This window comes from Lotus japonicus, chromosome 1, assembly GCF_012489685.1.
Source record: "Lotus japonicus ecotype B-129 chromosome 1, LjGifu_v1.2".
Classification (NCBI taxonomy): Eukaryota; Viridiplantae; Streptophyta; class Magnoliopsida; order Fabales; family Fabaceae; genus Lotus; species Lotus japonicus.
Window position 1 is genome coordinate 81,469,686 of NC_080041.1, and position 144,179 is coordinate 81,613,864.

Below are 144,179 nucleotides of genomic sequence, written 5' to 3' on the forward strand. Positions count from 1 at the left end.
CGACATAATGGTCCTTAATGAATCGACTAAAAGAAACGTTGTCAGTAGGGATCGAGATGGGTTTAACAGGAGCAGGTGCAGAGTGATAATCATCACCAATGGGCCACAACCCGGTGATAGCAGCAACATCCAAGAGGGTGGGGGTGATCATACCAAAGGGAACATGAAGGCAATTAGTGGACCTCTCCCAGAAATAAAGTGCACTCAGCAGCATAGCAGGGTTATACGAGATTGGAGATCTCGACAGCTGAATCAAGTCGAGAATCCCTACATCCTTCCAGTGTTGTCTCTTATCTCCCTCAACCCTATCTAACCATTTCAGGTAGGCCTTGTCGTTAGCAGAAGGGTTAGGAGGGGTTGAACGAAAGGCTCGTTTTGGGTCAGAAAGAAATGGCATACGGTAAGAGGGTTGAAATGCCAAAATGAGCTCCTCTCCCCTAACGCTAGGGTGAAATGATTCATGTTCTTCAGGGAGACTATTGGGCCTATCATGCTTCACTACTTTCAAAGGGCCCAAAATGGCGCGTAAAGTACCATTAACAGAGAAAGGAATGAGTACCTGGGATTTCCAGATAGCTCTCTTCTCTGCTTCGTTGGGAGGCTCTGGGATTGGCACGCGCTTGGACTCATCCAGCTTAAGCTCAGTGGCCAACAGAATGGTTTGCTCAGGATTGGAAGCCATTGAAAGACGCAGTAAGTATTTCAGAGAAGACGGAAGAAGATGAAGTGATGAAGTCTGGAAGAAGAAGTTGCAGGTTGGAGGAAAGAGTAAAGCTTGAACAAGGAATACCAAAAGGGTATTTATAAACGGAAGGGAAAACGGAACCCAAGCCGCATTGAGCAGCAATTTATAAAAATTTGGGGTCCAAGCGATTATTTTATTAGTTAATTCATGTCACCTCTCAGCTTTTTGGCATAGGTGAAATCATGGCCCTAAAAAGGCTATAACTGTCAGCTAGTGGAGAAGTCATCAGACGTTATGGCTGCCGATTGGACTTGAAGATCGAATGGTCGAGAGCACAAAGCATTTGAATCGTTGGAATCGAACGGCTGCGATATAAAAAAAAAAAAATGCTTGGTGTCTTTGAGCTAAAGCAGTCGACAACCAACATTTTTGGGGGGCAATTGTTAAGCCAAAATTACAAGTACTACAATTCTCGACACCATGGTGCAAAAGTGGTTTCTCGACAGAAAGGGTTGGGCGTGTAGGATCACGCGCTTACCACTACGCCAAAACCAATTGGTGTTAGTGAGGGCGCAACGTTATTTCTTATAGCGTAGCAGACAGCGCCCCGTTTCGAATGCTACCTGCAGGCAGGATGCTGGCCCACCTGGACCCAACAATCCCCCCCCCAGCACCTGCCAGCCAAACTAGCTGCACAGCATGCCTTCCGTGGGATTCGAACACGGGACCTGGCTCTGATACCACTTGTAGGATCACGCGCTTACCACTACGCCAAAACCAATTGGTGTTAGTGAGGGCGCAACGTTATTTCTTATAGCGTGATCCTACAGGGCGAAGCCGGCAACTCAGCACACGATGTCCCTCAAAGACAAGTTAGTAAAAGCCATAACTCGACACACTCAGAAGATGAAGAAATCTCGATCATCTTAATGGAAGAGGCAGTTACCGAATAACAAGCAACTACAAGCACGTGCGTACACCCACGATGCCACGAATAGCAACGGTTGCCCACGACTCAGAACCATCCAGGTGGCAATAGAGTCACGTGCGCGAAGACCATCGACTAAACGTGGGGTATGGCGCCAAAATTCAAAACCCACGAAGCCATCGTGCATCCAAGGAAAACCGCCAAGAACATGGGCAGAAAGAACAATATAAATAGAGGAAGCAGCAGCAGAAGAAGAGGTTCCCAACTAAAAACTCTGAAAATTCACCAAAAGCTCTAAACGTCCGCATCAATGAGACTTCGAGAGCAGAACGTGATGATGGAGGAGTATGTTGCAGAACCAACGCTTTAGTTTCCCTGCATTTCAGTTTGTTGATTTCCAGTTCTTGTGTGTAGCTTGTTTTGTCGAAATTTGCTTTCATGCTATTTTAGTTTGCTTGACTGTTTTGTAATCGACTCATATTCAATAAAGTCCAGTTTCGTTTGAGTTGTTTATTGTTGTCGAGAATACACCCGTTCACACACTACACTTTGGCAAAGCGTTTTCTCAAAAGGACCCCGAATCTAAACTTCCTTTAGTCGAACTAAGAGGATATTTGTTTACCAAAAATCCGTGTAAACACATATTTAGTTGGATTAGTAGTAATTAATGGTAGGTGGTAACTTTGGAATTGAAAACATATAATTAATGTGGAGGGTAAAAATGGAAGAGTACAAAACCTTTTGTTAGATTATTGTAACTAGGTCTTATATTTAGGAACTTCAAAATTTTGAAACTAGGTCTTATATTTAGGAACGGAGGGAGTAATAAAATTAATTAAATCACTTTACTAATTACCTATCATAATCATAGCCAGGAAAGGTGCAGCGGCTAGTTCTTCTGGGACTTTGATCATTGTGTCTCCGGACCCTGATATGGAGTACCTTCTGTTGAAGAGCTCATTGTCTGTTCCTTAACTTTGTTTTGTCATTAGTATTTTTCCGATATATCAAAAATAATCATAGCCATGTAAATGAAAAATAGAGAATAAAAACCCTTGTAGAGAAAAAAAATAAATGCTACGAGACTTTAATCAAGAGAGGGAAGGTGGGGGGGGGGGGGATTTGTGGAGAGGAAAAATAGTGCACATGAAGAGAAAAATACCAAGAGAGGGGAAAATAATGCACATAAAGAGAAATTTGTGGGCAGGGGTGAAAACAAATATATAAAGATTGTTGTTTAAGGTTGTAACATAAAGAGTAAGATAATAATTATTAGTAGTACAATGTTATTAAAATGCCCTTATTTAGCTTTACTAGTACTATGTGCAGCTATTAAATTCTTTTTTTAGAAAGCAAAATTATATTAATATAATAATGAGAAAATTGACAAGATTCACAACCCTCGTAAAATAGATCAAAAAGAGATAAAAAAAAAACTAAAGCCTAAGAGAAACAACCAAATGCAGCTATTAAATTCTACCTTAAATAGAAAAAATATAGATAATAGAGAAGAATTGCGATTTACAATAAATAAGTGAGAAAGGTTAATTAAATGATGATAAAGGTGGAAAAATTTATAAAAAAATGTTTTGGTTTTAAAAAATTAAAAACATTTTGAAAAATATAAAAAGAGGCTAAAACCACAAACTTTATATAACGAAGAGAGTACAAAGAGAGAAGGCATGCGAGGCACACCTCCAAAGGAAGTTACAGAGAGAGAGAGACAATAAGTATTTTAAAAGTTGATGAGGTGGCTTCATGAGAGAAAGTGTACAATTTAAAACCTTCAAAATGAGAACTCAAAGTTATATCATAGGACATGGTAAATACCTGCTTCTCTCATTACAGAAGATACACACTAAAATTGAAACAAATTAATACAAATTTAAAATTACTAATCCCAATTTATATTATTATAAAAGAATTTAATGGTAATGCATCGTCGTGTAAACATTTTTTACACAGACGTCCAATAATGAGTTGCGAAATCAGAAAATAAGCTTTTAATTTAATTAAAATAAAAATGAACATAAATATTTTTAAATATGTGACACTCAATTATTTGATGTTTGTAAGACCCTAGTTTTTAAGATAGGCTAAATAATTATTTTCTTATTCACGCTTAGTATTCCGAGCCTATGTGGAACTTGGACAAGTGTTTACCGATTTGGACGACTTTATGAAGAAGAAAGTTCAGGAATTGACTAAGGATGATACCATAGACAGTTTAAGTTATAGTTCGAGCCATTTCAACACCCGACTTATGTCGAGAGTGTCCGAAAAAATGCTATTTCTGCTCTTAAAGCACTGTTTACGCGAAATTCAAAATCTTTGGAAAAATACGAATCTCTCTCTATTTTTCTCACGACCAGTGTTTCGCTACGGAACTCCGGACTTTTCACACGATAGATTTGGCTTCCCGAAAGTCCGTCGAAGCTAGGCTTTAATCTCTTGGGGACTTTAATTAAGACCCTTAATGAAGCGTTTTTCTATTCGAAGCTTTTAACAAAGTTTCCATCCACGTTGTCACAATTCTTTCAGCAATTGCGACATTTCTTCATAAGGAAGTTTCTTCATCCGACGTCAACTGCAAAAAGTAGTTTTCCGACATATTTTGGCCAATACTGCGTTTATATCGTTTTCTTCAATTCTGAGAACCTCATTTGGAGTTCTGGCATTCTGTCGCCAGGTATTCACTTCTTATCATTAGACGGTGGTACCAGAACGATCGGTTTCGAAAAACCTCGAAGTTTACTTTTCGAGCATCCGCTATATAAATGAGATATTTCTCATTTCCCACCATTAGAGAGAGAGAGCCGGGAGTTCTAGAGAGAGATAGGGAGAGGATTTCTTCGCGAGTTCTTGTCCGATCGTCCCGATTTCAGTTTCTGTGGATCGACAGCGAGGTAATCTTGCTATTCCATAACTTTGTTTTCACTTTCTGTAGCTTTAAACCATGTCTTTTTGTGCTCAAATTTTGGAGCAATTTCCAAAACTATCTTTTTACTTAGATTTTTCTTTAGATCTACCTTCTACTACTACCCAACAACCTATATTCTTCGTCGATGCCCGCCGATTTCGATCGAGTCGTCGTAGATCTGAAAAACTGTGGAAATACTCATATTCACCAAAGTTTCTCTTTTTGAACCAAAAAATCACGACTTAACCTTGTGCCTTTAGGATTAGTTGTTAAAAATGCTACGATCTACAACCCTGTCAAATTTGTTTTCAAAAATTCTAACTTTGAGTTTTGAGCTTAAAGTTTGGACCCAAAAGCACTTAGTAGCTCGGCAGTTTCTAAAATTTTTCCGAGCATTGATTTACCCTAGTTATACCCCTAGATTACCATTAATCAAGTTAGATCGAAGAAAAAGCGTCGAAACGCAACTATGGGGGGGAGTAGCCGAGGGTCTATGTGGGTGTTAGGGGAGTTTTCATTTTTTTGTAAAACTTGTCTTTTGTCCTAGATTCTCATAGTCTGAAACTTCTAAAGTTTCGTCGAACGTTAGTTAGAATTGTTTAAGTTGTGGTGATTGATTCTAACCGAGTAAGTTGTCTTTTACTCAAAGGTTTGAGTTTGGATTTAGGAGCATTTGGAGCTGTCGAGGATTCGCTTGAGGAGCTTGAGGATCGTAACGCTGGAAGAGACACCGGTGAGGGCAACTTACTATACTAGATAATGATTTAGGCGTCGATAACTTCGACTTGTTTATTTGGCTATTTGATATTGATTGATTGATCTGAATTGGGAAATGTTTTCTGAGGCTTTAGCCGACATATATGTTTATAAGCTTTAATTGTTCTATAATTGATGTTGACTGCATCACATGCTTATGTGATAAGTGGCTATTTGTAGAACATGATGATATGTCTAAATATGTTTTATTGGATTGTACTGACTGTTTGTGCAATTATGTATTCACACATTGTGATATCGTCGGAGTGTAGATAAAGAGAGTTTATGCCATGCTAGTGACTGAAACCATTAAGAGAATGATCATTAGGTCGGATCAAGGTCTGAACCTTTACTATTTTAGGAGATCGAGACCTTCTCGAGGAATTACACAGGTTCAAGGGAAAACCTTAGAACATATAGAATAATAAACCATTTTACAAATTAAAATCATAATACGCTAAGCAACATTCAAACACTTTAAAGTATCGATAAAATAGTAAAGAAGACTTAGAGCTTGAGTAAGAATTTGGAAATATGAGAAGTGTCGATGATCCTAGTTTAGGGAGAAACCCTAAGTGCTTATGCACATTTTGCCAATCGGCAGTGAACATTTAGGCTACCTAATTGATAAGTCTAGGAAACCAATAAGTTTCTAAGTATAATGTACACCTTTTGCTCTAAGAGCAGTTCGACCATCCGAGTGATGAGTCAGATGATTCGAGTAATCATCAAGAGTGTTTGCACTCTATCGTTGTAGGAATTCGAGGTCGATAGTTCGACAATTACCGTAGGGAATTTTAGAGACAACATTCTTAGCTAGACTCTTACGTGTGAGGACGATTCGATGTTTGGCTAACCATATTGCATCATTCATTCATGTCTGAGGATACGCGATGGGATGTCGGTCCTCGGTGGAGCCAGTGGGATCGAAAGATCAAGTTTCCACGTAGATCACCGAGTGTGACTACATATTCAGGTTGTAAGAGACACACGTGTCCAGCCTTTCCGGGGCATTATTTTAGCATAACATTGCATTTCATACCATTCATCTAATGACTTGATGTTGATGAATATCGTTATGAGTTTGATGATCTGATGTTGATAAACATCGTTATGTTTTTGCTGAATCGATGATTTATACATGATGATTTAGTAGTTGAGGATGTATTGATATATATGCCATGATAACATTTATCGAACCTATATATATCTACCCCCATACTCTACTTGTTCTCTTTATTATCTACCATATTCTGTGAGTTGACCCCCGCGCCTTGCCTTGTGTGTATTGTTTGTGTTTGGGCGGTCGGCAAACTGCCAGATGTCGCTGGGAGAGTGGTTTACGCTGATTCGCCCGTCCGGGGGAATCAGGTACAAGCTTATTGATCGAGTTGACCCTGCCGCTTGGACGTTGGACCCCGCCAACCACCGAGCAACGTTGATGACCCTATTTTAGTAGTGTTTTTAGGGTCATTTCTTTGTTTGTTTTAAGTCTTTTTGTCGAGTCTCATGTAGTGTCTCATGCATTCTCATGCATTTTTATCTTTCTTTGAGTATTTACTTTGTTTTGGTAATTTTGTAGTTTTATAGGGACTTTTCTCGCATTTTAAGTAAGTTTAGGACTCGCATGATTTTCTTATGTTATTTGAGGGTCCTCTTTGCTAATAAGCTCTTTGAGCTTCTGGATATTTTCCTTGTCTTGTTGGTTAAGTTTTCATATCAGAAACTGAAGGAGAAAGAAGGCCAAAAAGCATGGAATTGATAGAGGACTTAAAGGTGCTTGAAGAGGAGTTATGAAGAAGCTAAAAAGCCTTTCCAGCGAGCTTCGAGTACCTAGGCGCCTTCCCAGCACCTAGGAGCTAGTTATATTTTATGAGCCTTCTAGAATTGGCGCCTAGGCGCTAGGAACCTTCCAGAGAACATGTTTTCGGCTGGAATTGGCGCTCAGGCGCTCTGAATTGGCGCCTGAGCGCCCAGACTCGACTGTTTTGCCAATAAATTGGTTTTTAGACATTTTTCTTGAGACCTTTTGTCATTTTATCATATTTTCATAAGTTAGAAGAGAGAGTTTGAGTTCTGGAGCTTGAGGAGCTTTCTCTAAGCCCTATGTTTCAGGTTTCATCTTTATCTTCTTGTATGGATTCCATAGCCATTCTTGGCTAAACCTCTTTTGCTTTGAGTTCTTTGTAAGACTTATGATGTTTTAATCTTAATTCCTATTTCTATTCATGAATCCTCTGAGTAAACCCTTGAATCTCATATCCATGCTTAATGTTTCAAGTTAGAACGCGTGCTAGCTTTATGCTTTTCTATAATAAAACGGAAGTTTGTTATAGATTAGGGACTTGTTGTGGGATTACCTCTTCTATGCTTGCTACTAGGAATAAAGGAAGGGTTGGAGTTTGTTGGCCTGAATTGCATGCTTAGTGCCTTTAGCAAATGTTTAGGTTGTCAAGGAATTGTGCCTATCTTTTGACTTGAGAGGATTGTCTATGCGAGGCATCGATAGATGATTGATTAGGTTAGAGCATCAAGGAGAGACTCAGAGTTTTGTGGATAGAATAGGTTGACTAAAACTGAATTAGTTAAGCAAGAACCCAAGGCATGCTCACCGTTGTTCTTCACACACTTATATTTCAATTGCTTGTTAATTAAACACCTAAACAATCAACCTTAAAACTGAATTTTACTCACTTTCCTACCGTGAACTCGAGGCTTAAATTGAATTCGCATACCAATTCCCTGTGGTTCGATAAATTAAAACCGGGTAGATTCTGTAAACTTGCAGATTGACCAACAAGTTTTTGGCGTCGTTGCCGGGGAATTGTTTGTGGTTTTTGGTTTAAGCTTTTAGTTTGTGGTTTTATTTTTTTTGTTTTTATCTTTGTCTAGAATTGGTGCTACTAATCTTTCTCTGTTGAGTGTCACACTTTCAGGTTGCTCGAGATAGAGACACCGTCATGGGTGGCCATATGACGGAGGAGGAGATGCAAGCTCATATCGAGGCAATAATCCAAGAGGGGATCACCCTCCGATTATGTGAACAAGAAGTTGAGAATGTCAACCGGTCTCTTCGGGAACTCACTTCGGTTACCATGAATTATGACTATCCTGGGAGCATTGTCTTTCCCGAGGGAGTGGGAAACTTTAAGTTGAGACCGGCATTCATCAACTTGGTGAGCCAAAACCAATATGGTGGAGGTACTTTGGAAGATCCACATGCTCACATGGAGAGGTTCATCCGGAATTGCAACACTTACCGGGTGAACAATGTTCTAACGGATGCAATTCGGTTGAGCTTGTTTCCATTTTCTTTGAAGGGCACCGCTGAGGAATGGCTGAATTCACAGCCTCAAGGGAGCTTCACTACTTGGGAAGACTTAGCGGAAAAGTTCACAACAAGGTTCTTCCCAAGAACCCTTTTGAGGAAATTGAAAAAATACATCATGAATTTTGTGCAACCCACTGAAGAAAATTTCTATGAAGCTTGGGAGCGCTTCAAGAAGCTCTTGAGGAAATGTCCTCAACACAATCTCACTCAAGCTGAATTGGTTGCAACATTTTATGATGGTCTACAATACTCTTGGAGGTTTGGCCTAGATGCGACTTCAAATGGCGAGCTCGATGCTCTTCCCCCACGAGCGGGGTATGACTTAATAGAAAAGATGGCAGCGTGAGTCATGAACTCTGAATATGATCGTCAAACCCGAAGGAGTAAGTTTGAAGTGGAAGCTTACGACAAGCTCTTAGCCTCCAACAAGCAACTCTCTGAACGAATTGCGGAGATTCAAAATCACATAAAGGCGACCAATTTGGTCGGTGCTACAGCAGCCAAAGTGGAGTGTGTGGCTATTGGAGGGCCCAATGTTAGTGAATTTTGCACCATTACCAGTCAGGGTTTCCGAGGTCAAAGCTCTGGACTTTCTCAACAAGTCCAAGAGCAAGTTGGTGAAAATGATGGTGGCAAGAAGAGTTTGGAGGAGTTGGTTGAGACTTTCATCAACCGCATGAAGAACAACTACAAGAGCCAAGAGGTGGCTATAAAGAACTTGGAAAGTCAAATTGGCCAGCTGGTCAAGCAAATGGCCGAGATACCTCAAGGTAAGTTTTCTCCCGATTCGTTAATTTTTTCTAAACAAGAAAATTCTGATGTTGTTACCACTAGGAGTGGGAGAGTGTTACATGAGTCAAAAAAACAAAGTGAGAAGATAGTTGAGGAGGATTGGAGTGTTCTTATTAAAACTAGAGTGATGAACGATCCTATTCCTGAACTTAGCAAAGTTCCATTTCCTAAAGCATTGGCTAAAAAGAAGTTGGATAAAAAGTTTTCAAAATTTATGGATGTTTTTAAGAAACTCCATATTGATATCCCTTTTTCCGATGCTTTGGAACAAATGCATATCTATGCTAAGTTCATGAAGGACATTTTAAATAAGAGAAGGAAGTTGAGTGAGGTTGATGAAACTATTATGATGACCGAGGAGTGTAGTGTCATTTTGCAAAGGAAAATGCCTAAGAAGAGAAGGGATCCTGGGAGTTTTACTATCCCAGTGGAGATTGAGGGGTTGGCTGTTGTTGAAGCCTTGTGTGATTTGGGAGCGAGCATCAACTTGATGCCGCTTAGCATGTTTAGAAGGCTGAACTTAGGAGAGGTCACCCCGACCATGCCCTCCTTACAAATGGCGGACCGATCCCTAAAAACACCCTATGGGATCATTGAAGATGTGATGGTTAAGGTTGATAAGTATGTGTTTCCAGTTGATTTTGTGGTGCTAGACATGGAGGAGGATGCTAAGATTCCTCTCATTCTTGGCCGACCCTTCTTAGCCACTGGCAGGGCGAAGATCAATGTTGATAAGGGTCAGTTCATTCTCAGAGTTGGTGAGGACAAGGTAAGATTTTCGGTTTTCAATTCTAATTTGCAAACTAACATTAATGATGTTTTTGTTTGTGATATGATCAAAAGCTTGTCCAGGGCTTCAAAGGAGACCTCCAAGGTAAATGAAAAAGATGTTGAGCTTAATAAAGCTCTCATCAAGCTTGTTAGTGAAAACAAGTATGGGGGGTCTAAAGATGAGAATTTCCAAGCCCACACGGCCCGATTCACTCAAGCTAGTCACCTTGTAAAGATGGAAGGTGTGACTAGTGATGAACTCATGATTAAGCTCTTCCCTCACTCCTTGAAGGGGGGAGCAAGGATTTGGTACGATGGTTTAGATGATACCCTCTCTTGGGAGGAATTGTTCCAAAGGTTTTGTGCAAGGTTCTTACATTGCACATGTGGAAGGAAGATTAATGGTAAGAAATTTCCTCCCTAACACCAAAGGAAGGAGAGTCCACCTAGGACTATAACTTAGGGCTGCTTGGGAGACAACTCAAGTCTTGTTTTATTTTGCTTGTTTGTTTGTTGTATTTTGCAGGGAAAGAGAGCATGAATCCTGGTGTAGGAGGTGTATCTAAGGCCTCCATGGTAACTTGTAAAGGAGGTCGACTCTTTCCCTTAGTTAAGCTCATGCATTGTTACATATTTTTCTTTCGTAGCTTTTCTTTTTCTTTTAATCATGCATAGTAAGTTAGAGTCATTTTTGGGGTCTTTACTTCCCTATACTTACATGTTTTTGCCCTTAGTTATGCTCTCTAACTTGTGCTGGTTTTAGAAAATGTTTTTGTGAGTTTTCTTTTGGGCATGAGTGATTGCATGCTTTGGGGAAAAGAGGAGGAGACTTTGGTCTTCCGAGTGTTTCTTAAGGATAGAGTTGGTGTGAGTCCATAAGGGTCCATCTTTGACCCTTCACCATAAAATTTCCCTGGAGGATCCTGACTCACTCGTACTTCTTGGTTCTGTATTGATTTCACTCTTTGCATGCTTTGTGATACTTGCACAATTCTTGAGACTTGTAGGTTTTTGAGCTTCAGAGTTGTTGGTTTGAACATTTGTCCCTAGTTGTCCCATTTGAGCCTATTGAAGATTTCTTTGTTAGCTAAATGATTGGGATGGATGATAAGTTGGATTTTGGGGAGTGATGGTCTTTAAATTGTTTTGGAGCAAAATAAAGTTTGAAATGTCTCTTGCCCCAAGTGAAAAATATTGAAAATGAAAAAAAAAGACTCCTAATCAAGTTGGAGTTGCAAAAAGAAAAAAATAGAAGAAAAGAAAGTTGAAAAAGGGGTCAAGAGACTTGTGCTTAAAAAGTTTGTTGTTGAAAGCTCCGGGGTTACTAATAGGACCACACTCAAGATGCTTGAAGCTTTAGACTTCCTTAGGGGCCAACCACCTTGTACTTCACCAAGCCAACATTTCAACCCTTTGAAAGTCTCTTTGAATTTGTGCATGTTTGATTTTTGTTACTCTTGAGTGAATGATATCAAGAACCTATGAACTGCTTGTGCGCTCAGTGATAAGTGCTAAATTTACGTGTTTTTCATTATCATTATAGGCACTTATTTGACCAGTATGCTTGCATTGTTGATCATTTTATCCCCAAAGTAGCTTCCTTAGAAAATATTTAGTTTGAGCATAAAAATAATGTAAATATTATGCTTTTAATATTTAATGTCTTAATTTTGATGTAGGTGTAAGATGATCACTTGAAGAAGGCTTGAATCTTGAGCAAGAAAATAAAGTGAGGAAAGTTGGCTCAAATTTAGCTTGAGCGGACTGGAAACAGAGCTGAAAAATAAGCAAAGGAAAGAGTTCGCTCAAAAGTTGGCTCAAGCCACCACTTTACAGTAGATTTTCAGCATAGTTCGCTTGAGCCAACTTGAGTTAGCTTGAGCGGACTGAAGGCGGTCTTAACTACTTCAGCATGAAGAAAGGTTCGCTCGAGCCAACTTAGCTTGGCTTGAGCCAACTAAGGTCGGCCAGAAACTCTATAAAAGGCCAGACCACGAAATTTTCAGGATCTCTTCCATTTTTCCTCCCTAAAACATTCATAGGAGGCTGGGCTTCATGGAGGAGAGGTCCTTGGGTTTAGGATTGATGGATTGAAGCTCCGGAGCATGGTGGAGACCGCCGAAGGACCGTGACAACCTCTCTGAGGCGATGGAAAGCTTGGGAAAGCTTCTATCGTCGTGGATCCTTCGCCGTTCTTCTGGGTTTCATCTTTTCTTCCTTATCCCTTGTACTTGTTGTTTCTATTTTTGTATTTAGATTGTTGAAGCTTGATTCTTTGATTTGTTCTAAACTCATTCATTGATGTCAATGTAATCTTTCATGTATGATGTTTCTTTCTATGCTTCATTCTTCTAACCAATCAATTGATAATCAAAAGAGCTTTACTAATTCATCAATAGATCGGGAGATTGTTGTGAGTTTGTATATGCTCAGTTCAATGAAAGTATGCACATATGTCTTAGGTTACAACACCGTTGTTCAAGTTTTGCTTTATGTGCTGCAAGTATCAGTGATTTGCGTTAGATTTCCGAGGACTAGCATGAGATCGGGAGATAATTGCGGGTCCGGTTCAAGAAAGAAACCACTCACTGAACCAATTGTCTTAAGGTGAGAATATCTTAGGTAAGAGCAATAGTGGATTTCCACGTGACAGGTGGGGTTCTGAGTTCTAACAGGAGTTTCCGGGTGAGAACGGAGATTCGCAAGCCTAGGATACCTTGTCTTAGGATAGATTGATCATTGGGAATGTCTTTGAGAGAGAACTTGAGTTATATTATTCCTTTTGGGTTTTCTAGATGGTAAGGGATTACGTTTAGGAATTCCAATTGATAGATTCACCTAGGCTAGGGATAGTTAGGTGGATAACTCTCGGCATCGTAAATGAAATGAACCATTGCAAAAGTGTTTGAGTTGAAATAGAGGATTAGGTGAAAATGCATTCTAAATACGTTTTCTTCTTTGTTATCCCTGTAAACTTTCTTTTACCGCTTTCCTTATATTGAAAATCACAAAAACAATTTTATCAAACATCTTTTCATCTGCTCAAATCAATATTTAGCTCGCGGAACTGATGTTCACACAATCCCTGAGGACGATAAACCCGTATATGCTTTGCTATGATTGAATCATAAGGGTTTAGGTCCAAAGCAGTACTAACAAGGAAAAAACCTTTATCACTCAGTGCACTAAATGTATATCTCCTCCTAGGAATTTTAGATCTATATGCTTCTCATGATGGACTCTACACTTTCCTTTGTCTAAAAGTTGCATGAAGTGGGTTATTGTGTCTTTCTTTTGGAACCAGTTGTGGTTGCTAAATCCCCCGGTTTTCTTATAAGTATTCCTTGTTGAGCACTTGTTTTGGGAGCATTTCTTGGGCTTGAGGGCAAGCGAGTGTTGTTCACGCTCGAGGGCGAGCTGTCGTTGAGTATAGTGGTGTGATGACCCTATTTTAGTAGTGTTTTTAGGGTCATTTCTTTGTTTGTTTTAAGTCTTTTTGTCGAGTCTCATGTAGTGTCTCATGCCTTCTCAAGCATTTTTATTTTTCTTTGAGTCTTTACTTTGTTTTGGTAATTTTGTAGTTTTATAGGGACTTTTCTCGCATTTTAAGTAAGTTTAGGACTCGCATGATTTTCTTATGTTATTTGAGGGTCTTCTTTGCTAATAAGCTCTTTGAGCTTCTGGATATTTTCCTTGTCTTGTTGGTTAAGTTTTCAGATCAGAAACTGAAGGAGAAAGAAGGCCAAGAAGCATAGAATTGATGGAGGACTTAAAGGGGCTTGAAGAGGAGTTATGAAGAAGCTAAAAAGTCTTTCCAGCGAGCTTCGAGCGCCTAGGCGCTGGGAATTGGCGCCTAGGCGCTAGTTATATTTTCTGAGCCTTGTGGAATTGGCGCCTATGCGCTGGGAATTGGCGCCTAGGCGCTGGGAACCTTCCAGAAAGCATGTTTTCAGCTGGAATTGGCGCCTGAGCACCCAGACTCGATTGTTTTGCCTATAAATTGGTTTTTAGACATTTCTCTTGGGACCTTTTGTCATTTTATCATATCTTCATAAGTTAGAAGAGAGGGTTTGAGTTTTGGAGCTTGAGGAGCTTTCTCTAAGCCCTATGTTTCAGGTTTCATCTTTATCTTCTTGTATGGATTCCATAGTCATGCTTGGCTAAACCCCTTTTGCTTTGAGTTCTTTGTAAGACTTATGATGTTTTAATCTTAATTCCTATTTCTATTCATGAATCCTCTGAGTAAACCCTTGAATCCCATATCCATGCTTAATGTTTCAAGTTAGAACGCGTGCTAGCTTTATGCTTTTCTATAATAAAACGGAAGTTTGTTATAGATTAGGGACTTGTTGTGGGATTACCTCTTTTATGCTTGCTACTAGGAATAAAGGAAGGGTTGGGGTTTGTTGGCCTGAATTGCATGCTTAGTGCCTTTAGCAAATGTTTAGGTTGTCAAGGAATTGTGCCTATCTTTTGACTTGAGAGGATTTTCTATGCGAGACATCGATAGATGATTGATTAGACTAGAGCGTCAAGGAGAGACTCAGAGTTTTGTGGATAGAATAGGTTGACTAAAACTGAATTAGTTAAGCAAGAACCTAAGGCATGCTCACCATTGTTCTTCACACACTTATATTTCATTTGCTTGTTAATTAAACACTTAAACAATCAACCTTAAAACTGAATTTTACTCGCTTTCCTACCGTGAACTCGAGGCTTAAACTGAATTCGCATACCAATTCCCTGTGGTTCGATAAATTAAAACCGGGTAGATTCTGTACATTTGCAGATTGACCAACAAACGTACTGAGGGAGAGTGATGGAGGATGTGATTGACACCCATGGAGACATGACTACTGGAGTTCTGCGGAAGTACATTGTTGCCTTTGACCTGCCGCCGATGGTTCACTTTGGACCAGGTACTGGACTGCGACCACCAAAGCCTTCGTCGTCATTATCGTCATCGTCTTCTGATGAGGAGGACCCTTCCGAGGTCGATGTTGTTGCTGTGACACCGTTTGGATCGACACCGCCTGCTGCTGTGGACCCTACTGACGTTGCGTCATCTTCGAGGCTCGTTGAGTCGAAGGAGGAGCCTGTCGCCACGACTCTGACTCGTCTTGGGGCGTCTGCTTCCTCTCGTGGTTACCGTGTCGAACCTTTGGTTCGCGTGGTTGAGGAGGATATCGCTACTGACGTAGTTGATCTGGAGACTAGTTTGACTAGGGTGGCACAGAAGACAATTAGGAGGGAGATTCTGGACGTGGATGTCGATGTGCTTACTGTGGACTCAGACACGGAGGACGACTACACGAGCGAGGAGGAGGAAGAGGGTTGGGAGACCCGCTTCTTTGCATGACTTGGGTTAAGGTGTATATTCAGTAGTAGCTCTGGTTAGTTGTTGTACATTTGGGACAGGGTAGGTTCCCGACCTTTTGCTTTTTGTGTGATTCTCTGTATGGGAATCACAGAGAGTAGTCGGACGATAGGAGGTCTGAGGAGGCTGTTTTGGGCTCACTCTCTCACATTTTCAGGACTGTAATTATTACACGTACTTTGATCACTGTTGCGTACACTTGCCTTCTAGCATACTTTTTGTCACCCTCAGGTTCTGGTGACGTTTGCGGTACAACATGGGCTGTATCTGTTTATATATATATATTAGTTTATCGAGGCATGTTTGGAGTTTCATTAAGTCCACGTTTGACAAGTCTTTCATATTTATTTCTCTAACCTCTAAAAAAAATTACCTTCATTTTCCGCTGTTTTATTTTAATTGGTTACAAAGTGACGCTCCGAAAGTCAGGACGTTACAATGTTTGTGTAAAAAAAGTATACTGACAGTGGACATTCATCAAACTCTTATGAAATTTAATAAATCTTTTTTCACAAAATATGGTCATTGCAATAATTAAGTTTATCAAATAGTCTGATATCAATGTCAATATTTTTTTCATAATTTTTGTAAGCAATTACATAATTTCTTGCTTTAAAAGCATTTCTTATGTGAGAAAGATAAGAATGATTTCTAGCCATTAGATTAAAATAAATGGTTAGAATTAAAACACACAATTAAAAGATCACGTGACCCTCAATTCTAATTCTACTGCGTGTTCCCAAACAGCTTTGTTCTCATCTGCATTGATTTTTTTCCCAAGAACAAGGACAAATTCCTTGACTACAAAATCCATCCATGATACATACTTTTTAGCACAGTAATCAGATGATATATTTTCATGTTCTTGTTCAATTTGTGCTGGCTCATCAAAATCACTTTCAGTATCTAGCAGAAAATCAGAACCATCATCAATTTTTTTGAAACTCTGTGACCTAGCTTTATTGAGCGGAGGACTTTTTGAAATAAAGCTCACTTGCTTGGAGCGGTCTTGAAATTGAACATAATCTCAACAATTTGACAATGACAAAAAACAGGGAAACCCAAATGGGTGTGGCCATGAAATTGAAAACCCAATTGGGTTGGTGTGACGAACGATGAGACCACCAGGGGCTTTGGTTCACCATAATGGTAAACCGCAAAGCAAGTTAGGAACTCTGCAACGAAGGAGGAGAAGAGGATGCGATATGGAAGGACTAAAGTTAATTGAGTGAGTCTCGTTGCCAATTATGGATCTCCAGTACCTCCATTGCATATTAGATCTACTCTATTCACCACAAAAGAAAAATAAAAACTTTGAGTGTATGTGAATATGATTAATACCATTTAGGAGGAAAGAAAACAATAACAATTTGGATCGCTAGCTACTCCAGTTGGGAATTGGGATAATGATTGTGGGATTGAAGAATGGGTAGCGGGCACTGTGTACTGACAGAGAGAAATTGGGGGAAGAAGGGTTAAAGTTGGCACGTGATCTTTTAATTGTGTGTTTTAATCCTAGCCATTTATTTTAATCTCATGGCTAGAAATCATTCTTATCTTTCTCACATAAGAAATGTTTTCTCACTTGACAACGAAAAAGACAAAGTTGAAATGATATAAATAATAAGATAAAATATAAAAGAGATATAAATAATAAAATTTGAAAGTTTCAAATCTAAAAAATAAGTTTGAGAGTTGAACCAATTATAATTTTTTTGGTTCAAATTTAAGGTAAAATAAACTAACTAACAAAATAAATTTGAACCAATTGCAATGGTTTGGTTTGAATCATCTGATTCATCGAGTCAATCTAACCCGATGAACATCATTGTCACGTACTGTAACATGTATAAAAACATATTCCCTGTTGAACTTAAATAATAGATTGTTGTGACTCTAAAGAGACGACAAGCGTAAATTGCTAATGATAAAGAGTGGATTTCAGTTTCATTAGATTAGGGTTGAAAATCTCTTAATAACGAGTTGATTTCCATTAGATTTCAGTTTTTCCCCTTTATTGCATTTACATCACAAAATGGGATGATGCCCTTTTGCACCGATTCAGAGATTCACAGCCTAAAAAGGTGATTATACGCAGTCACACCAATAACATGTCTAGTTGATGAAATGCTTTAGAATCAATTCCGAATAAAAACTAGAAGTCTTAACTTATGAGAGAGACGTGTGATAAATGAGTAATGTGATAGGAAAAATAGTTATAAAGAAAAAAAAAGGGAAATTAATATTGAAAATAAAGATGTGTATGAATATATCAAAGTTATTTGCAAACAAATGCATTATTAGGAGAGAAAATTGACATGGTCATGTAGTCTTATTCGTAATTAAAAATGTATTTTTATTTGACATTGGTCTTTTTAGAGAGACATCTTTTTAACAGACACTATAGAGTGAGAGTTCCAATTGTGATCATGATCAAACAAACTAACAAAGTAATAAACAAAACATCACTTAAGTTCTGCAGCGGAGAAGCTCCGAGCAAAGAATAACATGAAACTCGAAACTCAAACTAAAACCTTTCGGGGCCTTCCTCGCTTCCTCGGAGCATATGCAACATTGAGAATTGGTGTTGTCGTCGTTGCCTCTATTGGTTGTTGAATACGCCCACCATTCTCTAATTTTTTGAACTCAAGACCCGTTGGAAACGATCCCGAGGAAAAGTAATAGGCCTCTTTCCCTGGCACCATCTGCGGCATGGAACGAACACGAGCCCCATGGAAGGGCCTAGTGCACTTCTGGCACCTCAAGAAACAACCCTCATAAACCACAAGGTACTCATACATGTGGTAACAATATGGGCACGCGGTCCAAAAACTACCCATGCCACGATTCAAGCTAGTGTCGTAGATGTGCTTCTGGACCGGATCAGATAAGAGAGACCAGGCATGGGAAACAAGCTTGAAGGTGTGATGGGAGAAGGAAAAGAGGTTCCTATCGGGGTCGAGGAGGAGTGCAAGCCTGCGGTATTGCTTCTTAATAAGATTGAGGTCTTGGGAGTTCCAACGATCTACTTGGAGAATACCATAGTAGTCGAGGTTGTTATTGGTGTTGAGGGGCTTCTTCTCTGATGCTTCAAGGACATCAATGATGGCGAGGATCTGGTCAGAACCTTCGAGAAGAGGTTCAGTGTCTTGGGCTATGAGGGCCAGTTGTCGTGAACCCTTGAGATCATGCTTTTGTAATCGTTGCTCAGCGAACTCTAGCAACCGTTCTGCTTCATCTTTCTTGGTAGTATTCATTTTCTCTCTTATTTTTTTCTTATTTCTTTGGTTTTTTTCCCTGATGAGAGTGTTTGTGTCGGAACCTCTACTTATACTAGTGTAGTGACTTGTGCAACGCGGGATCTTTTAGTTTTTACTTTATATGAATATAATAAAAATTGTTTTATGACTTTACTAATTTGGAATTCTCCTTATTTGATACGCGCCTTTTCATACATTTTACTGTATGATTTATTTGTTTTATGAGTTTTAATGTTGATGAGCGGGTAGCGTTAAATTTTTTTAGACAATGTAAACATATTTTACATTATCAACTAATTTGATTTTAAGAATGTGTCACATTATCGATTAAAATATATAAAAAAATTGTGTTTTTTGAGTTTTGATTGTTTGACCGTGTAAAAAAATTTACATTCACTACTACAAAAAGTACTTTTCACATCGGGCGAAAAGTACTTTTCACATCGGGTATACAACCGATGTAAACAAAGGTGATGTGGTATGTCCCCACCTTTTCACATCGGGTACACAGCCGATGTGAAAACTACACATTTCACATCGGTTAATGCCGCAACCGATGTTAAAAGTATGTTTAGTAATTTCTTTTTCAAATCTGCACGTGTATTTCACATCGGTGGAATCAAATACCCGATGTGAAAACTACACATTTCACATCGGTTTATGCCGCAACCGATGTGAAAAGTCTGTTTAGTCATTTCTTTTTCAAATCTCCACATGTATTTCACATCGGTGGAATCAAATCCCCGATGTGAAAACTACACATTTCACATCGGTTTATGCCAAAACCGATGTGAAAAGTCTTTTTTTTTTTAAAAAAAAAAACAAAACCAGTTATGTTTGGAATCAATTAAAAAGTCATACCTAGCACATTTTCCATTCAGAAATAGCTCATATAATTAGCTCATAACTAATTTAACTTTCCAAAGTTCCAGTTACAGAAAGTGAAGTAGCACACACTGTTAACCTAACATAGAAGGAAATGAGAGAAAGTGGATGAATATTATTTTCATTAGTACATTGCACTAACTATCTCTCAACCAGTATAACTAGCTCATTCATTACATAATGAATCTGATGAACAAAAACTGCAAGTATAGATAAACACATACCCTTAATTTAGACTTTCTACTAAATACATGCTCCAATCTTTTTCCCCATAACGATCTTTTTCACCACCTACATATGGAAGAATATAAGAATAAAGATGAGGGAGAAATAGAGAACTAAATCAACAAACTTCAGCTTTCTCATTTATTTACAATTGATCCATTGCAAACTTAACTTTTCTACATAGATGCAGGTTAAACAATTGAAAATTAAAAACAGGAGTTAAATCAGGATGTCTAAAAGAGAATAAAAAATTGAAAAGCAAGAAGCAGCTAACACTGAAATTGTTAAATGACAGAAAAATGAAAAGCCAAATACAAAATGATGCAGGTAAACAGTTAAGGAGTGAGGGATGTGAATTTCTAAAATGACAATTGAGGCCTGCAACAATAAAAAAACTCAGATCATGCTTTTATGGACATGGATGAGGCTCTGTGAATTTTATGAGCAAACGATGATTATGAAACTTTGGTAATCAGAATTAGCAGCATGAAGGAGTGCTTATTTTTGCAAATAAAAAAAAAAGAGAAAAGATTTGGGTAAATGTGAGACCTCATAAAATAATCTGGCCAGAGACAGTCACCGATGTGGAAGAGGAATCAATATCAATATAGCTAAACTCTTTTCAAATAACCACCACTTTTATCTCTCTTCAAAAAATCATTCTCTAGCTAGGAAAAAAGTAAGGAATTCAAAATGAGCAGTTAAACAAACAAGCAAATTAGAAATTAAGATCACTGAAAATGAATATTACTATCTATCATATATTACAATCTTTACGGAAATCATCAATGAACTTAAAGGGTGATAAAAAAGTACCTTCTTTATTAATGCGGTCCCCTTCTCACTAACATAAATACCATCAAGAAACTTCCTGATATCCTTGTTCTTAACATGGAATTTATGTAACAAAAACAACAAAATAACCAAAATTAAAATCCAAGCAAGACAAAAATTAGACAACAACAAAGTCAGGCATTAGCATGTATCCATAGAATGAAAAAAAACTGTACCTGATTGATAAGGGCACATGACCTAGAAACAAGCTCAATGTCATTTCCATCGAAAACCAACTCATCCTTCACCTTCTCAGATCGCACAATGGAAACTCCATCAAGCATATCCACTTTCCTCACCTAATCACACAATGACAAAATCCATAGTTCAATTAATCAACAAGAAAAATCAGACTTGAATTACCCAACTAAACGAACAAACGAATGCAAAATTAAATTACTTGAAAAAAAGCACATTATTGACACAAATGCACAGTTCAAAGTTAATAAAAAATAAAAAATGGTCAGCACTTAACCAGTTAAACAAACAAGCAAATGAGAAACTAAGATGACTGAAAATGAACATTGTTATCTGACCCATATACCAATCTTAACGAAAATCATCAAAGGAGTTGAACATAGGGTTTAGGGTGAACGAAAAGTAGAAAGCTATGGATCTTGATGCCAAAATTCATTTTTCTAGTAGTGCACACTCCAGAATTCCCCATTGAAGTCGCCAATTAGTGCACCTTCATGCAAGTTGTTATCTTTAGCATGACTGCGTGCAGTGGAAGTGAGATATATTCCCTGAAAGCCCAAACTTAGATTAGTAAAGATACAAGAGGCTAATGACAATTTGAAGAAAATATAGAACTTAGACATGTTTCCATGTATGTACCTGTCCAACCAACATTATAGAAGCAAAAAACCCAAGAAACAAAGAGGACGGAACCAGTGTATAACTGCAGGATGAATAACACAATGAGGATAATTGAATTTTGATAACTAGAAACTATAGGTATAGGAAGTACAGCTCAAAAAATTGAAAACTGTGTTAATGGTCAATCTGTTCCCTAAAAGATTTTGCCGCTAGTAAGTATGTCTTTGGAAGAAGAAAATACTTGCAAAGTTGCAAGTCCCTGAACGTATAAAACATCAGTCAAGTTACAGAAGTTTAAGTTGATTGTAGTGACTAAATTGAGTGACCGTTTAAACATTCAGGAACTTTCAAATATATTACCTTGACCTTCTTAGTGGCAAAATCATTCGAGGCGTGATCTGTATAAAAAGAGAAGCTTCTGTATTTCTTAGTGAAAAGACCTGCTATTGAATCACATATGAGCAAGACAGCCAGTGAGCATGAACTTGACAATACAAATGCAGATTGCAGAAATTATTGATCACACTAGTATAGGGGAAATGCTTCACGTTACACAAGAATACAACCCTAGATACATAGTAGATACTCTCAAATGTGCACAAACATTTTCATGCCAAGCTATAAAGGAAGTTCTCAACTGGGAGTTTGCAATGCCAACAGCGAGGGTTTATAGTAAGTCATGGATTAGAACATGTTTAAAACATAACATAAACTCCCAAAATATCCTTATTTCAACAAAGAAAGAAAATATTGAAAACCCACAATCCAAAATTGTTTTTCCTCTAGGTATGCAAAGAGCAGAATTGAAAATACAAGCACCTTTTGAAGTAGGTAGGTCCTTGCCGTCCTTTCTGTAATACTCCCTAATGGAGACCAGTGTTTTCCCTCTGAAATCCTGAATCGTCACCTTCCTCTTCTCCGAAAGCTGAAACAACCCACCAAAACAAACAGGAAAACAATCAAATTTCTTCAACCTAAGCAACCATTGCTTCAAAAAATAACCAGAGTGTGAAGATGAAACAGACCTTGCAGATGATGAGATCGCCATCGTCATCGAACTCCTTGTCCTGGGTAACTCCTTGTTGTTCTTGTTGTTCTTCATCTAGCTGTTGCTGCTTCTCTTCGAGAAAAGCTTGCACGATCTGCTTGACGAAGGCTTTGAAGGGAGGGAGAGAGAGGTCGAGGCCTGGAGTGTCAAACAGAGCTCCAGAAATCGAAACCGAAGACGCCGCCCCAGAGATAGAGTTCGATCTGGTGAGGTTTCAAGCTTAGAGCGCGAGATATTTGTTTTCGTAATGAGAGGATGAAAGGGTTGTGTCGAATTCACAAGGTCCTTGAAGGAAGCTAACAACAAGGTCCTGAACGAAGCTAACAACTCGCCGCTGAACGAAGCTAACAACAAGGTCCTTGAAGGCAGTGAGAGCGAAGGCAGCGAGAGCGGCGGCAGCGAGGACCGGCGACAGCGAGAGCGGCGGCAGCGAGGACCGGTGACAGCGAGAGCGGTGAGTAGTGGCGGTGAGGCGACGATGCGAATGCAGCGAGAGCGGTGAGGCTACGATCGGGTTTTGGGTTTGTTTTGGGTTTCTGTGTGAGAATGCTAGGTTTGTGATGTGTTTGGGTTTAATTTTCATGAAGGACTTTTCACATCGGTTGTATTATATCTGATGTGAAAAGTACTTCATGAGGGACTTTTTGAAGGTATGAAAAACGGTAGAAAGGGGGGGTTTGAATAACGTTTTCAGTACAAAACTTCCACCTTAAAGATTTTGGCAAATATTTTGAGAACTTAAGTGCTAAAGATAAGAGATAGAAAAGCACACAAGGATTTTATCCTGGTTCACTTGATAAATCACTCAAGCTACTCCAGTCCACCCGTTAAGGTGATTTCTTCCTTCTTAGAATGAAGGCAATCCACTAATCAGGTAAGAGTTACAACTGCACTTGAAACCTACAAGTGACTAACAATTACACTGACTTAGCTCACACTAAGATTCACTCTCTTAGTCTTCTCTAGGATCCGATCAACCTTGATCTCCTAAAGGAACTAAACAAACTGTTTATCAAAGAATTGTTTACAAGAGATTTGCTTCTAAAAAGCTAATAGTAAACACAATGAATTTCAGATGAAAGAAAGCTTAGAATATTTTGAATATGTCTTGCGCGTATGTATTGCTTCTAGCCGCTTCTTTCAATCTTCAGCCTCTATATATACTCCAAGGATTAGGGTTGAGCGTTGCATGGGAAATGCTACCGTTGGAGGGCAGTTCTGGAAAATCCAGCTTCTGCTGTGGCTGAGAACGTTAGGTAGGTCGTCAGGAAGGTACACTTGCTTTTGTACTTGGATAGCGACTTGACCTTTTAACCTAGGAGACTTCTGATCAGGGGAATACTTCATATTGGAACTTGTGAAGCCGGTTGATCAGAGTCAGAGGGAAAGCACAGATCCTCTGACCATTGTATCTTCTGATTCTGAACTCAGAGGGAAGAACATGGCCTTCAGATTTTCTTGCTTCTGGACTTCAGAGTTTCCACTATTCAGCTTCTGGATCTTCAGAGTCTTCTACACCATCAGAACATCTGAACCTTCAGTGTTTCTTGGTTATCAGAACTTCTGGATCTTCAGAGCTTCTAGCGACTGAGTCCACATCAGAGTTTGTATAGCTTCAGAACTTCTGAAGCTTTTCCACTGTTCATACTGAACATGGTGAATGCGAAAGCGTTGCTTGGGTTACCCTTTATACACAGTGCTTCTGATTTGTGTGAGATTGAGTTGAGGTCAAAGCCTGTAAATAGCACACTCAGAAAAACACGTTAGAGTACCACAATTGTTCATATCAAAAGGTTAACTTGTAATCATCAAAACATAGAGTTGTACTACTAGATCAAAACTTGATCTTACAATCTCCCCCTTTTTGATGATGACAAAACTAAGATTTTTGATGAACAATTCTTAAACATTAAACTGAATTCACTCAGAGTTTAGAGATATAGAATAATACTTATCCTGATGTGAATAGTTTATCTTGCTCATTCTGAATTCAAGTCACTGCTTGATTCTGAGCTTAGCTCCCCCTGAATCTAATACTTGATGAAAACGTTAGTAAAGTCTAGATTCTGAGCTAAATGATGTAAGAGTTCAGAGTGAAAAACTTATGACATAGATGAAAAACGAATAATCAGAGCGCATAAGTGATCAGAGTCATGGACAAGGTATCAGAGTCTTGGGTATCAGAGTCAACTTATAATCACTTCAGAAGAAGTGAAATGTATTCCTTGTATTTGCCCAGTGACACATCTATGGTCATGAAGGTGGAACTCTTAAATTCTCCAAAAGAAAAATAAATCACACTAACACATCTTACACATCAAAAACTGGGTTTACTCCCCCTTTTTGTCATAAGCAAAAAGCTTGGGGTGTGAAAAACTTAGCTTGAAGTACAAGGTACTCCCCCTTAGAGAAGGTCTAAGTTTAAAGAAAATGAAAATGATGTAAGAATCAGAGTCAGGTGAGATAAAAAAAAGAGTTAATGCAAGGGATGAACGTTTACCACCGGTCAAGGGAGTAAATAGAAGGGTCAGTTACCAAGAACTTAACCTCGAGAAACCGTAAGAGCATTAACTTTCAGAGAGAAAGTGAAGCCTATATAAAGCGTTGGAGAGAAAGGTAAGCTTCACACCTCGAACAAGTTTCATTAAAAAAGAATGGCATCATACAACGTAGCACTAGAAGAGCTGAGGAAAAAGGCCTTTGAAGAGGACTTGTTCCTGAACATCAGGCATCCAGAGGGTGCAACTACCATCTCGGAGCTAACACGGACACTGCTGGAGGAGGACCTGCGTCCAGAGTTGGAGAGAGACCTGAAGGAATTTCTTGCCTTCGTGGAGGAGGTGCAAGAACTCAGCCGGCTTGAACTCAAGCTGCTGGAAGAAAAAGAAATTTTGGAAGAGAAGCTCAGGACTTCAGAAGACATTCTGGAGAGGGATGAGCTAAAGATCCGGCTCAGCAACATCCAGCATGTACTGGAGCGTCTGGAGAAGGATAGGTCAGAGCAGCGCCAGGAGTGCAGAAGAATGAGGAGGGATCCTCCATTCTAGATTATATGATGTAAAGAAATATGATGTAAACATAGAATTATGAATAAAAAAGACTTTTGCAAACATATTTGACATAAGTATATAGATATATATGCATATATAATCACAAACGAACAAAAGAGAATAAATAAATAAAAAGAAACAGAGTTTAACAAAAGGAAAACAAAGTTAACGAAAAAGAAGAAAAAGAAGAGATCCTAAAAACTAAGGTTTGTCAGTGCGTCTCAGAAGTTCCATCATCATTTGCTTCATCTCAATCAGCATGGATTCATGAGTGTCAAGACGTTGTTCCATGATGTCGAGTCTGGATGAGCTTGTCTGAGTAGAACTAGAAGGAACATTCTGAGCAGCTTGAGGATCTGGAATGGAAGCAGAAGCAGCAGGAGTAAACACAACCGGTGCAAGTCGCTCTGCCTCAGCCTCAGCTTCAAGACGCTCTGCCTCAAGTCTGGCTTGTTCAACCTGAGCTGCTGCTTGACGTGCAGCTTCTTCTGCTTGTTCTCTCTTTCTCTTGGCTTCTTCAATAGCTTCAAGAAGCTTATTTCTCTGTTCTAGTTCGTGAAGAGCCACCCTCCTAGCAAGCCTTTGCTTTGCAGCCTCAATGCTCTGACTGCCCTCTGCATGCAGGAGCTGCATCATAATTGGAACTTGAGCCACTAGCCAAGTGCTCAGATTGTTCCACTCATCAGCCACATTGTCAGCATTCTCACTGAGATCAGTCTGACCGTGCACATTGCGGAGCCTCAAAGAGGCTTCATGATAGAAGATATTAATGCACTCAGAGAGAGATGTGGGTTGAAGGTGAGCATAGGGAATTATGGAGAGGTTGGGTTCAGGAGAGGCTGGGTGATTGCTGCTATGAGCTTCAGAGGCACCTTGTGGAGAACCAATGTTAATCATGGGAGCATTGGGTTCAGAGGTTCCAAGGTGAGGGTCTGAAGTTTCAACCAGAGGGTGAGGTGATCTAACCGAGGATTGGTTAGACACTGATTGTTCGGGTTCAGGGTCTGGTTGAATGAGCTCTTGTTGGTCAGGGACAGGGTGAGCTTGTTGAACTAAGGGGTCTGCCTCTTGGATAGAATTGGCCAAGATAGGTTCATCTGGGTCAACTAGACGTTCAGGTCTAGGGCCAGGATATCTCCTAGGGCTTGGACAGGTAAGGTAATACTCTTCCAAGGCAGATACCTTTTCTTTTCTAACCTCCATGAATTTTCTAATTGATTCAGAGGTATTGGAGGGAGGAGAGTCAATAACATTGATTGGGAAGGATACAGGTGCGAAGGCTGTTGAAGAGTCTGTATCCGTGGTTCTGGCAGCAGGACGTGCTGATGCTCTAGGAGCAGAGTGATCAGACGTTCTGGGTTGTGGTTCTGTTTGGTTGGGCTCGGGTTGGTCTTGGACGATTGGTTCAGAAGATAATGGGTCATATGGAATGGTAAGGAGAGAGGTTGGATCTTCTGACCTAGAGGTTGGGTTCTGAAGCAAATTCCAGAGTGGTGCTTCAGTAGGAGAAGGTTGAAAGAAGGAGGATCTTGGGGAATGTGGTGGAGAGGTGGTTTGTGCGGCTGGCTGGGATTCAGGAATAGGAGTGAGGGGATTTGAGGAGTGTTGGAGCAAGGCAGAAATAGGGAGTGCATCAAATAAATTCAAATCATCATCAGAAGCAAGTGCAGGCTTACTTGTATGTGCTGATGATCGAGTCACTCTGGCAGGAGGTTCAGTCCTTCTGACCGCTGCAGCAGCTGGTTCCACCCGAGTAGGCTTCACCACGATTCTGACCTTCTTCTTCTTCTTCTTCTGGGGAGGACCATCCTCACCATCATCATCATCACCATCATCAGGCTTTCTCTTCGTCTTCTTGACCAGAGGGACATCAGATTCCTCTGAGGATTCTTCCAGAACCATCTTCCTCTTGGTTTTCTTCTTGGGAGGAGAAGGAAACTCTGGAGCTGGTGGAAGTCTGCTGACGAAATCATCAAGGTCAATCTCGAATCCTTGAGCCCTTAGATCTTCAACATAGCATCTGATGGCGTCAGGATTGTCTGCTTGAGTCCACAGAGGGTAGTCATTCAGAGGCATTATTCTTCCTCTGATCTCAGAAGATGTGTCTTCATGAGCAGGAGCAATCTTCTTCTGGATTAAGCCCATCTTCTTCAAGGAGTTTGCAGTGAAGACATCACTGACAATTGTGCTCAAATCCTCTATGCAACCAGCATCGATCAAATCTTGCACCAAGTGGCTTTCAATGAGAAAGTCTGAGAGCAGCCTCCCAAAAGGGATGTATTTGATTGCAGACTTGATGGAGGCGGTGGTGCGAGACTTCCGGATGCATTCCTTTAAGTAGGAGAACAGGAAGTAGGGAAGGCAGATCTTCTCCTTGTCTTGAATGAAGAACAGCATCGCCTTCTGGTTGAAGTTGATGTAATCTGGGGAACTGCCCTTCGGTCTCTGATTGATGCAGTTGAGCAGGATCTTGTGCCAGATTCTGAGTTTGGGGTGAAGATCCATCACTTTGTAACTCGTCTTGCCCGGTTTGAAGGTGGTGTACAGAGCCTGGTTGACTATGTCCTTGGTGCTGGGTTTCAGCTTCGATTCCGTCAGTTGGAAACGATACCCATAAGCAGTATCTGCACCTAGCAGATTCACGAATGACTTCTCAGTGATGATGATCTTCCTGCCAAGAATGTGAGAGACCACCTGAGTATCATCGCAGTCTGCGTGCTTCCAGAATTCCTTTACCAGTTTCTCATACACCGGTCCTCGAAGTCGATTGAAATAGTTTCCCCAACCTTGAGCTTGGACTTCAGGACGAAGATCATACCCATTTGCAGCCAAGTTATCGAGGTTGAATCTCCATTCTGCCAGGACTTGGAGTTCCTCAGGAGCAAATACGCAGTGAACGGCACAGCCCCGTTCTGCAATTGGAACAATCTGCTCTTGAACTTGAACTTGTTCTTGTGCCGGGTTCTCAGAGCCCCTTTGACCCGTTGCCAAACCAACTTCCATGTGAGGGAACTGAGGTGCATCTGCAGTAGATCTTCTGGTTTGTCTCACCATTTTGAAGAGGTTGAAGGTTTGAGGTAGAGGATGAAGTTTGAAGGATGAAGAGAGATCGAGAGAGAAATCAAGAAAGAGGCGGTTTTGAAAAGCAGAGAGTGCGAGAGTGAAAACCGGAAGTGAACGAGAACGTGTGTGTATAGTGGGTTTTATCAAATAACCATTGTTGATTCAAAAAGCACTTTAAGATCAACGGTTGAAAATTAAAGATAGATAGTAACAGTAAAATACACAATCACACACAGGAGATAAGCATATCTACACGCAATCATAACAGACTGTCACACGGGCACAAGGAATTATGCATCAGAAATTCTGACACACGTGTTGTTGTCTCAGCTTCAGAGTCAGTACCAGTGGGCACACACACTCTGATTGAGTTACCTTCTGGACTAGACATCTTCTGATCAAGAAGTATCATAGTCAGAGGTTCTGATCCATCTTCACTCTGGACAAAAGTCCATGTTTAGATTTTTCAGAATAAAATTAAATCTATCCTCTGCTAAGGGCTTTGTAAAGATATCTGCCCATTGATGGTCAGTATCAACAAACTTCAGAAGAAGTACGCCCTTCTGCACATAATCTCTAATGAAGTGATACTTTACCTCAATGTGCTTTGCCCTTGAATGCAAGATAGGATTCTTGCTCAACGAGATTGCAGCAGTGTTATCACAATAAATTGGGATATTGCTCTCAAGGATCTGATAATCCTCCAGCTGATGTTTCATCCAGAGCATCTGAGTGCTGCATATTGCTGCTGAGATATATTCTGCCTCTGCAGTTGATAGTGCAATGGTTGATTGCCTCTTGCTTGCCCATGAGACTAGATTGCTTCCCAGAAATTGACAATTTCCAGAAGTACTTTTTCTCTCTGTTCTATCTCCAGCATAATCAGCATCACAATAACCTGAAAGCTTATACTCTGATGTTTTCTTATACATCAAGCCAAGGTTAGTGGTGCCTTTCAGATACCTTAGGATCCTCTTAACAGCAGTTAAGTGGGTTTCCCTTGGATCTGATTGGAAGCGAGCACATAAGTGAACACTAAATAGTATGTCTGGCCTAGATGCAGTTAAGTATAGAAGTGAACCTATCATGCCACGATAGAGCTTCTGACATACTTTACCACTTTTATCTTCTTTCTCCAGAATGCATGTAGGATGCATTGGAGTCTTGGCCACTGTAGATTCCAGCATATTGAACTTCTTCAGAAGTTCTTTAGTGTACTTGCTCTGATGGATATATGTTCCTTCTGGTGTTTGATCAACTTGTATTCCCAGAAAGTACTTTAATTCTCCCATCATACTCATCTCAAATTCAGCCTGCATCATCTCAGAAAATTCTTTGCATAGAGATTGATTAGCAGAACCAAATATAATATCATCAACATAAATTTGCACAATTAAGATATCATCTTTATAAGTCTTGCAAAAAAGAGTTGTATCTACTTTACCCCTAACAAACTCATTCTCCAGAAGGAATGAGCTAAGTCTCTCATACCATGCTCTGGGAGCTTGCTTCAGACCGTAGAGTGATTTCTTCAATTTGAACACATGGTCTGGTTTCTTTTCATCTTCAAAACCTGGGGGTTGATGAACATAGACTTCCTCTGAGATATAACCATTTAGGAAGGCACTCTTTACGTCCATCTGATGTAGAACTATGTTGTGATTTACTGAGAAGGAGATCAACAGTCTAATTGCCTCCAGTTTTGCTACCGGAGCAAATGTTTCAGTGTAGTCTATTCCTTCCTGCTGGCTGTAGCCTTGAGCAACTAGCCTTGCCTTGTTTCTGACTACTTCTCCTTTCTCATTTAGCTTGTTTCTGAATACCCATTTCGTTCCAATAACATGAATATTCTCAGGCTTCTTCACTAAGCTCCAACCATCGTTCTTGGAAAATTGATTCAATTCTTCTTCCATGGCCAGAATCCAATCCTTGTCCTGAAGAGCTTCATCTATGGACTTGGGTTCAATTAAGGACACCAATCCTTTCAGACTCAGCAAGGTCTCTTCAGAGGGTCTGAAGGAAGATCTGGTTCTGACTGGTTCATCTTTGTTGCCCAGAATCAATTCCTTAGGGCGAGCTGCAGTGATTCTGCTCTTCTTCAGAGTTTGTGAGTTAGAGGGACCAGCTTCTTCCTCTGGTTCATCTTCCTCTGGAGCTTTGCCTTTGTCAGAAACATTAATGCTTAAATCTGCAAACTTTTCAACTAGCTTTGACTGGTCAGAGTCAAGCTTATCATCAAATCTAACATGAATAGATTCTTCAATAGTCTTAGCATCAGTATTATAAAATCTAAAACCTTTAGATCTATCAGAATAACCAAGTAATAGACACTTAGAAGACTTAGCATAAAATTTATGCAATCTATCCTTAGTATTGAGAACATAACAAACACAGCCAAAAGGATGAAAATAAGAAATGTTGGGTTTTATGTTCTTCCACAATTCATAAGGAGTCTTATTCAGAATTGGTCTCACAGAGATTCTGTTCTGAATGTAACATGCTGTATTTACTGCCTCTGCCCAAAAGTGCTTAGCCATGCCAGTTTCTTGGAGCATGGTTCTAGCCATCTCCTGAAGAGTTCTGTTCTTCCTCTCAACAACACCATTTTGTTGAGGAGTTCTGGGACAAGAGAAATCATGTGCAATTCCATAGGAATCAAACAGACTCTCAAACTTGTCATTCTCAAACTCTCCACCATGGTCACTTCTGACACGCACAATCCTACAAGCCTTCTCGTTTTGCACTTGAGCAATGAAGGTAGAGAACACATCATGAGACTCATCCTTGCGGGTTAGAAACTTTACCCATGTCCAGCGGCTATAGTCATCAACGATAACCATTCCATATCTCTTGCCACCTATAGACTCAGTTTTCACTGGTCCAAACAGGTCGATATGCAGAAGTTCTAACGGCCTTGAGGTTGAGACAACATTCTTTGCCTTGAAAGGGACTTTTGTGAATTTGCCTTTCTGACATGCTTCACAAAGAGCGTCTGAAGCGAACTTCAGATTGGGTAAGCCCCTGACAAGGTTTAGCTTGCTCAGCTGAGAAATCTTTCTCATACTGGCATGCCCTAACCGTCTATGCCATACCCACTGCTCTTCATTAACAGACAGAAGGCACTTCACATTCTGAGCCTCCAACTCAGATAATCTGATCTTATAAATGTTGTTCTTCCTCTTGCTGTTAAACAGAACAGAGCCATCGATCTGACTTACAGCCCGGCAGGACTTTTGATTGAATATAACATCATCACCCTTGTCAGCTAATTGACTTATAGACAATAAGTTATGTGTTAAGCCGTCTACCAATAAAACATTATCAATGCATGGACTACTATCTACACAAATAGTACCAGTACCAACAATTTTACCCTTTTCATTTCCTCCGAAGCCAACTTCGCCTCCAGGCTTAAGTTTCAGCTCTCGGAACATACGCTTTTCTCCCGTCATGTGACGCGAGCATCCACTGTCCAGATACCATGATTGGTGTTTCAGTGGAGCTATCAAGGATATCTGCAACATAGATAATCTTGTCCTTAGGTACCCACTTTCTGGGTCCTCTTTTGTTAGTTACCCCAGAGGTTCTGATCACCTTGGGTGTCTCAACATAATATTTTAAAGGAATATTTGCATGATATTTAGTCATAGAGAAAGATCCCTTTTTAAGAGGGCTTTTAGCAATTTTAGCAGGTACAGGATCAGGCAATATGGTACCAGAGGGAACAAAGCATTCATAAAAGGATTTAGCTTTAGACACAGAAGGCTCATTTCTAATTGGTTTAGAATAGCCAATGCCATGCATTCCATTTCTGCTTACGCCATAGATCATTGAAGCCATTAAGCTTCTATCCACGCTTTTAGCTAGGAATCTTTGAAAAGACTTTTCATACTTAGATTCATTTCTACAATCAGAGGCATCACAGGCAACAATTTCTTCTAACTTAGCAATCTGGTTCTTAAGCACAGAGTTAGAATTTACCAAAGCATGATTTTCATTTTTCAAATCAGAAATAATTTTCTCATGTTCAGAAGGAGTCTTGGAGACAGCAGATAAGTTCTTTTTCAACTTTTTATGCTTAGACAATAAAGAGTTATACTTATCCATGATATCAGACAAAGCATGTTTCAGTTCAGAGGTAGAGAAAGAAGCAAATACCTCATTTTCATCGTCTGAGTTAGGATCTCCTTCTGATTCTGAGTCAGAGTCAACAGCTTCCTTTGACTCTGCTTCCTTGTCTTTGACAATGGCCATGAGTCCTTGGACTTCACCATCAGAGTCAACATCCTCTGACTCTGATTCATCAAATGTCACCATCAGACTCTTCTTCGTCTTGAAGTGCTTCTTTGGCTTCTTGTCTTTCTTCAACTTTGGACAATCACTTTTGTAGTGCCCAGATTCTTTGCACTCAAAACATGTGACTTCCTTGATTGAAGACTTCTTCTGGCCTGAGGACTCATACTTTCCTTTTGCCTTTCCAGAGCCTTTGAACTTGCTCTGCCTGTGCTTCCAGATGCGGTTGAGTCTCTTGGAGATCAGAGTCAGCTCATCTTCATCAGAATCTTCTGATGCTTCTTCAGATTCTTCTTCTTCAGCTTGAAGAGCCTTTGACTTCTCAACCTTAGCCTTTTCAGATTTGGATTTCAAGGCTATGGACTTTTTCCTCAGATCTTGCATCTCTGAGCATTTCAGCTCATGGCATTTCAAAATGCTGATGAGTTCTTCTAAACTCATATTCTCAACGTCTCTCGTGAGCTCTATTGAAGTCACCAAAGGCATCCAACTTTCAGGAAGACACCTGATGACCCTTATGACATGATCTTTTGTTGTGTAGCTCTTGTTGAGAGGTCGTATGCCAGCTACAAGCAATTGAAATCTGGAGAACATTTCTTCAATGGACTCATTTGGCTCCATGATGAAGGATTCATACTTTTGGATCAAAGACAATGCCTTTGATTCTTTGACTTTCTTGTTTCCTTCATGAGACATCTTCAGAGAATCAAAAATGCCTTTAGCAAACTCACGATCTGTACTCTTCTGGTACTCCTCATAGGAAATAGCACTTAGAAGAATTGCTCTTGCTTTGTGATGTTGTGAGTACAGCTTCTTTTGATCTGCAGTCATCTCTGACCTTGGGATCTTCTTGCCATCTGCATCAACTGGACGCTCATAGCCATCCACAATAATATCCCAGAGATCTGCATCGAAACCCAGAAAGAAACTTTCCAGTCTATCTTTCCAATATTCGAACCTTTGACCATCGAACATAGGAGGCTTTGCGTTGTAACCATCTCTTTGAGTTTCACTGGTGGTGGCAGCCATTGTTTTTCACACCGGCCCGGATCACTGAACACTGTTAGGTGTGGTAATCAGAACTTGCGCTCTGATACCAATTGAAGGTATGAAAAACGGTAGAAAGGGGGGGTTTGAATAACGTTTTCAGTACAAAACTTCCACCTTAAAGATTTTGGCAAATCTTTTGAGAACTTAAGTGCTAAAGATAAGAGATAGAAAAGCACACAAGGATTTTATCCTGGTTCACTTGATAAATCACTCAAGCTACTCCAGTCCACCCGTTAAGGTGATTTCTTCCTTCTTAGAATGAAGGCAATCCACTAATCAGGTAAGAGTTACAACTGCACTTGAAACCTACAAGTGACTAACAATTACACTGACTTAGCTCACACTAAGATTCACTCTCTTAGTCTTCTCTAGGATCCGATCAACCTTGATCTCCTAAAGGAACTAAACAAACTGTTTATCAAAGAATTGTTTACAAGAGATTTGCTTCTAAAAAGCTAATAGTAAACACAATGAATTTCAGATGAAAGAAAGCTTAGAATATTTTGAATATGTCTTGCGCGTATGTATTGCTTCTAGCCGCTTCTTTCAATCTTCAGCCTCTATATATACTCCAAGGATTAGGGTTGAGCGTTGCATGGGAAATGCTACCGTTGGAGGGCAGTTCTGGAAAATCCAGCTTCTGCTGTGGCTGAGAACGTTAGGTAGGTCGTCAGGAAGGTACACTTGCTTTTGTACTTGGATAGCGACTTGACCTTTTAACCTAGGAGACTTCTGATCAGGGGAATACTTCATATTAGAACTTGTGAAGCCGGTTGATCAGAGTCAGAGGGAAAGCACAGATCCTCTGACCATTGTATCTTCTGATTCTGAACTCAGAGGGAAGAACATGGCCTTCAGAGTTTCTTGCTTCTGGACTTCAGAGTTTCCACTATTCAGCTTCTGGATCTTCAGAGTCTTCTACACCATCAGAACATCTGAACCTTCAGTGTTTCTTGGTTATCAGAACTTCTGGATCTTCAGAGCTTCTAGCGACTGAGTCCACATCAGAGTTTGTATAGCTTCAGAACTTCTGAAGCTTTTCCACTGTTCATACTGAACATGGTGAATGCGAAAGCGTTGCTTGGGTTACCCTTTATACACAGTGCTTCTGATTTGTGTGAGATTGAGTTGAGGTCAGAGCCTGTAAATAGCACACTCAGAAAAACACGTTAGAGTACCACAATTGTTCATATCAAAAGGTTAACTTGTAATCATCAAAACGTAGAGTTGTACTACTAGATCAAAACTTGATCTTACACTTTTCACATCGGTTGTATTATACCTGATGTGAAAAGTAATTCATTAAAATTTCAAAAATGCCACCGCTTTAACCTTTCACATCGGGTTTTATAGCAACCGATGTAAAACATATTTACTAATTATTTTTTACATCGGACATATTCTGAACTGATGTGAAAAGTCTTATGAAAGTTCACTGTAATTTCGAAATTGCCACCGCATTACCTTTCACATCAGGTATTTAATCAACTGATGTGAAAACCCTGATGTGAAAAATCCTTTTTCTAGTAGTGATTATAATCATGTGAAAATAACATCGCTCAATTTAAAATGTTTCAATATCTTAACCTATTTTTTCACGCCATATAGCATTGCTCATTTGAAAATTATGATCATATTTGTTCACTTTGATGCATATTTATTCGAATAATTACTTGAAACTCTATTTATTTAAATAGCAAGTATATGTCATATAATAAATATATAAACATATACAAATGTAAATATGTAGGTATGAATGATATGATATACTGGTATAAATAAAATTATATATATTTTCAAATACTCGGTCTGGATTGGACGGGTACAATTTTGAAAATCAAATCTTCTTTTGGTACATCGAAAAACTTTGAAAATCAAATCTTATCCAATCCGTAAAAATTCAAAATTTCCGGTATGTTTATTTTTCAGTTTGATTGAATTTTGTTTTTTATTGATTTTAAGTTTTTATTAGATTGAATTAGTTAAGAACACATACTTTCTCGTTTCCACCCTGCTTTTGCTAAAAAAAAGTGTCGGGTTTGGATGCGAATTTAAGGAATATAGTGATAAAAATATGATATACAACCTCATCTCCTTCTCGGTTAGGGAAATCATATGAAAAGGAAGTCTTCCTTATTTTTTATGTTTTATTTAATTTTAATCGTTTATATTTATTTTTACATAAAAGACTCAGTGCGCACATGTAATTCAAATAATTTATAAAAATAAACATTAAGAATCTTAACATGAGAAAATTAAGAATTACATCATGTTTATAGAAAAATAACATGAGTTAAACATTAGGACAAACTACACTATCCTCCCACGAGGCATTATTATTACTCCCTCCGTTCCCATATATAAGTCACATTTTGAGAAAAAAAAAAATTCCAAAATATAAGTCACTTTTTAGATATCTAGAAAGCATTAAATTCAGTTTTCCAAATTTACCCTTATATATACTCCTGCTTATCATTCCCCATGCCACTATCATTTACCACTAAATTTAATTACTCCATAAACTAATCCAAATTTTTACAACATTTTGACTTGGTGACCGAGACAATTAATTGGCACAAGAAAAGTTAGAAAAAATTGATGAATTGAGGTGTTGTTGCTCTCAATATAAGTCTAACAAATTCATATCTATTTCCATTTGGAGTAAACTGTTTGGAGCCCACATTAACATTAGAGTATCAATATATAAGCTGAAACTGTTTTGGTTCCCAAAAAACAAATTTGGTGGGAAAAATTTTAGTGTGAAAATTTTAGTGAAAAGGCTTGGAAGGAACTGTTTTGGTTCCAAAAAAACAAAATTGATGGGAAAATTTTTAGTATAAAAATTTCATTTCAAAGCTTGGATAAAAATTTTGGTGTTGGAGGGAGTTTTATTTCACATGATAAATTCATATCTGATTTTACGCCTAGCCTACTCAAACTTAAGTTGGAGGGAGTAATGTACAATTAAAACAATATTGAATGACTCATTGTTATATGGAGTAGTACAACTTTAGAGATAGTGGGATATTAATACAATTTTCAGATAAAGAGAAGAATTAATTGGATTGCTAAACTTTTAAATGGGGGCAGTTTAGGAAAATTAATTAGAAATTTTACAAATTTATTGCTTTCTAACTAGATTTTAACTACTTTCTTAATCTAAGATAATTAGTTAATTGTGACTTATATATGGGAACGGAGGGAGTACATTTTTTGAGAAAATATTTTTTTCAAAGCAAAAGATAATATTAATTGTAATAAAATAGGTAGGAACGAAACTCTCGCAAGTGAGTAACCATAGTCGAAAAAAAAATCCAGACAATAAGACCCAAGCAAGAACCAGTCACATAGTCAGATTCTACATAAATTGAGAAAATATTAATTATTTTATTAATTATTTTCATTTCAATCCATTAATTGTAAATAAATTTATTTATATTTTATCTCATTAACTTCCTAATTATATGAATGTAAAAAAATTACTTACTTATATGCAATTCAAATATGATTTTTAAAATTATTTTGTATACATATTAGTAAAATTCACTTGGCAACAATTTTATGATAATACTAATTCATATTTATTTTATTTAAAAATTTAATATGTTTGAATACCATTCACACCGTTGAAAAAAACATACTTATGTTTTCATGATAATAGTAATTATGAATGATACAATTATAATAATAATTTAATTAATTTTATAGCACGCAAATTTATTAAAAATTACTAATAAAATACAAAAGTTTGTATATTTTACTATCATAAGATCTGAAAATATTTAATGATAATTATAGTTGTTAATCAATTTTAGTTAGCCGATATTGTATTAGAACAACGCGACTATTGACTCAAATATTGTTACTTATTGTTTCGTTCCAAATCTTCAAATACAATTAACTAGAAATTAAATCCGTGCGTTGCACGGTTTTTTTTTTTTAAGTTATATGTTAAATTTATCTTCGTATATGTAATAATATAGTAAATGTATTGTTAAGTAGATAATTAAAAATAAGATAAATATATGAAATGTAATTACATTGATAAAGTTTAATAAAATATTTATTGTAAACTAATTTTTTAGTATATTAAAAAATATTTTATGTTGCTTACTAAAATTAATTTTCAATTCATTTTGTGATCATATGTTTTCATAATAGTACACTCTTTATAATAAGTAAAAGGAGGGAAATATATAATTAGAGTTGAATAACTTAGTTTCTGTTTTGTGCAAAATGATGTTTCTCTCTTACTTTTATGCATGTTTTCACCTTGAAAGCAATGTTTGCAATTGAATTTTTATGGGAACAATGGTATAGAAAAAGTTTAATTATGAAAAATATTTTTAGTGATGCATATAAAAAATTATATTCTTTATTGTTTAATAAGCATTTAATTAGTTAATATGCAGTTTGTAAGAAATTATATTTTGTAATTTAATTAGTTGATAAATGAATTAAGATAATAGTTTATCTTTTTGGTACATCAGAAAGATATATTGCACCTTTCATGGATTGATATTTTGACCTCCCCTACCCTACCCACATGTCCTCTAGCTCTTGCCACTTGAGCTATCATTCGATGACAAATAATAATTTATCTTATTCAATATAAACTTTTTACAATTTTGAAGATAGTAAAAAATTGAAAAAACTTTATAAGTGCAATTTACAAACAAAAATCGTTCTATCTGATGTATATCTATCATAGTGGTTAAAATTAACTCTTTAATCCTATGGTTCGATCATTAAGAACTGTACTCTATGGGAGACCTTTGACTTTAATCACACTCGAGTAGAACATGGTTTCCTCAGTAGATGATACATGTGGCTAAAAAACTAACAAAAATTGTAAAGACTTAGTTAAAAAACTTCATAAGCTCGTCTACTTTGAATATAAAGATAAAAATAAGTGGAAGTTGGTTAAGAATAATTTTTATTTTTTATCAATTAAGAAAAATTTTAAGTATACCAAATATAATTGCATTTAGGAAGTTCATTAAACACTTTATTGTATACTACTTTTTTTTTCCTATTATAGGTGAGTGCAACAATAATAAACCTCAAGGAAAGTTAGTGCAATATGTCCATATTTATGTAAAAATCATATTAAATATTATTACCAAAAACATATTTTTAATATAAATTATAATTATTATCAACCAAAAATTTCAAAATTAAACTATTTTGAAAAATGAATTTATTTGAGTTATTCTTTTATTTTTTTATAATAAATATGATATGCATAATATTTTAAATATACCTTATAATTTTATTAATTTGTTTTTTGTAACACCCCGATTTCGGTGGCGTCACTTTAGTAACCAAAATAAACTTAATGCAGAAAAACGTGAATATACTTTTTTTTATAATAATAGCTAAGACAAGACGGAATTAAATAAAACCCAACAATAACAAAAATCCGAACTAATATACAATATATAAACAGCCCCCGCTGTAGTAGCAACCTCGTCACGAGTAACCTCCAGTGACGAAAAGAAAAGTGCAACGCCCGTAGGCAATATATACAAACCAAATGAAAAGGTGAAGTGCCCGCAACACTATCCCTCAAAACTGAGAATCAGCTGACCCAATGGCCTGAAAATAAGACTTCCTAAGTCCAACCAACTCTCTGTGATTCCCGTAAGGAAATCACACAAAAAGCTATAGGCGGATCTACCCTGTCCCCTAAGTAACAAATGAAGCAAGACTGTCAGAGCTAAAACTCTACTCCTACACTAATCCTAACTCGAGGAGCTCATACCAACACTCAAAACTATGTGCTAGCATGATCGTCGTCTGAATCAGAATCCAGAACGACCAAGTCTACTAACCCTATCCGTCCTCCCCTCGCAACCGCAGTGCGCTCCGATGCTGGACTCACGGGCTTAGGGCCCGAACCCTGATCATCGATGATCGCAACGGTGGGTGCACTAGACCCTGCCGAAGGCACTCCCACTGGAATCTCCTCAGAGGGATCCTCCTCGTCTAAAGACAATGGTGGTGGTGGTGGTCCTCCAAGTCCTGGTCCACAGTGAACGCCCGGTGGCAAGTTGAAGCTGATAGAGCATCGCCTCAACACTCCTGACCTCAGAAGTCCTCCGCTATCCACATGATCCTCCATGATGCGCCCCGAATACGTCGCTCGATGGCTCGCGGGGTCAACCACCCACGACCCGGGGTCGTCCTGATCGATCATCTCATACCTAATCCCCCCCGAAGGGTGGACCATGGTGAACCAATCCGCAATATTCCTCTGACAAAAGGCGTTGTCCGCCAAAACACACACAGAAGACGCGAGGGTCAACTCTAAAGAACTATGTAGATAAAAAACCCAATAGGTACAAGTAATAGATAGCCATTTAGGCTTATAGCTAGAGATGTCATTCCTAGGGTTGCATGTTCCACAATAACATAAACGCAATAATAGCAATTAGCATGTTCCAAATAGGTTTATCAATTACCAATCACACTCAACAACTAAATTAGTATGCATGTTGCATGATATGTATGCAGGTTAACCCAGTCAACCAATATGCAATCCGGAACGGATGGACATCAACGGATCAGCCCTAGCACCAGCCACGGTGGGACCATTTCGGCCCGCGTGCCTCTTACTCCAACGACAGCGGTAGTCAGATCAGCCGTAACCCGTAGGTCTGCCATTTCGGTCTGCTACAAGAGACGTCTACAGACGCTCTTTCACGGAAATCCGGGTCTTATGACCATTTTGGAATCCGACGAGGTCCAGAGTACGTCCTGTGTTAATACCCCATTAATGTTGCATGAATGCAGGATGATTAGTCAACCAACGTCTCCGATCGCACTCGACACGTCGCCACGTGTTCTAGGTAAATTAAAGTTTCTAAAAGCTTACCCTAAGGTAAAGTCGATTCAGCGACAAAAGACACACTTCACGCCAACACATAACCCACGATGATCTCCACATCATCCGACTCATCTCAATCCGATGGTCACAACTGCTCAGCGAGCACAGAGTATCATACTCTCGGAAACTAACGGTTTCCCGGACTTATCCCCAGGATAGCCCAACAACATCGCTGCTCCAACAGCACAACAACCAACGCTGCTCCAACAGCACAACAACAAACGCTACTCCAACAGCACATCAACAACAGACTCAACACTTGGATCCGACGACAATTCTCGTTTTCCAAAACTATGATTTGCATCCAAAGCCTCCTTTCGAGATTTATACCATTACTTAAAGATTTAGAGGTTGTTTAATGTCTTATGAGTTTTCTTTACAAAATAATTATCCCTTTAGTCTTATCGCGAATCCTATAAGTTCTCGGGATATTCGAATCCCCAAATGACTCCAGAGAATGTCTCGATCCATAAACCCTATACAAGGCCCGTGAAGGTATGAAAAACGGTAGAAAGGGGGGGTTTGAATAACGTTTTCAGAACAAAACTTCCACCTTAAATATTTTGACAAATCTTTCGAGAACTTAAGTGCTAAAGATAAGAGATAGAAAAGCACACAAGGATTTTATCCTGGTTCACTTGATAAATCACTCAAGCTACTCCAGTCCACCCGTTAAGGTGATTTCTTCCTTCTTAGAATGAAGGCAATCCACTAATCAGGTAAGAGTTACAACTGCACTTGAAACCTACAAGTGACTAACAATTACACTGACTTAGCTCACACTAAGATTCACTCTCTTAGTCTTCTCTAGGATCCGATCAACCTTGATCTCCTAAAGGAACTAAACAAACTGTTTATCAAAGAATTGTTTACAAGAGATTTGCTTCTAAAAAGCTAATTGTAAACTCAATGAATTTCAGATGAAAGAAAGCTTAGAATAGTTTTAATATGTCTTGCGCGTGTGTATTTCTTTTTCTTAGCCGCTTCTTTCAATCTTCAGCCTCTATATATACTCCAAGGATTAGGGTTGAGCGTTGCATGGGAAATGCTACCGTTGGAGGGCAGTTCTGGAAAATCCAGCTTCTGCTGTGGCTGAGAACGTTAGGTAGGTCGTCAGAAAGGTACACTTGCTTTTGTACTTGGATAGCGACTTGACCTTTTAACCTAGGAGACTTCTGATCAGGGGAGTACTTCATATTGGAACTTGTGAAGCCGGTTGATCAGAGTCAGAGGGAAAGCACAGATCCTCTGACCATTGTATCTTCTGATTCTGAACTCAGAGGGAAGAACATGGCCTTCAGAGTTTCTTGCTTCTAGACTTCAGAGTTTCCACTATTCAGCTTCTGGATCTTCAGAGTCTTCTACACCATCAGAACATCTGAACCTTCAGTGTTTCTTGGTTATCAGAACTTCTGGATCTTCAGAGCTTCTAGCGACTGAGTCCACATCAGAGTTTGTATAGCTTCAGAACTTCTGAAGCTTTTCCACTGTTCATACTGAACATGGTGAATGCGAAAGCGTTGCTTGGGTTACCCTTTATACACAGTGCTTCTGATTTGTGTGAGATTGAGTTGAGGTCAGAGCCTGTAAATAGCACACTCAGAAAAACACGTTAGAGTACCACAATTGTTCATATCAAAAGGTTAACTTGTAATCATCAAAACATAGAGTTGTACTACTAGATCAAAACTTGATCTTACAATCTCCCCCTTTTTGATGATGACAAAACTAAGATTTTTGATGAACAATTCTTAAACATTAAACTGAATTCACTCAGAGTTTAGAGATATAGAATAAGACTTATCCTGATGTGAATAGTTTATCTTGCTCATTCTGAATTCAAGTCACTGCTTGATTCTGAGCTTAGCTCCCCCTGAATCTAATACTTGATGAAAACGTTAGTAAAGTCTAGATTCTGAGCTAAAAAAAAATATAAGAGTTCAGAGTGAAAAACTTATGACATAGATGAAAAACGAATAATCAGAGCGCATAAGTGATCAGAGTCAGGGACAAGGTATCAGAGTCTTGGGTATCAGAGTCAACTTAGAATCACTTCAGAAGAAGTGAAATGTATTCCTTGTATTTGCCCAGTGACACATCTATGGTCATGAAGGTGGAACTCTTAAAATCTCCAAAAGAAAAATAAGTCACACTAACACATCTTACAAATCAAAAACTGGGTTTACTCCCCCTTTTTGTCATAAGCAAAAAGCTTGGGGTGTGAAAAACTTAGCTTGAAGTACAAGGTACTCCCCCTTAGAGAAGGTCTAAGTTTAAAAGAAAATGAAAACGATGTAAGAATCAGAGTTAGGCGAAAATAAATAGAAGAGTTAATGCAAGGGATGAACGTTTGCCACCGGTCAAGTGAGTAAATAGAAGGGTCAGTTACCAAGAACTTAACCTCGAGAAACTGTAAGAGCATTAACTTTCAGAGAGAAAGTGAAGCCTATAAAAAGCGTTGGAGAGAAAGGTAAGCTTCACACCTCGAATAATTTTCAGTAAGAAAAAAATGGCATCATACAACGTAGCACTAGAAGAGCTGAGGAAGAAGGCCTTTGAAGAGGACTTGTTCCTGAACATCAGGCATCCAGAGGGTGCAACTACCATCGCGGAGCTGACACGGACACTGCTGGAAGAGGACCTGCGTCCAGAGTTGGAGAGAGACCTGAAGGAATTTCTTGCCTTCGTGGAGGAGGTGCAAGAACTCAGCCGGCTTGAACTCAAGCTGCTGGAAGAGAAAGAGAGTTTGGAAGAGAAGCTCAAGACTTCAGAAGAGATTCTGGAGAGGGATGAGCTAAAGATCAGGCTCAGCAACATCCAGCATGTACTGGAGCGTCTGGAGAAGGATAGGTCAGAGCAGCGCCAGGAGTGCAGAAGAATGAGGAGAGATCCTCCATTCTAGATTATATGATGGAAAGAAATATGATGTAAACACAAAACAATTATGAATAAAACGAGTTTAGCAAACATATGTGACATAAGTATATAGTTATGCATATATAATCACAAACGAACAAAAGAGAATAAATAAATAAAAAGAAACAGAGTTTAACAAAGGAAAACAAAGGTAACGAAAAAGAAGAAAAAGAAGAGATCCTAAAATTAAGGTTTGTCAGTGCGTCGCAGAAGTTCCATCATCATGTGCTTCATCTCAATCAGCATGGATTCATGAGTGTCAAGACGTTGTTCCATGATGTCGAGTCTGGATGAGCTTGTCTGAGTAGAACTGGAAGGAACATTCTGAGCAGCTTGAGGATCTGGAATGGAAGCAGAAGCAGCAGGAGTAAACACAACTGGTGCAAGTGCTTGGCATCTAAGAGCTTCAGCCTCAGCTTCAAGTCGCTCTGCCGCAAGTCTGGCTTGTGCAGCTTGAGCTGCTGCTTGACGTGCAGCTTCTTCTGCTTTTCTTTCTTTCTCTTGGCTTCTTCAATAGCTTCAAGAAGCTTATTTCTCTGTTCTAGTTCATGAAGAGCCACCCTTCTAGCAAACCTTTGCTTTGCAGCCTCAATGCTCTGACTGCCCTCTGCATGCAGGAGCTGCATCATAATCGGAACTTGAGCCACTAGCCAAGTGCTCAGATTGTTCCACTCATCAGCCACATTTTCAGCATTCTCACTGAGATCAGTCTGACCGTGCACATTGCGGAGCCTCAAGGAGGCTTCATGATAGAAGATATTGATGCACTCAGAGAGAGATGTGGGTTGAAGGTGAGTATAGGGAATGATGGAGAGGTTGGGTGCAGGAGAGGCTGGGTGATTGCTGCTATGAGCTTCAGAGGCACCTTGTGGAGAACCAATGTTAATCATGGGAGCATTGGGTTCAGAGGTTCCAAGGTGAGGGTCTGAAGTTTCAACCAGAGGGTGAGGTGATCTAACCGAGGATTGGTTAGACACTGATTGTTCGGGTTCAGGGTCTGGTTGAATGGGCTCTTGTTGGTCAGGGACAGGGTGAGCTTGTTGAACTAAGGGGTCTGCCTCTTGGATAGGATTGGCCAAGATAGGTTCATCTGGGTCAACTAGACGTTCAGGTCTAGGGCCAGGATATCTCCTATGGCTTGGACAGGTAAGGTAATACTCTTCCAAGGCAGACACCTTCTCTTTTCTAACCTCCATGAATTTTCTAATTGATTCAGAGTTATTGGAGGGAGAAGAATCAACAACATTGATTGGGAAGGATACAGGTGTAAAGGATGTTGAAGAGTCTGTATCGGTGGTTCTGGCAGCAGGACGTGCTGATGCTCTGGGAGCAGAGTGATCAGACGTTCTGGGTTGTGGTTCTGTTTGGTTGGGCTCTGATTGGTCATGGATGATGGGTTCAAAAGATAATGGGTCGTACGGAATGGTAAGGAGAGAGGTTGGATCTTCTGACCTAGAGGTTGGGTTCTGAAGCAAATTCCAGAGAGGTGCTTTGGTAGGAGAAGGTTGAAAGAAGGAGGATCGAGGGGAATGTGGTGGAGAGGTGGTTTGTGCGGCTGGTTGGGATTCAGGAATAGGAGTGAGGGGATTTGAGGAGTGTTGAAGCAAGGCAGAAATAGGAAGTGCATCAAATAAATTCAAATCATCATCAGAAGCAAGTGCAGGCTTACTTGAATGTGCTGATGATCGAGTCACTCTGGCAGGAGGTTCAGTCCTTCTGACCACTGCAGCAGCTGGTTCCACCCGAGTAGGCTTCACCACGATTCTGACCTTCTTCTGCTTCTTCTTTGGAGGACCATCCTCACTATCACTATCATCACCATCATCAGGCTTTCTCTTTGTCTTCTTGACCAGAGGGACATCAGATTCTTCAGAGGATTCTTCCAGAACCATCTTCCTCTGAGCTTTCTTCTTGGGAGGAGAAGGAAACTCTAGAGCTGGCGGCAGTCTGCTGAAGAAATCATCAAGATCAATCTCGAATCCTTGAGCCCTGAGGTCTTCAACATAGCATCTGATGGCTACAGGATTGTCTGCTTGAGTCCACAGTGGGTAGTCATTCAGAGGCATCCTTCTTCCTCTGATCTCAAAAGATGTGTCTTCATGAGCAGGAGCAATCTTCTTCTGGACCAAACCCATCTTCTTCAGAGAGTTGGCAGTGAAGACATCGCTGACAATTGTGCTCAAGTCCTCTGTGCAACCAGCATTGATCAGGTCTTGAATGAGGCCACTCTCAATGAAGAGATCAGACAGCAGTCTCCCAAAGGGGATATACTTGATTGCTGACTTGATTGAGGCAGTAGTCCTAGACTTCCGGATACACTCCTTCAAGTAGGAGAACAGGAAGTAGGGAAGGCAGATCTTCCTCTTGTCTTGAATGAAAAACAGCATCGCCTTCTGGTTGAAGTTGATGTAATCTGGGGAACTGCCCTTCGGTCTCTGATTGATGCAGTTGAGCAGGATCTTGTGCCAGATCCTGAGTTTGGGGTGAAGGTCCATCACCTTGTAACTTGTCTTGCCCGGTTTGAAAGTGGTGTACAGGGCCTGGTTGGTTTTGTCTTTGGTGCTGGGTTTCAGCTTCGACTCAGTGAATTGGAATCGAAACCCATAAGCAGTGTCTGCACCTAGCAGATTCACGAATGACTTCTCCGTGATGATGATCTTCCTGCCAAGAATATGAGATACCACTTGAGTATCATCGCAGTCGGCGTGCTTCCAGAATTCCTTGACCAACTTCTCATACACCGGTCCTCGAAGTCGGTTGAAGTAGTTTCCCCAACCTTGAGCTTGGACCTCAGGACGAAGATCAAACCCATTTGCAGCCAGGTTGTCGAGGTCGAATCTCCATTCTGCCAGGACTTGGAGTTCCTCAGGAGCAAATACGCAGTGAACGGCACAGCCCCGTTCTGCAATTGGAACAATCTGCTCTTGAGCTTGAACTTGTTCTTGTGCCGGGTTCTCAGAGCCCCTTTGACCCGTTGCCAAACCAACTTCCATGTGAGGGAACTGAGGTGCATCTGCAGTAGATCTTCTGGTTTGTCTCACCATTTTGAAGAGGTTGAAGGTTTGAGGTAGAAGATGAAGTTTGAAGGATGAAGAGAGATCGAGAGAGAAATCAAGAAAGAGGCGGTTTTGAAAAGCAGAGAGTGCGAGAGTGAAAACCGGAAGTGAACGAGAACGTGTGTGTATAGTGGGTTTTATCAAATAACCGTTGTTGATTCAAAAAGCACTTTAAGATCAACGGTTGAAAATTAAAGATAGATAGTAACAGTAAAATACACAATCACACACAGGAGATAAGCATATCTACACGCAATCATAACAGACTGTCACACGGGCACATGGAATTATACATCAGAAATTCTGACACACGTGTTGTTGTCTCAGCTTCAGAGTCAGTACCAGTGGGCACACACACTCAGATTGAGTTACCTTCTGGACTAGACATCTTCTGATCAAGAAGTATCATAGTCAGAGGTTCTGATCCATCTTCACTCTGGACAAAAGTCCATGTTTAGATTTTTCAGAATAAAATTAAATCTATCCTCTGCTAAGGGCTTTGTAAAGATATCTGCCCATTGATGGTCAGTATCAACAAACTTCAGAAGAAGTACGCCCTTCTGTACATAATCTCTAATAAAGTGATACTTTACCTCAATGTGCTTTGCCCTTGAATGCAAGATAGGATTCTTACTCAATGAGATTGCAGCAGTGTTATCACAATAGATTGGGATATTGCTCTCAAGGATCTGATAATCCTCCAGCTGATGTTTCATCCAGAGCATCTGAGTGCTGCATATTGCTGCTGAGATATATTCTGCCTCTGCAGTTGATAGTGCAATGGTTGATTGCCTCTTGCTTGCCCATGAGACTAGATTGCTTCCCAGAAATTGACAATTTCCAGAAGTACTTTTTCTCTCTGTTCTATCTCCAGCATAATCAGCATCACAATAACCTGAAAGCTTATACTCTGATGTTTTCTTATACATCAAGCCAAGGTTAGTGGTGCCTTTCAGATACCTTAGGATCCTCTTAACAGCAGTTAAGTGGGTTTCCCTTGGATCTGATTGGAAACGAGCACATAAGTGAACACTAAATAATATGTCTGGCCTAGATGCAGTTAAGTATAGAAGTGAACCTATCATTCCACGATAGAGCTTCTGACATACTTTACCACTTTTATCTTCTTTCTCCAAAATGCATGTAGGATGCATTGGAGTCTTGGCCACTGTAGATTCCAGCATATTGAACTTCTTCAGAAGTTCTTTAGTGTACTTGCTCTGATGGATATATGTTCCTTCTGGTGTTTGATCAACTTGTATTCCCAGAAAGTACTTTAATTCTCCCATCATACTCATCTCAAATTCAGCCTGCATCATCTCAGAAAATTCTTTGCATAGAGATTGATTAGCAGAACCAAATATAATATCATCAACATAAATTTGCACAATTAAGATATCATCTTTATAAGTCTTGCAAAAAAGAGTTGTATCTACTTTACCCCTTACAAACTCATTCTCCAGAAGGAATGAGCTAAGTCTCTCATACCATGCTCTGGGAGCTTGCTTCAGACCGTAGAGTGATTTCTTCAATTTGAACACATGGTCTGGTTTCTTTTCATCTTCAAAACCTGGGGGTTGATGAACATAGACTTCCTCTGAGATATAACCATTTAGGAAGGCACTCTTTACGTCCATCTGATGTAGAACTATGTTGTGATTTACTGAAAAGGAGATCAACAGTCTAATTGCCTCCAGTCTTGCTACCGGAGCAAATGTTTCAGTGTAGTCTATTCCTTCCTGCTGGCTGTAGCCTTGAGCAACTAGCCTTGCCTTGTTTCTGACTACTTCTCCTTTCTCATTTAGCTTGTTTCTGAATACCCATTTCGTTCCAATAACATGAACATTCTCAGGCTTCTTCACTAAGCTCCAAACATCGTTCTTGGAAAATTGATTCAATTCTTCTTCCATGGCCAGAATCCAATCCTTGTCCTGAAGAGCTTCATCTATGGACTTGGGTTCAATTAAGGACACCAATCCTTTCAGACTCAGCAAGGTCTCTTCAGAGGGTCTGAAGGCAGATCTGGTTCTGACTGGTTCATCTTTGTTGCCCAGAATCAATTCCTTAGGGTGAGCTGCAGTGATTCTGCTCTTCTTCAGAGTTTGTGAGTTAGAGGGACCAGCTTCTTCCTCTGGTTCATCTTCCTCTGGCTCAACTTCCTCTGGAGCTTTGCCTTTGTCAGAAACATTAATGCTTAAATCTGCAAACTTTTCAACTAGCTTTGACTGGTCAGAGTCAAGCTTATCATCAAATCTAACATGAATAGATTCTTCAATAGTCTTAGCATCAGTATTATAAAATCTAAAACCTTTAGATCTATCAGAATAACCAAGTAATAGACACTTAGAAGACTTAGCATCAAATTTATGCAATCTATCCTTAGTATTGAGAACATAACAAACACAGCCAAAAGGATGAAAATAAGAAATGTTGGGTTTTATGTTCTTCCACAATTCATAAGGAGTCTTATTCAGAATTGGTCTCACAGAGATTCTGTTCTGAATGTAACATGTTGTATTTACTGCCTCTGCCCAAAAGTGCTTAGCCATGCCAGTTTCTTGGAGCATGGTTCTAGCCATCTCCTGAAGAGTTCTGTTCTTCCTCTCAACAACACCATTTTGTTGAGGAGTTCTGGGACAAGAGAAATCATGTGCAATTCCATAGGAATCAAACAGACTCTCAAACTTGTCATTCTCAAACTCTCCACCATGGTCACTTCTGACACGCACAATCCTACAAGCCTTCTCGTTTTGCACTTGAGCAATAAAGGTAGAGAACACAGCATGAGACTCATCCTTGCGGGTTAGAAACTTTACCCATGTCCAGCGGCTATAGTCATCAACGATAACCATCCCATATCTCTTGCCACCTATAGACTCAGTTTTCACTGGTCCAAACAGGTCGATAAGCAGAAGTTCTAACGGCCTTGAGGTTGAGACAACATTCTTTGCCTTGAAAGGGACTTTTGTGAATTTGCCTTTCTGACATGCTTCACAAAGAGCGTCTGAAGCGAACTTCAGATTGGGTAAGCCCCTGACAAGATTTAGCTTGCTCAGCTGAGAAATCTTTCTCATACTGGCATGCCCTAACCGTCTATGCCATACCCACTGCTCTTCATCAACAGACAGAAGGCACTTCACATTCTGAGCCTCCAACTCAGATAATCTGATCTTATAAATGTTGTTCTTCCTCTTGCTGTTAAACAGAACAGAGCCATCGATCTGACTTACAGCCCGGCAGGACTTTTGATTGAATATAACATCATAACCCTTGTCAGCTAATTGACTTATAGACAATAAGTTATGTGTTAAGCCGTCTACCAATAAAACATTATCAATGCATGGACTACTATCTACACAAATAGTACCAGTACCAACAATTTTACCCTTTTCATTTCCTCCGAAGCCAACTTCGCCTCCAGGCTTAAGTTTCAGCTCTCGGAACATACGCTTTTCTCCCGTCATGTGACGCGAGCATCCACTGTCCAGATACCATGATTGGTGTTTCAGTGGAGCTATCAAGGATATCTGCAACATAGATAATCTTGTCCTTAGGTACCCACTTTCTGGGTCCTCTTTTGTTAGTTACCCCAGAGGTTCTGATCACCTTGGGTGTCTCAACATAATATTTTAAAGGAATATTTGCATGATATTTAGTCATAGAGAAAGATCCCTTTTTAAGAGGGTTTTTAGCAATTTTAGCAGGTACAGGATCAGGCAATATGGTACCAGAGGGAACAAAGCATTCATACAAGGATTTAGCTTTAGACACAGAAGGCTCATTTCTAATTGGTTTAGAATAGCCAATGCCATGCATTCCATTTCTGCTTACGCCATAGATCATTGAAGCCATTAAGCTTCTATCCACGCTTTTAGCTAGGAATCTTTGAAAAGACTTTTCATACTTAGATTCATTTCTACAATCAGAGGCATCACAGGCAACAATTTCTTCTAACTTAGCAATCTGGTTCTTAAGCACAGAGTTAGAATTTACCAAAGCATGATTTTCATTTTTCAAATCAGAAATAATTTTCTCATGTTCAGAAGGAGTCTTGGAGACAGCAGATAAGTTCTTTTTCAACTTTTTATGCTTAGACAATAAAGAGTTATACTTATCCATGATATCAGACAAAGCATGTTTCAGTTCAGAGGTAGAGAAAGAAGCAAATACCTCATTTTCATCGTCTGAGTTAGGATCTCCTTCTGATTCTGAGTCAGAGTCAACAACTTCCTTTGACTCTGCTTCCTTGTCTTTGACAATTGCCATGAGTCCTTGGACTTCACCATCAGAGTCAACATCCTCGGACTCTGATTCATCAAATGTCACCATCAGACTCTTCTTCGTCTTGAAGTGCTTCTTTGGCTTCTTGTCTTTCTTCAACTTTGGACAATCACTTTTGTAGTGCCCAGATTCTTTGCACTCAAAACATGTGACTTCCTTGATTGAAGACTTCTTCTGGCCTGAGGACTCATACTTTCCTTTTGCCTTTCCAGAGCCTTTGAACTTGCTCTGCCTGTGCTTCCAGATGCGGTTGAGTCTCTTGGAGATCAGAGTCAGCTCATCTTCATCAGAATCTTCTGATGCTTCTTCAGATTCTTCTTCTTCAGCTTGAAGAGCCTTTGACTTCTCAACCTTAGCCTTTTCAGATTTGGATTTCAAGGCTATGGACTTTTTCCTCAGATCTTGCATCTCTGAGCGTTTTAGCTCATGGCATTTCAAAATGCTGATGAGTTCTTCTAAACTCATATTCTCAACGTCTCTCGTGAGCTCTATTGAAGTCACCAAAGGCATCCAACTTTCAGGAAGACACCTGATGACCCTTATGACATGATCTTTTGTTGTGTAGCTCTTGTTGAGAGGTCGTAATCTTCAGAGATTCAAAAATGCCTTTAGCAAACTCACGATCTGTAATCTTCTGGTACTCCTCATAGGAAATAGCACTTAGAAGAATTGCTCTTGCTTTGTGATGTTGTGAGTACAGCTTCTTTTGATCTGCAGTCATCTCTGACCTTGGGATCTTCTTGCCATCTGCATCAACTGGACGCTCATAGCCATCCACAATAATATCCCAGAGATCTGCATCGAAACCCAGAAAGAAACTTTCCAGTCTATCTTTCCAATATTCGAACCTTTGACCATCGAACATAGGAGGCTTTGCGTTGTAACCATCTCTTTGAGTTTCACTGGTGGTGGCAGCCATTGTTTTTCACACCGGCCCGGATCACTGAACACTGTTAGGTGTGGTAATCAGAACTTGCGCTCTGATACCAATTGAAGGTATGAAAAACGGTAGAAAGGGGGGGGTTTGAATAACGTTTTCAGAACAAAACTTCCACCTTAAAGATTTTGACAAATCTTTCGAGAACTTAAGTGCTAAAGATAAGAGATAGAAAAGCACACAAGGATTTTATCCTGGTTCACTTGATAAATCACTCAAGCTACTCCAGTCCACCCGTTAAGGTGATTTCTTCCTTCTTAGAATGAAGGCAATCCACTAATCAGGTAAGAGTTACAACTGCACTTGAAACCTACAAGTGACTAACAATTACACTGACTTAGCTCACACTAAGATTCACTCTCTTAGTCTTCTCTAGGATCCGATCAACCTTGATCTCCTAAAGGAACTAAACAAACTGTTTATCAAAGAATTGTTTACAAGAGATTTGCTTCTAAAAAGCTAATTGTAAACTCAATGAATTTCAGATGAAAGAAAGCTTAGAATAGTTTTAATATGTCTTGCGCGTGTGTATTTCTTTTTCTTAGCCGCTTCTTTCAATCTTCAGCCTCTATATATACTCCAAGGATTAGGGTTGAGCGTTGCATGGGAAATGCTACCGTTGGAGGGCAGTTCTGGAAAATCCAGCTTCTGCTGTGGCTGAGAACGTTAGGTAGGTCGTCAGAAAGGTACACTTGCTTTTGTACTTGGATAGCGACTTGACCTTTTAACCTAGGAGACTTCTGATCAGGGGAATACTTCATATTGGAACTTGTGAAGCCGGTTGATCAGAGTCAGAGGGAAAGCACAGATCCTCTGACCATTGTATCTTCTGATTCTGAACTCAGAGGGAAGAACATGGCCTTCAGAGTTTCTTGCTTCTGGACTTCAGAGTTTCCACTATTCAGCTTCTGGATCTTCAGAGTCTTCTACACCATCAGAACATCTGAACCTTCAGTGTTTCTTGGTTATCAGAACTTCTGGATCTTCAGAGCTTCTAGCGACTGAGTCCACATCAGAGTTTGTATAGCTTCAGAACTTCTGAAGCTTTTCCACTGTTCATACTGAACATGGTGAATGCGAAAGCGTTGCTTGGGTTACCCTTTATACACAGTGCTTCTGATTTGTGTGAGATTGAGTTGAGGTCAGAGCCTGTAAATAGCACACTCAGAAAAACACGTTAGAGTACCACAATTGTTCATATCAAAAGGTTAACTTGTAATCATCAAAACATAGAGTTGTACTACTAGATCAAAACTTGATCTTACAGCCCGAATCTCATTCGTCCTATCAAACTTTCTCAAAACTCTCAAAATAAAATCGGCATGACCTGCCCGCTATTCTCACCATTCAGAATCTCAGATTTCCAGTGTAAAGCATATTTAAATCATCACAATCAACAACATGTCATATATCAAGAAATCTCAACATTAACACTTAGCACTTAGCATATAAAGCATGCACCACACATCCTAGATTACCCACATAGCACATAGCATGTAAGTCAATCTCAAAAACATTCAGTAGATGAATCATCTACATTGTCAGCCGAAGCCTCAGAAAACATTTTCCAATCACACACAATCCAGTGCATAAACAGTAAACAATGTCGAAACATCGACCCTAAGCATTAACTAGAGATTCAGTGAGAAGCCCTCACCTGAAAGTTCTCCAGAATGATCAACTAGTGCTTCCTCGCACTCAAAGCCTTGTTCCTCAGGGAATTCCTCAAAATCACCTTTAGAGCAAAACCACAGAAATACTATCAGAATCTATCGGAAACTAAACTATCAATACTTACTAAGGTTACACGAAGCAATACATACTCCGAGGTACGATAATCTAGCGCGAAAGGACAAGTTTTCGGAAAAGGAAATTTTCCTCCTCCCCCCTATAGGGCTCGGCCACTTTGGTTAATTGTGGGGTTCGATTTTTCTTCGATCAAACTTGGTTCCTATGCTTTCATAAGCCGTAACTAAGGGTATTCTGAACTCGGAAAAATTATCGGATCAAAAACTGTCGCAGGGGTATTTTGGTCATGATTTTTAACTTAGAAATTTCAAAACTGAAATCCCAAAAATAAAATTTTGCAGGGACGTCACCAACGACGTTTATGACAACTAATCCTACTAGCACTAAGCTAAGGCGATAGTTTTCAGCCTAAAGGTTGAAGCTTTACACCAAAAACTCCAAAAATGGGTATTTTAGGTTCAAATTGATTCCGGCGGAATTCCGGCGACATAACGGAAAATCTAACCCGGCAGAAGTGATCTTGGGCACATATAGAAGAGGTTTAGAATCAGAAATGAAAGATTCAGGATAGTTTTGCAAAAACCCATAAACTATCCGCTCAGAAAACTCTACAGAAAAGCTATGGAAAAAGCGATCAGAGGTAAGGATTAGCGACTATACCTCGAAACCTTGAAGCAGCAACTGATTAATCAACGATCAAGCAAGGATTGAACAAAATCTTCTTCTCCTCCTCTCCTCTCAAACTCGCGGCCTCCTTGGATGAAATGGGTAAGATATTTGTTTTTTCTCATTTCTTGGCTATATATAGAGGTTGGCAAAACGCGGTAAAATGAAAGTTTCGCGAATCTGATTTTTCCGGCATCATTCTCCGTGAATTAATAGATATGTTTTGGCGAAAGAATTCCAAAACTATAAAGAGGTCTCCTTGTATTTTTGGCAACTAATGCATAGTCGGTATAAAACTATTTTACCCGATAAGTTGCTGTTTGCATCGAATGTCGGAATAGAAAACTTCCTTCGGAAGAAAGATTGAAATCATCAAGAGAAATGGGTGTACGCGTGTAGAATATTCATTTGAAGCTCTGAATAGATAAAGTCCCCATAGTCGGGTGATTCTAGGGTTTTGAAATACCAGGGATTCGGTTTCGGCAAACTTCCGATGATTGGAATCGGACGTTCGTAGATCCTAGAGTTTTGCCTCGAAACGATTTTGATATATGGAAAAAGAGAAGTTCTAACATTTCTCTGAAGATTTTTGGAATTAACTTCCGTCGTGCCTAAAAGTGAAAATTAGCTATATACTAGGGTTTCTGACCTAGGTTTAAGCGTGTAACGATCGTGCTATAACTTTTATCGATCATAATACAATCCTTGAACTTTTCCCTGAACTTTCTCCTTCATAAATATATTTCATTTAATAAACTTTCGTTCAGGTTTCCCTTCACATTACATCAACCCTAATCGTGAATAAGAAGTTTATTCACTTAGCATGAACTTAAAAACTCGGGCCTTACATTTTTAATATATTTAATTTATTTATTATCATATATGTATTTAATTAGGAAAATTACTCTATTATAATAAATAATTACTTGATAAAAAATATAAAAGTAGCAATATTTAAAAAAATCATTAAATGATGTAATTAATGTAAAAACTCAAGTGAGCTTTACATATATATATATATAGATAGTTTATATTATTTAGTAAGTTAATTATTAAATATTGATATTTTGAATAATAATTATTTGGGTACAAACAAAAAATTGTTGGCTACACAATTACAAAAAGTTTAATTGCATTAAATGATATTTAATATTTTTACAAATATTTTATTAAGTTATAAAAATTACTTCAATGTTAAACATTTAATAGAAATTAAATGTATTATTGAGTACTTATATAATGATAATTATAATTGATCATTATTGTTTTCAATAACTAGAAATATAAATACTTTGACAAATATACTTAAATCATTATATAGATGATAATTATATTTTCCGATGTACCAAAAAAAAAGATGATGATTATAAATCCTTAGGAAAATGAAATAAACTAGTGTTTTCTTACCCGCGCGTTGCACGAGTGAATTTGTCTATTGTATTTGATACATCGATTAATATTTTAAATTATAATAAAGATGTAGATATTTAAATAGCACAAATTTTGAAAAACACATAAGTTAATAAGCTAAAAGCTTTAAGTTTTGCATATGTGAGGTATAACTGAATTTTGTTTGTGAAGATGTATACTCGTGTTGCATAAAAGGTAATGCGTTTGTGTTTTAGATATATAACAATACATAAATATATAATTATTGTTTAAATTATTAAAAATACACTTAAGTTATAGAAAAATGAATTTTTTTTTAACTCGTACAAATTTTCATTTTTCATGTAAAATGTTCCTCCCCCGTGACATCTCGTAACTCTAATTTGTTAGCACTGATAAATTTAAGTCATAATTTTATAGTATATATGTATTAATATTTTGTATTCCTCGTACTTTGCTTACTATCAAATTATTATAGTTATTATTTTTTTGAGAACAAATAGCTTTTATTAATAATAAAGATGAATCATGAGAACAATCCTCTCATGTAGATTGGATGACAAAAAGTGTGATCAAGAAAATACAATCATCCCCGCCCAGGCAAACAAAGCAAAAAGCTTTGTCAACCTATGAACTATTTTGGTGAGAAAGACACCTTATGCAGGGTCTCATTAAAACCCTCTTAGGAAAAACCCGGCGGGAAAACCCCAAGAGGGAAAAAGAGTACTCACACAAAAGCCAACACCAAAAGTAGCCTCTAATTAAGAATTGTGACTTCACATCCAGTAGCAAAAAGTTAGAACAAAACCAAATTAAGAATTAATCCAAGCTGTTGCACAATAATTTCCTATGACAGTAACCTCTTCATGCCTTCTTTAATAAGCCACCCAAGGACCATGACTCACACTCTCACAGCCGAGAGAGATTCCATAAACATGTCAATAATGAGTACACAGGATGCCAACTAATCAAGGCCTCTCAAATCAATTAAATGTGCCAATCTTCCTTCAATGTGCCAATCTTCCTTCAAGTTCCTTCTCTATGACGTATAAGACATTTCAACTGAAAAATCAATTGAATAACCCACCTCTCTTTAAGATTTCTAGAAACCAGAAATTGCCACAGCCAAGGACAGCTTCATCTAAATACAACCCTCCTGCGAGTGTATAGGTACACAGGATCCATTTGAGCAGCCCCACGTCTTCTTTCCCCACGGATCAAAATCCCATTAAAATCACCTCCTAGACAGATTGCATACCCTTTTTGAAAACAACACCATAGTTATATACATATATAAATATACAATCTAAATTTTTTTTAAACAATACAAAAGTTAATTATATTAAATTTTTTATATTAAAATAATATCAATTCATTAGTTTAGAATATAATGATTGTATAAAAAAAGTATAATGGTACTTTTTATATGAAACAAAATCTCACGTAGATAGCATTATAGTAGTTTAAAATTAAAACATACAACTAACAATAGCTTTTAGATTTCAGAGCAGCCTTAAATGCAAATCATCTTACTAAATGGATTCTGATTTATCAAAGAAATAAAGAAGTTAACTGTATAGAGAAATCCTTGGGGTTTTACAAAATCTCATGTTACATATACATAAAGAAATCTCTAAAATTAAAAAGAAGATTTTACAATGATAATTTTTATATCAAACAAAATCTCACGTTACATATACATAAAGAAATCTCTATAGTTAAAAATAAGATTTTAAAATTAATAATGGCTGCAATCACATTAATAACGGCTGTTTGATAGAGTAATATCGTTTCACCCTCCATAAATGTACATCAAACCTTATAAGTAGTAACCTATAAGCTCTAGTCCGCGGCTAATGAGAAACTCTACCAAATTCACCTCGTAACCATCAAATCTTTGCGTGTTCATGGTAGCTCTGTGGACCCTTAGCACCGGATCAGCTCCATTTTACTGAAATTAACATTAAATAAAAATAAGACAAATTAAGAAAAAATCAAGAAATAAACAACCTAAATCCTAATCAAATCTAAAATTTAAAAAGATACTAATTAAAGATAGATAAAAACTATCAAAATCTAAAAAATCACAAAAAAACTTTTAAAATCATAAATTAAATAAAAATCAGAAAATTCAATAAAGACACCATAAAAATTAATTAATACTCTCAAAATAAATTAAAAATAAAACAAAAGACCCAAGATAAAATCAAGAAATAAACAACCTAAATCTTAATAAAATCTAAAAACTAAAAAGGTACTAACTAAAGATAGATAAAAACTACCAAAATCTAGCAAATCACAATAAAAAGTCAAAAAAATCCTGAATTAAATAAAAATTCGAAAATTCAATAAAAATACGATAAAAATTAATTAACACTCTTAAGGAAATATGTAACTTTAGGGTTTAGAACTTATGAAAGGTGCTACTGGACTGGCGGTGTGTTTTTCACGGGCTGAACAACTTGATGTTTTTTTTTTGTTACTTACGGGCTTTTTGGATAGTTAATGTATTTTTACTCATATTTTTTTGTCAACATGTGCTTTTTTTATAAATGCCTTAAATTTAAATCCAGTTCCCTATTAAAAAAATTAATTCAAACGGTTTTTTTGTGTTTTCTAATATACAATTTTTTTAAAAAAAATATACACTAACTATTTAGCATTATTCAATTTTTATATATTTTATTAAAAACAACATTCAATACGATGCTATAATTAATAAAATATTATTTAAAAGAATTCCAAATTAATTGATTTTTTAAAGATTATTTTCCTAATTCTATCCTAAAATCAAACTTGTACAAAATAAAAGGTAAACATTTAATCTCATCTTGGAGTGGTTCATATTTTCTTTTTGTCGGTGATCCATATTATTATTATTTTAGAAATTGTGATCCATATTATTTTACTTCCTCACCAAGGTGAAATACCTAATTCTTTCAAGTAAAAAAAAGGTGAAATACCTAATTGACAAAAAAAAGGTGAAATATATATCTGCATCTTCAAATGGTGAACACTGTGTCGTTCAACTGAAATATATACCTGCACCTTCAAATGGTTAATGTAAATATATTTTATTATTTTTTTACCGCATAAATATATTTTATCATTATTGTTATAAATTCAAGAGAAGAAAGAGTCAGCAATAATCACAATTCAAATAACATATCAAAAACATAAAACACAAAACAGTTTCTATTTCTATGTTAGCTTACCTCTTCAATCAATTTTTTTTTTGAGAGCAAAAGAGAGTTATTCAATAATAAACGAAAAGGAGAACAAACTACAAGGAAGGGAAAAAAACACCAAACCACCCAAGGAACAAACACAATAGCCCAAAAGAAAAGAGAACAACCACCCTACTTCAAAAAAGGAAAATTTTCTTTAATAACTTCGGCCAACCCTTGAATAGCATCTTCATCACTACCAGGGAAAGACATGCCTGCAAACTGAGCAAGACGCCACAGATAAAATCAAGAAAGGACATAAAAAAATTATCACATAAAAGAATTTTTTTGGATGATTTGGTTTTAAATCAAAATAGGTACGCATACGTAGAAGCTACCAAAATTTAAAAAGGTACTGATATAGATAAAAACTACCAAAATCTAGCAAATCACAAAATAAACTCATAAAATATATCATGAATTAAATAAAATTCCGAAATTTCAATAAAATACCATAAAAATTAATTAATAATATAAAAATAAATAAAAAATAAAATAAAAGACCCACAGATAAAATCAAGAAATAAACAACCTAAATTATAATCAAATCTAAAATTTAAAAAGGTACTGAATAAATATAGATAAAAACTATCAAAATCTAGTAAATCGCAATAAAAAACTCATAAAATCCTGAATTAATTAAAAATCCGAAAATTCAATAAAAATACCATAAATATTAATTAGTACTCTAAAAATAAATCAAAAATAAATTAAGATAAAATCAAGAAATAAATAACCCAAATCCTGATGAAATCTAAAATTTGAAAATGTATTTTTTTATGAGAATTAACTTGAGAATGACACGTGAAATTTTTTTTATGAGAATTAACGTGAGAATGATACGTCACTAAGAATTAACGTGAGAACGACACGTCACTAAATCAGTCTGATGGGAGCTCTTCTTTTCTAATATATATTGATGATAAAATAAAACTAAGTAATATTTTCAATATGTAAAAAATATATTAAGTATTAAAATTAGTCAAAGACACAATGATACTTATATATATATATATATATATATATACAAATATATTATTAAAATTATTGATTGAGAAAAAAAACATAAGAACAACTCTCTCATGAATTAGGGAAACACCAATAGAAGTATTAATGATTTTATTTATTATTTTTCATTTAAATCAATTAAAGTTTACATAGATTTAGTCTTTTAAAGAACATAATAAAAATGAAATAAATGTGTATAAATTAAGGTCACATACTCCAAAAAAAAACCTGAGCTTAAGTTATATTTGAAATTATTTAATACTTTAAAGATTTACTGCTATATAATTCAAATATCATTTGTTAAATTATCTTGTATACATAATTAGTGAAATACACTTGAAAATATTTCTATCATAATAATAATTCATTAAAATTTCATTTAAAAATTAAATATTATTTATATAATTCAGTATATTAATTGTTGAATAAAAACATATTGTTTCTATGATAAAGATGTAAAAAATGTAAAATTAATTGGATACACTATTTTTTTTAGAGCAAAGTTGTACATATGTCAAAGACACACACATATATAGACAAATTATTCAAGACGATAGAAACTTGATTTTTTTTTTTGGCTTAATTGCAGTTTTCGTCCCTGATGTATAGTGCTTGTGCAATTTTCATCCCCTGTGTTTAAAACGAGCGATTTTGGTACACCTAAGTTTGAAACGTGAAAATTGGGTCCATCCGTTAGTTCACCGTTTGATACTTAACTCCGTTAGCCTACGTGGACATCCAAAATGGTCTGGAATTACTACCTGCACCACCCTTGATTAAAATTATTTATTTTTTGAAACAAAAGAATTCAATTAAAAGTAAATTAAAATAACTAAAACCTAATTCCCAAATCTATTACCCGATTAACCCCACCAATCTTAGAAACCTTATCTTTTTCACCTTCTTCTTTGTGCGTATCGAACCCCCCTTCTTCCTTCCCCTTCAATCTCCTTCAACCGATTGTGAGGAAGTGTGTGATCGAACGGCTCCAACGGAAGAATCTCCAATGGCTGGTGGGCACGCGCGTGGAACACGAGGCTCACAGGGACAACGACCAGGAGAGGAGCATGTGGTCCCTGAACCTGAACGAAGAACACGAGGCTCACAGGGACAACGACCAGGAAAGGAGCATGTGGTCCCTGAACCTGAACGAAGAACATGCGACAAGGAGCCTTTTGACCTGTTTTCGTTATTGGTAGGGGATAAACTGCCGGAAAATTACCGCTTTAGGTACAAATCCCCAACTTTCTCTTGTCTTTTTACTTTCATATTGTTCGGTTACTGTTTAGGGTTTGCTAGGGTGTTCATTACAAAGTTAATGGGGTTGTTGAAACACTGTTGTTTTTGGTTTGTAGGCCTACTGCTTCCAATATAATCACAGTTCACTTATGGCATAAAGGGTATTTTGTCGATGAACCCAGATATGACTATGTTGAAGGTGTGTGTCAAAGTTTTGAGGGATGGGATGTTGATCAGCTTAATTCAATAGAAATTGGCAAGTTGGTGAAATCACTAGGTTATGCTTCATTCAAATGTGTGTGGTATAGGAACCCTAGACTAGGGTTGTACAATGGCATCAAACCATTTAAAGATGATGCAGATGTGATTGGATTTCTGCGAGATGTTGAAGGGCATGATGAAGTGGAGTTCTATGTAGAGCATTGGGTAGATACTCAGATTGATGTGGAAGAAAGAAATGACAAGGGGGAAAGGGAGATTTCAGTGGAAGTTCTCAGTGACAGTTTCTTCAGTCAACCTGAGGTCCTAAGTATTTTAAATCAGTGTGAGCAATCTAGTCTTCATACTGTAACTGTAGAGAGTGTGGTTGCTGAGAAGTCTATTCCTGCAGCTGTAGACAGTGTGGTTGTTGAGGATTCTCTCCCACCAAAGGAGACTTTGGTCAACCAGCAATCTGAGGTTGTTGAAGAGGAGCCTCTCCCACCAAAGGATACTGTGGTCAGTCAGGATTCTGTGATTGGTGAGGAAGACTATTGTCCATATTCTGATGATGAGGAAGATGATGAGTATGAGCCTGCAACAGATGAAGATGTAGATTCTGATGATGTTAGTCTGGATGACCCTGATTATGATGAAAGCTGGGATTGGGCTTCTGTTGTGCCACCTATAACAAGCAAAACTCCTGCATTGAATCTTGTACCTGCCTTTGCTTCCTCCAACAATCCCAAAACTAGTGTTTTTGATGACTTTGAAAATGATGATGGAAATTCTGATGAGTTAGACACCCCACCAGGAAGTGATGATGAAGATGAGCAGAGGAATTTTCCAAAGTTCAAGTTAGGTGAAGAAGACAGTGAGGTTAAATTTGAACTTGGGCTCATTTTCCCAACTGCTGAACTGTTTAGGACAGCTGTGAAGGAGTATGCTTTACAGAAAAAGAAGAACGTGTATTTGTGGAAGAATGACAAAAAAAGACTTGTAGTGAAGTGCATGCCAGAATGTCCTTACTACATTAGAGCCTCTAAGTATACGCAGAACACTTACTACCAGATTGTTAGCTTTGTTGATAAACACACATGCCACAGGACATCAAAGAATAGACAAGCCAAGACAAAATGCATTGCTCGGAAGTTTGTTCCTCTTTTGAGACATACACCATCAATGAAGATTAGAGCACTTGTTGAGGAGGCCAGAATTCGGTGGGGGATTCGTATGAGCAGATTTCAAGTGTACAGAGCTAAGGTTAAGGCACTTGAGATGATCGACGGAGCTATTTATGAGCAGTATACTCACCTGAGGAGTTATGCTGAAGAACTCATCAGAAGTAATCCAGGGAGTACTGTGATCATCAAAAGCTCTGTTGGAGTTGATGGACCAGTCTTTGAAAGGATTTACGTGTGTTTTGCAGCTTGTAAAATGGCTTTTGCTACCACATGCAGGCCTTTAATAGGGTTAGATGGCTGTTTTCTAAAGGGAGTTTATGGTGGGCAGTTGTTGACAGCAATAGGGAAAGATGGTAATAACCAAATGATTCCTATTGCATTTGCAGTTGTGGAAGCAGAAACAAAGGATTCATGGTCTTGGTTTGTGGACCTATTGATGGGGGATTTGAATGGGATTCAGAGAAAGCCATGGTGCTTTATTTCAGATCAACAGAAGGTTATAAATTTCAGATTTCAATCACCTAATTTCACTTTAATTTCACTCATACTTAATGTATTTTCCTTTTGGTTTGTAGGGTTTGGTTCCTACATTACAGGAGTTGAATCCTAATGTTGACCACAGGTTTTGTGTCAAACACTTGTATGGTAATTGGAGGAAGAAGTACCCCGGTGAGGAGATGAAAAGTGCATTATGGGCTGCTGCTAGGGCGACTACAATGCCAGAATGGGAGAGAGCAATGGAGAATATGAAGAGCTTGAATGAGGAAGCATGGAAAGACATGTCTGAGATCCCTCCAAAGAAGTGGACTAGAGCTGCCTTTAGCACTTACCCTGTGTGTCATCTACAAGTCAATAACATGTGCGAGGCATTCAACCGGGCTATTCTGGAATGGAGAGAGAAGCCAATAATCTCTCTCATTGATGGACTAAAATCATATATGACTGATAGGATTGTGAAGCAGAGAAACTTGATTCTGAGGTACAGAGGAGAAATTTGTCCAATGATACAACAGAAGCTTGAGGTGAACAAGGACTATGCTGATAGATGGCATGCTCAATGGCATGGAGATGGGAGCAATTCACAATTTGAGGTTTCAAATGGGCATGACAAGTATATTGTTGACTTGAAGATTAAAAGTTGTGCTTGCAGAAGGTGGGATTTGTCTGGAATTCCCTGCTGCCATGCAATTGCTTGTATGTATTACAACAATGAAATTCCTGAAGACTATGTTAGTCCTTGGTACAGGTAAATAAATAACATACTTCATTGTGTTTCTTTGGTTGTGTTTGTTAATCCTTGGTGAATGACTATGTGAGTGTTGACTGTGTTTTTTGCAGGAAAACAACATTTCTAAAGACCTATGAGTATATTATCATGCCCTCAAATGGTCCTAAGTTATGGTCCACAAGTTCAGCTCCACCCCTGAAGCCACCTTACATGAGAAGGGCACCAGGAAGACCCAAGAAGCAGCGGAATAAGACTAATGATGAGCCTAAGAACCCTCACAAGCTAAAGAGACAACAATCTACAATTAAGTGTGGCAGATGTGGGGAATGGGGCCATAATGTTAGGACATGCAAAGGGAAGACTGCTGCTGATAGGGAGATACCAACTGGTGGAAATCAGGTAACATCAAAATTTCTTTGTTGACATTTTGATATTCATTCTTTAGTTATAGTGTGACTAAGACAATGTTTTTGTAATTGCTTTGCTTCTAAGATCATACACACTTTGTTCACCCTGAACAGAGGGTGAGTAATGCACAGGGAAGTGGAGCTGGAGCAGGGCCAAGTAATGCACAAGGAAGTGGAGCTGGAGCAGGGCCAAGTAATGCTGGAAGAGGAGCTGGAAGGGGAGCAGGTAGAGGAACTGGAAGGGGAGCAGGTAGAGGAGCTGGAAGGGGAGAAGGTAGAGGAGCTGGAAGGGGAGCAGCTAGAGGAGCAGGAAGGAGAGCTGGAAGGGGAGCTGGTAGAGGAGCAGGAAGAGGTCAACCATTACCACCACCACAAGCCACTCAGCCTATTCAGAACTCTCAAACAGGCAGCACATTAACCTCACAACTTCCAAGTGCTTCTCAGGTTGATGAAAGGTCAAGGAAGAAGCAGAAAATGGTGGTGGGAACTCAAGGAAGCAATGCATAACTGAATATGCATTGCAATCTGTCATTTTGGTGTCATTTGGAACAAGTTATGTCTGTTTAGTGTCATCTTGAACAAGTTATGTCATGTTCTCAGTTTAGTGTCATTTTGAACAAGTTATGTCATGTTCTCAGTTTAGTGTCATTTTGAACAAGTTATGTAATGTGTTTAATGTCACTTTGGACAAGTAAGGTTAAGTGCAATTGTGTTATTTTCATTTCAAGTGCAATGTGTTATTGTGAGATGTTATTTTCATTTCAAGTGCAATGGTGCAATGTGCTATTCTGAGATTTTCATTTCAAGACCTGGTATTCATTTTCATACTACCCTTTATGTGTAATTGTTTAGAGAAAGGCTTAAGAAAAAATCATAAAACAGAGCACATTTGAACACAAAAGACCTGCTTCCATTTCATTGATAGGTAAACATTCTCCAAATACATTGCATAATTCGAATAGACATACACATCCATTAAACTCCTAACCAAAACACCAAGTCTCTAAACACAAATCAGAGCTTCCAATACATAAGGCCAATCACTATGACCAACACCACAATAACTACACAGCAAACTCCAATACACCAATGTAAAAACTTCTCCTTCTTCTTCAAGCCTTCAACCACAGTAAGTAACCAAGCAATCACCTTCTTCTCGCGTTGATTGAACTCTTGATCATGCCACTGGAAAAACCCACATCTCCTTTTCTTGCCCTGAAATCTTCAACAAAAGAATGGGTTGAGATTCAGATCGAGGGAATGTGAGGAGTGGACAACCGAATGAAAACCTCATGTTTACCTGGTACAAGCCACATCCATAGAACCTTCTCCCTGGGTTCTCTCTGGTCCACGACGTCCTAAGTGGAGAAACAACCCCACAATCGCAAATCACTCTTCTGCCATGGGAGTCACTGACACTCGTCGCAGACGACGACGAAGCTTGAGGCACTCGCCCATTCATGTCCATTCACGAAGCCTGGAGAAAGTTCTTGGTCTGGGTTCGTGGTCTGGAGAACGTTGGTCTCGAACAACTGATTTCTAGGGTTTAGAATTGGGAAATTTGGGACTCAATCCTTATTTGAATGTCCATGGTAATTTTTTTATTTTATTCATTTTTTTTTAATGACCTGTTTCCTTATCTGGAGTCATAGTGGCAGTACAGGTCATTAATGAGAGCCACGTAGGCCAATTTAAACGGTGAACTAACGGATGGACCCAATTTTCACGTTTCAAACTTAGGTGTACCAAAATCGCTCGTTTTAAACACAGGGGATGAAAATTGCACAAGCACTATACATCAGGGACGAAAACTGCAATTAAGCCTTTTTTTTGTGTGCAGAAGTATGAGTAATGACATCGCAAGCCTCCCACTCCCTGTCTGCGCTGCCAAGCTCCGCCTCCACATGGCGACACTCCTATTTTCGGTATTCATAGCGGAGCCGTGGGAGCTCATTTTCCAACGAAGTCTGTAACAACTACAGCAGGTCAACGTTGTTATTGTTGGAGGACTTGTCAAAGTTCTTCTCTCTTCCAGTCTTCCGCTTTGTTTCGCTCTATCTTTCTACGTCTTTCATCTCTTGCTTTGGCCTAGTTTCTCCCAATTCCCTTCTTTGAAGCAATGTTAAGTTCCTTTTCCATCGCATGACTCAAAGTCACAATTACTCTAGTGCTTCGCCAAGGCAAGGTTTGGACTTTGGGGGTTGCAAGACTAAAGATGTCGATCTAGTGGATGAGCAGGATGAAACGATTCCAGAAAATAAAGGGGCTTGCAGATCCAGTTTCACTCTCTTCATCGATGGGATTATGGAAGTTTTTGATTATCATCATATTAGGAGTTTGTTTGCACCTTTTGGGAAGCTTTTGAACGTTTTCAATCAAAGGAAGAGGAAGTTTGGGAGGCGAATTTGGTTCAGCTTCGTTCCTTTCTCTTAAGGAAAGCAAGATTTTTCGGCAATCAAAGCTCTGAATGGCTTTAGTGTGGGAGGCACTTCTCTCTTTGTGGCGATGGTTAGAGTCAAGGTATAAATTGGGCTTCTGCCTTGAAGCACGCGTCCTTGAAGATGCTAGTGTAATCGTCCTTGAAGTTGTCAGGGTTGTCTTATGCAGGGTGCTTTCGGATGTTGGGTTTGCTCATACCCAAAAGTTGTGGAAGGATGTCTTGGTGGGAAAGATGAGGGCACACAAGTCTTTGCTTGTGGATGAGGATTGGAAGTTTTTGTTCTTAATAGGGTCTGCAATTCGGGTGCTAGGATTCCTGATGATATCGTGTTCCCTGAATCGTTGGTTGGTGATGCGACGATGGTGACCCATCCTTCTTCCAATAGTCTTAGGTGTGCTAGATCCTTTTTCATAGAGGCCTTAGAAAATGCATTTTGGTCCTCATATATGTTGCATTTGACGATTTGGAACGGTGAGATTTTTTGCTATCTATAACCTTGCCTCGGTTTTATTGCTTTTTAAGGTTTGTATCACTTTAGGGGTTGTTTTCAAGTTCTTTCCCAGCAGTTGGGGGGAGGGGGCGTGTCGCTAAACCTCAGGTAAGGTTTTCTAGGGAAGGGCAAGTCTTTTTATGCTGGTTTCCATCTCATTCACATTAGATCTCATTGTGATGTTGGTACGGTTGTTGGCTCGTTGCAGAAATATGTTTCTTCTTCTGGTTCTTTCCTTTCTCCTGGTGGTTTGGAGGATGGCGATTCTTGTTGTGAGGAGAATATTTGTTTTCTCAATAACTGGGATCTTAGAGCTTATATTCCTAAAACTCGCCCACGGGGGCGTCCTAAAAAAATAAAGGGAGGTCATAAGCCTTATCCAGTATCCCTAACCTTTACGAGGTTTTGGTTGAGGTTGTTGATATCGTTTTTTTTTTCTAGTGTGGCCACGCTCACAAATTCTTCATCCCTATGAGCTCTGCAACGCCCCAATTTCTCAACTGAGGAATCACATTAAGTAACCTAACAAAGTCTAAGGACTATTCTACAATCCCTAAAATCCAAGGGTATTTTTTTTTTGAAAATGACTAAATACCATAGGGTTGGAAACATTACATAACTTTATTTAAATAACCTGTTTCCCGACATAATAATGTACATAACATAGAGTAGTTCACAACACCATAAACGAGGTTCCAAAATAAGTACGCTCACTTAGACAAGTGGCGAAAATAAGGTTTAAACAACATAGTTTTCAGATGGAGAAAGAAACTCAGACATAGTCCACCAAAAAGGGAGAAGCAAACTGCTTCATCCACCTTTACTCGACCGCCCACAGTCACGGTCTCCAACTCGAACAGCTAAGCTTCAGCGGAAGGCTCTCCATCGCCTAATAACTTCAAGCGCCCAAACAACAAGTATCAACTAGAAAGGGTTAAATCCATGCAATTACCACATATAAAAGAGAAAAGCATGTTATTCAAATCTAATACATGCCATGGTAAGTAAGCTACCAATTTAATTCAGGATAGATGACAACTCATCATATCGATCATGAAATCGAATCATATATTTAACAGAATTAAACATATCAGCATATCAGCAAAATCAACGATCTGGTTTTAAAACAGATACCAACAAAACTTAACCACATAAACTAACTCAGGAATCAATAACTTAACAGTATAGGTTAATTCAGATAACAATAACTCCAACAATATAACATCAAATCAGATACCAACAATCCTCAACAATATAACAACAAATCAGATATCAATAATCCTCAACAATATAACATCAAATCAGATATCAACAACCCTCAATAATATAACAACAAATCAGATATCAATAATGTAAGGCCCGAGTTTTTAAGTTCATGCTAAGTGAATAAACTTCTTATTCACGATTAGGGTTGATGTAATGTGAAGGGAAACCTGAACGAAAGTTTATTAAATGAAATATATTTATGAAGGAGAAAGTTCAGGAAAAGTTCAAGGATTGCATTATGATCGATAAAAGTTATAGCACGATCGTTACACGCTTAAACCTAGGTCAGAAACCCTAGTATATAGCTAATTTTCACTTTTAGGCACGATGGCAGTTAATTCCAAAAATCTTCAGAGAAATGTTAGAATTTCTCTTCTTCCATAAATAACAATCGTTTCGAGGCGAAACTCTAGGATCTACGAACGTCCGATTCCAATCATCGGAAGTTTGCCGAAACCGAATCCCTGGTATTTCAAAACCCTAGAATCACCCGACTATGGGGACTTTATCTATTCCGAGCTTCAAATGAATATTCTACACGCGTACACCCATTTCTCTTGATGATTTCAATCTTTCTTCAGAAGGAAGTTTTCCATTCCGACATTCGATGCAAAAAGCAACTTATCGGGTAAAATAGTTTTACACCGACTTTGCACCGACTTTGCATTAGTTGCCAAAAATACAAGGAGACATCTTCTTAGCTTAGGAATTCCTTTGCCAAAACATATCTATTAATTCACGGAGAATGACGCCGGAAAAATCAGATTCGCGAAACTTTCATTTTCCCGCGAATTTCCACCTTTTATATATAGCAAAGAAAGGAAGAAAAACTCAAATTCTCCTCCATTTCTCTCTTCAAACCCGCGAGCTTCATCAAGGAAGAAGGAAGAAGATTTTTCTTCATTACTTGCTTGATCGTTGATCCGTTAGTCGCTGCTTCAAGGTTTCGAGGTATAGTCGCTAATCCTTACCTCTGATCGCTTTTTCCATAGCTTTTCTGTAGAGTTTTCTGAGTGGATAGTTTATGGGTTTTTGCAAAACTATCCTGAATCTTTCATTTCTGATTCTAAACCTCTTCTATATGTGCCCAAGATCACTTCTGCCGGATTAGATTTTCCGTTATGTCGCCGGAATTCCGCCGGAATCAATTCTAGCCTAAAATACCCATTTATGTAGTTTTTGAGTAAAGTTCCAACCTCTAGGCCGAAAACTATCGCCTTAGCTTAGTGCTAGTAGGATTAGTTGTCATAAACGTCGTTAGTAACGTCCCTGCAAAATTTTATTTTTGGGATTTCAGTTTTGAAAATCCTAAGTTAAAAATCATGACCAAAATACCCCTGCGACAGTTTTTGATCCGATAATTTTTCCGAGTTCAGAATACCCTTAGTTACGGCTTATGAAAGCATAGGAACCAAGTTTGATCGAAGAAAAATCGAGCCCCATAATTAGCCAAAGTGGCCGAGCCCTATTAAGGGGGAGGAAGAAATTTCCTTTTTCCGAAAACTTGTCTTTCGCGCTAGATTATCGTACCTTAGAGTATAGATTACTTCGAGTAACCTTAGTAAGTATCGATAGCTTAGTTTCCGATAGATTCTGATAGTATTTCTGTGATTTTGTTTTAAAGGAACTTTCGAGGAATTTCCTGAGGAACAACACTTTGAGTGCGAGGAAGCACTAGTTGATCATTCTGGAGAACTTTCAGGTGAGGGCTTCTCACTGAATCTCTAGTTAATGCTTAGGGTCGATGTTTCGACATTGTTTACTGTTTATGCACTGAGATTGTGTGTGATTGAAAATGTTTTCTGAGGCTTCGACTGACAATGTAGATGATTCATCTACTGAATGTTTTTGAAGATTGACTTACATGCTATGTGCTATGTGGGTAATCTAGGATGTGTGGTGCATGCTTTATATGCTAAGTGCTAAGTGTTTATGATGCGATATATTGAGATATGACATGTTGTTGATTGTGATGATTTAAATATGCTCTGTATTGGAATCTGAGATTCTGAATGGTGAGAATAGCGGGCAGGTCATGCCGATTTTATTTTGAGAGTTTTGAGAAAGTTTGATAGGACGAACGAGGTTCGGGCCTTGATTTTGTTTAGTGGATCGAGACATCCTCTGGAAGCGACTTGGGATTAGGAGATCCTGCAAATGTATAAGACTTGCGATAAGACAAAATGGAATCTATTTTATAAAGAAAACTCATAAGACCTTAAATAACCTCTAAATCTTTAAGTAATGATAACAACCTCGAAGGAAGGCATTGGAAGTGAAATCTTAATTTTGGAAAACGAGGAGTGTCGTCGGATCCAAGTGTTGAGTATGTTGTCGTTGTGCTGTTGGAGCAGCGTTTGATGTTGTGCTGTTGGAGCAGCGTTTATTGTTGTGATGTTGGAGCAGCGTGTGTTATTGTGCTGTTGGAGCAGCGTGTGTTGTGGTGCTGTTGGAGCAGCTATGTGTCGTTATGAAGTGTGTCTTTTGGTCGCAGAATCGACTTTACCTTAGGGTAAGCTTTTAGAGACTTTAACTTCCCTAGAACACGTGGCGACGTGTCGAGTGAGGTCGGAGACGTTGTTTGACTAATCATTTTGCATACATGCAACATTAATGAGGTATTAACACAGGACGTACTCTGGACCTCGTCGGTTTCCAAAATGGTCATAAGACCCGGAATGCCGTGAAAGAGCGTTTGTAGACGTCTCTTGTAGCAGACCGAAATGGCAGACCTACGGGTTTACTGCTGATCTGACTACCCCTGTTGGAGTAAGAGACATCACGGGCCGAAATGGCACCACCGTGGCTGGTGAAGGGCTGATCCGATGATGTCCATCCGTTCCGGATTGCATATTGGTTGACTGGGTTAACCTGCATACATATCACGCAACATGCATACTGACTTAGTTGATGAGTGTGGTTGCTATTTGATAAACTTACTTGGAACATGCTAATTGTTATTATTGTCGTTATGATTTTGTGGAACATGCAACCCTAGGAATGATATCTCTAGTTATAAGCCTAAGTGGCTATCTATTATTTGTACCTATTGGGTTTATTATCTACATAGTTCTTTAGAGTTGACCCTCGCGTCTTCTGTGTGTGTTTTGGCGGACAACGCCTTTTGTCAGATGAATATTGCGGATTGGTTCACCATGGTTCACCCTTCGGGGGGAACTAGGTTGGGATGCTGGAACAGGAGCGCGTCGCGGTAGCGAGAGGATGACGGATGGTGTACATAGACTAGGTCGTTCTGGATTTCGAATTCGGACGACGATCATGCTAGCATGTAGGTTTTAGTGCTGCTGTGAGCTCCTCAAGATGGGATTAGTGTAGGAGTAGAGTCTTAGCTCTGAACATCATTTGTTTCTTTTGGGACAGGGTAGCTTCCCACCTATAGCTTTTGTGTGGTTTCTTTACAGGAATCACAGAGAGTTGGTTGGACTTAGGAGGTCTTGCTTCAGGCCGATGGGCCAGCTGATTCTCAGTTTTGAGGGATGGTGTTGCGGACACTTCACCTTTATTTTTAGTCTGTACATATTGCCTTCGGGCGCTACACTTTTCTTTCCGTCACTGGAGGTTTACTCGTGACGAGGTTACTACTACAGCGGGGGCTGTTTATATATTGTATATTAGTTCTGATTTTGTTATTGTTGGGTTTTATTTAATTCAGTCTTGTCTTAGTTATTATCAAAAAAAATATTTCACGTTTTTCCGCATTAAGTTTACTTTTGGTTACTAAAGTGACGCCACCGAAATCGGGGTGTTACAAATAATCCTCAACAATATAACATCAAATCAGATATCAACAATCCTCAACAATATCAATCAAACAATAAGGTCTCGCAAGACGGGACAGTCCTGTGAAAATATTCACTCCACTGTCACTAAGTAACGCCTCGAAGGACGAGATAGTCATGTGAAAATATTCACTCCACTACCACTTGATAACGTCTCGCAAGACGGGACAGTCCTGTGAAAATATCCACTCCACTGTCACTAAGTAACGCCTAGAAGGACGGGATAGTCATGTGAAAATATCCACTCCACTACCACTTGATAACGCCTCGAAAGACGGGACAATCATGTGAAAATATCCACTCCACTGTCACTTCAAGCAAGTCAAAACATCCCCAAACCAATAATCAACTTAGAGTAACCACATGTTATTCATAATTTTAACAAGCATAAACACATCAAGCTCTATTGAGCGATGAAACAATAATTCAGTGTTGTAAAACATAACCATGTTCTATTCACTAGAAAGTTGTAATGACGGAAACCAGTAAACGGTCAAAGCCTCTCAGAAAACAGAGACACACGTCTCAATAAGTTCACTCGGCCGAAGCCTCCAGAAAACATTTTCCCAGTTCAGCACAATAATCATAATTCCATGCTAATCAATATAAACATCTTCATCTCAAACGCAGGCAGTGCGATAAAAGCAGGCAAGACTCAAAGACATGCTAAAACTGAGTTACCATTACCTTCGTGGGTAGAAGTTGTGCATGGAAGTTGCGAACCTAGAACAAGGAAACACAATCATTAACTCAAGCCTCACTAGGAGCAACACGATCTAATAATACTAATCGAAATCGTAAAGAAATATTTTAAAGCTTCAGAGTTCACATTTGGGCACGAATGGACAACGGAGACTTCGTTCGCTAAAACGAGCATAACTCGAGCTACAGAACTCGAAATGACACGAAACCAACGCCAAAATTTCGACAATTGAAAGAGCTACGCAATGGCTTAGGTCATACAGACCCAAAAATTATTTTTGGACACAGTACCCTAACACACAAATTAATTCCTAGGTATTCTTAGGCGATATCTAGGCCAGGGAAACTCTCAGAAAAATTATCGGATCGAAAACTAGAACAGGGGTATTTTGGTCAAGATTTTTAGCTCGGAAACTCAAAGTCGGAATTTCGAAGAATAAATTGGATGAGGTTGATACCAACGACGTTTATCACAACTAATCCTACTGACGCTTAGCTCAATCGAGAGTTTTTTATTCAAAAAGCGGAACCTCAACATAAAATGGGTATTTTGAGCAGAATTGAAGTTCTGCGGCGATTCGACGAGATTCGGCGAAATGTAATCCGCTAAACATGCTCTTGGGCATGCAGGGAATAAGTTTAGACAGAGAAATCAAGTTATTTGGACAATTTTACAAAAAGCTCAAAACTTTGGGCACAGAAAGACATAGAGAAAAGCGACATAATTTACGATCAGAGGTAAGGAAAAACATCAGTATCTCGAGGCCTACGTATAGCAACGAACAGAGCGACGATCAGACAAGAATCAGCGAAAAGCTCTCCTCCCTTTCTCTCCTTGAAGCTCGCGGGTTTGAGTGCTTGAATGGTGAGGATTTTTGAGTTTTTCTTCTATTTATAGGAGATGGAAAACGCGGGAAAATGAGAATTTTGTGATTCCGATTTTTCCTGCACATTCCTCTGTGAATTATAAGATAGAATCCGGCGACAGAATTCCAGAACTCGAACCGGGTTTCTTGGAATTTGAGCAAACGATTCACTAACGGTGTTAATCGATTTAACCCGAAAAGTTACTTTTTACAGTTGATGTCGGAAGAGAAAACTTCCTTCTGAAAAAATGTTGAAAACATAAAAAAAAAATGGGTGCACGCGTGTAGAATCTTCATTTGAAGCTCTGAATAGAAAAAATCTTCATCGACAGTTTACTTTAAGGTTCTTGAGCTATCAGGGATTCAGTTTCGGCAAACTTCCGAGAATTGAAATCGGTCGTTCGTACAGTCCAGGGTTTCGTGTCGAAACACTTGTCAAGGAAATGAATAAGAGAAATTCTTATATTCCTCTGAATATTTTTGAATATCGTTTCTACAGTGCTTTAAGAGCAGATTGGCCATTTACTAACGTTTCTGCCCTAAGGCGGAAGTGAATAAGACTCGTGCTATAACCTATAGCGACTATAGAATTATTCTTAACCATTTCCTGAACTTTCTTCTTCATAACGCTAATCCAAACATTAAACACAAGTCAAGTTCCCCTCACGCTTACACAGAATCCTATGCGTGAGTTGGAAATAAATTATTTATTTAATTCTAAAATCTTGGGTCTTAAAAGCTCCATGCTATGCTTTGTACGATAGTTACTTTACGCGGACTAAGAAGACGTGACTTGTTAGCAAATTTGTCGGGTTAGTTCTTGAAGAAAGCGACGAGGAGACTATTCGCGATCTTAAAATGGAATTGAATGTATTGTGGCCGCGTTGAGCGTTGGTGTTTCCTTTCTTTTGTTTGTTGGCTTTGGTTCTAGTACATGTGTTCAGTGTGTTCAGTTATGACTCTTATGGTGTTGTTTTTTGGTTCTTACTCTTTGATACATGGTTATTTTTGTTTTTCCTCAACGGGTAGTTTGCGAGCTGTTTTCCTTTGGAGTGTCGGCGATTTTTGTTTTTGTTCCCCATAGTTGGCTTGTTTTGTTAGGTCTCTACATTGATTTTATGGGTTTAGGCCAAAGCCCCCTTTACTTCTTTTTAATATCTTCAGTTTTCAATATATATTCAGAAAAAAATACATTAAAATATATTAAAATTTGAGAAATAACCTATTTCAATATTGTGCAAACCAAACCAACAAAGCAAATTTCAAAAACCCAATTAGAAAAACCACAAACCCCACAAACATAAAAACATGTAACAAGGACCTAACTTAGGCATGCAAAACCAATAGATCAAACAACATAAAACCAACAAGACACTGTAAAGTGTAAACAAATATCAAAAGCCTAAACAAACTGTTCTGTACTAGGGCAAGCTTACGCAAAAGAATGACAGAAAGTAAACCCTAGCAGAGCACTAAAATAGCAAAACTACCATAAAAGGAATATTCTCATTAATGCTGAAAAAGTTGGTTTCGTACAAGTGGATGACCTCCCCTTTTATAGAGGGGGTGGTCATGATATGGACCTTTCCTACATTTGGGCCTGACAATCAGGGCCCAAATCCCTGTACATATAAGACAAATCCAAAGGAATCTTCCAACTGGCTTGTGGGTCCATCATCTAAGGGAGGGCAATGAAGCTCGTTGTGTCGCACTTCCCGCCATGGCTATCTTCAATGGTTTATTGTTCATTTTGGGCGGGACATAATCTTTTTTATGTCCCGCCCAGTCCACATGCCCCCAAGACATGAGACTCGAGTAATGAGTCGAAATGTCTTCATCATGTTACCTAGTAGTTCGCCTCTATTGTTTATTCGTTCATCGCCATTTTACTTTCGTTGTTACATCGCCATTTTCACGCTTCGCCACCTTTGTTGCCGTTTCAAAGATATGTCGCCTCTAATCATAACCGTCAATCACGTCTTTTCAACTGACGCACGTATCCTTGTTTTCCGGGATTTCGTCATCATTTGTTATAAATGCAATTTTCAGTTGTGCGTCTCGAGGAGTAATGTCTTTTCGCTTCCTACCTTTTCGAATTTCAAATCCCACAATCCCACGATCTTCCCCCACTCATTCTCTCTCCTCCTTTCTCTCTATAAAAACCCCTTTTCACTTTTCATTTTTCACTTTCTCAAAACTTTTGTTCTGAAAATCTTTTCACCGCAGCTTTCATTCTCTTCTTTGAACTCCGGTAAACCTTTTCTTCCTCCGGCCGTCGTCATTGCGCGGTGCTCCCCTATTGCCGACGTTCTCCTTTCTCAAATCCACAGTTCTTCCCCTGGTTAGTTTTTCTCTTTCTTGAGATTCTTCGTTTACTTCTTTTTTCTCTGACTCTGTTCATCTTCTTTCTTCTTTTTGTTTGTTCATCTTCTTTCTTCTTTTTATGAAACTGCCTCGCATGTCTTTACCAAACGCTAGCCTTTCTTCCCTAGAACTTTCTTCACCCTCCACGGAGGAGGAAGTTGTCGCCCCCTCTATAATTGAAATTCACTCCTCGCCTTCTACCCATGATGATTCCGGTCCCGCCGGATCTGTAGACTCAATTCTCTCCTCTAATGGAGATTTGTCTTCACCTGAATGGCGCTCTGACGTGCATTTAGTTGAAGATAAATGTCTGTTGCGTTCTATCTGGAGCAGCGTTGGGAGCATTAATTCGCTTCGAATATCTGCTCAAGGGTTCACGAAGATAAATCCCGCCACCTCGAATAATGAAGATCATCTGTTGAATGTCCTCCCATGTGGCGAAGATGACTGTGTTCTGTTGCGTAAAAAACCAGCCGATGAATCGCCCGATTTCTTCTTTGTTTATGGCTATTTCTTCTTAGACTTGAACATCAAACTTCCTTTCTCGCCGTTTATATGTCACGTTCTTTCTTTTCTGAATGTGGCGCCTTGCCAACTCCAGCCCAACGCCTGGGGTTTTCTCCGCTGCTTTGAAATTCTTTGTGAACACTTGAGTTTCACCCCAACCTATCCTTTGTTCTTCCTTTTCTATAAATCAGTCACCACTAAACCTACTTCTGTGAAATGGGTTCCACTTTTAGCCCGTAAGAACATGAGTCGGTTCACCGCCCTTAAAAGCCATTACAAAGTATGGCAGAAAAAATACTTTAAAGTTATGGAGTCGCCCGAAATAAAGAACTTGTTCCGAGATTCCGACAATAACCCTCTCTTCCCTTTTTACTGGACAAAGAACCCTCGCCGAAAAATATCCGTTTCATACGACGCCTTGGATGAATCTGAACAAGGCGTCGCCGATTACCTCCGCACACTACCAGTAATTTCTGGTCACGACTTGATTGAGGCGTCGAAATCCGGCACTTTAAACCAATTTTTTAGTAAGTTTATAATCTTTGCACGTAACTTGTTTTTCTTTTTGTTCATGTATCTCGTCTAATTGGTGTTTTCCATACAGCTACGATGGGAAAAAGCAAGGTTGACGCGAACCCAATCAAGATGAAGGAATACCTCGCCCAGTCTGCTGCGGCGGCGAAGAAGAGGGCCGCCGAAACTGAGCAAAAGAAGAAGAATGAAGGTACTTCGGGTTCTGACAACGTCAGGGACCCTAAACGTCAAAAAACTTCAGGTGCTGCTGGTGGTAAGCCTCTCCACCAATCGACTCTCGATCCAAAAAGTCATCCGGCTGAGAAAAAGAAGGGACATGACAATGTCCCGCCCCCTCAACAAGATTCAAGCGCGCTAATCAACCGCCCACCAACTCCATTTAACCAAGTTGGCCCCAGCTCAGCCATTGGTGGCGAGGCTCCTCCCCCCTTGCTGAACTTGTCGGGTCCTCACTTCAATGGGCTTGAATTCATGACCCGTACTTTTGACAACCGGATTCACAAGGACATTTCCGGTCAAGGCCCCCCCAACATTGCTTCCGTGGCGATCCATCACGCACTTTCTGCCGCCAGTACTGTGGCGGGAATGGCTCAGTGCGTGAAGGAGTTGATATCGGCCAAGAACCGTTATGAAAAGAAGGCGGCTGATTATAAGACAGCCTATGAGCGGGCTAAAACTGATGCTGAGACTGCCAACAAAAAGCTGAAATCTGCTGAGGAGAAGTGTGCTAAGTTAACTGAAGACTTGGCTGCTTCGGACCTGCTTCTTCAAAAGACCAAGTCTCTTAAAGAAGCCATAAATGACAAGCACACTGCCATTCAAGCCAAATATCAAAAGTTGGAGAAGAAATATGATCGCCTGAATGCTTCCATCATAGGGCGTGCTTCTCTTCAATATGCTCAAGGCTTTCTGGCGGCCAAAGAGCAGATCAGTGTGGTTGAGCCGGGCTTTGATCTTTCCCGCATTGGGTGGCTGAAGGAGATCAAGGATGGTCAAGTAGTTGGTGATGATGACATTAGCCTCGACCTCCTTCCCCAATTCGATGATGAGAGTGAGCCTGAAGAAGATGGCGAGGATGGGAATGAGCAGCACAGGAATGAGGATCAAGAGAAGGAAGATCCTCAAGCTGGGACAAGCCAGGGCAACAACGCCAACAACGAGAACCTGGCTTGAATTTGTTTTTATTTTATGAAGTTGAAATTTTTCTTTGGGCATTGCCCTGTCTTTTATTTTCATTCCCAATCATGTATGGGCGTCGCCCCCTTTTCCCTACTTTAAATGGATATCATCTTAAGTTCATTCGTTGTTTTAGTTGTTTCCAACTTTCGTTGTTACTTTGGTTTACATACCTTAGCCGATTTTTCGACGAGGCTTGGTTTCTAGTGGCCACTAGAATTGCCAAGGCTTTTAACTTTTGAAGGCGATACTCTCTTATTCCGAAAGGTTTACTCGCGGTATTGCATACCTTGATACGATTTGCATTGCATGAACTCGTAATATAAATTAAAAAATATATGCGATTCTGTTGAAATGATCTTTTCATTAATTTTCTTTCGTATGGGAACAATTGTCCCTTCATTACAAATGTCGCCTCATTAAAAACCTTTCCAAAGAAAGGGAAAAAGAGTGCGACTTCATTTACATTTGTTGTTTCTATTAACTAAAATACTGCTTTAGATGAGAGGCGTTCCATGTTCGTGGAACCTTTTGACCGCTTAGTTGTTCCAACTTATAAGCTCCTCCTCCAACGTCGCCTATAATCCTGTAAGGCCCGCCCCAATTGGGCGAAAGCTTGTTGTGCTTGTCAGGTATTGTGTTTTTCCGGAGCACTAAGTCTCCCACCCTCATTTTTCTTGGCACGACTTTTGTTGAGAATTTTCTTGCAACCTTCACTTTTCCCGCCTCATTCCTTATGTGTGCCTCCCGTTGTTCCTCTGGCAACATAATTAGATTTGCTATCAGATTTTCCCCGTTGTCATTCTCATTAAACCGAGCCACTCGCCAACTTTGGTTTTCTATTTCTACCGGGAGCATGGCGTCAGTCCCATAAGTTAAACGATACGGGGTTTCCTTTGTGCTTGACTGTTCAGTGGTGTTGTATGCCCAAAGAACGCCTGGCAGTTCCTCCGCCCAAAGCCCTTTTGCTTCATCCAGTTTCTTCTTTAACCCTTTCAGGATAACCTTGTTAGCCGACTCAGCCTGCCCATTGGTTTGTGGATGTTCTACAGAGGAAAATCGCATCTCGATTCCCATTTCTGCACAGAATTCCCGGGTAACACTACTTGTGAATTGGGTTCCATTATCCATTACTAACGCCATGGGGACCCCAAATCTACAAACGATCCTTCGCCACAGGAAGTTCCTGACCTTGGCAGCTGTGATAGTCGCCACTGCCTCGGCTTCTATCCACTTAGTGAAGTAATCAACCGCCACGATGATATATTTCATTTGTGCCTTCGCTACAGGGAATGGTCCTAAGATATCAGTCCCCCACATGGCGAATGGCCAAGGCGCCATCATGGTCGTTAATTCTTCCGGTGGAGCCTTGTGTAAGTCAGAAAAGACTTGACATTTTTCACATTTCTTAACATACTCCAAACAATCCTTCTTCATTGTTGGCCAATAGAATCCTGCTCTTATCACTTTTACTGCCAAGGATCGCCCGCCTATATGACTAGAACACACACCTTCGTGGACTTCCGTCATTACTCCGAGAGCGTCCTTGGTATCGACACATTTGAGCATAGGAGACATGATTCCCCGCCGATACAACTCACCATCCACCAGTGTGTAGAAACTGGCTTCCCTGCGTTTTGTTCTCGTGTTCAAATCATCCTCCTTTGGTGGGTTCTCTAAGAAGGTCTTAATTGATTCCATCCAAGGTAGCTCGCCCTCACTGACTGACTTTACAGCTTTCAACTTTATTTCTACCAAATCAATGCTCGGGCGAGGCAGGGTTTCTTGAATGACTGTTTGGTAGTTGCCCAATCTCCCTGTGCTTGCCAACTTCGCCAACACATCAGCCCTCTCATTTTGTCCCCTCGGGACATGTTCTATTTTGATTTCTTTGACCTCCATCATCAATCTGCGCACCACTTCCAAATATTTGGACAGTTGCGGATCCTTCACCTGGTACTCGCCTTTCACTTGTTTAACCACTAACTGCGAATCTCCTTTGATAAATAACTTCTGGACTCCCAACTCAATGGCCAACCTTAAGCCGGCAATCAGAGCCTCGTACTCAGATTGATTATTGCTCGCCTTGAACTCGAACTTGAGAGACTGTTCAATGATCATTTTATCTGGACTTTCAATTGTTATTCCCGCCCCACTTCCAGTGTTATTAGAGGATCCATCCACAGACAGGACCCATTCTCCTTGAGTCTTCTCTCCTTCAGTGGGTGTTAATTCCGCCACGAAGTCAATTAAACTCTGGACTGTGACTTGGCCCCTTGGCTCATATTGTATGTCATATTCTGATAGCTCAACTGACCAGCTAACCAATCGCCCTGATAAATCAGGCTTCTGAAGTACTTGCCTTAAGGGAACATCAGTTTTAACTTTGACTTGGAAACTTTGGAAGTAAGGTCTGAGGCGCCTTGCAGTTTTCAGAATCGCCAAAGCCGCCTTTTCAATTTTTTGGTACCGCAATTCTGCCCCCTGTAAAGTATGGCTCACGAAATATATAACTTTTGTAGGATCACGCGCTTACCACTACGCCAAAACCAATTGGTGTTAGTGAGGGCGCAACGTTATTTCTTATAGCGTAGCAGACAGCGCCCCGTTTCGAATGCTACCTGCAGGCAGGATGCTGGCCCACCTGGACCCAACAATCCCCCCCCCAGCACCTGCCAGCCAAACTAGCTGCACAGCATGCCTTCCGTGGGATTCGAACACGGGACCTGGCTCTGATACCACTTGTAGGATCACGCGCTTACCACTACGCCAAAACCAATTGGTGTTAGTGAGGGCGCAACGTTATTTCTTATAGCGTAGCAGACAGCGCCCCGTTTCGAATGCTACCTGCAGGCAGGATGCTGGCCCACCTGGACCCAACAACTTTCTGCTTTTTTCCTTCTTCCTGGAGCAACACCGTACTTACCGCCTTGTCAGTAACCGCTAAATAGAGCACTAATGGAACGCCTGGTGTTGGCTTGGAGAGTACTGGTAATGTGGCCAATGTTTCTTTCAATTTGGTAAAAGCTTGTTCGCATTCCTCTGTCCACTGAAACTTTGAATTCTTTTTTAAACATGTGAAGAACGGGGCCGCTTTGTCACCCGCCATTGGCAAGAAACGTGACAAGGCGGCCATTCGCCCTGTCAAACGCTGAACCTCCTTTACACTTGTTGGGCCTTTCATCTCCAAGATCGCCCTTCCCTTATCAGGGTTCACTTCTATTCCTCTTGATGTTAACATAAATCCCAAGAATTTTCCTCCCTGGATCCCAAAAGAACACTTCTCAGGATTCAACTTCATTTGATATGTTCTTAACTGAGTAAACGCTTCTTTGAGATCACCCCCATGATCACTAGCCCTGGCGGACTTTACGATCATGTCGTCCACATACACCTCCATATTCCTGCCTACTTGTTTTGAAAAAATTTTATCCATAAGCCGTTGGTACGTAGCTCCTGCATTCTTCAAACCAAAAGGCATTGTCTTGTAACAATAGTTCGCCTGATTGGTCATAAATGTTGTACTTTCTTCATCCGAGGGGTGCATCATAATCTGATTATAGCCCGAATAAGCGTCCATGAGACTTAAAAGTTCATTCCCCGAAGCTCCATCCACAAGCTTATCAACATTGGGAAGTGGGTACGAATCTTTGAGACACACTTTGTTCAGGCTTGTGTAGTCCGTGCACATTCGTCATTTCCCATTGGCCTTCTTGACCATTACAACATTGGCGAGCCACGTTGGGTACTGTACCTCACGGATGAAGCGGGCCTTGATCAATTTTTCAGTCTCTAATTGTACAGCCTTGTTCTTTTCTTCACTTATTCTTTGCCTTGGTTGGATGACTGGGGTCGCCCCTGGTCGTATGGCTAGTTTGTGAGTGATCACCTTGGGATCAATCCCTGGTACATCATTGATGGTCCATGCGAAGAGATCTAGATTATCACCCAGAAGGGTGATTAGTCTTTCCTCTTGTTCTGCTGTCAAACTACTGCCAATCTTTAGAAGCTTGTCCTTGACTTGCACCTGCTTGGTTTCTTCCAGAGGTTGTGGACGAAAATCATCAGCATCGTCTCTTGGGTCCAAGCTAAATCCTTCTTGTGGGAAGATTTCTGTAATTCGATGGCTCTCCTTGGCGGCCTTTCGCCCATAGAGCGCCACGCTTCTCAAATAGCATTCTCTTGCTGCATTCTGGTCTACACGCAATATCCCGACCTTCCCGTTGCAGGCGGGATATTTAACAGTTAAATGAGCGGTTGAGATGACCGCGCAGACCTTGTTGAGGGTGTCTCGCCCCAAGAGTACATTGTAATTGGCTCTACACGCCAATACTAAGTACTTTACTTGAAATTTCTTGACAAACTCTCCTTCTCCAAAGGCAGTCGGAATTTCGACGTATCCCCGCACACTGACACGGTCCCCTGTGAATCCCACCAAAGTTCCCTTGTATGGTTTCAAATCTGATTCCTTTAGTCCCAGGCGATCAAAGGCGTCTCCATAGATGATATCCGCCGAAGATCCCTGGTCTAAGAATACTTTCTTTGTCACATAATTGTTAACCCTGATTGTCACCACAATTGGATCGTTGTCATGAGGAATTACATGCGCGAAATCCTGAGGGGTAAATATAATAGGGGAATGATTCACCCAACACTCGCCTTCGTTCGACTCCTGTACTGAGTGTACTGCCGCCACGTAGCGTTTTCTAGCCTTACTTGAAATTGCACCCCCGCCAAATCCTCCTGCAATAGATGAGCATTCCCCAACAGGATTGCCCAACTCTTCAACTATCTCTTTACCTTTGCCTTTGTCCCCTTGAGTGATCTTAGCTACCTCCGGCGCTGCTGTGTCTTTAACAAAGTTTGCCAAATGGCCAGCTTTAATCAAGCGATCAATTTCCCGCCTTAAATTCCAACAATTATCTGTCGTATGCCCCAACGCCTTGTGGTACTCGCACCACCTATTGGTGTCCACGTTAGCTGGCGGCCGCCGTGGTGGTGGTGGATACTGCACAACGTTGGTCTGCCCAACTGCCCTTAAAATGGTACTTAAGGGTGCATTCAACTTAGTAAGTGGAACTGGTGTGGGCGAAGCACCCTGCTGACCAGTTATGGCTGCAATGGGACCTTGTGAATTTCTGTGCCATGTATTTTGAAAACCAGGTTTAGAGTTTTGGTATGGTCCCGGTCTTGGTACACGGGGGGTTTGCGCTACCCTGGTTTCCTTCCCCGCCTTGGATTTTTCCTGTGAAACACCGCCAGTCTGCGACTGTTTGCGTCCTTCCTCTCTTTCTTGTTTCTTCTGATCATCTTGCTCGATCAATATGAACTCTTGAACACGAGCGCAAAGATCCATCATATCATTCGCCGGTCGCCTTGTTAAGTCTCTATTCAAATCTCCCGCCCGAAGGCCATTTTTGAATGACGCCAAGCAGACATCCGGATTTTCCTCCTCCAATTGCACCGCCATCTTGCTGAAGCGTGCCATGTAGGTTTTTAATTTCTCACCTGGTTGCTGATGTATACTGATAAGATCAAACATTGTTGCCTTTGTGGTTTTATTGGCGGAGAATTGAGTCAGAAATTTCGTGGACAGATCAGTGAAATTATCAATGGAGAAGGGCGGTTGTCGAATGAACCACTGCATCGCCATGCCTTTGAACGTGGAGGGCAATAATCGACATTTTACCGCATCCGTCGCCCCGCCGATCACCATTTTGGTATTGAAATATCTAAGGTGCTCCATGGGATCAGATTCGCCCGAAAAGGCGTCTAATGCCATGGTTTGCAGGTGCTTTGGAATGTCCACCCTAGTGATGGCTGGAACAAAAGGTTGAAATTCAACTACATCCTCCGCCTCCAGGCGTTGTTCTTGCTTAAAATCCTGCCGCTGAGTAAGATACTCAACTTGGGCTTGCAACTGCTCGTTTTGGGACTGCACCTTCTGCAAGGTATCTAACATTTGTTGCAAAGCCGCAGGCGTGATACCTGTCACTGCCTCTTGCGCTCTCCGTGGAGCAGTGGTTTTAAGATCTTCCAAATTCACGTAGTTAGGCAGCGTTGAACGCCGCCGCACACCTGGATCTGATTTAGCGATCAGATCTGAAGGTCTTCCCGGAGCTGCATTCACCAATGACGCTGGCGACGGCGCCACTGAGTGGACCCCCTCCGAGGAAGCTTCCTGATCTTGCTCGTCCAGTACGGGACGGTTGGTGTTCCGTCCGCCGCCGCGACCGCCGTGTCGACCACCACCGCGCCGGCGATGATCGCGTCGACCCACGCCGCATGAACGAGTCTCCATGGCTCGTAATTCCTCCTTCTGTCACCGGAAGAGTTAAGTCAGAGCCACAGACGGCGCCAATGTTCTGTACTAGGGCAAGCTTACGCAAAAGAATGACAGAAAGTAAACCCTAGCAGAGCACTAAAATAGCAAAACTACCATAAAAGGAATATTCTCATTAATGCTGAAAAAGTTGGTTTCGTACAAGTGGATGACCTCCCCTTTTATAGAGGGGGTGGTCATGATATGGACCTTTTCTACATTTGGGCCTGACAATCAGGGCCCAAATCCCTGTACATATAAGACAAATCCAAAGGAATCTTCCAACTGGCTTGTGGGTCCATCATCTAAGGGAGGGCAATGAAGCTCGTTGTGTCGCACTTCCCGCCATGGCTATCTTCAATGGTTTATTGTTCATTTTGGGCGGGACATAATCTTTTTTATGTCCCGCCCAGTCCACAAACATAAATAAAAAAATATAAAAACTAGAATCTATTTATGGGAGGGATCAACTTACAACAGTGTAAGACTCTTACACATTCAATAGTTCTTTTTCTGATAATCGTATCATGGAATCTATTGTTAAATTGAAAGTGAATATCACATTCTAGATTGATCTAAAGTCTGTGCCATCAATATATGCTAAGATTTGCAACATATATACACTTCAAAATATATGAAAAATGACCTTCTTACTATAAATTTATGGTTAGTTAAATTTTACAAAAATTGATAGGATCAAGATGATGAATAGTTATGATTCAACAGTTGAATTTACAAAAAATATTTATATTTATAGTTTTTTTATTTAGATATGATCACTCTGAGTAGCAAAACTCTTTTTACCAAATATTGTAACGCATCTGTATTCATAGAGACTCAAACTTAAGAAATCTGCTTGAGCTATGCGCCATTACAATATTGTCTTTAAGTCAATAAAAACACATGACAAATAATTGTGCGTTTTGACGGTATGGTTGTTTTTGTAGGGGCGACCTTGGTCTTATTGGTTCTTGTTCCTTTTTTATTGGGTTCTATCTCTTTCATATTTATCATATATATATATATATAATCATTTTACTTTCGAAAAAATTAATTAATTGGGCTTTAAATTTTAATTTTATTTTACTTCAAATATTTACATTATTATTTATTTTCTTTATCGTGACTAATGTATGATTTGGATCACTCAAGTAATTTTCAAAATTGTAATTCACACTTTGTAATTATCACAGTAAAATATTTTTTATGGTTAAATTAAAACCACCATTTTGTACTATTTTTTAATGTATTAGTGTTTACAAAAAATGATTTTATTTATATACATTGATTGTGTAAAGAGTTTTACACATGCGTCAAACCACATTTCTTCATTTTTAATTCTAAATTTAATTATGAGATGGTAAATTGATAAATTCTAATTGAAAGATTGTGGTTGTGTAAAACTTTTTTACATTTGCTAATGCTTAATAATTACTCCCTCTGCCCTCATTTATAAGTCACATTTTTTGAGTTTTTTTTTGTCCCTAATTATAAGTCACTTTGTGATACCAATGCAACATTTAATATTTGTTTCTAATACTAACCTCATATTTAAGATGAAAGAGGTAGTTATATTTGAAAGTTTTAATTTGGAGAGAAAAATTCTAAGGGTGACATTGGAAATGCTAGGTTTTTGTCTTACAAATTTATTGCTTTTAACTATTTTGCTTAATCTAAGATAAGTAGTTAAAAGTGACTTATAATAGGGGACGGAGGGAGTAAAATCTTATAAAAAAACCTTACTCTATTCAGTTTATTTCTACTTTTAAATAATTAAAATAAATTATGAATATACTTATTGCTTGATTTTTTTAATTTTTTTTTTGAAACCTGCTTGATTATGAATTAATGATTATGATGAAGGGAAGGGATATGTTCGTTAATTATGATTATGCTCAGCTGAAAGCTTACCAACTGAAAAAAGGGTAAATTGTCACTTTGGTCCTCAAAAGTGTCAACCGACTTCACATTCGTCCTTGAATCAATTTTATTCACCTCGCGGTCCCTGAAAGTGGCTAACGCCAGTCAATTTAGTTCGTGACGTTAAAAAAACTGACGGACGTTAACAGAGTAGCTAACATGGCATGTTATTTTGCCACTTAAACAATTTTTTAACTGTCAATTTAGTCCTTCTGTTGAAAAGTCAATATTATCTAACTAATTTTCTTTCACTTTGGTCCCTTTCTTCTTTCTTCCATCATCTTCATCCCCTTTTTCCATCATCTTCATCCCCCTTCTTCCATCATCTTCACCAAAAACTCTTCCCTTTCTTCATCAACTAGATCAACTGAAAAATAAAAACCATCTAGAAAATCAAAACCCAGAACATTATATAGAAACATAAAAAGACCAGGGGTATTTGTTAGCTTTCCAAAAATTAATCGAGATCAGAAAATAAACATACCCCTTTATGTTCAGTTGATATACTCAATTAAAGGCATCTTCTCTCACCCTCACCCATCTTCACTCTTCATTGTAATACCCAAACCCAGAAATTCAAGGCATCTTCAACCCCAATTTCCACTTCTCTTATTTTCTTTCACTCTCGTGACTCCATTTTCTTTCCACACTTTACCCTTTAATGTTAATGAAATGGCAGCACCCTCAATTTCTGATTATAGTCATGATTTGAATTCTCATTGCACCTTCAGTGTCAAAACAATTAACGCCCCTACTACCAACAATTCAATACACCCATAATCAATTATCAACCAACCAACATAAATAGCAATAAAACTCATACATTCCATTAATTCTTCAATCCAAAAAATGTAAAAACTGAAAACCCAGAAAATAATTAATGAAATTCAGCACTCACCAGTGGCATCAATGCCACCTTCCTTCCATGCATCTCCACTCATGTAATACACATGGCTATAAAAATAAAAAGGGGTGAATTGCTCATGTAATACACAACGGAATCCGATGGAAGCGGCCATGGAATCAAGGTGAGGCTCCATGGCCATTTGCTTCTTATTTTTCTGTATAATGTTCTGGGCAGTGATTTTCTAGGTTTGAAGCATGATGATTTTTATTTTTTGGTTGATCTAGTTGATGAATGGGTTGATGAAGAAGGGGAAGAGTTTTTGCTGAAGATGATGAAAGAAGGGGGATGAAGATGATGGAAGGAAGAAGAAAGGGACCAAAGTGAAAGAAAATTAGATAGACAACATTGACTTTTCAACAGAAGGACTAAATTGACAGCTAAAAGATTGTCTAAGTGACAAAGTAATGTGTCATGTCTGCTCCTCCGTTAACGTTCGTCAGATTTTTTAAGACTACCCACAATGGTTTCAACATTCAACACCCTCAACACTCCACTTTTTCTCTTCCCAACACTCCACATCACCTTCTCTCTCCAGTTCAACACTTCATTCAACTTTTACCCACTCCAATGGTTTTTCTTTCAACACCCTACCCCCTACCCCACCACTTTTATTTCATATTTTGATTTAATTTTATATTTTTCTTTTTATGATTTCATAAAATTAAAATTTACGATAAAAATTAAATTAAATAAACTGATTTAGATGTTGATAATTGTTGGGAATTTGGTTAGAAGAATTCTGGGTGTTGAAATGGTACTTGTTGGGATCCATTTCAAAGCAAAGGGATAGTAGAAAGATAATAAGATGAATAAGATGATGGAAAATTTGGTTTTTTTTTTCGGTGTCCAAATCAAACGAACCAAGTCTCTATTTATAGAGAAAAAAAAATCATGAATTTTGGTAATTTTTTTATATTTTTTAAATTTTTTTTTGAATGAAATAATTGAGTTGGAAAGATTAGGAAAAAAAAATCGCCCGGACCAATCAACGCGTGACACGCGTCACCCTCAGACCGTCCTCTCTCTCCTCTGACGCGTGGCACGCACGCGCCTGTCGTTGCCCAACCGACGCGTGCCACGCGTCCCACCACGGTCCCGCCTGCTGCCACGGCCTGCCTGTAACGCGCCCTGTCTGCGCGTGTGTGGCACGCGCCTGACATCAACCAACCAGGCCGTGCCACGTGTCACCGCGGGCAGGTTTCAACACAGTTGAAAATTTTCAACACCTCTCTCCTCCCTCCAACTTTCAACACTCACTTTCAACACCATTAAAACCCACTTTCAACATTAAACTACCCACTTTCAACACCATTGTGGGTAGTCTAACACCAGGGACTAAATTGACTAGCGTTAGCCACTTCAAGGGACCGCGAGGTGAATAAAATTTATTTAGGGATGAATGTGAAGTCGGTTGACACTTTTGAGAATCAAAGTGCCTAAACCCTAAACCCTAAACCCTAAACCATTTACCCCCGAAAGATCAATGAAGTTTCCACTTTCCAAACAGCCGTTTAGGACACGTGTCACATTCTAATTGTGAGAATTCCACAGTATTTATTGCAGCGTTCAACGCAGCACGAACCCAATCGAGTGTCCATTACCCCTCGCATCAATTTCGCGCTCTCTGATAATCGAGTCTCGGAGTACAGAATTCCCAAAACCCTCGCCAGCGACGATGATGAACAAGTCCAAGCGCAGAGATCTTGAAGTCTTCGATTTCAAGGAAGAGGATGAGATTGTCAAACGACACCTCAAATCCAAACGCAACCGCGATTTTCTCGCTCACGGTATGGCTTTTTCCCGGAAATTTCTGATTCTACTGGATTAGCATGTTTCTGAATTGGAAATCGGAAAATGTTCATATAATTTAGCATCGTTTTGTGTTTTAGATGAGAATTTGGGAATGTATGTGGTCTATTGATGATTTGAATTGTAAAGCATGGTGTCTGCTTCTTTGAGATGCAAATTGAAGGACTGAAACCTAGAGAATGTACCATGGTCTGTGTTATCTTCAATGTTTAGTTTTAGTACCCGCGCCGTTCGAAATGAATCAAATGATAAAGAACAAAAACACAAACGCATAGCTTTTTCTATTGATCTAGAGTTGTCAATGACATTTTGTTTGCCCTAAGTAGTAAGGTTTAGGCAGATCTGATTTCATGATGGCTGGCTATCTTTATGGAGATTAGTTGAATTATCCTTAACATAGGTAGTCGTTGTAATTGAAGCATTAGCTGCTGAACAGCTGCAATCTCAAATGGGATTTCTGTGGTAGGAAATCAAGATGTGCCTAGTTCGTACATAACATGGTTGATGAATTTATTTAAGGGCTGTGAACATGACCTCAGGGTTTACATTCTCATGTAGATGGGTAATGGAGAATGCATATGTATAGTGAATATTGTGAAATGAAAAAGAATTAGGATAATAAAGTAGTAATGCCTACAAGTACTATCAAACTCAATATCAGGTGTCTTAATTGCATTTTGAAATCGTATTTCTTAAAAAAGGAGAATAAAGCTAACATTATCCCGCAAAGCTGAAAAACTTGATATTGAGATCATCGAGCTCTAAATAATTGTTATCATCATCTTATTGACGTTATGCTGCATGCATTTGACAAACCCATGGCGTTACCATATCATACACATGTTCAAATCTAACTGACACGCGTGTGATATGTCTGTTATGATAGTTTGGACACTCTAGGCTGGCATTGCTTAATACAGCGTAACTGTCTCTTAGAAGTGACACTATTTTGGCTCCTCGCCGCCTTTAGTTGATACTTGATAGTGAAACAATACATGGTTGAGGATCCTGCTTTTCTATTGTTGGAAATGTGCTGTAGCTGTGTCATTTAATTCATCATTATTTTAACAATTTTGCATGAGTTGATCTAATAGTGATCTCTCATGTAGCCGCTTCCTTCTCTTTCCTTTTAGATTATACAAGCATTTCAAAATTTCAATTATATATAGTTCCTGTGATATGTATGTTTTTATTTTTCCTGCTTTATTCATCTTTAAACTGTCATTGAATTAAGTACATATCTTGTGAAATATATTTTACAGGTGGCCAGGTCAACAAGGTTGCCATAAAGAATTTTACCAATATTCCTTGTGTTGATGTATCGGGTGATATTTTTAATTCGGAAAAGGGTGGTTTAGACCCATCTCTCAACACGGTGGAAGATATATTTGATAGAAAAGAGAAGAATTCTGAGTTGGAAGTTTCCAAACAATCAAATTCCACTCGTCATGAAAATCGCTATCATTTTAAAATAGATGTTCATTACTATGGAAGATCAGAGATGAAGGATATAGATGGTGGTGTATCTTCACCTGAGATTAGCCAGATTGGTCATTCAGGGTCTCCATCCAGTGTAGTGTAACTTTTATTTGTAAGATTGCAGCCTTAGGAAGTGATTTTAATTGTGAAATTTATATATAATTTTTTTTTTGCAGAATGATTCGGTTGATGTTAATTCAGAGGCGGATGTGTGCATGAATGAGAGCGCTTCAACAAGTCCTGCATCCGGTATTGCTGAAAATGGTGTAATTTTTGTCATAATCCTGAATTTCTATACACTTAAACCACATTTGATTTAGAATTATGTTGCAGTTTACTCACTAAACTTAGTTTTCATAATTTCAGTTTCGCTGAATGGTTGTAGATTGAATGGCACATACAGTTCTGACATGGTACTTTTTTTTCGTAACAGTATCCATTTGCTTAAAGTAATTACATACATGCTTTTGAGGCCTTTTGAATTTGATACTGCTTTCGTTCATCTTCTGTTGTCACATTTATTGCTATTTACTTATTTCATTACAGATGCGTATTAATTTTTTGGATTGTTTTGTCTTCCCCTCTTACTGCTTCATCAAGTTTGCCTACTTTTTATCCGAAAATTCAAGTTGATGCAAATTCTATTGAAGCTGGAAAATCTATTTTCTTATCCCTCACTCTAGTATATCAATATAAAATGCTTTCTAAATAATTTCATTCACTATTTTTGTAGTATAATGTGTAGATTCATGTAGCTTTTGTATTTACTATTATTTTCTTTCATGTGATTTTCAGGATGACACAAATACCGAAGTTGTTCTTCATCCTGATTATGTCATTTACAAGGATAATTATTATATGGTGCCAAAGTTAACCTTCTCACGTTGTTGCATCAAGATCATTGTTTCATCTGAGTGTATGAAGAATGGGACCTTTGATCTTGAATGGGCAGCTGATGATCTCATAGATATTAAGTCTCAGTTTTATCCAAGTGTGAGTTTCTTAGTTTTGTTGCTTGCAGTATTTGCTTTTTGTATATAAATTATATATATATACTTCCTGATGTGTACTTTCTTCAGAGTGGAGCGGTCATTATAAAGATTCGTACAATAACAAGTAATGCAAGTCAGTCAAATCATGCAAGCGACACTTCAGGTAGGCGTAGTTAATGCTGTTGATCGATGCGGAATGATTTTCTTCTTCATTATAGCTTGGCATACTTGACGTTTTCATTTAAACTGTCACTGTAAACTTATTTGAGTCATTTGTATTATTATGATTTTGTAGAGTGTTTGCAGCTAGTAGCTTCTCTGTTGCTCATTGTAAGTGCATGCTTATACTTATGCTAGGCATCGAGGAATTGAAGATTGCAGTTGCTGATGCCAATTGGTCCCTGAGACATGAACAGATCACTTCTCTTAATCCAAGATACTTAGCTATTTGGAACATTGTGCCTCAGTAAGTCATAAAATTGTATCATTCTAAAGGCTAGTTTTTGTAATTAATGTTAACTTATTTTCTCATGATAATTTTTTTTTTCTCTTGTAGTACGGATGTAGTGGGGGATGATACTTATTCACGTGGATCAACATGCTACTTCCCTAAGTGAGTAAGCATTGTTTGTTTCCTTTTCTTAACAAGTTTACTTAAAAGTATCAATAAAATTACCTTTTGTTTTGATTTTTTTCTGCTTCAGCTCTTTCTGCTTTCCTGTTTCTTTTGCCTTTGCATGGTATGTGCTGTCTATTAGATGTATGCTTCTGAGGTGTTTGGCTTAGGATGTTGCCGAGATCCTTGATTGCTTATTTGTTGGAAATGTGAGGTCAGAGTCATTGGTTTGTTTGTATGGTATTTCATGTTTCCCATATACCTTAAGTATAAACTTGCACATCATCTGTTATATTAAATTATTAATGATAAAATGTGTGTACAATATCTAATCTTTTTTGGGTACATTAAGATAAAAAAGAAAAACCAGAACAGAAGCTAAACTAAGCAGAAGAAAAAAGAACAAAAAGCTAAACTAACAGAGGAAGAAAAAACTCTCATTCGCTTGAAAGCTTGCCCCATTGCATCAGCTAAAAGAAGATGCTCCATTTCTGCAGGAATAGAATGATGAACTGTGAAGGATTGATTGCTATGAGCTCTATGTTTTACTAGAAAATCAGAGTGCATGAAAATGATTATGATATATTATTTATATCCCCTAGAGCCTATTCCTTTCTACATTGCATGTTCTTGTCTTATTTGTTATTCTATTTGTTTGTTTGTGTTTCTTTTGGGGGGCTCCAAGCCTCCAAATATGTTATGGTTTCTAATCCTGATAATATATGATCTGAAACAGTTTTGAGAAGCCTTTTGTTGAAATTATCTATCCAAAAGGGGATCCGGATGCTGTTTCCCTAAGCAAGAGAGATGTTGATCTATTGCAACCAGACACATTCATTAATGACACAATAATTGACTTTTACATCAAGTAAGTTAGCACGCGTTTGTGTGCGTATTTGTGTTTATGTGAGTGTGATGGAATGCTGCATTCTTTTTTGTCGTGTTTTTCCATAAACTAGAAGCATTTTTATATGAATTTTAGGACATGCATTTCAGAGTTGAAAATAGATAATCATATATGTAAGCACTTAGGGGTAATAGGACGCGAAGATATTATATATAGAAAGAATAACAAAAGGATTGCTAATTTCAAGGTAGTTTAACAGTTATGAACGTCTCAATTTTGGCAGGTATCTGAAGAATCAGATACAAGAGGAGGAAAAGCCTAGATTTCATTTTTTTAATAGTTTTTTCTTTCGAAAGCTGGCTGACATGGACAAAAATCCATCTAGTGCTTCTGATGGAAAAGCAGCATTTCTACGAGTTCGTAAATGGACGAGAAAAGTAAATTTATTTGAAAAGGATTATATCTTCATTCCTGTAAACTTCAAGTAGGGTGCCATCAAAATCTTTCTTCTCTTATTATCTCAAGTTGTATTTAAGTACTGATCTGCATCAATTTTTGATATGATGGCAGTCTTCACTGGAGTTTAATAGTCATATGCCATCCTGGTGAAGTGGTTAATTTTAATGGTGAGGTCTCAGCATGTGATCATCATAGTGAAACTGTCTTTTCAGAGATTTATGGTATGCTAAATATTTCAGATAAAGAGCTGGACAAGTCGATTAAGGTACCCTGTATATTGCATATGGATTCTATAAAAGGAAGTCACGGTGGTTTGAAAAACCTGGTGCAAAGGTATTCTTTTGCTTCTCATGTTTCTGTTTTCCTTCTCAACTTCTCCCTTTGCCCCCCCCCCCCCGGCAAATAAAAGATGTGTGTTGGTTTGTATGTTCTTTAAAGCATGTAAGTAGTATCTAAGTTCATTGTATAGGCTAACCAAATAATGTAATAACGTTAATTAGGATATTTACGAATTCAAGAATCTGTATCTGATTCTGTCTCTTGTTTCCTTACTTCAGTTGCAATATTAATGTCTATTAGATCATGCATGTTTGTTTCTATTCCTACTTCTCTGCTTATTCTTTCTATTTGTCTGTATTCTCATTTTAAAATTTCAACTCAGGAAGTTATCCATTGATCTCTTCTCATCTGATATTTACAGTTACTTGTGGGAAGAATGGAAAGAGAGGTGTAAGGATGCATTGGTAGAAGACCTATCATCAAGGTTCTTTAACATGCGGTTTCTTCCACTAGAGGTATTGGCTGTTTTTTGTTTTTCTTTTCAAATTAGGATCACAAGAATAATAATTCACTTTAAACACTAGTGTACTTTCTTTTTTTAAGTTTTTCATGAAGTCTTTTACACAGGCATCGATGAACATGAGAATCATTTTGTTCGCTCTGAATATGAGGCCTAATTGTTATTAAGAAATACGGGTATCTGTTTCTATCCATTGTATGCTAGGAAATTTTCTGCAAACTGTTTGTCTTACATGCACTTGAAAAGGAAAGTCCTATCACTTGATAATTTTAATTTTCTCCATTATTTTATGTTCGGTGTGGAAAATTAGAGGGAAATTGAAAATGACATGCCTATCGTATTTGTACTACTTTTCTTCAATTGTTGATGACGTATGAATAATAAAGTCATCAAGGAACATACTTTTTTGTTTTCTGTTCCTAAGTTTGTTTTTACTAATGTTGTGACTGAATGCCACTCTATGACAGTTGCCGCAGCAAGAAAACTCATATGATTGTGGCCTCTTTCTGCTACACTACCTAGAGCTCTTCCTCGTTGAAGCTCCTTTTAATTTCAATCCATTCAAACTAACCAAGTTTTCCAACTTTGTAAGTGTTCTTCTTAATCTTAGTTTTGGCTTATATAAATTTTTTTTTACCATGAATCACAGAAAAGAAATAGTTCAAAGAAGTTTTTCCATTCTATATATAAATTTGTGTTATTAAACTCATGACTCATGAGTCATACATACTATGGATCTTTGAGAGACTAATTGAGCAGGGGTTAAGACAAGAGACCATAACAGAAAATCAATTTGGTTTATGTTGGGAGATCAACTACTTTGAAAAGAGATCAGACTGACATATAATTTTCATTGATCTAGAAGACACATTATAGAGTACATATAATTTTTCATAGGGAAGGTACTAGAGAAAAAAAAAAGTTTGGATTGTTTCCATTCAAGAAATCAAACATATGGATAGGGGTCATGACTAGTGTGCGAGCACAATATAGGGGTACAAAACATTTCCCTATAACATAGGTGTGCACTAAGGGTTATCTTTGAGCCCTTATCTTTTTATCTTGGTTTTATACGCGCTTACTAAACTTTCCCAAGAGATGGTGTCTTGGTACATGTTTTTTGCAAACGATTTAGTCTTAGTTGGAGAGTCGAGAGAAGTGATAAATGGAAAGTTAGAACTATAGTGACAAATCTGGAAAACATGTGGCTTCCACCTAAGTAGAAGAAAAAAGAGTGTAATGGATGCAAGTTTATCAAGAAATACACTAATCTTTAGAGGCAACAAGTCCCACATTTTGAGTACACTTTGAGTTCATGATACAAAATGACAGTGAAACGGAGGGAGATATCAACTATAGGATCTAAGGAGGGTGGGTGAAATAGAGGAGTGCCTTGGGCATAATCTTCAATAGAAAAGTATCACTCAAGCTTAAAGGAATAATTTACTGCACGTCAATTAGACTGATAATCTTGTAGGGAATTGAATGTCGGGTGGCAAGGAGCCAAAAAAAAATTGTAGCCTCAGTGTTGTAGATATGATAAAAGAATATTACAATGGATAAGTGGTTAGTCTTGACAAGATATGTTTAGAAATACAATTAAGAGAGGTTTAGGTATCTCCATTGCAGAAAATATAGCAGAGTCTTGTCTTAGGTTATTTGGGCATGCGTGGAGAAGAAATGTAGAAACACTGGTAAGTAATAGAGATACCTATTGCCTTAAGCCTAAGGTATATATATAGAAACACATTGCCTATATTATCAAGTCTACTAGTGTATATATAATAAAGAACCACACACACCCATTGCCTTAAGCCTAAGGTTTTGTGGTGTGTGGTTCTATAGGATTTCTAACATGGTATCTAGAGCTTGAGTTTCGGTGGATCCAGGGCTGACACCGGAGCACCGCCATCAACTCCTCCACCATCGCCGCCGGAAGAAACACTAGTCCAATAGTTAGAAGTAGATGGAAACCAAGGAAAACTATATGTCAAACCACTAGGAGATATATAGAGGTATAAATGGTTGTCTTTGAACTTAATACATGTCAAGGCATTATGATGTCATTTGATCCATGTACCCCCAACTTAGTATGAAAAAACTGGATTTTGAAGTTGAAGTATTTCCTTTTTGAAAATCAACTAACGACTTAAGTGGTATTTTTACCCATGAATCTTTTGTTGCAATTTCCTCGATCTCTTTATCTTTATCTTATTTTTGATCAACTTGATCATGCCTATTCAAGTATTATATCTCTCACAATTATTGTAGTTCCACGCTCAGTTATCTTTATCTTATTCCAAGTGTAATTCATCTAGTTTCATTATGGATTTGACCTAACATAAATAGTAAATTTCCAGCTAAATGTAGACTGGTTTCTGCCTGCTGAAGCTTATCTCAAGCGAACACTGATCCAGAGGTTAATCTTTGAACTTGTGGAAAACAAAGTGTCACATAAAATGTCCTCTTCTGACTGTAGTGATGACCACCGGTACAAAGAAAATAATGAGAACCAAACTGGCGTTGACTGTCTTGAAATCAATAGGGATTCAACTACTTCCCATGCTGGGAAAGGAATAGAAATCACTTTGTTGTCCGGATCATCATCTATGGATCCCCAATCTTTAAACAATTCAGGCTTGGTTCTTAAGGAGCTTTTTGAGCAAGGAGCTACAGCAGGAACAGTACTGGGACAGTGCCAATCGTTTGACCCGCGTTCAACTGATTTTCGTTTCAATGGTTCAATATTTCCAGTGGAGGTATGCATGTCTATTTGTCTACATGCGCTTTTGTTTTGTTGACATTGTTTGAACTTGTTTCGGGGGGTCATGTAGTAGTTATCTTTGCCACATGTTTTGCTCCCACAGAGATTTGAACCCTTATACTACATTAGGCTTTTAAAATACTGGTCATTTATTGTATTTAATATGCTGACTAATACTTAGGCCCAATCACCCTCTAGGGCATAGTTCCTGAAACAGTTATTGAGTGATGGTTAGACTTCTACATTCTGAAAGACATTATCTTAGGTCCTATCACATTTTTCAATTGGTATTGTAAAACTAATTCCTCCCCTTTGTGGTATCTAATAATAGGAAAACTCGGATCTTGGTGATCATTTTTTGGATTTGACCACAGATCCCAACTTCCAACAAGTTGCTAGAATTACACCTCAAACGTGCTCTATGCCATACTTTCCTAGGGATTGTGGAGATGAGACTTGTCAAATGCCAGACATCTCTCTGCAAGCAGAGCATTATGTGGCCGAGACATCTATAGATGAATCAAGTGATGCCTCAGACGATTTAGAAGAGATAGGGATCACGGAAAATTTCTCTGTTTTGAATGAACCCCGATCATCTATTGAGGCTGAACGAGGTGAAAAAAGTTGTTCACCCACAGAAAATCCTGAGCATTTTATTGACATTTCTGGTGAAAGCAATCTGCCAACCACCTCTGTAGTGGGAGTTTCTCAACACTCTTTCTGTCAAGAAACTCCCGCAATTACATTGCATCAAGCAGTAGGCGACAAGGCCACATGTGATGATGGTCAGATGATTGATGATATAGAACCTGATATTTGTGAAGAACAAGCTGCAAAGAAGCGCCGGCTTATGCCTCTGCAAAGCACAAGTGAGGAAATTGTGACTAGACCCAATTTGTAGATGTGGATGGATATGGCTTCTTATTTTCTTACCTCAGTTTTTCAATTGTTTCTAGCTTTTTTATTATGCTAGTATGTAAATAGTGTCCTTTCTTTCTAGTGGTAATTTTTATGATGTTTTCTGGGCATGCTATTTCTACGACAGGTTAAGAAATATCTGCGATTAAAGGTGCAACAATCAAGTCGTTCAATGGTTGTAAATTTTAGGTTTAGAAGCTCCTTAGTGTAAATTTTTGCTTGTGGGACGCTTAAACGCCTTTGGGTAGTCAGTAATCTGGTGGTGTCGTCCAAATAGGTGAAAACTATGAACAATTTTCCTCAAAATTGCATAAAGAAAGAGTTGCTCTGTTTCTAGGGGAGGCACGTGATATTTAGAAAAATGATAGTAATATATCTAAAATATTCTACAGTTATGAATAATTATAAAAAATTAAATAACCGGTGAAAAACTTGTTTTTTTTAATCAAAGTGGTTGTAAGCTTTTTGATTAAATAAATTCCCGTATGTCTGTATTCCATGATTATGAAAGTTGGAAGTAGATTTAAGTAAGAAGCTGCGAAAGACATGACAAAGGATCTCCGTATCTCATGTCCCTTGTACCCACGTGCTTAAGTTCCACCCCACACTCTCCCCCTACTCTATGCTTCGGTATCCGCGGTTGTCTCTCTCTCTTCCTTCCCTCCGTATACCCCACCCACCCGTTCCATCCTCCCTACAACATCTCAAATTTCCAGAGCAATAAAAACAAAACAACAAAAATGATTTTAAAAATCAAAATGTCACTTCTATATTCTGTTCTTCTGTTCCCAATAACAAACGCTACGTCTAGACCCTAGCTAAAGCTAAGCTAAGATACAAATGCACCCCAGGCAGGTCCCGGGTGGAACAGTACAAATCTCTACCGTACAGCTGGATGTGGATGTGAATGAGATTGAGATATCCAAGCCAACCACCTCGACACCAACCCTTCCTCTCTCCCCGTTGCTCCTCCAGTCCCGTTGCTGTTATTATTACTATTATTACGATTGCTACTGCTCCTGCTTCTGGAGAACCTGCTGAGCCCCGTGATCTCAGACACACTTCTCGAATTAATTATTCCCCTGCCATTCCAACTGCCAACGACGTCACCATCATTACCACCACTACCCGCCGTACAGTTACGGTTGTTGTTGCCATTCACGGCGCGGCGCGACTCGCTCAGTATCATCTCCGACGTCAGGTACAACAAATCCACCGCCTGCACGTCGCTCCACCGCTGGTGGACCCCACAGCTGCTCCGCGGCGACGGGGAAACAATGATCCGGTGCTCCAACCTCCTCTGTTCCACGCTACTCCTCTCCTCATCTCGCGTTAACAACATGCCATCTTTCCGTGGACGCACAAAACAACCAACACTAACAACTCCAACGCTATCCAGCGACCTTCTAAACGACGTCGTTTTCCTTTTTTCCTTTTCACGTTCTGATTCTCCTACCTCCACCGACGAGTGTCTCCGATGATACTCCTCGATCTCTGTTCTTCTTCTTCTTCCACTCTCAAGGTCTGAACAACGTTCATCTTCTTCTTCTTCCTCTTCCTTGCTCCTCCGTTGAATGCTATTCTGGTTATTGTGGCGTGATGACTCGACTAACAGAATGTCCTCCGGATCCACCCGGTAACGGCAAAGAGGACAGGTGGAGTGCGCGTCGAGCCACGTGTCAACGCACTCCACGTGAAACGCGTGCTTGCATTTCGGTAACAACCGCAGAACCTCCGCGGATTCGAACCGGCTCAAGCAAACCGCGCAATCGAGACCTTCCTTTTGACCCGTGAGGGATCCGAATCGGAAGATTGGGAGGGATTCCACCACTGAGCGGTCAATGCCGGAGTTTTTTCTGCCGCTGTACGACGGGATTGCTCGTGAGGACGGTGAGATGCCGGCGGCGGAGGAGGAAACGACGCCGTCGCTGCCGCTGCAGTGCTTCATGTAGAGGAGGAGGATGAAGGTGAGGGAGAAAACGAGAGTGAGAACGCCGACTACGATGGCTACGCCTGGTTTGAACCCTGACGTGGAGGGCTTTCCGATGTCGTAGAGTGTTGTTATTGACGGCGGAGGTCGGGTTGTGGTGGTGAGGTTGGGACTTGGGAGAGGCTCGTTGGAAGCAGCAATACAGGGGAAGAAGAACAGAGTGATGATGATGAGGAAGAATGAAAATGAAGGTGTGGTGGCACTGGAACAAGAACAAGAACAAGCCATGTGGGAGTGTGAGGTGGGAGAGTGATTGTGGCGGTGGTTGTGTGTCAGTAGCATTGAGTTGACAGTGGTTGTTGAGGAAGGTGTGTGAACTGTGAAGTGAAGGTTAATTTTCAATCATGTGAGAGTGAACGGAGAGAAACGGTGGCTCGCTATTTTGGGTGAAGTTCTATGCTAGTGTTTCAGAGAGAAAACATACAAAAAGACAAAGACAAAGAGTAACATGTATGATTAACTCAACCCTCAACTCATTTTTTTTATCATTCAAGCATAATGCTCATGATTCCTCTTTATATATAGCTTCCTTCACTCAATAAAATGAATCTAGAAAGTCCTTAATAAAATAATATTGACCTTTTCAATTTATGAAACTTACAAACAAATTGTTTTAGTTAAAAGAAATTGGGATTTGAATGCTCTTGAAATCACTTATTGAATTAAGAGATAACCTTCAATAATGTGGTAATGGTGTTTTAATTAGTGCCTTAAAAACATTGAGTAAGTTACTTTTTCTAATAAAAAAACATTTACTAATTGAAGTATGCATGTGACATGATGTATACTAAAAATTCAGCAACACTATAGTTTATGTATAAGGATTTATTGAAATAGTAAATGTAGAAAGAAAGACACCTGACCGACCTTAGACAAATAGCCAAACAACATGTCAACATCTCAGCAGTGCAGTGATTAAAAAACTAAAGAGGGAGAAGGAGAAGGAGTAGACAAAAAGAGTGGTGGTTCTTTAACTTGTTATATCAATTGGATGGATCTAACGGCCTCTTGTCATCAGAGAGCATAGGATAGGAACCTATCATGTTTCACAGGGCTATACGATAGAGGAAGGACCACATATTGTTGATGTAATATATGTCCTTCCCCTCTCAATCTAAAAAGCTGATCATCTTTTGGAAAAAAAAGGGTACACATCCAATCCAATAATTATAAATCCAAAATAGAAGAAGAGGGATCGGATGGGAAAATTAGTAAACCCTAGCGACATACGGGTTCGGGTTTTATGACCGTCACAAATTTGAAAGATTAAAAAAAAAATTGTTAGAATGTAGTATGATGGATGACATTCCTCGAGCATACATCATTTGCTAGAATTCATAAAACTTTTTTTTGGTCAATAGAATTCATAAAACTTGAAATCTCAAGTTAGACATGCCAAGCTAGAGGGCTCTTATTTCGACTAGCCCAAAAGGCCAAATGGCGTCACATCTAGCCCAAAAGGTCTCGTAGCTGAGAGGGAACCATAAAGGCGGACTTAGTAACAGAACAACTTGTCCCAACTAAGGTCAAACAACATCACAACTACCCGTAATTGATGCACAAGCGAGGCACCTAGAGCCAACATTGCGCTTTGAAGACCCAACTCAGCCTCCCATTAACACGTAGAGACAATAATGACATATCCCGAGCCTATAAATTCAAGTGTCGTCGTTCATTTACTTCATACACAAATTATTCTTACAAAACTTTAAGTCTTCTAAGACTCACAAATTCACCTATAAATTCAAGTGTCGTCGCGCCTACACACACTCCAGGTATTGATCCCTGAAATTCCTGTACCTTATCCTCTCAACCTACATGTTCCTCGGAGACTGAGGAAAAAGTAGATGATACTTAAATAGTGGATATATTTTTTTTCGAAAATATTATAGAGTGGATATTTATCAACCACTAATATATAATTAATCTATCTTAATACAAATAATATTTTCTCAATGATGAATAAAAGCTATGACGTATATGCTTAAAATTTTAACATATACTCGGATAAAATGTATGCTAATTAACACATATTTACCTAAATGAAAAATTCTAACACTAAATATAATTATAAAACATAAATAATTGATATATTAACACAAATATATTATCTACACTGATTATTTTAATTCACATATATGCTACTCAAGTCTCCAACAAATATAATTGGTTATAGCTAAGAAAATGACTGTCCAATGTCCATATCGGCAAATATAATTTATATTATAAATAAACATTTTATTATTTACTTTTTAATATAGTATGCTCCCTGTCAGGTGACACAATCATGTGAAAGGTTCAATTTCACTTACATATTGGTGGTATATTTGGTTGGACAATGGAAAATGTGAAAGAGAGTATATGAGAAGATAGAATGGTTATATTAAGGTTGTATAGCATGAGATTAATAATAGAGAGACAGATACGAAATAGAGTAGAATTAATTTACTAACATTTCTAACAACTAACATTTACCTATAAAAAAAAATCTTATAAAATGACATCTTTACCTTCATACTACTATAATGATAAAGATTAAAATGGTAAAGTGAGAGTAAAAGTCACAATTCACATATAACTCTTTTTATTTTGAAGTGGTGGTCTCCGCTTATATTTATTCTCTCTCTCCCCTTCATACTTTTGGTGCTTCGAAAAAATAATAAACAGAAAGAAAATTAAGCCCCCGCAATGTAATCCCTCTCAAATAGCATTAGTGCTTGAAGCTCCATGGCCAGCCTATCCGAGGGTTATAGACACCCTTCTTAGCTAGCCAATCCGCTACTTAATTGGTCCCTCCATACTAAACAAAGTTGAGGAATTGTTTAGTTTAAAAGAGTTTTTTTTTAAAAAAATTAGTTTAAAAGAATTCGAATATAAAGAAATGTGAGAGATTTGCATAAGAGAGATCCAACCTCCCTTCTTAACAGAGAGAGTCTCTAAAGGCTCTAATATGCATTTTTGTAATCTCTCCAAAGTGGAGAGAAAACCACCCACTCACGTGCTATTTATTTACTTATTTTTTCCAATGTTACTTTTTTATATTATCCCTCTAACATTATAATACTTATTTATAAATATTTTTATTTTTAGGATAAACCTATCATTTTATACAAAAATAATATTCTCTATTCAACCAAACAAATAGAGAAATCACATTATTCTTCCTCTTCTATTTCTTCTCTTTTTATCATACTAATATCTGTTTTTTTCCCTCACATCTTTCTTTCTACTCATATTCTTTCTTCTATCTTTTCACCTACTCTCTTAAATCCAACAAAATATAAAACAAAAGCTCCACAAAAGTTAGCCAAAAAGAAAAAAAACCCACGTTAACCTCCACCTCCAAATATTGGTATGTTGCTTGACCTGTTGACTCATACTCTGCGATGTTTCTTAGGACATGTTTGTAAAAACTTATTTAAACTTATCTTGTTAATCAGCTTAATACGTAAAAGCTCTTTTGAGCTTATTTTAATGAAACCGCTCAAATTAGCTGATAAAAAAAAACTTATACTTAAACTTATTTAAATAAACTATAAAATTAGCTAATAAATAATCGCTAATGCGATAAACGACAATGTGATAAGTAGTTACTGTCACAGGTGTTTAATTATTTACTCAAACTCTCCCTTAATTAATCTTGTGTTTTGTGTATAGGTCCCCTGACATCTGGTATAATTAGAGCTACACATAGAGGTTTTTCCCAACAGCTTGATGCTTTCTAGAAACATGTTTTGTAGTTTTCTGGAGAATGGTAAATGATGAATGCCTTTGCAGCCGAACCGATTGCTACTTACTATTTTGATGTCAAAGGGTGCTTCAGAGTCCAGAAAGTACAATCTCTATACTTACAACCATGTTGGGAAATGATGATGATTCCATTGAGCCACTTATTGCTGATATTCGAGCAGGGTTAATTTGATTCAAGGTTCCACCAGTTGAGTTTTATGATTTATCATTTTATCTGCATATAATGTTAGTATATAATAACAATTTCTTGGTTTTTTTTTCCGTTCCTTTTTTGTCCACAATTTATGTTAGTATATAATATAAATTCATTCATTTGACCCTTACCCAACGGCTTAAGCTTTTGAGATAATTGGTTGCTTGACAATTTAAAATAGTTTAGGCAAGTTACTGAGAAAAAAAAACTTAAATAATGAGTGGTTCATGTGCTTGCCATGCAAGGACAGAAATAAAAAACCAACACAATTCAAAAGAAGGGGTAAAAACCACACCAACCCCCTGTTGCTAGCACCTGCTCTAGTTGTTAGTAACAACACTCACTAAGTCAAGGTATCATTATCAAACATGGTTGTGAAATTTAACAAAACATTGTGGAAGAACCCTTAGTGCAACTAAAATGAGGTGGTCAAGTTTGATTGACAGAATTGGATAGCATTAACAAATGTTTGTAATGTTGTAAAAGTGTAATACTGGTTAATTACCAATGAACTATATTATACAATCGACTTTTTCTTTTTCTTTACCCCTATATTCAACTAGTTGATTTGTCATATCCTGGGTAGAAGAGAAATACACATTTATTCACCTACCCGATGAACTTTCTAGTTGCTTTTGAATAATTGATGTTTAAGATAAAATCATTTCTCCTGTGACACAGTATGTCCATGGCTGAACTAAAGTGGCCTATTAGATATCCACCTACTGAACATGGCTAAACACTCTTCAGGTCTGTACTCAGGGGCTGTATGTCCTCCACCCTGTAAGTAAATCCATCGATAACAGAGGTAAAGTCATTATAACACTATTGTTGTAATCTGTTGCATGAGGTGAAGTTGTAGCAGATCAGGATTACCTTCACAGTTGCAAATGTCATCCTATTTGAGTAAGTCCTCGTGTATCTATCAACAATAGTAAGGCAAGATCAATCTAACCTTTTCAGACAAATCTAGTGCATATTTGGAAATGCTTATACTATTGATTCTAAAATCAAAACCAGTTATGAAGAAAAGCTTTTGTGAGTACTCAGTAGCTTATCGCTTTCATAATTGATTATGATGGAAGAGAAGCTGATCCAAACATGCTACTATAGTCTTGTATGAGTTTCTAGTTGTGGAGCGTACCCTGCTACTTGGCCATTTGAATACCATTGCCTCCAGTCATCCACTATGGAATAGTTTAGGGATCTTATCCATGCTTGAGTGTCCAAGAATGGAACTCTCATGTCATGATCCCCACTGTTCAACAAAAGTTAATTAGTACAATTGTCTTTTGTAAAAATCTAGCCACTTGGGCAATTTATGTTATAAACAAGGAATCAGAAATCTTGACCTGTATATTAATGAACGATAACCTTTTCTGCTAAGATTTACATGATAGGGTAAGCTTTCATGGATATCGAACTTGAAAGGTATGTAAAAGTCACAGCGCTTCCATTCCCCTTTACTTCCCTGAGACACACATATATATAGCTACCAGATTGGTTATATGGTACATCATGCTGTTCCTATAACACTAGAGGAAAAAGTAAGCATGCAAAGACCTTTCGAATATGAAGTGCTTGGCGAACATTATCATTGTTGGCCCAATAAGCACAGAGGAAATATGCATGACTCTACAGATGGAAAAAGAAGAAAATAGGATATTATTAGTTGTCTTCTGTCTATTGTATAACTATAAACGTATCTAATCTGTTTTTTTTTTAACTTCAATTCTCGAAAAAAATGATAACAAATTAGTTTCGATAAGTTACCCGACAGTTTAAGGGTGGCAATGCAAGACCAGAACTGAAAATGGTGGTGGCCTTCCAAGGGTTTTCAATTGGATTACGCAGACCGAACTCGCACTTGGGTTCCAAGATATGATTAGTATCAATTCCTGAAATAGTCTGTTGAATCAGAACAATGAATTATCACTTATCAGCTTTGTCATCGCGACTGGGTTATTTCATATCAGGATCATCTCAAGTGGATATTTCAGATGACACTGTCATGTTAAATTTTGTGTCTATCTCTCTCGACATACCTATTAAATAGGTGAGACCTTCTCAATATTTATAAAGAGAGATATAGACATCAAGTTTCATATCTCATGTGACATGAAGATGGTTATCAAAATCTATTTCCTAGAACAGCATAACTATTCATAAGTTATGAGATGGTTACATGGCTTACCTCCTCATAGTATTCTTTGTCTCTTAGGCACAATACATTTCCGGGGTCTATATTCCGATACTCTCCTCTACAATTTTTCTGTAGTGACTGTTCAATCAGAAAACTATTCTTGTTAGCGTTTCACCTTCTGGACTAAGGAGGAAAAAAACAGAAAATAGAAAAACTATCATTACTGATTTGTTAAGATAAAAGTACCTCGTAGAGTTCATCAGAAATTAGTCCCATGCCATGACTAAATGGTATTTGGTAATTATCTTCGGTTCGTGCTGTTAAGGGGTTCCCCAGCAGGTACCCCTGTATATATAAGAACAGTTCTAATCAATCTACTTCATATAGTAAACAAAAAAAGTATTTTGTTTTATACTGGTCCATTTATAGAGAGAACTTTATGGAGGCAGTTCAAAGTAGTACTCATTTTTTGTATGTGGATGGAAGAATTTCTTGATATCAATTGACAGTTTCTTCCACTATATGAGTTTGTGTAAGTAGCCCTATATAGAGAACTCACTTAAGGGATGCTAAGAATGGCTGAAAATTGTTAATTTAAATGCACAAACCTGGAGATTTATCCACGGTTGGACACCACCATCATTTCCTGCAAGAAAGAAAATTTGAGGAAGAAGTGCATGTATGGAAATTCTTCTACAATTGATTTTAAAGTCAGAATCAGCTCTTGAGAATAGATTCTGAGGAAAAAGAAACTAATTCAAACATACTACAAATTGTTAGCATACTCGTGTCAAGTGTCAATTTATATTATTAACACTGGCACATCCAAATACTAGGGTTTCCTTCCTTGTCAGTCATCATGATTCATGGCACTAGCATTATAGAGAGCATTAGCTGCCCTGCTATTTAAGCTTGTACTTTCAATTTTGACACATAATTTGACCTATTTTTGAGTGTTGTGGTACCATCTGAAATTTCTTGAACAATCACTGGGAGAGGAATGCCAGAGTATGAGTCGCCAGCAATGTACACTTCATTTGGCAGAAATTTCGGATGATCAACTAGCCACTACAGAGATTTAAACATGATTAGTACAACTTATTTGTGTGTTTCTGATGTTAATTTTGATAAACTCAAGCTGAAGAAGATTATGATAAATGAAAAATTAATGTAATGAAGATAAGGATGGATGTACCTTCCTAAGAAACTGGTGAGCATTCTGAACTAGCTTCGAGGTACTTTGTTGAGCAGCGAGTTCTGTTTTGGGATATGAGAATCCAGTACCAAGAGGTGAATCTAAAAAAATAATGCTACTTACCTGACCATCATAACTTTACAATAAGCTTAATAGTACATTTGGACCAACTTATTTTCTTCATAACTAATTCTGACACCTAGAAGCCATTCACATAAGCTTCTCTGTAGAATTCATTCTGACTTTAGAATCAATTATAGAAAGATTCCCAAACACTCACTAAATTTGTATTAAACACAATAATATCAAAGAAAGATCTAGCGAACAAAAGCATCCATGCATGCTCTACCTTTGTCCATGAATGTGGATTGAGGGCTAAATTAGGTAAGCTCCCATTGTATTCCTCCTTTTTAAATGTGAGTGGACCTGCAACACCACCAAGGTAATAAGCACTTAACTGTTAAGTTATTATTCCCACTTGTGAAGCCTTGATATACTTTGCAGGAGGGTCTGATAATTGATAAATGACAAAAATGTTTCTAAAATTAAATCGAGAAAAGCATTCTATCTAAAATACAAATTTGGGCATTGATAAAATTCATTTACTATACGAAAAAAAAGGCCAATTTTTAACACTAGTAGGAAGAGAACAAACAATGACTACCTTGGCTTTTTTCTTTTTTCCTCTTTACAGTTTTCTTAAATACTGCAATGGCCAAAAGAAGCTAATAATATATATTATTTTCAAGAAGAAAAAAAAAGGCAATCAATGACTACGAGGGTGTTTAGTATGTTAACTTCTGAATTGATTGTCTAGGTAGAAATCAATGAAGCTAGAATATATATTCTTTACAAATCAATTCTACTTGGAGCCCAAAACATTCGCATCATCGTAGCAGAGCTAGTTCTCCGAGTGAAAGAGTTTTTCAATTTACAAAGAATCAAGTATGTATCACTTGACCTCATGCGAGTCTAAGTTAAATAATAATCAGTGGTAATATTTCACAATTAAGTTTCAAATTTTTAAAAGTTCACTTAAACATAAATTATTTAACTTTCCATCACTTTAATCAAATTATATTTAACATTAATTCTTAACAGGCTTATCCAAACAAGCAATAAGTGAGTGCCAAAGTGTGTCCAAATTAGGAGAAGATTTCTTGTCATCAAAATGAATTTCTACATTCTGACACAAACTTGAAGAGAAAACATTGCATTAATTAGTTCATTCATTACCTATTTCAAAGACAAGGCCAGAAAGTGCAGAGCAACCAGGACCACCAGTTAGCCAAAGCAAGAGAGGATCCTCTTGAGGATTGCTCTCTGACTCAATAAAATAGTAGAATAGCTCCCCATGAAGCTCCGTTTCCGTTTCACCCACTTCCACGTACCTGTCACACAAACCACAACAAATTAACAACACAAATTCTGTATCATCATGACTAATTAAGCTTCTATAATTGGTTCTGAAGCAAAAATGCTACTATGAACTTGCCCGGTTTCGAGTAGAAAAGGAAGGGGTCCATTGAAGCCGGGAAGGAACTGCACTGTGGAGTGAGATTTCGCTAGCTGAGATGAAATATGCAACACAAGCGATAGAAGCATGCTCCAAATTAAGAAGCATCTCGTAGTTCCATGATCATGAGAACTAAGCATTGCCATCAGTTTGTTAATCTTATCCGCATTTAGGAATGGATATGATTTTAAAGTGGTGCTACAAAGGCACTAGTCCTTTTTTATTGGTTAGTACCCCTTAATTGTAACAACTAACAACTAACAAAGTAGTGGGAAAGAGTATTAGAGGTTTTGGAATAGGCATACGGTTGGACTTAGGTGAATGAAACTTTGAAAGGAAAAAAAGGGACAAAAGAAAAATGCTAGACAGATTCTCGTGAATGAAACTTATCCATACAATCCCATAGAGTTGATGAGGATAATTTAATACATGCAAATCAAAATGCAACTAATGTCTTAGGTTCTTATGAAACATGATAACATCAAATTATGATTTTTTGTATTTATCTTTTTTTATAAATGTTTAAAAGGTGTCACTTCGACCTATTTATTACATGTATGTGAAGATAGACACAAAATTTCAATGAGAAAAAAATTCACATGAGAGAATTTTAATTCATGAAATGACTCGAGTCTGGTGCGGTACTAATACTAATAAGTTGATTAATGTGATAAAGTGTAACAATCTATTTTGTTGAGGTGAGAATGAGAGGAGAGAAAATGAGAGAGTAGAGAAGAAAATAAGAGAAAAAGATGTGAGAGATGTAGTATATTTTATAGGTCGTTTGGTATGAAAGAGATAGATAAAAAAAGAAAATAAAGAATGAGGTGTAAAATTACATTTTATATTAAAAGACGTTTTGATCCAACTACACAAACTAAAAAAATAATGGCATTAGGAAAAGATAAGAGGGCATATAGGTAAAACAAAATAAAAAACGTTTAGTTCCATTTCTCTTCAAAATGACGGGACTGAAAAAAGCTAATGGATCTCAATCTTTGTACTATATTTGTCTTACAGTTTCTAAAACCAAATGAGGGTGAGATAGAACTCTTTGCTCAAACTCCATCTACTTCACCTCTCTCTACACAAACCACCGGTAACAAACATATCGTAAGTGCATAGGGGCATATGATGTGTGGGGAGGGTGCTATAATAGTGTGAGTGCAACTATAATATTAGTACAAAATATATTATTACCAAGTATATTGTTGCTATAATATATTATTAGTAGAAATGTGAAAATGTTGTGGGGGCAATTGCGCCCTCTTGTAACTTATATTTGTCTTTGGTATAACACGTTGTTTTAAGAACACACTCTAAAATAATCATTAAAATCGATTTATTTTTTGAAAAGCAACATATTTATCTCTCTTCTTTAGAAATGTATATGTCTTTCAAAAAATAAACCAATCATAACGTATGTGTTGAAGTGTCCATTTATGCTAGTATGTATATGTCTTGCTTGACATGTCGTATTAGACATGATAGTATAAGCTTACATGATTACATTATGGGTATATTCATTATTTGACGTTAATATTGTATTGTATAGACTTATCCATCAATTCACTCTTATACATTAAAATGATATGACATATAGATGTGAGATAAAGCCTATGAGATTTATGACGTATAAACTAAACTACTTAAAAATATTTCAACCCAAGTTTATAGTTTCAATAACATGTAACATTGCCACCAGCATGACCCTCACCACCATCACCATTACTGTCACCGCCACCATTATCACCACCCTTTACCGCCGCCACCACCAACCGTTGTCACCGGTACTACCATGACCACTATCCCCACAACCATTATCGCATTGACATTACCACCACCGCTATAACCATCTCCATATTTGATTTTTATAATACTACAACAAATATAAGATTATATTAATTAATTTAAATGAGATAGAGTGTATAATCAAACACTGGCAGTTTAGAAATTTTATGAAATATTATTTTATCAGACATAATACTATATTTATATTATACTCCAACATATCAACCGATTAATATTTTATGGGCCCATTCAGCCCGGCCCGCTAATATGCGTGTCGGGCTTGAACGAGCAGGCACATTTGCACCTCCGCAACAGTAAATTCCAATAGAGGATATAGACACTTTTGAATTTTTAAACTTTTAATCACAATTCGTTTGTTGTTAGAACTTTGATTTGAAGGGTCACCATCACTGTGCTGGGATTCTCCAACAAGGTGAAGCTGCTGCGCTTTGTTCTCGCTACTTCCCTCCAAGACTCTCTTCCTTCTTCGCGCGTTTTGTAAGTGTTTGCTGCAACTTTTCTGCCACACACACACAGACACAAACTTCTTAATATTCATTATTTATTTTGTTATTATCATTATTATTATTATTATTATTATTATTATTTTCTTATGCTTGTCAATGGTGAAAGCAGACACTTGGAACGCTTCCCTTTACATTCAACATTTAGTTTTGTAAAAGAAAAACTGGAATTTTTTAATACCATTTTATAGTTCTTTGGTCATCGTATTTCGTGTCTTAGCATCTTGCATGCCAATTGAAGGGTGAGAAAGGGCTGTGTTTAGAGAACAACGGCATAACCTATAGGGTTTCTCCCAGGTAACAAGCAGTAGGTTTGAGCATAGGTTTTAAATTGCTGTTGCGGTGATTGTAGGGTTCCGTCACGGTTGTGTTGCGGTCCTTCGTATTACGGAAAATTGTGAATAAACTTGGCTGACGCGGTCACGACCGCGCTGCGACCTCCAAAACCTTGTTGTTGCGGCCAAAATCACGGTCGCGGACCTTGATTTTGATCGTGTTGTGGAAAATTGTGAATAAACTTGGCTGACACGGCCGAGATCACGGTCGGGTTGTGGTTTCGGAAACCTCCAAAACCTAGATGGTGTGGCCAAGATCACGGTCGCGGACTTTGATTTAAAACCATTGTTCGAGCCGTTATTCTCTATGTTGTGGTTAGAGAAGAACAACATTGAAATAGATTAATGTGATTGTGATGGATTGCATGCTATGATGTGTTTGTTTATGTTAGCCTTCTTGATTTCTCAAGTGAAGCCGAGGGAGCAATTGATTCTGTTTTAGAGCAAAAATTTATTGTATTTGTATGCTTGCTCCATTGGTGTGCAGGGAAAACCAACAAATTGGGACCTTTGTGTTTTCTTGGGTGTGAATGCGAAGTATGACAACTAGGGGCACTTCCAGCGGTATGAAGAAGAGTGGGAAAAATCAGATTTCTGAAGGAGGAGGGGAAGTTCAAGTGGCATTGGGAGATGTAATATATGTCAAGCTCCACGGTAGCTCGTGGTGGCCTGGACAGGTGTGTGAATTTACAGGTTTATGTGACCGTCATTGGAATGCAAGATAGCCCCTTTAATGTTAGCTAGTTGATGCTTAATTTTCCTTCTTTAAAATAATTGTTTGCTTTGCAGGTTGTTGATGATAATAGTGTTTCTGAGAGTGTTAAACCTAGCAAACGGTCAGCAAGGGAAGTCCTTGTTCGGCTGTATGGAAGCTATACATAGTCAGTACTTTTTCCTAATTATGTTTTCTACGATTTGCACATTAATTTGCAATAACATGTCTTGTTTCCTTCTGCAGCTTGTATGCGGATCCTGCTAAATCCCGTTCAGAGTTTGAGGAGGTAAGTTGATATTTGGTTATGATTTGATGTGTGCTCAAAGCTCTGTCTCTTTTAAAATCTAATGACCTTGACATGGTTTTATCTGTGCTTATATATCTGAGCTTTCAGATACTCAAGCTTAATAATGGTTCCCACCAACAGATACTTCTGCAATCTCTTGAAAAGGTAATATGCCTTCTTTATTTGGGTTGCTAATAATGAGGCTATGAGCTTGGTGTTCTGCTTTAATACTTCTTTTAGGCAGTATGTTGTGTTCAGCACATCTAGTTAACTTTGTCTGCTGCCATTTCTTTTATGGGTGAAGGATCTTCCTAGCACAAAGTCCTCTAGAGCAGAGGGGTCATCATCGAAGACTAAAGGTTAGCCCATTTTCTTGTAAATTACTAGTGTAAACAAATCAAGGTTTTGATGGCATCCCTTTTCCAATTGTTGTTATTGGTAATCTATCTTATAGTTTGTCTACTCAAATCATAGAGGAAAAGAAACAAAAAAGGATAAAATATTAAGCAAATCAACTCGATTAAGAAAAGTTGGATAGCCAAGTTAATGAACATATTCTGTAGAACGCTTTGGTTATCCATAATGCATCACACATCTTTATGAAACATGAATATGATGCAACATGCCTAGTCTTAGGACTCAGCCAAGGAAGCAAACCCTTAACTTTAGTAGAAAATGGAAATGGGTTTTTACATAACCATTTGTATCTTTTTTTCTCTTGGCTGCTTTTAGTCTTTTAGATTCTCATCATGTTTCCAAGTTAGAACTAGATTACTAAATGTGAAAGATTGAATTTACTTCTTTTTCTTTATATATCATGAACTAATTATTCCAAAAGCTTAAGCTGTTGGATGACGAAGACACATGGTCATAATCTGCAAGCTTCATCCGAGGCCCAATTTGCCTCTTGTGTGGACAGTGCACAAACCCACCAACTTTGTACTGAAATTCATTTTTTTTAGATTAACAAGGGTCACACTGATCGAAATCTAAACCACCTAATTATAAAGGCTTTGACACTATGTCATGAACCAACTATCCCCACAATTTAAGTTGTTGGGTGAAGATACATGAATAATTTTATACTATATTTCCAAATTATATTGAGTCACATTACCATTTTGTTCTGGTAATGAACACTCAAGAAAGGGGTATAATGCCTTTTCTCTGGGTAGGTTGACCACATTGGAGGAAACTGGTTACCGGGCTTGTTACCATGTCTCCCGAGTGATGATCTCCTCAGTACATATGGCGTAAGATGTGATTCTACATCTCTAGTTTTGTAGCGCACCCCTTTCTCTGTTAAGTTAATTAATAGGTGGTATGTGCGGCGTTGGTTTTGCACCGTGTGGAACGCGTAACCCTAGCAGAGCTTAGGGATGGTAATAGGCTAATCCTTTGGATATATGAGCAAAACTCTCTTAAATTGAGTGCCAAGCCCCCTTTTATAGAAGTTACATAAGGTCCTAGTTTTAACTCTAATGGACCTGTTGGGCCGTATTATACTAGGCCCAACTCCCTTACGTGCGACCCTCGCCCCCGACGACTGATCCTAAGGGAAGGTTCGCTAACTTCCCAAGTCTGTCCACTCGCCATAAGCGAGCCCCATTCTCCCAAGGGCTTACTACCTAAGGGCGAGTCCTCCTAGAGTATAGAAGGCTCGCCCAATCCACAAGTCCACAAGACACCGAGCTCAAAGCATGAGGGCGCAGTGTGTCTTTAAAATTCCTTTGATCGTCAATTCTGCTCAGTTTCTAATCAGTCGCCCACTGGGTGAACGCCTCTCGCCTAGTCAATAAGTCAACAAGACACCGAGCTCGAAGCATGAGTGCGCTGTGTGTCTTTGAGATGCCTTTCTTATCTTAACATTATCCTAGCCATTCCCCCGACAATCGCCCGTTGCCACTGGCCACCTGGTACAACGTCCCTCGGCTGGCAGACTCAACCTACGCGCAGGGACTATTCCCAAGTTTTGAAGTCACAATAGCTTTTCCGCCCAGGGTATTTCCACACGCTAGCCGATTCTGATTACACCAACTTAGCCCCTGCATAATCCGCGCTACCTACTTCCTGACATTCCGCCAAAACGTAGCAGTTCAGGTTGGTGAAAATTCTAATTGTCCCTATTTCCGGCTTGTCGTAACAGCATGCGTAACAACTGTCAAACTGACACGCCAGTTGTTCCCATCCTTTTTCGACTAAACCATGCGCTCATTCGCCACACTCGAAGCACCTTACCCGAAACGTCCCACCTTTTAAATCAAACGTCACATCTCCCTCCATCATTGCCTTTAATATTTCGCACCTTCCCGAGAAAATCATCATTAGGTGTTGCCTCGAATTCCCCCTCTTAAGTCTGTCATTGCACGCGTCCACTCCACGCGCCCCATACCAAAGTTCATCTTCTACTATAAAACCTCTTCTCTGGCCTCAATTCGCACTTTCGACTTCCAAGCATTTGCACTCATCTCTCTTACTTTCTCTTCTCCGATCCTCCTTGCGTCCTAGTCTTTCCCTTACTTCAGCCCAAAAAGCCATTCCCTGCGGTGAGTCCCTTCTTCCTCCGCTCTTTGTGTTTTGATCTTGCAATTTGTTCCTTCTCTTTCGTAGTTTTTCTCTTTCAAAAACTTGTTTAATATGGCTGCAAATAGTGAAAATAAGGCTTCCGGCGCGGCGTCTAAGTCACCGAAGCAGAATCCTACCACTACCTCCGGTGGCAAGATCACACAACCCCTCTTGCCACCCCAAATACAAGCCTTCCGACTAAAAACCCATGATTCCCTTCCAATACCGGTCCAACCCGCCATGCTTTCAAAAGCGATCAACCTACCCTCCATTTACACTTCTTCGTCCCCCGTAAAGGAATTCTTTGAAAAAGTAAGAGTTTTGTTACGAGGAGTGTTATAACCAGAAGCTGCGCGCCGTAGGCTGTAATGTAGACGATCACCCTTGGTGTCGCCAGATGTGTAACGATCCGTCCGTCCATTTATTTTTTGTATATGATTTCATTTTTACTCACCTAGGAATAAAATTTCCCTTCTCGCCCTTCTACTGTGAGATCATGAGTTATAACAACGTCGCCCCAATCCAGTTGCATCTGAACGCCTAGGCGTTCATGCGTTGCTTTGAAATTTTATGCGACGCTATCCGAGTAGCTCCTTCGCCGCTTCATTTTTGCTACTTTTATGACGTGGACCGGAAGTCCTTGCTGTCCCTAGGACGGGTGTCGATGAAAGCCCGGAGATACTTCAAAAGCAACGCCAAAAATTCCTTCGCCAGGAGATACTTTAAGATCTCACCATGAATACCCCGAGCTTTTCACACGTAGTGATGGGACCATCCGGTTCCCTCTTTACTGGACGGAAAAGCCGGTGGGAATCATGGACATATCCGATGACTCTTTAACATACGAGGATAAGAAAATCATCTGCTTCTTCTCCAAAATCAAAGTCCTTGAGAGCTCTATGGTTGTAAACGCCGCCAAGTATTTGGCGACCCCCAAATACTTGGGCAGAAAACTGACCGCCCCTTGCATTCATATTTGCATTTCATTTTTATCTTTTACCCGTCATATGTTAATTACTTGTTTTGTCTTTCAGCCGACATTGATTTTACCGCGGAAGAACTTCAAGCCGCCCTTGCCGCCGAAAGAGCTGCTAAATTTCCCCTTGTTTTTCTCAATGAGCCGGAAAAGAAACAAAAGAAACGCCACCACGAATCCTCCGCCGACGGCGAGGCATCCTCGAAGAAGTCCAAATCTTCTCACAAAACTTCCTCCTCCAACCACCAACCAAAAATCTCTGAAACGATGAAGTCCCCCGGGGTGTCCAGTGCTGAAGCCGCCATCGACCAGCCTGGCGCCTCGCATGGAGGCCAACTTATACAACTTCAAACTCCAAGACCACATGGTTCCCCCGCTCCCGGCCAGCAAACACCAAACAACCATCCTCATCCTCTGGATAAAGGCAAGTCTCCCCAAACCGGCGGTGATGAAGAAGATAATGACACCCACAACATCGCTTTGAGTGACTCCTTTGATCCCTTCGCCTTTATTCTACGACATTTCAAACTTGACAAGATGGAAGCCTTGGCCATGGAAAAGGAAATGCCTACCATGGGAAAAGAGGCTCTAATGGCTCTGCTACACGCCGGGAACTTGTTCGCCCATTCCTTCACCCGCTATGAAGTCGCCATCGCCAAAGAGCAAGAGGCCATTGCCCATGCAAAGAGCCGTGATGACGAGGCTGAAAGCTACCAAAGTGTAATCGGCCAAGCCAATGAGAAAATCAAGGCGCTGGAGAAAGCCTTGGAAGAACAAAAAATTCTTCATGAGCAACAATTGAACATGATGGGAAGGGAGATTGACCAAGTGAAGATTGACTTGGCGGCTAGAGACGATCTCCTCGCCCAACATGAGGAGATGATAGCCGCCAAAAATCAAGAACTTGAAACTAAGGCGAAAACCATTGCTGACTTGGAGCAACAAGTAGTTAATGTCGCGGCGCTCGGGAAGGATCTGACTCTGGCTGGAGCCAAACAACGAGAAGTGGGCTTTCGCCTTGCTCAGGATCAGGTTCGCTTCTTAGCACCCGGCCTTAACTTAGGCCCCATGGGATTGTGGAAAAAAGTCATCGCCGATGGCCTTGAGGGCCCTGATGATCCGCCCTCACCTCGTGCTCAACCGCCTCCTCACCAAGTGACTCCATATGAAGAATCTGAAAGCAGCGAGGATGAAGAAGAAGAAAGTAATGGCGACCAAAACCCTCAAGGCGATGGCAACTAGGCATAGAAGAGAATGAAGATGGCAATTGTTCACAAGTTTAAAACTAGCTCTGCGTGATCTAAATCGTTTTGTAATTTTGTTAAGTTTGAATGACTTTTCCCGCCTCTTGAGGTGTACTTTGTAATGACTTAAACTTCGCTTGTTTTTTTTTAAATGTATGTCATGTTCTCCTTATTTCGTTTAGCATATACTCGTGATAATTTGTTATCCTTATCATATCGCCATGGGCATTTCAATGCGCTTTTATGTCACACTTTCTTTTTTACTGAATTATGTTTCACGACTTCACGTGTGAAAAACTGAGGTTGGTGCTTGATTTAATTCGATCAAGGCTTAGACTCACAAAAGTGAGACTTTGGATTTCACAAAGTATTTACCCACTTTGGGCTTAATGTGCTCGGATCCCAATGGCCATTTGCGGTTTCCCAAGATTGTGCTCAGTTATAAATGCTCGAACTTATTTCGGGGGAGCCTTTGGCGGGTAATTTTCTACCCCACACATCGCCAACGGATCCGGCGGTTGCGTTGGCTTTCCCGGGGTGATTCTGGACGCTTTTGGTCACTATCAAATCGCTGCCTTCGGGGAGCTTGTCTCACCCCGCAACACGTTGTAATTCAGCTTTTGCTAGTAAATTCAATCGTCTGAATAAACTTTTCATTAAAACTTCGTATAAGTTTTCTTTACACTATGTCATGAACCAGCTATCCTCACAATTTAAGCTATTGGGATACATGAATAATTTTATACTATATTTCCAAATTAATTATATTGAGTCACATTACCATTTGTAGTTAATTCGCTTAGGATTCCATATATTTGTTGTATAGGCACTAAATAGTAAATAATTATGTTCTAATTATAGAATCTAGGTGACTAATCTAACAAATGTGCCTTAGAGAACTGTGGAGTATATAGAACTCGTGGACGTCTTTAGAGAACTTGCCAATGTATCACAAGGAAGATGATATACAGTCTATTGTGAGTCCTTTGTATTTTGCTTCACTTTTAGTCATTTGAGGAAATTCACATATTGTGAGAATTGTGAGAGCTTAGTTTCTCTCTACCTTGTTTTCTTTTTAGGAAATCTCTTGAGAATTCTAAGTGTTCTACCACTTGTGGCTTCTCTTCAACAATGCGCACCAATCTTCCCTTCATGGTTGATTGTGGCACATAGTGCATACATACATTCTTACCTTTCCATTTGTTCCTTTCTTCCCTCTTTTGGTGACTTCCTCTTCTAACAAAAAGGATTAATAAGGAAACAAGTAAAAAAATCCAATTGATATTCAGGTTCCTTCCAACTCGTTCATTGGGATTTTGCTACGGTTTTGTGAATAAAATCGCGATTTCAGTGGGATTTGACCAGATTAGGATTTTCATTCGATTTAAATCACTGGTTGTTCACGCAAGGATCTTGGGTTTTGTGCAGCCGTATTGTGTAAAAGAGAGAATTGTCTTATTGAATGGAGGGTCTAGCCTTTTATAGTCGGGCTATACCCTAACCCTAAGTTATTATGAGATGGGCCTTACATTAGCTTAATGGGTCACACATCATATCTGGCCTAAATAATAGCGTCTCACCCTGCGTCCTCGAGGAGGACCCGCCTAACAGCCTAAAGGAACTCATCCAAGGGGTTATGGCGCCAGCCTAGGGGCATGGCGTCCTAGTCAGTCCACATGTCCGCAAGACGCCGAGTCTGAAGCATGAGGATGAAGTGCGTTTTTATTCTGACTTGCCAAGCATGTCCTTGAAGTTGTGGTGCCAGCCTTTGGACGTGACGCCCTAGCTAGTCCACATGCCCGCAAGAAGCCGAGTCTTAAGCATGAAGACGAAGTGCGTCTTTATTCGGACTCGCCAGGAGCCATAACAATGGTCTTCATTTAGCTTGCTCGAATTCCCACACACCCAGCTACCCTTGTGTTAAGTCACAATCAACGTCATCCGCGTGTATAACAGTTGTTGCGTGCAGTGTTCACCATAAACATCATGATTGCCTTAGGATTCTGTTTCGCCTACGCGCCTACCTATAGCTGGAACTACTCCTAAATCACCACCAGACGCGCCTCAAACCCACAGGTCACAATGTTTGAAAATACACCTCAACAGTCGCGTCTCGAGAGTCCCAAACGTTAAGATTGACGTTGATTAGCCTTGTCTCGGGAACCTTAATCAGCATGATTTGCATTGATTCACCATTAATGCCACTGACCCCTGGGGGCCAATCAAACGGCGCGTTGAGGAGGCGCGTCGCCTCAACCCATATCCTTTGCCCCTATAAGTAGGGAAAAGGAGTTCCAAACAAACTTTTCACTTTTCCAATTCTCTGCACCAGAACCCCTCTTCTTCTCCGGTGAACCTTCTAACATCCTCCCCTCCTTGTCATGGCTTCCACCCGCGAGAAACAAGGTCCTACCACCAGAAACTCCACTGCAAAGAACAACCCCCAAGGGACCATTCCCCACTCAGCACCAAACGCCACCGCGACCCAAGAAAACTCCACCACCACTCCAATCATTATCTCCAGTAAGTTCTCTCGTTAAATTCTCCTCCTTTTTTGTTCTTGCAAGGACCTAGGGATTCTAGATCTAGGGTTTTGTGCAGTCGTAATGTGTAAAAGTGAGAACCTGTCTTATTGAATTGAGGGTCTAGCCTTTTATAGTGGGGCTAAACCCTAACCCTAAGTTATTATAAGATGGGCCTTACATTAGCTTATCAGCCTAAAGGCCCTCTCCATGGGGCTATGGCGCCAGCCTAGGGACGTGGCGCCCTAGCCAGTCCACTGGTCACCTCACTAATTGCATGATTGTAGGATTTTGGGATTAAAATTGGCTTTTGACTACCATGCATGTGTCCCAGCTTTTCATCATCTTTGACAAAGATGGTCATCAGCCCTTATCCTTTAACCCACCACATTGCCTCAGTTCTACTACTCCAAGCCTGTGTATCTCTATGGCTTATCCTCACAGTGGAACTACAGCATTTTGGACATGGGTTCACTTTGCTATTTTCATTATACCTTTGTGATCTTATTCATACATTGCTGCTGAGTTTTAGGTCTGTTTGATTATGTTTGGCCACATCTGCTACTGTTTGGCTGGTTTTATATGTATCAAGTTGAGGGCTTAGTACTTCAGGGTGGGTGATCCATAAAATATTGACATTTATTATGTATATTCATCTTTATTTACGGTGAGCAGATTAGGTTAGTCAATTACTACTGATTATTATGCTGGATATTAGTTAGTGTTGGTGATGATTACTTTCTAATTTATTGTTAATCAATGCATAAATTCCAAAACGCATAAGTTTCCTAACAAACAGTTTCTCTCATCATTTTCTCTCAACAGGAACACCGAGGCGAAGTCCTACAAACAAGCGCCAAAAGCAAAATGATGATGATCTGGGTAGGCAAAGTCATGTAAGTACTTATGTGGGATCCAACCATTTTTATTTCATGTGTTGATTAGTTCCATTGTTGTCTTGGGATATTACTTACTAGCTATGCTCAGGAACCATCTTCTGCAGGAATGTCCCAAGAGTTGAGTGCCCGGAGGATAAGAGTTCTGCGAGGCCTTGGTCTCATTGGTCCACCTGGGTCACCATTTGAGAGAGTTCGGAACGTTTAACATCGCATGCTTGTTTAGTGAAATGGTTTAGGAGTGTCTTGTTCAAAATTCAGGCGTGGAAGTGAGGTGATCTAATGTTGTTTTGCATTCTAGTTTCGGATTTCTTAGCGTGGAAGTGTTGGAAAATGATCTTTGCAGTTGCATTTTACTGCTTTTAAACACCTACTGATTGGGAAAAAATTAAAAGAATACCAAAGTTGGAAGCATGTTTCTATTTTCTCTAGTTTCTCTTTTTCTTACTTCTTAAGAGAAAGGCCAATGCTTGACTGCTTCTAGATTTCAAAAAAAAAAAGGTTTTACTTGTTCAATCTTTAGCCACACACTCTTTTTTTCTTTTGCCTCCTAATCCCCTATGATAAACATCTTTATCATTCTTTCGTTCATGATAGAAGGAAAATGTCCCATGTATACTTAAAACTTTAGCTTCCTTCTCTTTATTGAAGCATTTTTCTTTCAAAGTGGGAACTATGTTTCTATTTTCTTTATTTTTCCGTTATTTTACTAAAGCCCAATGCATGAATGCTTCAAGTAAGCTTTTTCCTTTTCAATCCAGATGATCTAACCTCTCAGGTTTCAACAAACCCACATCCATTTTTTCTTCCATTTCATTTCCATATATTTTTTTCTTCTCATTTTTCATCTTTCCCTATCACATCACTTATTATTATTATTATATCTCTCTCTTCTCTCTATTTTATTCATATTACCTAACCCCCTTAATAGTACATACACTATATACATTTTTTCCCTCTATTTTTATCACATTTATCACTTATCTCCTCTTTTTCTTTCTATCCCATTTTAATTTGGGTGAACTTGAGTTTATACAAACACTTTCTTTTCTGTTTTCCTGGTTGGGGTTAAATTGACTTGATACTTCTATGCTGTGGTTATCCACTTTGTGTGAAGTAAAATTTAGACGTATCTAATGGCCTCTAATTCCCATATGATAAACAACATCTCTATCATTTTTCATAGAAGGAAAATTTCTCATGTATACTTAATATTTTAGATTCCTTTTATTTTTGAATCCTTTTATCTTCCTTCTTGTAGTCACTATTTTAGAATTAAAAAGAAATAGAAAGAGGGAGAGAATTGAATTGGTTGATCCGTTTTTTCATGTATGATCAATATGGTGCAAGAGTGTTAGACGATGAATTTAGCTATAGGAACACGTTGTAGATAGAAATATTCTATGCCGAGGAATCTTAGAAGCATAATGCATGTTTGATAACTCTACTAGTTTCCACTCATAATCAAAATAGATTTTCATACATAACTAAGAATTGACCAATAAAATATAATAGAAAGTAAGTTGGAAGTATCAAAATCCAATGCTTTGAGCCGAGGGCACTTATTATTTGTGTTTATATATATTCAAGAGTGAACATGAGAGAAACGTAGTTAGATATCGCCTAATTTATACTCTTTGTAACACTCGCATGATCATGTTCATATTGCTTTTGGAATAACGAACTCCCACTTGTATGTTTTTGGCCAAAGATTGTCTTGTGTGGAAACACATCTTTTTTACTGGGGTAGAACTGAAAAAGCTCTTTCATATCGCCCCTTAAGGAAAAAGCTTAGAACTTACAAAGTTATAATTGTTGATGCTTTTCCTTTTTTCCCCTTTTAGAGGGAGTCCAGCTGAGCAGCTCAAAATCAATATACTTTGTTCATACTTAATCCCATTGCCTCCTAAGTTTAAAGCAGATTATTTCACCTTTTGTGTTTTTTAGGGGCGATGGATAGGAAAAGGGTTAAGCTAGCTTTAACTTTACATGAATTATATGCTCCATGATGCATGTTTCGGTTATAGTTTGTATGTTCCAACAACTAATTTATTGTGTACATAAATTGAGTTGACACACTAAAGAGGAACAGATGATATACCCTTGAATAATTGTCATAAGATTATATTTAAAATATTTAGAGAGATGGGTAATAGGCAACATGCATTATTTGTCCAAAGTATGATTCGACCACCCGATTTATGACCGATTTGATAATAGGCCCGGCCCAAATTCATGATAAAACCGATACTGATATTGTCCCTAGATTTAATATATAGCCTATATCAAAACTTAACTTAGAGCTGAGTTTTTCTACCATATAAGAAGTTATTTAGCCAGATATTTAATCAACGTGAAACTTTTTAACATACCATTTCACGCCCAAGATCGAACATTTGGAGCGTAGAGTTTATATGACAAGTCATCCACAAGTGATCTATTTATGAGCGTTCTAATAAACAGGTCCAAGACAAGCTTTGATATTATCTTAGAACTCGGGTTATATCTCCCAAAAATTTATTTTAAAGGTGATGAATGTTCTATCTATGTAAAATCATATTTAGTCATATATCTTACTAATGTGTACTTCTCAACACATTGAAATACTCTTTTTCCAAATCACGAACATAGGATCAAAACTCTTGATTGCATGTGAGACCCAACACACTTGAGTTCCAAAAATACATCAATTTCTAGCCAAAACTAAATATGGACAATGTAGAATAGTGCCTTAGTTGCGCCTTCACCATTGATCAACCCTAGTATTGTGTTTAAATACAAACGCAAAAAGCAAAGTGCAATCTATCATAAAAGTAATATAGAAGTCAACCAGTTATTGAACCCGAAAGACTAAGACATGAAATTCTAATTCTAAGAGACATGTTCATTGTCAAGAAAATCGAAGAGTTGATTTGTGGTGAGCATGTAAGAAAATAAAGAAAACAATCACAATATGGTTTTGCGGAATTACATCAAAGAGGTTTCAAGGTTACAATGATAATAGATTCAAATTCCCTCAATTTATATTTTATTGCTGAATCCTATGATTGTCCATTATACCCCCAAGTTATTAACCAGTTTAGTGTATATATAATTGACAGTCTTCCACAGACACACTACCTAGTAACAAACATCAACAGGCGTATTGGAGTAAGTATGAAGCGTAGGAAGACTACCTAAGGGGAATTTTACGGTCCACCATCCTTAAGTGAATTAAAAATATTAGAAAAACAAACCCTAACATCCTTGTGAGGGACGAGCTAAGAGTGGCTCTCCCTTACTCTGTTTTATCTCGGTTCCATAAATTAACACCTTGGTTATAGGCAAGTTAAAATACTAAGACTATACTAAAATTGATCAAGTCGCAATACATAAATAAGTGCTGAAAGAAAACATCAATCAATAACAACATTTTCTCTAAAATCTTACCTCCAAGGGGCATCTCTTGTATATCTTGTACTTCTCTACTTGTATTGGGTTGAAGTACCCCTTCTACTTCATTTCATTATATTTCTTGGCTTATAAAAAAACAGAAACTAATGCTATAAATCTATAAACCGTGGCTCACATCATCTGTTACATCGTAACATCGAGTAGGTTGCTTATCTACTTATCATAAGTATGAGTAACAGAATAATCCTAATCATAACTAGCAACCTAAGAACATGGAGAAGATAAGCTAATTTCATAGGGTTCCTCTTCATTTACGACCTCTTTTTTCCCTTTGTGCGAACTCTCATTCTTTTGCTATCGGGTCTTCCTTTTTATAATTTCTTTTTAGGGCTTCTCGAGTAAGTGGGCCATGAACTTCAGCATGCCTGTGGATCTTAAGCACCATAAGTCCATAACTGTTATTTGTGACAACATCTAGATCGTGCTTCTTCTATTTAATAGTTGTGCTCTTCTTCGAATATATCCATGGTCGTGCTAGAATCCACCACAAGTATGCCCCTTCAAAAAATCAATAACCACAATCGTGTCAATTTCCATAATGGTTGTGCTCCCTTCTAGCACACTCAACTTTTGGCTATATTTTCTATGTTTTTCTTCTCTTTTCCTCTTTTTTATATGGAACTTGTCTATTGCACAATGATCAAGAAAACAATAAATTCGATAAAGACAATGCTACAATTAGGCGCCAATTTATATAGAAAAACATAAAAAAAAAATCACTACAAAATAGACGTCATCATCTACCATTAAGAGGCTTGCGCGCTAAGGTAAGGACCTAAAGCCCTACACTAGAAGGACTCTCACCCCTTAAACATAAGTTCATGGATGATTTTGGTGTTATTGAGAATCCAAAATAATTTTGCAAACCTCAATAATGTTGAGTTGTATTTAGGATATTAAGATTGAGCAATTAAAAGTGCTTAGGAAGGAAATGTTGTTCATTTGAGCTTATGATCTCATCATTTAGTGGGAAGATTCTTATACATTTACATTGTTATTATATTACTCATTTATCTTTCTTCTTTTCTTATATTTCTTTAGACTTGTGGGGATATAAGATGTCAAAATATATATTTCTCAAATATTACCCATATGATTCTAGGCTAACTAAATGAAGGGTACCCCTAAATGAATTTCGAAACACAAAATCTTAAAATAAATATGATTATTTATGCTCTATATATATTCCCTCGCTTTAAAGCATAAACCTTAAGCCATGCTCTTTAAGCTCCCTCTAATTGTGTTTAAATACTGATTAAGTGTAACATAAATCTACTACTTCTTATTCGTAAGTTTTAATTTCACTATTCCTTCAAAACCTCCAATCGCTGCTCGCCACGTGTCTAGGACTTTAACCAATATTTTATTTCTTCTTCAGCTGAAGTTGCCAAACGCCGTCGTTTTCTTTTTCCTCTGTTCATCCCCAACCGTGAACCCTAGATTGCTATCGCGTGTTCTCTCCCCCTTTCTACCAACTCTAAAGTACAACTCACAATCTTCTGCTATACTCATCTCTATTTCCAAGCTTTCTTCTTCTTCACTTTAATCTTAGCTGTGATGCCGTGTTTTCGTTCAAGTATTCACCCACTTTTCACCCACCCATCAATTGTGTCCTATCTGATTGATCTGATGATGGTTTTCTTTTGGCCGCCGGTTGATGTTTGCCTGAAGATCTTTGCCTCCGTTTATGATCTTACCACTCATACCTCCACATCTCCAATCGTGTACTGTTGATGCGTCATACCCTTTCTTGCAAAAGAGATATTGTGGAGTTTGAATGCATCAGCAAAGCTTGATTCACTCACGAAAAGGTCAGTGTCAGTTCAGAGCTCCAGTAATTATCTCTATCTCTGTGTTCTATTGATTTTGTACTACTGAAGGCTAACTTATCTTAGCTGTATTGTATTGTATATTTATTTTTAATCATTATCATTTTGAAAACTTGGGCTATAAATACCCATGTTGTGAACTTCCCTTCATCCCATTTCCATATCTCAATCCTTGCACTTCGAAATCCCCTTATTTTCACTATTCTGCAGACTTGAATTCCATTTGAAGCTTACGCCCTGGCAGAGAAGCATGGAGGATCAGAGCAAGGTCATTTGGAAATGGGAGATGGCTCCTACTTCTGAACCTTCCAAGCCATATGCTTTGCAATTCTGAAGTTATTTGTTGTTCTCTCAGTGTTTTGTACATGTGCTTATCAATATTAAGTTGTAGTAGATTGTAACAAAAGCATGCCAAATCTCTTTAATCTTGAATTAAGTACATTTATTTCACAAGATGATTCTAAGATTTGCTAAGCTTGAGCACAAACAAGTTCTTTTTTAAGATGGCTGTCAGTTTTTGTTTTCTGTCATCATTTCACTCCTCAAGTTCATCACTGATTTTGCCACTATTTATCTCGCTTGTTGGAACCAATATATAATGAATTGCTCTCATGGTAAAATGGCAGCCTTCATCCTCACCTATAAGCATGATAAATAACTAAAATATTGTGTTTTATGTAGTTTTTCAACTTCAATCCCTTTTGCAATCAAGGGTAAATAATGATAAGTTGGAAATTCTGATTTGGTTTTATGCTGAACATAATTAGATTTGTCATTGAACTTCACTTCTTTTCCTTGCTTTCCAGGTTCTGTGACTACTTTGTGTTTTTTTCTATCCAAGAACTTACTCTTACCTAAAAGTTCCAGTTTTTTTCTCAATTGGTCTCAGGCTTCGGTGATCATGGAATTCGAGTACTTGGCAAATTAGATTTTGAGGGATTCTGTATAGCTGGAAAGGTAAGTTAATGAAAAAGAAGATCATGATTTGAAGAAATTTTGGAGATGGAAATGTGATTTCGGATTGATGCGAGAATGGAATTTGCTTCTTCCAAAGAAAAGTTTCGAAAGATACTTCTTCTATGCCATGCTAGAGGTCAGGAGTTTGCTTCTTTCCAAGGCTTCCTGATGCTAAATATCAAGTTTTATCCTTCATGATAAAACCCTCTCAAACCCTTGAGCGTATTAGGTTTTAAGATGCTTTTGTTTCTTTCGTTGGTTTCCAATCTCTATATTTTACTACCTCTCTTCATGATGAATGTTCCACAGTTTATCTATTTAGTTTAATTTTTGTACAACTATTTGCGAATGTGTTTAACCTTTCAAGGAGAGTTCTTTGAAGCTGTTGTTTCTAATGCACAATATTTTCTGGCATTCATTTTTAGCGTACATTTTTCTTCTGCGATTTTGATTCTCATTGCACCTTTTCACAAGACTCATTAGCATACTCTTTCACTGCGTGAAAATAAAAAATCATATGTAAATTAACTTGAAGGGTTGTTTTGTTCTGGATTATTATGTTAAGTGTTTTTGATTATGCTATGCTCTATAAATTTGTGTTGATCATTTTGTATTTGGCTTGTGGGGTAGGAAAAAGACATCATTGAATCCTCTACCATTCTATTATTCATTGACTATTAAAATTTTGGATTTTATTTTGTTTGTGGTCTTTAGCTAGGAAGTGCAGCTACTAACTCCTAAACATGTAACTGACACCAATAAGACCACTAAAAGCTACATCATATTCTCCTACGAAATTGAGAAAATATTTGTGACATTAATATAGACATATTCAGATTCTTAAGGTTAACAACTATTAAACTAATATATTTTATTAAAAGTATATTAAATTGATTTAAAAATATTTGAGTTTTCCCTCTGTCTACATTCTGTTCATGATGTCTTTTAATGAGATTTTGCCTCCATATCTGATTTTATGGGTGGGAAAGCATGGAATGTATGAGTAACTGAGTAAGGTACCTAAGCTGAACTGCTTTTAGTGCAGAATTTTTGTCAGGCTGAACTGCTTTTAGTACCTAAAATTTATGCAAGATCAGTGTTCTAAATTTATGTTATTTGTCCTCTTTTGACCTGTAGTGCAGAGGAGCATAATTGGAATAGGGGGCTCTTGGGCAGAGTTTGTTGATTATTTTGCAACTTCCAGAAGATCTCAAGCTGGTAGAGGTGAATTCAAACTCATGGTAGCTACTACTCTTATTACTCCTACTCTTTGCTTCCTTCCTTTGAAACTTTTAAAAGTAAAAGTATTACAGGATATGCTATTTATGAAGACATTTAATTGCTAAAGTGTGTAATCATGGTCTTACTTATTTCTTATTTTCAAACATACACTCAGTACTATATAATCCATGAGACTCTTTGGGCTGAGGAAATTGATGAATTGTGACCTTGGCATTGTCCATGAGACTCTTAAAGTGATCCTTTTTAATTTAACACGAAACTGGTTTGAACTGTTTAATTTGAAGATGCTTACTCCCTACTTTTTAAATTATTAAATTATTTTTTGAGAGTATTTTATCCTGATATAAGTGAGCATTGTAAAAATCATGGAACCTGATACACACAGTTCACATTCTCTTTATGAGTTACAAGATATCATTTATGTGCTTTCATTATTTAATTGTGAAACTTACAGACTAGGTTTGTTGATCTTGAACAAATCTTAGTAGTAACTGGAATTACTGAAATTGCAGATTTCATGCAATATGATTGTAATAATGTAATATACTTTTTGGCAATACAAAGCTAAACAAGAAAGTATGCTTAGTGTAACGGATAAGAGAATATTAAGATGGATGAGTAGTAATACGAAATATGATAGGATTAGTAATACAATCATTAGAGAAATAACAAGAGTGGGAGAGAGAGTTGGAATAGCTTCAATACTAGAAAAGGTGGTAGTGTTTGGCATTAGGTAGTTTGGGCACATATGGAGTAGAAGCATCTCTAATTAGGGTTGATTAGATGACAGAGAGCTCAGTCATTAGGGGTAAAGTAAGACCTAGGGAAAATTAAGGCAAAGTCATTAAGAGGGATTTAGAGGTAAATGACATATGCAAAAACTTAATATATGACCAGCATTATGGCTAGAGTGATTCATATAGCCAGCCGTGGGAAAAGGCATTAGGTAGTTTGGCTGTTGTGGGTTTTGCTTCCTCTTGGGGGAAAGTAAGTTGATATGCCTCACTGCCTCAATCAGGCATTTGCAAGGTTTGACAATGTTTTTTCACCTGTTTTTCCTACCAGAACCCCAAGACATGCCATTATGTGTTGTTTGTTAAACTCAAGTTTTCTCTTTTTTCTTCTTTTTTTTCTCCTTTTGAACTCAATACAGTAGTAATTTTCTATTTTAATATTGAACAAACCAACGAATTTCATTTTAGGATGTGATGGCTTCTCCTATTTTCTTTCATCAAGACTTCAAAATCGGTAAGTAGGAAAGAGAAGGGATTTTATTCGGCTTCTCCTATCAGCTTTTGACTTTTCTGGTGTTTCAAATTTTCACTGATGGTGTTTCAAATTTTCACTGATGCTTCTCCTATGTATTATATTTTTATAAATGAGAACTGGCAATGTTTCTGAAACTTAATGGTGTATTGCAGAAATTGAGGCTCTAATGCATGAACTTGATAAGGAAAAGATGCAAATGGATGAATTAGCTAAGAGGACTATAGAAGTTGAAAGAATCCACTCCTTGAGATGTTGATGCTGCTAAACCTGTTGAAAATGGCTCATGACAAACTGTAGCTGTTAAACGTGATGAAAATATTTATATAGATATAGAATAGTTGTTTGGTTGTCTCATAAAACTATTGGTAGATAGGGATAATGAGTAATAGCTTTAGTGTGATGGTGTTAGATGATCATATGTGAGGGAATTTGATAAAGGGATATTTGAAGGAAGGTGATCATGAAAAGGCTACATCTTCTCATTTGATATTGTGCTAAAAGAAAGACTTTGACTTGATATTCATGATATGAATAATATTGTTAAACTATATTTCACCTTCAAAATCACCTTCTAGAAAAAAAAGAATCTACTTTAGTAAGGAGATATTATAAGTGTGAATATCACATTAGCTCTAATTTCAAATTTTTAACTTTAATCTCTTTGGCCAAGGTTAATCAATTTTTTGATTGTGTGATTGCTAAATCATTGTGTATATTGTTATGCTCTCTTATCAGTTTTGTGTTACAGTTTTTTAGTCCTTTTTCTTTCTGTATCCTATCTCTTAAAAAACAAAGTATTTGTTTAATGTGGTTTGGCAATCACAAAATTTAATATTTTACTTCAGTGACATCATTAAAATCTTCTAGCTAGAGATATACTTGAGAGCTAAGTCAAATTAAACAATTTTTGTCTCTAAAAGAAAGTTGTTTCCGGGGTGAGTTATTTTTTTAGCTACCATCATAATTAAAAACCACAAAAGCACACAAAACACACCTATACTAACGGGAGTGACTATGGCTAGACCAGTACAGGTTAACATAATAACAATAAATTGCTGCTAAAATCTTTTGGCAATAACTACAAAATTTAAGAAACCAATTAAGCTAATTGGATTTAGAACTTTAAGGATTTAAGTACATGTCACTTCACTCTTAAGGAACTAGGATCACTTGTCTTTTGCATTTTAATGCATGTATGCAAGCTCATGGAATAATGTTTTGTTGACACTTTTTATCCACATCCACCTTAGGTATATAGGAAGAGGAAATAGAAAAATGTGTGGAAATGAGATAAGAAAGATGGTGAGATATGAATAAATCACTACTCTTGGATATATGTATAAATATTTTTTTAGTTTCAAATATCTTCCTCAGAGTCTAATATAATATTACATTTTAGCCAACTTTTCATCTCTTACACTAAAAATTGCGCCAAAGTGCAAGTTGACATGGTCAAACACAATTAACATTTGAAACTCATCTAATTCATATATATAAGAATGATAAAACATTTAAACATAAACATAAGATAATAACGACATAGTATTTGACTAATTAAAATTATGTCTTAGAAAATACATCAGTGTATTATTCCATATATATCAAATTCTGAATAATTGTGGTTAATAGTGTAGTTCGTGAAAAATTATCCGTGCATCACACGTACAAACGGGTTTAATTCTAGTTAACTTTCATCTCAAACACATTCAAGTTTGACCCAAATGGAATGGTAAATAGAATGTTCAAAGCAAGACAATGAATGAATGTGATTCACGGGAAGCAATGAGGAAGATAGACATGTCAAAACAAAGGACCAACTGCTGCAATATTTGAATGAATTGATTGAGAGGGTGGAAGAGATAGAGATAGAGATATAAAGGAGCATCCCCCCATAACAAGACCCATCAAATCAAATCAAATTAAAGGTCTTTATCATTTACTCACTCACGGTCAGGTCATATAGTCGAAGAGGAACTAATACTATTACTATGCCCCTCAAAAGGAAAGGCGGTGCAAACATTGTGCCAACCAATAATGCCCAATTCCCATTCGACATATCTCTATCCTTTTCTTACTCTGGTCCCACTTTGTCCCAACCGCGCCATCACCTCTTCTTCTACGTTCCAAAATTCCATCCTCACCCACCACCTTTCTTCTTTTCAACCCACAGGTTCAATATAAAGAGGGTTATGGAATATATACTCTTTTAAAAACACACTCTAACTCATTATTCTTGTGAATATTTCATTAGTCGACTTTCATGCTTAATGAATTAATGGTATTAACTCATCCATTTTCCACCTTCACCCCACTAAAGAAAAGAAGAAAATTAATAAATATAAGTGATATGATGTGTGATGTGATAAAAAATATAAAAAAAAATAGTGAAAATGAGATTAAGAGAAAATAATGTGTGTAGATATTATTACTTCTTCATAATACGTTGATGATCGAGTCTCATAACTACCGAAAGTTGATATACTAATTGTCCGATAGTCCGTGATTGCGTTAAGAAAGTAGAATTCTCTCAATAATGTTTATCCATACACATCATCCAGAAATCAAACCCTGAATTTGATATTTAAAGAGCTAAACTATCTGCCAATTATGTTATATATTTAGTATAAACCAATAATAATATGGTTATTTATAAAAAAAATCTTATTGGTTCATTAAATTGTAAATTTGTAATCCACATAGGTCATTTAGAACCCCATATTGAATTGTTCTTTGAAGAGCATCTTGTTACTCTTTCTCTTTCTATATATACTATAATAAACATTACATATCATCTCTTCACGCTCTTTCCCTCTATTCCTATTCTCTCTCCCCCAACCCAACCCTCTTGTTATTTACTACAACATCTAACAATTGCAATAACTACACCCATCCAAAATCTAAACCCTGCTCCAATCATTTACTATTGTTGATTTCGTTTTCTAATTAGAACTAGAAGTAGTAGAGCAGTAAGTTAGCAAATAGAAAATTGATTCAGAGAGATAAACAAAGCAAGAAGAACAAGAAGCAATGAAAGGAGAATACGTGGAGCAACATCCAAAGAATGAAGCAGCTTCAGACATGTTCTCAAAGCTTCACCACCAACAACAACAACACCACCACCACCAATCACCACACCCACCACAACACATCTTCCCTCACAACCCCTTCCAACTCACCCACACCGCCGCCGTGGACGACGGCGGCGCATCTCAGAAGCCAAACTCCTCCGGCGACGGATCTTCCATTGAGGTCGTGAGGCGACCCAGAGGTCGTCCACCCGGGTCAAAAAATCGGCCAAAACCGCCTTTGATCATCACCCGCGACCCGGAACCCGCTATGAGCCCTTACATTCTCGAAGTCGCCGGCGGAAACGACGTCGTTCAAGCCATCGCGCTTTTCAGCCGCCGCAAGAACATGGGTCTGTCCATCCTCACCGGTTCCGGAACCGTCGCGAACGTCACTCTCCGGCAACCTTCAACCACTCCCGGAGCGACGGTTACTTTTCACGGCCGCTTCGACATCCTCTCCATCAACGCTACGTTTCTTCCTCAGCAACAGCCGGCGCTTTCCGGCGGATTCTCCATCTCGCTCGCTGGACCGCAAGGGCAGATCGTCGGAGGGATTGTCGCCGGCGGATTGATGGCTGCCGGGACGGTGTTCGTGGTGGCTGCTTCGTTCAACAGTCCGTCGTACCACAGGCTTCCCCCGCCGGAGGAAGAGGCTGGGAACTCGGCCTCAGCAGGGGATGTACAGTCGCCGCCTGTGTCCGGTGGCGGTGATGATCAGGCGGCGTCGTGTGGGATGTCAATGTACAGCTGTCAGTTGGCTTCGGATGTGATTTGGGCTCCAACGGCGAGGCCACCGCCACCACCGTACTGAAGAAATCACATTCACATTGGTAGTTTCTGTTTTTCTTTTGCTAACTCTGTATTGTGAAATTATATTATTATTCTATTTATTTGCTTTTTTTTTCCTCTTTTTTTGGTCTGTTTAATTATCTAAGTTTAGTTATATATATAGCTTCAGTTATTAGATTAATAGAAACACTAGCTTAGATTAGTGTTCACTATTGGAATTATATAGCTATAGGGTACTTTGCTTTCACTTTGCCTCCTTCAACAACGATGTTTCTTTTTCTAGTAAGTTTATTGCCTTATTTTAATTTTCTATTGGATAGATATATTTCATATTTGGTTAATTAGAATATTGCCTATGTATGGGATGGGCATGGTTTTTGTCCAAATCAAGACAAATACGTTGATTGCAGTTGATAATTGAGAATGATGTTTTTGTTAACCCTTCATTTCCACTTTCCACCCTCTTGAGTTAATACTAAGAAAAAAAGAAAAATGAGAGTGATGAATGAAAATATAGGAAATGGATGAAAATGATAGTATTAAAGAAAAAATGGAGTGTAAAAAAATCATTATTATCAAAAACACACCTAATACTCATAAACACACTTAATACATTGAGAATTAAAGCTTCATTTAACTCTCATTTAGTTGGAAATGAAGCGAAGAGTAATGACAAACGAATTGAATGAATGAGAGTAACTCTTTACATTGGAACTATATGCTTCACGTTTTTGTTTGTGGTGAGACTCGATTTCCCTTATGAATGGGTTTGGTTTAGTTGGAGTGGAAGGTAGTGTCAGGATAATGGGATGGTGGAGGAGTTGCTTTGAAATTTGTGACTTAGTGCAGAGCTGGGTTTGGTAATTGGATGACGATAACACCTGCCACAAACATGGTGTGATATGGATGAAGGATAGTTTGGTGGTCAATATAATTCATTGTGCAATGCTGAGTCTTTATCTTTCTTGATATGGATAAAGTGAATAATATGACAGTAAAGAACGTGGCTAGGGTTGTGTCTGCACGTCTCTTTTCAGGAGCAGCTATAGCTAGCCTAGCTAGCGGTTCGGTCATCTTCTGCAGCTTTGCTTTATCGAATAAGTTCCATATTGATGATAGCACTGCACTGCACTCTGAACAACCTCCTTCCTCTACTTTATTTCTCTTCTCCACTGCTTTAAAATATATCTGATCAATATCTGTACTTTGTTTTGTCTCTTTCTCCTGCTATCTGACTTTGAATTGATAAAGGTAAAGACTAACTTCAAAAAGTAAATAGATCTTCAATTTCACTTCCTACGACTCAACTGGGCATCATCTTTATACTTTATTTATTGCATCACCATCGGATATATCTTTTTTTCCTTGTAGCGGTGACCTTATCAATAATACTCGATGACAAGAAAAGAGGAAAATGACCATTTTGTAATGGATTTTTATTCATTTACATATTATGTACTTCCAAGTTTGGAACTCCAAACCCGGTTTGGAGGAGAGCTACACTTTTTATGGACTTGGCCGAATTGATCACTTGAAAGGTTATATGTCATAGAGTAACAATTGTATTAAGCTTTGACCAAAAAAAAAAAAAAATTGTATTAAGCGTGAGAGCGGCTGTAAATGTAATCTCCTCATAAAACCAAACTTAATGCAGTTTTAAATTAATAATGAATCATGACACCTTTAATATGTCATAAATTTTGCAATAAACCATTAGAAACTCTTAGCAATCTAGTGGACAAAATGAGTTCTTATAAAAGAACTTGGATTAGGAGGGTAGGACATCTTCACTCGTACATATCTTGAGACTCAAAACTAAGTTTTTTTTCTTCATATTTGGTCTAATAAGAATCAAGCAGAATATGAACTCCGCAAACAAACCATAGTTCATTGCTACGACCCTTTTTCTTTCGGTCATGGTGATGGATGTTCTTGTGGCCGCCGAGAACTTGGGTTGTGAAGGGCTTTGGAGGCTAGTGGTTCTCTTCTGCTAAAGGTGCATGTGTAGGGCCTTGGAGGCAAGTGGTTCCCATGATGTTTGTATTGTCTTATGCGAAGGCTCTGACCTCCCACGACTCATCTTTTGCTTCTTCACAGTGCTTCCTGCTAGGGTTCCACATCGATGAGGCATAGGTGGAGTTGGGGTTGTGACGATGATGATGATTATTTTTGGATATGGATCATGGACACAAGTCTTATTTCCGTTCAACCATGTATTGTTACCGAGCTGTAAGATATGTGGTGGATAGATTGGTGATGAGAATGAAATTGGGGGAAACTGATTAAATATGTCAATGAGGTTATTATTTATGGGGGCGATCAAGATAAAATGAAACTTGTAAATTAAATAGAATGTTTTCGATGGTGGCAGCTTCTTCATCTTCATTTCGAAGATGATACTTCGCTATATGTCAATTTCATTTTCTGGTTTGAGAGTGTGAACTAGGGTGTAAGTGCAACCACACATTTTTCTAGTAAAAGGAAATGTCAATTTCTTAGGGAGGAATTTATTATACACCTCTAAAAACTTGTGCATGGTTGCACATATGCTTTTTGACCTGCAATAGGAAGTTTAGCAGGTAATTTGTATTTTTTTAAAATAAAAATATTTAATATATTATGATATAATTAGGGAAATAGTTATTAAATGATAATAGTTAATGGTCATCATCATCTTCAACCAAATTCCTCTGTTCCTCCTTCTCCACCCCTCCCACCCAGCCACCGTCCATCACCACCGCCGCCAACGATGTCGCTGTCGATCATCACGATGTCGCCGTCGATCATCACGGCAACACATTCGTCACCAACTCCGTCGGGAACTTCATCTGGAAGGTCACCCCCGACGAACAAGCCTCGATCTTCTCTAGATCCCTGATGATCTCGCCGGCAAACACACCTACCGGCAACGGCGACGATAACAACCTCCTAGGTCTCAGCGGGATGACCACGTGCGGTGGTGGGGCGGCGGTTTCGTTGTGGTCGTCGCGCCTCCATCTTCTTTCTTCTGCTGGATCTAGAACAGTGGGGTGAGGAAGAGGCGGTCGCAGGAGCGGAGGTCGTAGGCGGCGAGGGCGTTGAACGGAGGGAGGGGAGGGTGGGAGTGGAAGACAGAAAGGAGGCGGTCGCGGAGTGGATCGACGGCGAGGCCGAGGGTGGAGGCGCCGTCAGGGAGGAGGGGTCGGTGATGGTTTCGACGACGCCGGTGTTAGAAACGACGGCGATGGTGCGTTGCCGGAGGGATCCGAGGAGGAAATGTTGGGCTCGTGGGTATGCTCACTACTGTTGGAAAATTAATTTTTTTGAGAAATTTTGTGGAATCAACTATTTGGTAGCCTTGGTGCGGTTCTTCTCTTTACATAAATTAGGGTTTCCTTTTTCTTCTTTCTTCTGGGTTGGATTGATGCTGGCCGGAGGTTTGCAGAGAGTTGCAAAGGTTAAGAACATTTTGGAGATGATGGAGTTTTTTCCAAACCCAGAAGAAGGATCCAAGCTTTTCTCAACCCCTGAAACAAAAGATCCAAATTTTTTATGTCTGCAGTAGATGAAGAAGAGAGGAAAGAGATTATTGGTTGGAGGTGGAGGAAGGAGGGGGCGGTGGTTGTCGTGGGGTCATGGAGGTTTCAGAGAGATGATGGCTGGGTGGTCATGGAGGTTTCAGAGAGATGGTGACTGAGTCAAAATTTCAGAATTTAATAGTGGAAGATGAAAAGTTTAAGGATTAATTTTATGATTAAGATATTTTTTCAGTTTTTATTTTTTATTTTTCAAAAATACAAAAAACCTGATGTACCAGGTCAAAAGCCAAATGTGTAACTCTACACAATTTCACCATAATAAATTTTTCCATTTCTTAGTATGGATTTGCACCACTTTGTCGCAGTTGAGAAATTTGATATAACTAAGTTAGTGGGCCCAACGGAGAAATCGCCACCCCACACAGGATAGTGGGGGAAGAAGTAGCCTCCGGAACAATGAGCGATTGGAATTTTGTTCATGATCTCAACGTCATTGCTAATGTGACCTTTTACAAAATTAAATTATTTACGGCGTTGCAAAGTCAAACAAACACTGTTAAATATTGGATATAAATATAAAATTACATAAAAATGAAAAGAATAATGTGAGTTCCCACGTGCTTTTTATTGACCACCATTATTAGGTTATGTCTTTATTTCATACTCCATCCGTTCTAAAATATAGGTAGCATTTGAAAACCGTACAGAACAGGACACAGCAGAACGGAACATAACGGAAAGGAACAGGACAATAATGTTCTGTACACTGTGTTTGATAAATACATCACGGACAAATGAAAACCATACAGTTAATTACACATATACCCTTATTAATATTTTAGATAAGTATTTTAAAAAATTGTTTTGGATAGAATAACTTTTTCATATCATATTACATTTTTTTAAAACAAATAAACATAAAAAATAGATTGAGTAAAAAGATTGGAACCGTTTAGATTGAGTAAAAACTAAAAAGATAACACATTTTAAAAATAAAAAATAAAAAAACCAGTTTCAAAAAAGAAAAAGAAAAAAGAGGCTTCTTCCCCAAACATAACGCTGCAACAACAGCTTCAATGAATCAATGGCCTCTCCCCTTTCATGGCTGTTTCCTCTCACAGCCAAGCAACCTTGCTCCGCCACAGCCACCGGGAAGCCTTCCTCCATCAAGTCGCACCTGCATCGTGCGCAACTAGTCCGGCATCAGACCTCCGCCACGCCGCGACAAGAGACCATCACGCCCAATGGCCAGATCCGTCGCCATGGATGCTCAGGCCGCTGCAAACGAAGCCAAATCGTGAACCGTGTAACCTAGATCTCTTCCTGCACCACACATCCCTCTCCCTTATGCGATTTGGCCACCCAGCAGTGCATGGTGGTTCCGCTGTCGAGGTCGGTGGCGACGGAGCGGAGGCCGGCGTGGCGAATGAATGACAGTATAATCAGTCTCTTGAGGCGGAAAGGCTGAAGATGTGTGAAGAGGCAATTTACTTTTGTAAAAAAAAGAAAAACGAATATGAGAAACAGAGATGGAAGGAAAGGATAAGTTAAGGAAATATGAGAATAGATTCAGGGTAATTTTGTCTTTGTAATGAGTGTTCTGTTCCGTTCTCTTCCGTTCCACCCTTTTTCATGGAACCAAAATGTCCCGTTTATTGAGTCTTGTGTCTTGTTCCGTTCCATCTTAAAAACACGACAAACGTGGAACAGAACGCATATGTCCCGTTCCGTCCCGTTCAAACGTGTATACCAAACGCTACCATAGGTTGTTTTAGGTTGTGCACATTGTTTAAGAGTTCATTAATTGATAAATATTTTGATTGAAATACCCCTATTTAAAGTTGTTTATATTAAGGAGAGAGAAATGTTATTGTTGGTTAAGTGGATAGTGAGAGTTGTGATAGGTGAAAATTGAAGGTGATAATTAAGATATATAAGGAAGAAAGAGAGAAAAAATGCATTGGTTTTACAAAACAACTTAAAATTTTGGAATATAGTACAAATTCTAAAACAACTTACATTTTGAAACGAAGGGAGTAACAAAGATCGTTTCATAACAATGACGTTCACATTATTAAGTTATGTCTTTTCATTCTCTAATTAATTAAATAAAGGGGGGGAATCACATTATTCTTTTCTCTTGCTTTTTTCCTCTTTGATTTCCATCATATCAAACAAAAATTAATTTCTTGATACATGCATGTAATGTAAGTTGAAAATATGTTGCCCGAAGACAAAAATTACTCCCAAGTTGGATTGTTCCGACTGATCTGCGCTTCCTTTCTTGACCATTTTCCTCTTTCTGCGCTCCTTTAGCTGGAAATCCATTCAGTCAAGTGCTTTCAGCTGCTGGTATCAATCATATGATCAAAAGAAACTTCTGAAGTATATGCAACTTGTAGTTTTTGTGTTGAATTTTAATTCAAAATTTAACTTTTGTATATTTTCTAAGAGAATATACGACAAACAAAAAGATAGCAACACATATAAAGCAAAGTACTAATCTTCATAGCTTCATGCTCAAATCAATAGTAGTATCTTAAGAACGTGGGAACCTCCCAACCCGTGGCCACCACAGTTCAAACTCAAATGTTTTCAACCCCGTGTGTGGAATATAATACCACGACACCTAATTAATGATCATCTTCTCGTTTTATGTTGACTATATATGTTGCTTCTTTGTGGGCTACTAATTAATCTACCAAGAATTGTCACTCAAGTTTTGTCCACTTATTCTAATTGTAATTTGTAGGTTGCACAATAATATTTCACTGGCTTTACTATCCTCAGCGAGTATACATTTCATATTTTATAATTTATCTTAAATATCATTGATTCATTTAAAATTATGATAATTTAACATAAACTTTATTTATGATCATTTAAACAATTTCATTTATTTATGTCTTTGATGGATAGCTCAAGTGGTAGGAGTCGGGGACATATGGGTTGGGTAGGGGGTCCAGGGATCGATTATTGACGGGTGCAATTTGTTTTTCCGATGTAAAAAACAAAACAATTTCATTTATATGATAAAAAAAAGAGGGGGAAATTGCAGAAAAAGTGATCTTTATATAATTTGTTGCTGCATCTTATGTTTGTAATTGCACGCGTGCACAATTAAACAAGCAGCTTTAGCTTTGTTCCATTATGTGAATATATTATGATTCAAAGAATTGAATCTTCACAAGGCTAATAAAATCGGCATTCAATATAGTTAAGTGAAGCTTAAAAAAATCAATATGTTATATAAATTTGGGTTAATCGTCTACTTGGTCCCTGTCTTTGTCTCGCCGTCTGAAATTAGTCCCTCCCCGAAAAATTTGCAAATCTGGGTCCTCTCGTTTGCAATAAGTCTGGAGCAAGTCCTCGCCGGAGCCCGGAGCTCCGGCGAGTGATGAATTGGCTCGCTGACTGGGATAAAAACGCTGACGTGGATTTAAAAAAAAAAATAGAATTCAGATTTATTAATCCAATTAACTAAAAAAATCTAATTAACTATCTAACCCTAGTCTAATTCACAAAATCAGTTTACCAAAATTAAAAAAAAAAAAATTGGTGAAGTTAAACACATCCGTGTTCCTGCTCCTCATCTCCATGTTCATCATCTTCATCTTCTCCATCACATCATCTTCTTCCTCATCACCTCCTTCAACAGATCCGTGTTCCAGCTCCAGCTTCTTCACCCGCAACCCTCCCTCACCCGCAACCCACCCTCACTTCTTCCAAAACAGAGCTTCTGAACCCATCCCTCCCTCACCCGCGACCCACCCATGAAACCCACCCCCACCCAGAACCCATCGCAACCCACCCCACCACATGCAATCCAACTCAACAACAACAATCAAACTCAGCAAATTGACGCACCAGATCTCTCGAGTTGGAAATCAATAGAGGAAGACTCCCTCACTCTCAGACTCAGATCGACGCCCAAGATCGACGCACCAGTTCGAAATAAGAAATGGGTTTGGTTTTGGTGGCTGGGTATGGGTGAGTTTGCTGAGTTGTTGAGCTTGTTGGAGGTGGGGGTGTTTTTGACAGGATTCAATTTTTCCCAATTTTTCGTTTCAAGATTCGATGAGCTTTAGGGTTGATGATGAGAAATTGATGATGAGTATGAAAGGGTGTTGTGGGTTTTGCTTATGCTTCTGAGTTTGTCTTGGATTCATTCGTGATGTGATATTGGGGGTGTGGTTGCTTGGGGGGTGCTATGATTTCTGGTTACTCGCATCGTGGGCTTGTTGACAAGGCGAAGGAGCTCTTTTCTGAGATGAGGCATGAGGGCGTGGAACCTAATTTGGGTTGCGAGTGAGGGTGGGGATGGGTTTTAGGGGATGGGTTCCTTCTTCTCCAACCAGGTGGTTGTTGCAGCGACGGAAGATGATTCAGTTGCATTGGGTTGTGCAGGGTGTATCGAGGAGAATCAGAAGCGGTTGCGGTGTTGTTCATGGCTTCCACCCCTCCATCTGCTATGGCCATCCGTTTCCTGCGGTGCTGGATTTCTTCTTCCATGGTTTCACTAACTGGGGCAGCTATGGTGGGGATTGGGGTTTTTTGTTTTCTAGAAATTGATTGTATTTCTGGGTTTCTTAGGGTTTTTTTTTTCTGTTATCAAGAAGAAGAATAAAAAGATGAAGAGGAGGAAATGAATTTCTGGGTTCTACAGGAATTGGGAAATTAGGTTTTTTAATTGGGGGGAAACAATTTATGTTAATTAGATTATTGTTAGTAAGTTAATTAGGATTAGTTAGTTTTTAAGGTTAATTAGGGACTTTTCATTGAATAAAACTAATTTGTATTTTATTTTTAATTTTTTTTCCCTTGACACGTCAGCGTCATTCATCCAGTCAGCGTGCCTATTCATCACTCGCCGGAGCTCCGGGCTCCGACGAGGACCTGCTCCAGACTTATTGCAAACGAGAGGACCCAGATTTGCAAATTTTCCGGGGAGGGACTAATTTCAGACGGCGAGACAAAGACAGGGACCAAGTAGACGATTAACCCTATAAATTTCAATAATGTTTAGGTAAGTTTAAACCGGCCGCCACTGCCTGCAACTAGACTAAGATTACTAGAAAGGACAAGAAAAAGAGAATTCAAAGAAGGAAGAAAGGGTCTCATCATTTGATGAAACGATAGCGATATCTATCTATCCAATGTGTAATTAATATTGTTCTGCTAGGCGATATACAAGGTGGCCCAGCAGCAAAATTCCAATGGAACTATATATTGTGCCCACAATATTTAACCCCCATGCATATAGATAATTGCTGCACATGCATCTTATCGATTTATCGCCTCCATATATGCATGTGCAAACCCTTGTTTGTATATGTGTGTGTTTTCTTTGTTTCTTTTTTTTTGGATAAGCGCTTTCTTTGTTTCTTAACAATGACTAGTCCTTGTTTGTTGCCCATGCATGCATGTATTTATCCTCCCTCCTTTGCTGCATTTAGAAGAAGAAAAAAAAACGTAACCTAATTTAACTTGTGTCGGTGAACAAGTAGCTTAGCTATGCATGCATGTACATATCCTCCCTCCTTTGCTGCTAGGGCTACGCTTTTATTTACTTGTTATTTTTAGTCAGCCCTTGGTTTTCCATTTCATAGCTTAGCTATTTTTTGTAAATTTAATTTTAGAAATTTCATATCTTGATGATTTTACTTTTGCTTCTTTCTCTTTCGGTTTTAAATTTTTTCTTTCTAGCTATCAAACACATTTGGTCGACAAATATTCATAACATTATCATTGTCGCACGTATTTTTGCAAAAAATATTATCATAAAAAAATTAAGTTAGACATGTGAATATTCTCGAACAGTGAGGCTTTCAAATATCTTCTTCTTTCTATCTCTTTTTATGGGGTTTAATATTAGGGTGTAAATAAAAAACTATATCGAAAATTTTCGCGAGCAAGAACATGTAATTAATTTAAATTTTTCAATTACATGGCTTAACTTTTATTTAAATGCTAAATTATATATTTTAGTTTTGTCATAATTTAATTAAGATTAAACTAAAAGATTATAAACTGTACCCGATTTTTAAACTAAGAATTTTCAGCCGCAAAATACAAGTTGTTGTCAACTCTAGCATGCATAGGAGAGGAGTGGTTATAAAGTTTAAACAAATTAAAGGTTTTAATTACTTTACTCCGCAACTGGTTGTTGCTTTCTTCGACAGGACTCCCTACCTAAATTGTTTCTGAAAGCCACATTGTTCAGTTCACACATAGATAGGCGGTGCAAGTAAATCCCTGACTTTTCAATTTGTAGCTCTTCTAGATATTATTGGTCGCATGCATGTCTTTACAACTCTAATGTTGATATGGCTTTCTGATTTATGATGAATGGAAATCTTGTCTTTTCATTCATGCAAGAAGAAACACACGACAAAAGTAATGCACGCCAAAGAAAAAAGAGACATACACAATTAGGGCCAGCCATCAAACTACTGGGACATTTATTTCCTTTCCTCTCAGCTTTCAGTTCTCTTTAGATCAAAGAAATGAACGTGCAATAATGGGAAGAGATGGAATTAGTTCGGAAACCCTAAACAAGAAAAAGAAATTAAAGACAAATATAAGCTTCAAATACTATCTCTGTCTCATAGTACTATATGCTGAACCATGTTTTTCCAATTAACATTCAGTATATTTATTTACAATATGCTCTTTATATTTTAAAATTAATTTGTAGATAAACTTTGTTACTCGTGAATTAATCATATTTTTCCAGTCCAAAGTAGACAAAACCTTATATTCTAAAATTAATTTGTAGAGAAACTTTTTTAATTTATGAATATGTTTTTCTTAGTCCACTGGAATTTATATTACTATTACGTTATAAATTCCAGTGATTTTCTTTTATAAATAGTTACAGCAATCTATACCTACATCATGGTAAGTTATTGGCAAAATGATGTAGCTAATTTCTTTCCAAAAGAAATGCCACATCCAAGATTACATTATGTACGG

At 38.4% G+C, this 144,179-nt stretch overlaps 8 protein-coding genes and 1 non-coding gene across 20 annotated transcripts in view; 3 read left to right on the forward strand and 6 right to left on the reverse strand.

Moving 5' to 3' along the window:
• Positions 1-8,717: 8,717 nt before the first annotated feature.
• LOC130734752 (small nucleolar RNA R71) lies at positions 8,718-8,824 on the reverse strand. Its single transcript, XR_009018098.1, has one exon. It is a non-coding gene; the product is annotated as a small nucleolar RNA R71 (small nucleolar RNA).
• Positions 8,825-18,082: 9,258 nt separating this feature from the next.
• LOC130748037 (chaperone protein dnaJ 49-like) lies at positions 18,083-18,817 on the reverse strand. Its single transcript, XM_057601126.1, has one exon. The coding sequence runs from the start codon at positions 18,815-18,817 to the stop codon at positions 18,083-18,085; it is 735 nt and encodes a 244-aa protein (XP_057457109.1).
• Positions 18,818-19,667: 850 nt separating this feature from the next.
• LOC130748047 (RNA polymerase II transcriptional coactivator KELP-like) lies at positions 19,668-59,410 on the reverse strand. Its single transcript, XM_057601136.1, has 9 exons — positions 59,373-59,410; positions 22,609-22,834; positions 22,403-22,508; positions 21,944-22,026; positions 21,602-21,665; positions 21,301-21,510; positions 20,941-21,063; positions 20,747-20,815; positions 19,668-19,996 (listed from the first exon to the last, which is right to left on the reverse strand). The coding sequence occupies exons 1-6, from the start codon at positions 59,408-59,410 to the stop codon at positions 21,473-21,475; spliced, it is 555 nt and encodes a 184-aa protein (XP_057457119.1). The 3' UTR covers positions 19,668-19,996; positions 20,747-20,815; positions 20,941-21,063; positions 21,301-21,472.
• Positions 59,411-89,338: 29,928 nt separating this feature from the next.
• Positions 89,339-98,611, forward strand: LOC130720073 (probable ubiquitin-like-specific protease 2B). 10 transcript variants are annotated; one of them, XM_057570690.1, is made up of 16 exons: positions 89,339-89,542; positions 90,827-91,137; positions 91,220-91,307; positions 91,410-91,456; positions 91,839-92,036; positions 92,123-92,198; positions 92,393-92,501; positions 92,592-92,648; positions 93,388-93,519; positions 93,782-93,982; positions 94,069-94,124; positions 94,197-94,290; positions 94,658-94,751; positions 95,224-95,343; positions 97,117-97,515; positions 97,852-98,611. In XM_057570690.1, exons 1-16 carry the CDS (start codon positions 89,431-89,433, stop codon positions 98,419-98,421), a joined length of 2,664 nt encoding a protein of 887 aa, XP_057426673.1. In that variant the 5' UTR covers positions 89,339-89,430; the 3' UTR covers positions 98,422-98,611. The 10 variants fall into 10 exon arrangements, with proteins under 10 accessions (XP_057426673.1, XP_057426659.1, XP_057426679.1 ...); XM_057570676.1 differs by having other exon boundaries at positions 94,069-94,290; XM_057570696.1 differs by lacking the exon at positions 93,782-93,982.
• A 571-nt stretch (positions 98,612-99,182) lies between these two features.
• Positions 99,183-100,953, reverse strand: LOC130720127 (RING-H2 finger protein ATL43-like). The gene has a single exon (XM_057570748.1). It carries the CDS (start codon positions 100,708-100,710, stop codon positions 99,319-99,321), a length of 1,392 nt encoding a protein of 463 aa, XP_057426731.1. The 5' UTR covers positions 100,711-100,953; the 3' UTR covers positions 99,183-99,318.
• Positions 100,954-104,805: 3,852 nt separating this feature from the next.
• On the reverse strand, positions 104,806-109,509 carry LOC130720147 (serine carboxypeptidase-like 7). The gene is made up of 14 exons (XM_057570764.1): positions 109,205-109,509; positions 108,946-109,100; positions 108,059-108,135; positions 107,710-107,832; positions 107,480-107,582; positions 107,123-107,160; positions 106,761-106,859; positions 106,566-106,652; positions 106,145-106,279; positions 105,935-106,006; positions 105,724-105,842; positions 105,516-105,629; positions 105,248-105,293; positions 104,806-105,152 (listed from the first exon to the last, which is right to left on the reverse strand). The coding sequence occupies exons 1-14, from the start codon at positions 109,369-109,371 to the stop codon at positions 105,069-105,071; spliced, it is 1,419 nt and encodes a 472-aa protein (XP_057426747.1). The 5' UTR covers positions 109,372-109,509; the 3' UTR covers positions 104,806-105,068.
• A 1,803-nt stretch (positions 109,510-111,312) lies between these two features.
• Positions 111,313-121,493, forward strand: LOC130720164 (uncharacterized). 3 transcript variants are annotated; one of them, XM_057570789.1, is made up of 8 exons: positions 111,357-111,514; positions 112,363-112,552; positions 112,665-112,756; positions 112,834-112,876; positions 112,985-113,041; positions 113,181-113,235; positions 121,009-121,079; positions 121,171-121,493. In XM_057570789.1, exons 2-8 carry the CDS (start codon positions 112,406-112,408, stop codon positions 121,285-121,287), a joined length of 582 nt encoding a protein of 193 aa, XP_057426772.1. In that variant the 5' UTR covers positions 111,357-111,514; positions 112,363-112,405; the 3' UTR covers positions 121,288-121,493. The 3 variants fall into 3 exon arrangements, with proteins under 3 accessions (XP_057426765.1, XP_057426772.1, XP_057426781.1); XM_057570798.1 differs by having other exon boundaries at positions 121,187-121,493; XM_057570782.1 differs by lacking the exons at positions 121,009-121,079; positions 121,171-121,493 and adding an exon at positions 116,476-117,918 and having other exon boundaries at positions 111,313-111,514.
• An 11,115-nt stretch (positions 121,494-132,608) lies between these two features.
• On the forward strand, positions 132,609-133,972 carry LOC130720204 (AT-hook motif nuclear-localized protein 17). The gene has a single exon (XM_057570829.1). It carries the CDS (start codon positions 132,857-132,859, stop codon positions 133,706-133,708), a length of 852 nt encoding a protein of 283 aa, XP_057426812.1. The 5' UTR covers positions 132,609-132,856; the 3' UTR covers positions 133,709-133,972.
• Positions 133,973-144,089: 10,117 nt separating this feature from the next.
• Positions 144,090-144,179, reverse strand: part of LOC130720228 (ubiquitin carboxyl-terminal hydrolase 16-like) — an 8,229-nt gene continuing 8,139 nt past the window's right edge. The window contains exon 11 of the mRNA XM_057570857.1: positions 144,090-144,179. This exon is cut by the window's right edge and continues 750 nt beyond it. The gene's annotated coding sequence lies outside the window, so the exon portion shown is untranslated.

What these genes read in the sequence shown, in the direction of transcription:
- LOC130720147 (XM_057570764.1), bottom strand. Translation starts at nt 109,371, where the DNA reads ATGGCAATGCTTAGTTCTCATGATCATGGAACTACGAGATGCTTCTTA. An exon ending in TGGCCTTGTCTTTGAAATAG is followed by an intron (nt 108,136 to 108,945) that starts GTAATGAATGAA and finishes GTGGTGTTGCAG; the next exon opens with GTCCACTCACATTTAAAAAG. An exon ending in ATCCACATTCATGGACAAAG is followed by an intron (nt 107,833 to 108,058) that starts GTAGAGCATGCA and finishes TATGATGGTCAG; the next exon opens with GTAAGTAGCATTATTTTTTT.
- LOC130748037 (XM_057601126.1), bottom strand. Translation starts at nt 18,817, where the DNA reads ATGAATACTACCAAGAAAGATGAAGCAGAACGGTTGCTAGAGTTCGCT.
- LOC130720204 (XM_057570829.1), top strand. Translation starts at nt 132,857, where the DNA reads ATGAAAGGAGAATACGTGGAGCAACATCCAAAGAATGAAGCAGCTTCA.
- LOC130720164 (XM_057570782.1), top strand. Translation starts at nt 112,406, where the DNA reads ATGCGAAGTATGACAACTAGGGGCACTTCCAGCGGTATGAAGAAGAGT. An exon ending in TTCTGCAATCTCTTGAAAAG is followed by an intron (nt 113,042 to 113,180) that starts GTAATATGCCTT and finishes TTATGGGTGAAG; the next exon opens with GATCTTCCTAGCACAAAGTC. An exon ending in GTCATCATCGAAGACTAAAG is followed by an intron (nt 113,236 to 116,475) that starts GTTAGCCCATTT and finishes TTTGTCTTTCAG; the next exon opens with CCGACATTGATTTTACCGCG.
- LOC130720073 (XM_057570676.1), top strand. Translation starts at nt 89,431, where the DNA reads ATGATGAACAAGTCCAAGCGCAGAGATCTTGAAGTCTTCGATTTCAAG. An exon ending in GCACATACAGTTCTGACATG is followed by an intron (nt 91,457 to 91,838) that starts GTACTTTTTTTT and finishes TGTGATTTTCAG; the next exon opens with GATGACACAAATACCGAAGT. An exon ending in TAACCAAGTTTTCCAACTTT is followed by an intron (nt 95,344 to 97,116) that starts GTAAGTGTTCTT and finishes GTAAATTTCCAG; the next exon opens with CTAAATGTAGACTGGTTTCT.
- LOC130748047 (XM_057601136.1), bottom strand. Translation starts at nt 59,410, where the DNA reads ATGTCTTTCCCTGGTAGTGATGAAGATGCTATTCAAGG. An exon ending in GATGAAGATGCTATTCAAGG is followed by an intron (nt 22,835 to 59,372) that starts GTTGGCCGAAGT and finishes AAACCTCACCAG; the next exon opens with ATCGAACTCTATCTCTGGGG. An exon ending in TTGCCACTAAGAAGGTCAAG is followed by an intron (nt 21,666 to 21,943) that starts GTAATATATTTG and finishes TTCATCCTGCAG; the next exon opens with TTATACACTGGTTCCGTCCT.
- LOC130720127 (XM_057570748.1), bottom strand. Translation starts at nt 100,710, where the DNA reads ATGCTACTGACACACAACCACCGCCACAATCACTCTCCCACCTCACAC.